Genomic DNA, 144,179 nt, shown 5'->3' with positions numbered 1-144,179 from the left:
TGTACCTGTATATAGAGGATAATACCCCTCACACGCGCTGTACCTGTATATAGAGGATAATACCCCTCACACGCGCTGTACCTGTATATAGAGGAGAATACCCCTCACACACGCTGTACCTGTATATAGAGGATAATACCCCTCACACTCGCTGTACCTGTATACAGAGGATAATACCCCTCACACACGCGCTGTACCTCTATATACACGCTGTACCTGTATATAGAGGATAATACCCCTCACACGCGCTGTACCTGTATATAGAGGATAATACCCCACACACACGCTGTACCTGTATATAGAGGATAATACCCCTCACACGCGCTGTACCTGTATATAGAGGATAATACCCCTCACACACGCGCTGTACCTCTATATACGCGCTGTACCTGTATATAGAGGAGAATACCCCTCACACGCGCTGTACCTGTATACAGAGGATAATACCCCTCACACACGCGCTGTACCTGTATACAGAGGATAATACCCCTCACACGCGCTGTACCTGTATATAGAGGATAATACCCCTCACACGCGCTGTACCTGTATACAGAGGATAATACCCCACACACACGCTGTACCTGTTTATAGAGGATAATACCCCCTCACACACGCGCTGTACCTGTATATAGAGGATAATACCCCTCACACGTGCTGTACCTGTATATAGAGGATAATACCCCTCACACGCGCTGTACCTGTATATAGAGGATAATACCCCCTCACACGCGCTGTACCTGTATATAGAGGATAATACCCCTCACACACGCTGTACCTGTATATAGAGGATAATACCCCTCACACGCGCTGTACCTGTATATAGAGGATAATACCCCACACACACGCTGTACCTGTATATAGGGGATAATACCCCTCACACACGTGCTGTACCTGTATACAGAGGATAATACCCCTCACACACGCGCTGTACCTGTATACAGAGGATAATACCCCTCACACGCGCTGTACCTGTATATAGAGGATAATACCCCTCACACGCGCTGTACCTGTATATAGAGGATAATACCCCTCACACGCGCTGTACCTGTATATAGAGGATAATACCCCTCACACGCGCTGTACCTGTATATAGAGGATAATACCCCTCACACACGCGCTGTACCTGTATATAGAGGATAATACCGCTCACACGCTGTACCTGTATATAGAGGATAATACCCCTCACACGCGCTGTACCTGTATATAGAGGATAATACCCCTCACACGCGCTGTACCTGTATATAGAGGATAATACCCCTCACACACGCGCTGTACCTGTATATAGAGGATAATACCCCTCACACACGCTGTACCTGTATATAGAGGATAATACCCCTCACACGCGCTGTACCTGTATATAGAGGATAATACCCCTCACACGCGCTGTACCTGTATATAGAGGATAATACCCCTCACACACGCGCTGTACCTGTATATAGAGGATAATACCCCTCACACGCGCTGTACCTGTATATAGAGGATAATACCCCTCACACGCGCTGTACCTGTATACAGAGGATAATACCCCTCACACACGCGCTGTACCTGTATATAGAGGATATTACCCCTCACACGCGCTGTACCTGTATATAGAGGATAATACCCCTCACACACGCTGTACCTGTATATAGTGGATAATTCCCCTCACACACGCGCTGTACCTGTATATAGAGGATAATACCCCTCACACGCGCTGTACCTGTATACAGAGGATAATACCCCTCACACGCGCTGTACCTGTATATAGAGGAGAATACCCCTCACACGCGCTGTACCTGTATATAGAGGATAATACCCCCTCACACGCGCTGTACCTGTATATAGAGGATAATACCCCTCACACGCGCTGTACCTGTATATAGAGGATAATACCCCTCACACGCGCTGTACCTGTATATAGAGGATAATACCCCTCACACGCGCTGTACCTGTATATAGAGGATAATACCCCTCACACGCGCTGTACCTGTATACAGAGGATAATACCCCTCACACGCGCTGTACCTGTATATAGAGGAGAATACCCCTCACACGCGCTGTACCTGTATATAGAGGATAATACCCCCTCACACACGCGCTGTACCTGTATATAGAGGAGAATACCCCTCACACGCGCTGTACCTGTATATAGAGGATAATACCCCCTCACACACGCTGTACCTGTATATAGAGGATAATACCCCTCACACGCGCTGTACCTGTATATAGGGGATAATACCCCTCACACACGCTGTACCTGTATATAGAGGATAATACCCCTCACACGCGCTGTACCTGTATACAGAGGATAATACCCCTCACACGCGCTGTACCTGTATACAGAGGATAATACCCCTCACACGCGCTGTACCTGTATACAGAGGATAATACCCCTCACACGCTGTACCTGTATATAGAGGATAATACCCCTCACACGCTGTACCTGTATATAGAGGATAATACCCCTCACACGCGCTGTACCTGTATATAGAGGATAATACCCCTCACACGCGCTGTACCTGTATATAGAGGATAATACCCCTCACACGCGCTGTACCTGTATATAGAGGATAATACCCCTCACACACGCGCTGTACCTGTATATAGAGGATAATACCCCTCACACACGCTGTACCTGTATATAGAGGATAATACCCCTCACACGCGCTGTACCTGTATATAGAGGATAATACCCCTCACACGCGCTGTACCTGTATATAGAGAATAATACCCCTCACACGCGCTGTACCTGTATATAGAGGATAATACCCCTCACACACGCGCTGTACCTGTATATAGAGAATAATACCCCTCACACGCGCTGTACCTGTGTATACAGAGGATAATACTATGTATATGTAGATATATACTGTGTTTGGTGTGTATATACGCTGTGCTGTGTAGTGGTGGGGTTGGCCCGGCTCTCACAGTAAATTTGGCTGTTTCATGGTCAATAATCACTTTGCTTTCTCTTTGTCCTTTTTAATTAAAATCAGTGAGGCGGAGCGGAGAAGTGATCTGTATAGAGGCAGGAGATAATGTCAGAGAGTGATGGAGGGAGCCAGCCCTGCATGCTGGAGATAATGCTGCATAGCTAGTATCATCCATACTCCAGTTACATTTATTTATTACCGTTTCCTATATAGCGCACACACATTCTGCAGCGCTGTACAGAGACTATTATTACTAGTTATTATATAGCGCACACACATTCCTCAGCGCTGTACAGAGACTATTATTACCAGTTATTATATAGCGCACACATATTCCACAGTGCTGTACAGAGACTATTATTACCAGTTATTATATAGCGCACACATATTCCGCAGCGCTGTACAGAGATTATTATTACCAGTTATATAGCGTATACATATTCTGCAGCGCTGTACAGAGATTATTATTACCAGTTATTATATAGCGCACACATATTCCACAGCGCTGTACAGAGACTATTATTACCAGTTATTATATAGCGCACACATATTCCACAGTGCTGTACAGAGACTATTATTACCAGTTATTATATAGCGCACACATATTCCGCAGCGCTGTACAGAGATTATTATTACCAGTTATTATATAGCGCACACATATTCCGCAGCGCTGTACAGAGAATATTATTACCAGTTATTATATAGCGCACACATATTCCGCAGCGATGTACAGAGACTATTATTACCAGTTATTATATAGCGCACACATATTCCGCAGCGCTGTACAGAGACTATTATTACCAGTTATTATATAGCGCACACATATTCCGCAGCGCTGTACAGAGAATATTATTACCAGTTATTTATATAGCGCACACATATTCCGCAGCGCTGTACAGAGAATATTACCAGTTATTTATATAGCGCACACATATTCCGCAGCGCTGTACAGAGACTATTATTACTAGTTATTATATAGGGCACACACATTCCGCAGCACTGTACAGAGAATATTATTACCAGTTATTATATAGCGCACACATATTCCACAGCGCTGTACAGAGACTATTATTACCAGTTATTATATGGCGCACACATATTCCGCAGCGCTGTACAGAGAATATTATTACCAGTTATGTATATAGCGCACACACATTCTGCAGCGCTGTACAGAGACTAATATTACTAGTTATTATATAGCGCACACATATTCCACAGCGCTGTACAGAGACTATTATTACCAGTTATTATATAGCGCACACATATTCCGCAGCGCTGTACAGAGAATATTATTACCAGTTATCATATAGCGCACACATATTCCGCAGCGCTGTACAGAGACTATTATTACCAGTTATTATATAGTGCACACATATTCCGCAGCGCTGTACAGAGAATATTATTACCAGTTATTATATAGCGCACACATATTCCACAGCGCTGTACAGAGAATATTATTACCAGTTATTATATAGCGCACACATATTCCACAGCGCTGTACAGCGACTATTATTACCAATTATTATATAGCGCACACATATTCCACAGCGCTGTACAGAGACTATTATTACCAGTTATTATATAGCGCACACATATTCCACAGCGCTGTACAGAGAATATTATTACCAGTTATTATATAGCGCACACATATTCCGCAGCGCTGTACAGAGACTATTATTACCAGTTATGTATATAGCGCACACACATTCTGCAGCGCTGTACAGAGACTATTATTACCAGTTATTATATAGCGCGCACACATTCCTCAGCGCTGTACAGAGACTATTATTACCAGTTATGTATATAGCGCACACACATTCTGCAGCGCTGTACAGAGACTATTATTACTAGTTATTATATAGCGCACACACATTCCTCAGCGCTGTACAGAGACTATTATTACCAGTTATGTATATAGCGCACACACATTCCTCAGCGCTGTACAGAGACTATTACCAGTTATTTATATAGCGCACACATATTCCGCAGCGCTGTACAGAGACTATTATTACCAGTTATTATATAGCGCACACATATTCCGCAGCGCTGTACAGAGACTATTATTACCAGTTATTATATAGCGCACACATATTCCGCATCTCTGTACAGAGAATATTATTACCGGTTATAATATAGCGCACACATATTCCGCAGCGCTGTACAGAGACTATTATTACCAGTTATTTATATAGCGCACACATATTCCGCAGCGCTGTACAGAGAATATTATTACCAGTTATTATATAGTGCACACATATTCCGCAGCGCTGTACAGAGATTATTATTACCAGTTATTATATAGCGCACACACATTCCACAGCGCTGTACAGAGACTATTATTACCAGTTATTGTATAGCGCACACATATTCCACAGCGCTGTACAGAGACTATTATTACCAGTTATTATATAGCGCACACACATTCCGCAGCGCTGTACAGAGACTATTATTACCAGTTATTTATGTAGCGCACACATATTCCGCAGCGCTGTACAGAGAATATTATTACCAGATATTATATAGCGCACACATATTCTGCAGCGCTGTACAGAGACTATTATTACCAGTTATTATATGGCGCACACATATTCCACAGTGCTGTACAGAGATTATTATTACCAGTTATTATATAGCGCACACATATTCCGCAGCGCTGTACAGAGATTATTATCAGTTATTATATAGCGCACACATATTCCGCAGCGCTGTACAGAGACTATTATTATCAGTTATTATATAGCGCACACATATTCCGCAGCGCTGTACAGAGACTATTATTACCAGTTATTATATAGCGCACACATATTCCGCAGCGCTGTACAGAGACTATTATTACTAGTTATTATATAGGGCACACACATTCCGCAGCACTGTACAGAGAATATTATTACCAGTTATTATATAGCGCACACATATTCCACAGCGCTGTACAGAGACTATTATTACCAGTTATTATATGGCGCACACATATTCCGCAGCGCTGTACAGAGAATATTATTACCAGTTATGTATATAGCGCACACACATTCTGCAGCGCTGTACAGAGACTATTATTACTAGTTATTATATAGCGCACACATATTCCACAGCGCTGTACAGAGACTATTATTACCAGTTATTATATAGCGCACACATATTCCACAGCGCTGTACAGAGATTATTATTACCAGTTATTATATAGCGCACACATATTCCACAGCGCTGTACAGAGACTATTATTATCAGTTATTATATAGCGCACACATATTCCGCAGCGCTGTACAGAGACTATTATTACCAGTTATTATATAGCGCACACATATTCTGCAGCGCTGTACAGAGACTATTATTACTAGTTATTATATAGGGCACACACATTCCGCAGCACTGTACAGAGAATATTATTACCAGTTATTATATAGCGCACACATATTCCACAGCGCTGTACAGAGACTATTATTACCAGTTATTATATGGCGCACACATATTCCGCAGCGCTGTACAGAGAATATTATTACCAGTTATGTATATAGCGCACACACATTCTGCAGCGCTGTACAGAGACTATTATTACTAGTTATTATATAGCGCACACATATTCCACAGCGCTGTACAGAGACTATTATTACCAGTTATCATATAGCGCACACATATTCCACAGCGCTGTACAGAGACTATTATTACCAGTTATTATATAGCGCACACATATTCCGCAGCGCTGTACAGAGAATATTATTACCAGTTATTATATAGCGCACACATATTCCACAGCGCTGTACAGAGAATATTATTACCAGTTATTATATAGCGCACACATATTCCACAGCGCTGTACAGCGACTATTATTACCAATTATTATATAGCGCACACATATTCCACAGCGCTGTACAGAGACTATTATTACCAGTTATTATATAGCGCACACATATTCCACAGCGCTGTACAGAGAATATTATTACCAGTTATTATATAGCGCACACATATTCCGCAGCGCTGTACAGAGACTATTATTACCAGTTATGTATATAGCGCACACACATTCTGCAGCGCTGTACAGAGACTATTATTACCAGTTATTATATAGCGCACACACATTCCTCAGCGCTGTACAGAGACTATTATTACCAGTTATGTATATAGCGCACACACATTCTGCAGCGCTGTACAGAGACTATTATTACTAGTTATTATATAGCGCACACACATTCCTCAGCGCTGTACAGAGACTATTATTACCAGTTATGTATATAGCGCACACACATTCCTCAGCGCTGTACAGAGACTATTACCAGTTATTTATATAGCGCACACATATTCTGCAGCGCTGTACAGAGACTATTATTACCAGTTATTATATAGCGCACACATATTCCGCAGCGCTGTACAGAGATTATTATTATCAGTTATTATATAGCGCACACATATTCCGCAGCGCTGTACAGAGACTATTATTATCAGTTATTATATAGCGCACACATATTCCGCAGCGCTGTACAGAGACTATTATTACCAGTTATTATATAGCGCACACATATTCCGCAGCGCTGTACAGAGAATATTATTACCAGTTATTATATAGCACACACATATTCCGCAGCGCTGTACAGAGACTATTATTACCAGTTATTATATAGCGCACACATATTCCGCAGCGCTGTACAGAGACTATTATTACCAGTTATATTATATAGCGCACACATATTCCGCAGCGCTGTACAGAGAATATTATTACCAGTTATTATATAGCGCACACATATTCTGCAGCGCTGTACAGAGACTATTATTACCAGTTATTATATAGCGCACACATATTCTGCAGCGCTGTACAGAGACTATTATTACCAGTTATTATATAGCGCACACATATACTGCAGCGCTGTACAGAGACTATTATTACCAGTTATTATATAGCGCACACCTATTCTGCAGCGCTGTACAGAGAATATTATTACCAGTTATTATATAGCGCACACATATTCCGCAGCGCTGTACAGAGACTATTATTACCAGTTATTATATAGCGCACACATATTCCACAGCGCTGTACAGAGAATATTATTACCAGTTATTATATAGCGCACACATATTCCGCAGCAGTGTACAGAGACTATTATTACCAGTTATTATATAGCGCACACATATTCCGCAGCGCTGTACAGAGATTATTATTACCAATTATTTATATAACGCACACATATTCTGCAGCGCTGTACAGAGACTATTATTACCAGTTATTATATAGCGCACACATATTCCGAAGCGCTGTACAGAGACTATTATTACCAGTTATTATATAGCGCACACATATTCCGCAGCGCTGTACAGAGATTATTATTACCAGTTATTATATAGCGCACACATATTCCGCAGCGCTGTACAGAGACTATTATTACCAGTTATTTATATAGCGCACACATATTCCGCAGCGCTGTACAGAGAATATTATTACCAGTTATTATATAGTGCATGTGAAGGAATTGCATTGGCGATAAGTGAATTGTGACATCCTCTACTCCACAGTAATTAATGTACATTTTAGCCCTATTGTTCCCTATGTATGTCTGTATTTCCCAGGACTTTAGTCATGTAAGCCCCAATTGCGTATTACTTAAATATTGTAACTGTGTATGTGGAGACAAATGGTCCGGCTAGAAGCGACCAAATGCTTAGATTAGAATCTGTTCAGTTTGTGTATAGTTTTTGGTTCAGGGATCAAAGGACCTCTTTATAGGCTGTTTAGTAACAGAGACAGATAGTGGCAGAGACATACACTTCCCCCCCAAATAACAAGAGGCTAAGGATGGATAACACCAGGGTCAGTCTCCAGAGAAGAGATCTGTTTACATGAAGGTGTGAAATCCCTCACGTACACAAGCTTCAAAGCCAGATGAACGGAGTGAGTTAATCAGCCAATGGACAGGTAATAGGAGACCCTGTTACATTCATGCAACTGCACCCAGCATAGGAAGGGTTAAGAATTCCTGAGGGAGGGGGAGAGGGGTGCCTTTGGGATGTAAGTTGGTGTTTGCAGGAAGAGAGGGGAGAGATGTGAATGAGAGCTGAAGGAGAAGAGAGGAGGAAGGAGGTTAGTCGCAGTCTTAAGGTTCAGAGGTATGCTCTACCTGTGTCTTGTGGAACGCCTCATCCTCGCTTCTGTGGAGTTGCCAGTGTTTTGTGGACTTATACAGTTTTCTGCTATCACAGCTGTGTGGACAAGTGATAGTTTGCCCTGTGGAACTGATCTGGGACTGTGACTATACAAGGACTGTCTGTTTGGGCCTGCTACCTGAATATCTTTCTACTCTGCAATTTACCTTTGCCACTGTTTATTGTCTATTTGTGCGTGCTGTGGAAAATAAACCATTCTTCTGGTTTCATCTGCTCGGTGTCTGAGTGATTGAGGAACTCGTACCCTCACATTTGGCGGCAGCAGCGGGACCACTCAGACACCAACCTTCGAGCAACGAGTCATAAACACCTCAGGGAATGGATCCAGCACCACTATGCTACCGATACAGCAAAAAGGATCAACTGCAGGATCTGTGCCGTACGAGGCAGATTGAGTTTGAGGCATTGGACACCAGAGCAGCATTAATGGCAAAGCTGGCACAATGGGACCAAGAACACCCTGGACAGGAGGACGATGAGGACCCCGTCCTAGAGCGGAACGAGGTGCAGGGGGCCAACAGGACAAATGCTTCAGGGGCTGCGCTGCCTGTTGGAAATGCAGATCAGTTGCAGGACTTGCTGGCAGCTCTGGGACAAGGAGCCTCAGTTTTGGGAGCTGCATTGGGGTTGCAGTCCTCTATACCCACTACGGCAGCATCAGTAAGCCAGGTGGCCAGGCTGAGATATAATGACATCCCACCTTTTGATGATGCCGGTTCGGATATTGATACCCATTTGCAGATGTTTGAATCTGTTATGACTTTGCATGGAATTGAGGCAGCAGAGTGGCCTCGATTTCTGTTCCCCAGTCTGAGAGGAAGGGCTCTGGAAGCATTCCATGCCCTGAGCCCAGAGCAGGTGCTGGTATATGAGGAGGTACGAAGTGTCCTGCTTGCTAGATATGCGGTGACTGCTGAATCATACCGTGTGAAGTTTCGCACCATAACCCGAAAAGGCGATTCTTCATTTACAGAGTTTAATAACCTGTTGCGGAGGAACTGTGATAAGTGGCTGTCCGTGAAGCAGGCCCTTACTGTAAAAGATATTAAAAATGCTTTTATCTTGGAGCAGCTGCTGAACAAGATGCCTCTTGAGATCAGAGAATGGGTAGCAGATCGGACCCCTACCACCCCCGAGAAAGCGGCACAACTAGCGGACGAGTTCACAGCTAACAGGCCTCGGTGGAGAGGGGCCAACATCGAGGAAAAGACTAATCTCCGACGGGCCCAGCCAGATCGGGATCTACCGGCGGCCCCCCAACGCCCAGCTCCACAGCCCCCCAACCCCCGGCCTTGGGGACCCGAGCTACCAGGAGCCCGTCGCTGCTACAACTGTGACAAGGTGGGTCATGTCCGCCGAGATTGCCCCCGGGGAAGAGGACCATTTCCAGGTGCCCGACATGCCTTGCCTCGAGTAGCTGTGTGCCAGGAACCATCATTTGGGGGAGGGGGAGGGGAGTACTGTCCTGATGCGCCAGAGGCGGAGGAAGTAGTATACCAGGTGGAGGTGGTAGCAGCTATTGGAAAAGCCACCCCGGATAACATGAAGCCACATCTACAGCCTGTAAAAGTTAATGGGAAGGAACTGCAGGGGTTAAGAGATTCGGGTGCCTCCATCACCCTTATCCGCCCAGAATTAATCCCCCCCTGCCAACTACTGAAGCAACGGAAAATTAAGATCTCCATGGCAGGGGGGCAGATCACTGTCATCCCCATGGCCCGGGTACACTTGGATTGGGGTCAGGACTCTGGGGAAGTGAACGTGGGACTTCTGGAAGGGCTCCCCACCCATGTTATTCTAGGAAATGATTTGGGTGGTGGATTGGCCAGTTGTTTCGTGGGAGCTATCACCCGGAGCCAGTCACAGGCTGGAGAGATAGCACCTGAGGGCCCTCTCCCGCCAGCACCAGGAATTACTGCTACAGCCCCTGAGCCACCGCCGGTGAGTAACATGGTACCAGACTTGCTTGACTGTGACGTGAATCTGGGGGAGGTAGATAGAGTGGAATTTAGGGAAGCCCAACAAACAGATCCGTCCCTAGCTAGCCTCCGCAGGGCAGCAGGACGGAGTGATTGGGGAACTCAGGAGGATCGCATTCAGTGGGAGGAGGGGAGACTGTACAGGGTGCCAGCAAAAGCAGACCCATTAGAGCCCGAAGTCCCTAGGAAACAGTTAATTGTTCCCCAGCAGTACCGTGCGCGATTGCTAGCACTTGCCCATGACATCCCCTCAGCAGGCCATTTAGGGATTCGTAAAACCCGGGCCCGACTGCTGCGGCACTTCTTCTGGCCAGGAATAAACCAGGAGGTAAGACAGTATAGAGAGTCATGTGGGGTCTGTCAACGCCTCGGGGGACCCCCACGTCGTGTCCCCCTACAACCCATGCCTGTGATCAGTGAGCCATTCAGGAGAGTGGCCATGGACATTGTTGGGCCTTTTAAGAAACCGAGCAGAACAGGAAAGAAATACATACTGACTGTGGTTGACTATGCGACTAGGTACCCAGAGGCGGTGGCGCTGGCATCCATAGATGCTGAGCATATTGCCCAGGCTCTCATGGATATCTTTAGTCGTGTGGGATTTCCCGAAGAAGTGGTCACCGACCAAGGTGCGCAATTTCAAGGGGACTTACTGCAGACCATATGGGCCAAATTTGGGGTCCATCCCTTTCGCACTACTGCCTATCACCCCCAAACAAACGGATTGTGTGAGCGATTTAATGCGACCCTTAAGCAGTTGCTACGGGCATATGCTGAATCAGAGGGGGGAGACTGGGAGAAATCCTTGCAACAGCTTCTATTCGCATACCGCGAAGTAAGGCAAGATTCTACCGGGTTCTCCCCTTTTGAGTTACTATATGCCAGAAGGGTCCGGGGTCCTCTCGACTTAGTCAGGGAAAGCTGGGAAGGATCATTCCAGGAACCGGAGGTTCCGGTCTTAGAATATGTGGCCCAAATGAGGGAGAGACTGCAAAGGCTAATGCAGCTTGCGCATGACCATATGCTGGAGGCACAGGGAAGGCAGTGCAAGTATTACAACCAGCATGCACGTGAACGGGAGTTGGAAGTGGGTCAGAAAGTGATGGTACTGGTACCTGTACGAAAGCACAAGTTACAGGCGACCTGGGCAGGGCCATATACTGTAGTGGACCGACAGGGGCAGGTAGATTATATCATTGCCCTAGATCAAACCGGGAAGCGGGTGGGCACCTACCACATAAATAGATTAAAAAAATATGTCACCAGGGAAATAGGGGCTGTGGCAATCTGCTGCCCACCAATGGATGACCCAGAGACTGACCCCATCCCTGACATTCTGGCAGCAACCAAGAAGGATGTGGGGGTGGAGGCCGTGCCCATAGGCACACAGTTAACTGAAACCCAGACCCGACAAATGAGGGAGGTTTTGGAGCTAGTGGGGCCTCAGTTCACTAGCAGGCCAGGACGCACTCATGTAGCAGCCCATCATGTCGACACCGGAGCAACTCGGCCCATTAGGCAACCAGCATATCGGCTGAATCCCGAGGTGCTCAATATGATGAAAAAAGAGGTAGACGAAATGCTGGCGCTTGGGGTCATTGTGCCATCAAATAGTCCCTGGGCCTCCAGCGTGGTCTTAGTGCCCAAGAAGGATGGGAGTACACGCTTCTGCGTGGACTATAGGAAGCTGAATGAGGTGACAGTGACAGACGCATACCCCATGCCCCGGGTAGATGAGCTGTTAGACAGGTTGGGGATGGCTCGCTATGTGTCCACCCTGGACCTTAGCAAGGGGTACTGGCAGATACCCCTTACCAGAGAGGCACAGGAGAGGTCAGCGTTCAATACCCCATTTGGGCTTTTTGAATTTACTGACATGCCCTTCGGGATGAAGAATGCCCCTGCCACCTTCCAGCGTACAGTAGATCGCATACTGACAGGGTGTCAGGAGTTTGCCCAGGCCTACCTGGATGATATAGCAATTTTTAGTGAGACCTGGGAGGATCATCTGCAGCATGTAGCCCAGGTTTTAGCAGAGATTAGCCAGGCAGGGTTGACAATCAGACCGGATAAGTGTCAGATGGGGATGGCAGAGGTGCTGTACCTTGGCCACAGGGTTGGGGGAGGCCGTATTCGTCCAGAACCAGCAAAAATTGAGGCCATTCTGAAGTGGCCTCACCCCACTAACCAAAAACAGGTACGTGCCTTCCTGGGCACAGCGGGGTACTATCGTAAATTTGTTCCTCAGTACAGCACCATTGCCAAACCACTGACTGACCTAACGACCAAAAAGTACACCCGAAACATTGACTGGACCCCTGACTGCGAGCAGGCTTTCTCCCAGCTTAAGGACATCTTGTCCCGGTCCCCAGTGTTAGCCGCCCCTGACTTCCGCCGGCGGTTCATTGTGCAAACAGATGCTTCAGCTTGTGGAATAGGAGCTGTGCTAAGTCAAATAGGGGAGGATGGGTGTGAGCACCCAGTTGCCTTTATTTCCCGAAAACTAGTTGCCCGCGAGATAGCCTACGCCACCATTGAAAAGGAGTGCCTAGCCATCGTCTGGGCACTAAAGAAGTTGCAGCCCTATGTGTATGGGCGTGAGTTTTCAGTGGTAACAGATCATAACCCCCTTAGTTTTCTACAACGTACAGCTGGAGACAATGGACGGTTACTGAGGTGGAGCTTAGCCCTACAACTGTACAACTTCTCTATTTCTCACAAAAAGGGTAAAGATCATGGAAACGCGGATGGCCTATCCCGTCAGCAGGAACCAGACCCAGTGCCACCTAACACCAGGAGACCAGCCCTTGCCATTACCCAGGACACCAGGAACATGGACTAAAATGTGGGGGAGGAAATGTGAAGGAATTGCATTGGCGATAAGTGAATTGTGACATCCTCTACTCCACAGTAATTAATGTACATTTTAGCCCTATTGTTCCCTATGTATGTCTGTATTTCCCAGGACTTTAGTCATGTAAGCCCCAATTGCGTATTACTTAAATATTGTAACTGTGTATGTGGAGACAAATGGTCCGGCTAGAAGCGACCAAATGCTTAGATTAGAATCTGTTCAGTTTGTGTATAGTTTTTGGTTCAGGGATCAAAGGACCTCTTTATAGGCTGTTTAGTAACAGAGACAGATAGTGGCAGAGACATACACTTCCCCCCCAAATAACAAGAGGCTAAGGATGGATAACACCAGGGTCAGTCTCCAGAGAAGAGATCTGTTTACATGAAGGTGTGAAATCCCTCACGTACACAAGCTTCAAAGCCAGATGAACGGAGTGAGTTAATCAGCCAATGGACAGGTAATAGGAGACCCTGTTACATTCATGCAACTGCACCCAGCATAGGAAGGGTTAAGAATTCCTGAGGGAGGGGGAGAGGGGTGCCTTTGGGATGTAAGTTGGTGTTTGCAGGAAGAGAGGGGAGAGATGTGAATGAGAGCTGAAGGAGAAGAGAGGAGGAAGGAGGTTAGTCGCAGTCTTAAGGTTCAGAGGTATGCTCTACCTGTGTCTTGTGGAACGCCTCATCCTCGCTTCTGTGGAGTTGCCAGTGTTTTGTGGACTTATACAGTTTTCTGCTATCACAGCTGTGTGGACAAGTGATAGTTTGCCCTGTGGAACTGATCTGGGACTGTGACTATACAAGGACTGTCTGTTTGGGCCTGCTACCTGAATATCTTTCTACTCTGCAATTTACCTTTGCCACTGTTTATTGTCTATTTGTGCGTGCTGTGGAAAATAAACCATTCTTCTGGTTTCATCTGCTCGGTGTCTGAGTGATTGAGGAACTCGTACCCTCACAGTGCACACATATTCCGCAGCGCTGTACAGAGATTATTATTACCAGTTATTATATAGCGCACACATATTCCACAGCGCTGTACAGAGACTATTATTACCAGTTATTATATAGCGCACACACATTCCGCAGCGCTGTACAGAGACTATTATTACCAGTTATTTATGTAGCGCACACATATTCCGCAGCGCTGTACAGAGAATATTATTACCAGATATTATATAGCGCACACATATTCTGCAGCGCTGTACAGAGACTATTATTACCAGTTATTATATGGCGCACACATATTCCGCAGCGCTGTACAGAGATTATTATTACCAGTTATTATATAGCGCACACATATTCCGCAGCGCTGTACAGAGATTATTATTATCAGTTATTATATAGCGCACACATATTCCGCAGCGCTGTACAGAGACTATTATTATCAGTTATTATATAGCGCACACATATTCCGCAGCGCTGTACAGAGACTATTATTACCAGTTATTATATAGCGCACACATATTCCGCAGCGCTGTACAGAGAATATTATTACCAGTTATTATATAGCGCACACATATTCCGCAGCGCTGTACAGAGACTATTATTACCAGTTATTATATAGCGCACACATATTCCGCAGCGCTGTACAGAGACTATTATTACCAGTTATATTATATAGCGCACACATATTCCGCAGCGCTGTACAGAGAATATTATTACCAGTTATTATATAGCGCACACATATTCTGCAGCGCTGTACAGAGACTATTATTACCAGTTATTATATAGCGCACACATATTCTGCAGCGCTGTACAGAGACTATTATTACCAGTTATTATATAGCGCACACATATACTGCAGCGCTGTACAGAGACTATTATTACCAGTTATTATATAGCGCACACCTATTCTGCAGCGCTGTACAGAGAATATTATTACCAGTTATTATATAGCGCACACATATTCCGCAGCGCTGTACAGAGACTATTATTACCAGTTATTATATAGCGCACACATATTCCATAGCGCTGTACAGAGAATATTATTACCAGTTATTATATAGCGCACACATATTCCGCAGCAGTGTACAGAGACTATTATTACCAGTTATTATATAGCGCACACATATTCCGCAGCGCTGTACAGAGATTATTATTACCAATTATTTATATAACGCACACATATTCTGCAGCGCTGTACAGAGACTATTATTACCAGTTATTATATAGCGCACACATATTCCGAAGCGCTGTACAGAGACTATTATTACCAGTTATATTATATAGCGCACACATATTCCGCAGCGCTGTACAGAGAATATTATTACCAGTTATATTATATAGCGCACACATATTCCGCAGCGCTGTACAGAGAATATTATTACCAGTTATTATATAGCGCACACATATTCTGCAGCGCTGTACAGAGACTATTATTACCAGTTATTATATAGCGCACACATATTCCACAGCGCTGTACAGAGATTATTATTACCAGTTATTATATAGCGCACACATATTCCGCAGCGCTGTACAGAGAATATTATTACCAGTTATTATATAGCGCACACATATTCCGCAGCGCTGTACAGAGACTATTATTACCAGTTATTATATAGCGCACACATATTCCGCAGCGCTGTACAGAGACTATTATTACCAGTTATTATATAGCGCACACATATTCTGCAGCGATGTACAGAGAATATTATTACCAGTTATTATATAGCGCACACATATTCCACAGCGCTGTACAGAGGATATTATTACCAGTTATTATATAGCGCACACATATTCCGCAGTGCTGTACAGAGAATATTATTACCAATTATTTATATATCGCACACATATTCCGCAGTGCTGTACAGAGATTATTATTACCAATTATTTATATATCGCACACACATTCCTCAGCGCTGTACAGAGACTATTACCAGTTATTTATATAGCACACACATATTCCGCAGCGCTGTACAGAGACTATAATTACCAGTTATTGTATAGCGCACACATATTCCGCAGCGCTGTACAGAGACTATTATTACCTGCCCCAGTGGAGCTAACAATCTATATTCCCTACCACATGTACACACACACATACACAGATATTATAGGGATAATTTGTTGGTAGCCATTTATTTTGGGAGGAAACCGTGCTGTGAGGCAGTAATTCTAACCATTACACCATCCGTACTGCCCCGTATATATATATATAACACATGGTGGGGATAGAACCCATGATCTCAGCGCTGTGAGGCAGTAATGTAACCATTACTCCATCTGTACTGCCCCATATATATAACACATGGTGGGGATAGAACCCATGACCTCAGTGCTGTGAGGCAGTAATGTAACCATTACACCATCCGTACTGCCCCGTATATATAACACATGGTGGGGATAGAGCCCATGACCTCAGCGCTGTGAGGCAGTAATGTAACCATTACACCGTCCGTACTGCCCCGTATATATAACACATGGTGGGGATAGAACCCATGACCTCAGTGCTGTGAGGCAGTAATGTAACCATTACACCACCTGTACTGCCCCGTATATATAACACATGGTGGGGATAGAACCCATGATCTCAGCGCTGTGAGGCAGTAATGTAACCATTACTCCATCTGTACTGCCCTGTATATATAACACATGGTGGGGATAGAACCTATGACCTCAGTGCTGTGAGGCAGTAATGTAACCATTACAACATCCGTACTGCCCTGTATATATAACACATGGTGGAGATAGAACCCATGACCTCAGTGCTTCTCTTCCCTTATAGCAAGGTAGTTACATGCCGGTTGTGTTCTGTCCAGGCATTACTAGTCTCCTATAGAATGGTAGTTACATGCCGGTTGCGTCAGTCCAGGCATTACTAGTCTCCTTATAGCAATGTGGTTACATGCCGGTTGTGTTCAGCCCAGGCATTACTAGTCCCCTTATAGCAATGTGGTTACATGCCGGTTGTGTTCAGCCCAGGAATTACTAGTCTCCTATAGGATGGTAGTTACATGCAGGTTGCGTTCAGTCCAGGAATTACTAGTCTCCTTATAGCAAGGCGGTTACATGCTGGTTGTGTTCAGTCCAGGCATTACTAGTCTCCTATAGTATAGTAGTAACATGCCGGTTGTGTTCAGTTCAGGCATTACTAGTCTCCTATAGGATAGTAGTTACATGCCGGTTGTGTTCTGTCCAGGCATTACTAGTCTCCTATAGGATGGTAGTTACATGCCGGTTGCGTCAGTCCAGGCATTACTAGTCTCCTTATAGCAAGGCGGTTACATGCCGGTTGTGTTCAGCCCAGGCATTACTAGTCCCCTTAGTAGTAGTAGTACGTTTATTTATAAGGCGCCGCAAAGTGTCCGCAGCGCTGTACATAGCAAACAAAAAACAAATGACAAGGTAACGTACAGGGTGTGTTGAAAAATACAGTATAAATAGGGGTATAGCTGGTAGAAATAAAATCAGCATCATTTCAGAAGTAGGTGTCAAAATTGTCGAGGAGACTGAAGATGAAGTAGAGGAAGGGAAGAACAGGACAGGTGAGGTAAAGAGGTAGGGTGAGTACGTGAGGCAGGAGGACCCTACTCATAAGAGTTAACATACTAAAAATAGGTGGGTGGACGAACGAAAAACAACAGGATAAGTAGGAACGGAGGCAGGATAGGAGGATCAAAAGAGGTTAGGAGGAGGGATAGGCTAGTCGAAAAAAGTGGGTTTTGAGGGAGCGCTTGAAGGAGGTAAGGGAATCAGAAAGCCTGATGGGTGGTGGGAGGTTGTTCCAGTGCAGGGGGGCAGCGCGAGAGAAGTCTTGGACACGGGAGTGGGAGGAGGTGATTAGGTGAGAGGTCAGTCGGCGGTCAGCGATGGAGCAAAGAGGACGGGAGGGAGTGTGGATAGAGATCAGTGAAGAGAGGTGTTGCAGTAGTCAAGGCGGGAGATGACAAGAGAGTGAATGAGAATTTTGGTCGCGTCAGTGGAGAGGAATGGTCTGATGCGTGAGTTGTTGCGTAGGTGAAAGCGGCAAGACTGTGAGAGAGCACGAATGTGGGGGGTGAAAGAGAGGGAGGAGTCAATGATGACACCGAGGCAGCGCTTTTGGTCGGTGGAGGTGATCTCGGTTTCACCAATGCTGATGGAGATAGTGGGAGAAGAGGGGATGTTCGGGGGATGGAAGATTAGAAGTTCAGTTTTAGCCATGTTTAGTTTCAGGAAGCGTTGGGTCATCCAGGCTGAGATGGCCGTGAGGCATTCGGAGACCTTGGACAGGAGTGATGGGGATAAGTCGGGGGAGGAGAGATAGATTAGGGTATCATCAGCATAAAGGTGGTAATGAAAACCATAGGAGCTGATGAGGGTGCCCAGAGAGGTGGTGTAGAGGGAGAAGAGGAGAGGGCCAAGGACTGACCCTTGGGGAACACCGACTGGCTGCGGGGTAGTAGGAGAGGAGGAGCTCGGAGTGGAGACGGAGAAGGAGCGATCGGAGAGGTATGAGGTGAACCAGGAGAAGACCGTGCCAGTGATGCCAAAGGAGCGGAGGGTGTTGAGCAAGAGAGGGTGGTCAACAGTGTCAAAGGCTGCCGACAGATCAAGCTGGATGAGGATAGAGAAGAGGCCTTTGGATTTAGCCGATAGTAAATCGTTAGTGACTTTGGTCAGGGCAGTTTCAGTGGAATGTAAAGGGCGGAACCCGGATTGGAGGGGGTCTAGAATGGAGTTAGCAGTAAGGTGGCTTAGGAGACGATTATAGGTCAGACGTTCTAGGAGCTTGGAGGCAAAAGGGAGGAGGGAGGTGGGCCTGTAGTTGGATGGAGAGTTGGGGGTCCAGATTTGTTTTTTTGAGAATTGGGGAGACAAGAGCGTGTTTGAAGGAGGAAGGGAAGATCCCAGAGGATAGGGAAAGATTAAAGAGGTGAGCCAGGTGAGAGCAGACTGACGGACTGAGACGACGGATAATAATGGAGGGGATAGGATCGAGCGGGCAGGTGGAGGGAGAAGCTGATTGAAGGATAGAGTGGACTTCAGCAGCAGTGGTGGGGTAAAATGAGGACAGGGGTTGGAAGGAGGGGAGTGGAGATGGAGGAGGGAGAGGGTGAGGTCATGGCAGCAGTGATGGCAGTCCTGAGAGAGGAGATTTTGGTTGAAAAGTAGGTAGAAAAATCAGCGGCTACGATGGAGGACGGAAGAGCTGGAAAAGGGGGGGAGAGCAAGGAATTGAAGGTGGCGAAGAGCCTGCGGGGATTGGATGATTGGGAAAGGATGATGGACTTAAAGTAGGATTCCTTGGCCTGAGCAAGGGCAGAGCTGAAGGAGGAAAGAATGAATTTGAAATGGAGATAATCCGCAAGGGAGCGTGATTTCTTCCAGAAGCGCTCAGCAGTGCGAGAGCACTTTTTAAGGAATCGGGTGATAGGCGAGTGCCACGGTTGGGTGTTGGAGCATCGAAGGGGGTTAGAGCAGGGAGGGCAGGCAGAGTCCAATGCCGAAGATAGGGTGTCATTATAGAGGGAGGCGGCGAGGTTCGGGCAGGACATGAGGGCGATTGGGGCGAGAAGAGGACACAGCATGTTTGAGAAGGCAGCAAGATCAAGTGTGTTGACGTTATGCCGTGAGACAATGCGCTTGGGAGGGGGGGTGGGAGAGGGGGAAGCAGTGAGGGAGAAGGAGATGAGGTGATGGTCAGAAAGAGGAAAAGCCAAGATAGTGTAGTTAGTAAGGGAACAAGAGCGAGAGAAGACGAGATCGAGGGAGTGTCCTTGGATGTGGGTAGGAGAGGAAGTCCACTGAGATAGGCCAAGAGAGGAGCAGAGAGAGAGGAGTTTGGAGGTGCCAGGATCAGCGGGGTTATCCAAGGGGATGTTAAAGTCACCAAGAATGACAGATGGCAGGTCAGAGGAGAGGAAGTGTGGAAGCCAGGCGGCGAAGTTGTCAAGAAATTGGGAGATAGGGCCAGGGGGGGCGGTAGATTGCAGCGAAACGGAGGTGGTAGGGGTAGTATAGACGGATAGAGTGAGACTCAAAGGAGGAGAAAAGGAGAGAGGGTTCAGGGTGAATGACACTGTGGGTGCATGAGGCTGAGAGGAGAAAACCCACACCGCCACCTTGGCGACCGTCAGGCCTGGGAGTGTGAGAGAAAGAGAGGCCACCGTGGGAGAGAGCAGCCGGAGAGACAGAATCAGAGGTGGAGAGCCAGGTCTCGGTGATAGCAAGGAGGTGGAATGCTCTAGAGATGAATAGGTCATGGATGGCAGGGAGTTTGTTGCAGATGGATCTGGCATTCCATAGTGCACAGGAAAGAGGGGGGGGTGGGTTGTGTATTTATGTGGATAAGGTTTTTGGGATTGCAGAAGCGAGGGGGGGTCGTTGGGAGGGTGGGGGTGCGGGGGCGAGTGGTCAGGATAGGTATGGGATGGGAGGGAGGAGGAGCGGTTGGAGAAAGTGAAGTTGAGAGATTAACAGCCATGAGGACCAGAGGTGAGAGGGATTTAGGGGGACAGACAGCGTCTGTAGTAGATTTGCGAGGATGTGGTAGAAAACAGAGTGAGAGAGAAGGTAACAGGCAAGGAACTACTGTCAGAGAGGAGACAAGTGGGTAAAATCAGGTTGATTGAGTAATCCAATTAAGTATGAAACAACAAGTGAGAGGATGAAGGGAACAGAGAAGGTCAGAAGTGAGGCAAATGTGAGCAGGCGTGAAGAGGGAAACAGAGTGCAATAAATGTGTGACAAAGATAAGAGAAAATAATAGTGAATGAGTAAAATGAAATACAATGTTGGAAAAAATATAGATAAAATGAATTAAATGTCAAATTGAGCAACAGGTTACAATAGGATAGAAAGAAGATGAATATATTACAATAAAATAGAATATGGTAGTTGCATGCCGGTTGTGTTCAGTCCAGGCATTACTAGTCTCCTATAGGATGGCAGTTACATGCCGGTTGTGTTCAGTCCAGGCATTACTAGTCTCCTTATAGCAAGGCGGTTACATGCCGGTTGTGTTCAGTCCAGGCATTACTAGTCTCCTATAGGAAAGTAGTAACATGCCGGTAGTGTTCAGTCCAGGCATTACTAGTCTCCTATAGGATGGTAGTTACATGCCGGTTGTGTTCAGTCCAGGCATTACTAGTCTCCTATAGGATGGTAGTTACATGCCGGTTGTGTTGAGCCCAGGAATTACTAGTCACCTATAGGATGGTAGTTACATGCCGGTAGTGTTCAGCCCAGGAATTACTAGTCACCTATAGGATGGTAGTAACATGCCGGTAGTGTTCAGCCCAGGAATTACTAGTCTCCTTATAGCAAGGCGGTTACATGCCGGTTGTGTTCAGTCCAGGCATTACTAGTCTCCTATAGGATGGTAGTTACATGCCGGTAGTGTTCAGCCCAGGAATTACTAATCTCCTATAGGATGGCAGTTACATGCCGGTAGTGTTCAGCCCAGGAATTACTAGTCACCTATAGGATGGCAGTTACATGCCGGTAGTGTTCAGCCCAGGAATTACTAGTCACCTATAGGATGGCAGTTACATGCCGGGAGTGTTCAGCCCAGGAATTACTAGTCACCTATAGGATGGCAGTTACATGCCGGGAGTGTTCAGCCCAGGAATTACTAGTCACCTATAGGAAGGCAGTTACATGCCGGGAGTGTTCAGCCCAGGAATTACTAGTCACCTATAGGATGGAAGTTACATGCCGGTAGTGTTCAGCCCAGGAATTACTAGTCACCTATAGGATGGTAGTTACATGCCGGTTGTGTTCAGCCAGGCATTACTAGTCTCCTTATAGCAAGGCGGTTACATGCCGGTTGTGTTCAGTCCAGGCATTACTAGTCTCTTATAGCAAGGTGGTTACATGCCGGTTGTGTTCAGTCCAGGCATTACTAGTCTCCTATAGGATGGTAGTTGCATGCCGGTTGTGTTCAGTCCAGGCATTACTAGTCTCCTATAGGATGGTAGTTACATGCAGGTTGCGTTCAGTCCAGGCATACTAGTCTCCTATAGGATGGTAGTTACATGCCGCTTGTGTTCAGTCTAGGCATTACTATTCTCCTTATAGCAATGTGGTTACATGCCAGTTGTGTTCAGTCCAGGCATTACTAGTCTCCTATAGGATAGTAGTTACATGCCGGTTGTGTTCAGTCCAGGAATTACTAGTCTCCTATAGGAGGTGGGGAAAATGCCGGTTGTGTTCAGTCCAGGCATTACTAGTCTCCTATAGGAGGCGACTCCATGCCTGTTGTATTCAGTTCAGGCGTTACTAGTCTACTATAGGAAGGTAGTTCTGTGCCTGCTATATTCAGTCCCTGCATTACTGTTCTCTATAACATGGTATTTGTGTTCAGACCAGGCATTACTAGTCTCTTATAGGTAGGTGGTTCCATGCCAGTTGTCTTCAGTCCAGACATTACTAGTCTCCTATGTGAAGGTGGTTACATGCCTGTTGTATTCAGTCCAGGCATTACTAATCTATAATATGGTAGTTGTGTTCAGTCCAGGCATTACTAAAGCAGGTGGACTGTGCTTTAAAGTGGGAACTCACAGCAATGGATATTGTAAATTTCCTGGTGGTGGTCAATCTTAGGGGCTGGTGTAGCGAAACACATAAGGGTCTTCTGGAGAGTCCAGACCAGCTCCTTAGATTGACCACCACCAGGAATTACCATATCCATTGTGGCTATCCACCATTGCTGGGAGACCCTCCTGTTTTTAGCTTTTTGGCTACCAGCTCTGATCAGCACCCGCGAGACTACCTCTCTCTTCCTCATTGAGGGAAATTGGGCAGACTTTTTATTTTTTTTGCAATAGGAAGGTGGATACATGCCAGTTGTATTCAGTCCAGACATTACTAGTCTCCTAAAAGAAGGTGGTTTCATACCTTATGTATTCAGTCCAGGCTTTATTTATCTATAAGATGGTAGTGGTAAACAGTCCAGGCATTACTAATCTATAAGATGGTAGTGGTAAACAGTCCAGGCATTACTAATCTCCTAATATAGGAAATTGTCCCATGTACGGTGACGCTTCTGTCTGCACCATGTTACTTCTCTTCTAGGTGGACTGTGTTGTGAGACTCCATGTTGGCTCTATCAAGGCTTGTGTTCCAGGTGAGAATGGACAGTGCTTCTCTGTGGCATGGCTCCCGTCTAAGCCCCACCAGTATTTGGCAGCGGGATTCTATGATGGTAAGTCTTAGTGCTATGTGCGTCTATAATCCTGGATGGTACTGCACACACAGGGATAGCGCTGTGGCCCCTGTTCATTTGCTTTGGTGTGTTCCTTTATGGTGTCCTGGACACTTCAGTAGCCATTGTACTCAGTGATCTCAGTGGTTCTGTACAGGTGGGTCACTGTGGGCTGGTTCTGTACAGGTGGGTCACTGTGGGCTGGTTCTGTACAGGTGGGTCACTGTGGGCTGGTTCTGTACAGGTGGGTCACTGTGGGCTGGTTCTGTACAGGTGGGTCACTGTGGGCTGGTTCTGTACAGGTGGGTCACTGTGGGCTGGTTCTGTACAGGTGGGTCACTGTGGGCTGGTTCTGTACAGGTGGGTCACTATGGGCCCCTAGTTGGTTGGTTCTGTACAGGTGGGTCACTGTGGGCTGGTTCTGTACAGGTGGGTCACTGTGGGCTGGTTCTGTACAGGTGGGTCACTGTGGGCTGGTTCTGTACAGGTGGATCACTGTGGGCTGGTTCTGTACAGGTGGGTCACTGTGGGCTGGTTCTGTACAGGTGGGTCACTATGGGCCCCTAGTTGGCTGGTTCTGTACAGGTGGGTCACTGTGGGCTGGTTCTGTACAGGTGGGTCACTGTGGGCTGGTTCTGTACAGATGGGTCACTGTGGGCTGGTTCTGTACAGGTGGGTCACTGTGGGCTGGTTCTGTACAGGTGGGTCACTGTGGGCTGGTTCTGTACAGGTGGGTCACTGTGGGCTGGTTCTGTACAGGTGGGTCACTGTGGGCTGGTTCTGTACAGGTGGGTCACTATGGGCCCCTAGTTGGTTGGTTCTGTACAGGTGGGTCACTGTGGGTTGGTTCTGTACAGGTTGGGTCACTGTGGGCTGGTTCTGTACAGGTTGGGTCACTGTGGGCTGGTTCTGTACAGGTGGGTCACTATGGGCTGGTTCTGTACAGGTGGGTCACTGTGGGTTGGTTCTGTACAGGTTGGGTCACTATGGGCTTGTTCTGTACAGGTGGGTCACTGTGGGTTGGTTCTGTACAGGTTGGGTCACTGGGCTGGTTCTGTACAGGTGGGTCACTGTGGGCTGGTTCTGTACAGGTGGGTCACTGTGGGTTGGTTCTGTACAGGTGGGTCACTGTGGGTTGGTTCTGTACAGGTGGGTCCCTAGTTGGTTGGTTCTGTACAGGTGGGTCACTGTGGGTTGGTTCTGTACAGGTGGGTCACTGTGGGCTGGTTGTGTACAGGTGGGTCCCTAGTTGGTTGGTTCTGTACAGGTGGGTCCCTAGTTGGTTGGTTCTGTACAGGTGGGTCACTGTGGGTTGGTTCTGTACAGGTGGGTCACTGTGGGTTGGTTCTGTACAGGTGGGTCCCTAGTTGGTTGGTTCTGTACAGGTGGGTCCCTAGTTGGTTGGTTCTGTACAGGTGGGTCACTGTGGGCTGGTTCTGTACAGGTGGGTCACTGTGGGCTGGTTCTGTACAGGTGGGTCACTGTGGGCTGGTTCTGTACAGGTGGGTCACTGTGGGCTGGTTCTGTACAGGTGGGTCACTGTGGGCTGGTTCTGTACAGGTGGGTCACTGTGGGCTGGTTCTGTACAGGTGGGTCACTGTGGGCTGGTTCTGTACAGGTGGGTCACTGTGGGCTGGTTCTGTACAGGTGGGTCACTGTGGGCTGGTTCTGTACAGGTGGGTCACTGTGGGCTGGTTCTGTACAGGTGGGTCACTGTGGGCTGATTCTGTACAGGTGGGTCACTGTGGGTCCCTAGTTGACTGGTTCTGTACAGGTGGGTCACTGTGGACTGGTTCTGTACAGGTGGGTCACTGTGGACTGGTTCTGTACAGGTGGGTCACTGTGGGTCCCTAGTTGACTGGTTCTGTACAGGTGGGTCACTGTGGGCTGGTTCTGTACAGGTGGGTCACTGTGGGCTGGTTCTGTACAGGTGGGTCACTGTGGGCTGGTTCTGTACAGGTGGGTCACTGTGGGCTGGTTCTGTACAGGTGGGTCACTGTGGGCTGGTTCTGTACAGGTGGGTCACTGTGGGCTGGTTCTGTACAGGTGGGTCACTGTGGGCTGGTTCTGTACAGGTGGGTCACTATGGCTCCCTAGTTGACTGGTTCTGTACAGGTGGGTCACTGTGGGCTGGTTCTGTACAGGTGGGTCACTGTGGGCTGGTTCTGTACAGGTGGGTCACTGTGGGCTGGTTCTGTACAGGTGGGTCACTACGGGCCCCTAGTTGGCTGGTTCTGTACAGGTGGGTCACTGTGGGCTGGTTCTGTACAGGTGGGTCACTGTGGGCTGGTTCTGTACAGGTGGGTTACTGTGGGCTGGTTCTGTACAGGTGGGTCACTATGGCTCCCTAGTTGACTGGTTCTGTACAGGTGGGTCACTGTGGGCTGGTTCTGTACAGGTGGGTCACTGTGGGCTGGTTCTGTACAGGTGGGTCACTGTGGGCTGGTTCTGTACAGGTGGGTCACTGTGGGCTGGTTCTGTACAGGTGGGTCCCTAGTTGGCTGGTTCTGTACAGGTGGGTCACTGTGGGCTGGTTCTGTACAGGTGGGTCCCTAGTTGGCTGGTTCTGTACAGGTGGGTCACTATGGGCCCCTAGTTGGTTGGTTCTGTACAGGTGGGTCACTGTGGGCTGGTTCTGTACAGGTGGGTCACTGTGGGCTGGTTCTGTACAGGTGGGTCCCTATTTGGCTGGTTCTGTACAGGTGGGTCACTGTGGGCTGGTTCTGTACAGATGGGTCACTGTGGGCTGGTTCCGTACAGGTGAGTCACTGTGGGCTGGTTCTGTACAGGTGGGTCACTGTGGGCTGGTTCTGTACAGGTGGGTCACTATGGGCCCCTAGTTGGCTGGTTCTGTACAGGTGGGTCACTGTGGGCTGGTTCTGTACAGATGGGTCACTGTGGGCTGGTTCTGTACAGGTGGGTGACTGTGGGCTGGTTCTGTACAGATGGGTCACTGTGGGCTGGTTCTGTACAGGTGGGTCACTGTGGGCTGGTTCTGTACAGGTGGGTCACTACGGGCCCCTAGTTGGCTGGTTCTGTACAGGTGGGTCACTGTGGGCTGGTTCTGTACAGGTGGGTCACTGGTGCCCCTGAGGTCCTTATCCTGTTATATAAATGACCCCAATCATGAACCTTGCTTGGTTTTCTAGGCACAGTGTCCATTTGGGATTTGAAGACAAGGTCTGTTCTGCAGAAGGTCCGTCAGGGACGTTTGATTAAGCAGTACCCATTCCTCAGCTTTCCTGCCCATGACCATGCTGTGCGCTGCATCGAGTGGTGCAAAGCCGACAGGTAATGGATACAGCCGGCGTCATTGTCACACTCCTGGTTGGTTGGGCAGTCTGGACAATGTACTTTGTATGTTCCCCCCAGTAATTTCTTGGTGACATGCAGCAATGATCGACGTTTGAGATTTTGGGACCGTCGACGCCTCGGTGTACCAATTAGTAACATCAAGCGATTCCAGGTGACGGAGTTGGCGTGGCTGCTACCGTACTGTGGTGTAGTGGTGGCACAGGACAACTGCACGGCCTCGTGAGTACTGCACAATACACAGCTGTCGCAAGTCTATCGCGGTCTCCATGATGCCTTATATATGTGCTGCTCTGTCTAGGCACGGCCTGTGCGGCATCCATTACGTGGACTCCGGCTTCCTCGGCTATAAGCCGTATTTTGTGGCTCCTCGCAAATCAACAGTGTGGGTAAGATTCCTGTCATCTGCGTGACTGCACAGGGAATATACAGATCATATGTACGCTACATATAAGCTGGGTGAGCACAGTGTCTGCAGGGGAGCGGGTTATTAGGATTTACATGTAGCCGAGGCATCTGTAGGAGACAGGCTGCTCTCAGTGACTAGGCCGGAGGAGGGTCGGGTACATTATGGCAGGCTGCTCTCAGTGACTAGGCCGGAGGAGGGTCGGGTACATGATGACAGGCTGCTCTCAGTGACTAGGCCGGAGGAAGGTCGGGTACATTATGGCAGGCTGCTCTCAGTGACTAGGCCGGAGGAGGGTCGGGTACATTATGGCAGGCTGCTCTCAGTGACTAGGCCGGAGGAAGGTCGGGTACATTATGGCAGGCTGCTCTCAGTGACTAGGCCGGAGGAAGGTCGGGTACATGATGACATGCTGCTCTCAGTGACTAGGCCGGAGGAGGGTCGGGTACATTATGGCAGGCTGCTCTCAGTGACTAGGCCGGAGGAGGGTCGGGTACATGCTCTCAGTGACTAGGCCGGAGGAGGGTCGGGTACATGATGACAGGCTGCTCTCAGTGACTAGGCCGGAGGAGGGTCGGGTACATTATGGCAGGCTGCTCTCAGTGACTAGGCCGGAGGAAGGTCGGGTACATTATGGCAGGCTGCTCTCAGTGACTAGGCCGGAGGAGGGTCGGGTACATTATGGCAGGCTGCTCTCAGTGACTAGGCCGGAGGAGGGTCGGGTACATTATGGCAGGCTGCTCTCAGTGACTAGGCCGGAGGAGGGTCGGGTACATTATGGCAGGCTGCTCTCAGTGACTAGGCCGGAGGAGGGTCGGGTACATTATGGCAGGCTGCTCTCAGTGACTAGGCCGGAGGAGGGTTGGGTACATGATGACAGGCTGATCTCAGTGACTAGGCCGGGGGAGGGTCGGGTACATTATGGCAGGCTGTTCTCAGTGACTAGGCCGGAGGAGGGTCGGGTACATGATGACAGGCTGATCTCAGTGACTAGGCCGGAGGAGGGTCAGGCACATTATGGCAGGCTGCTCTCAGTGACTAGGCCGGAGGAGGGTCGGGTACATGATGACAGGCTGCTCTCAGTGACTAGGCCGGAGGAGGGTCGGGTACATTATGGCAGGCTGCTCTCAGTGACTAGGCCGGAGGAAGGTCGGGTACATTATGGCAGGCTGCTCTCAGTGACTAGGCCGGAGGAGGGTCGGGTACATTATGGCAGGCTGCTCTCAGTGACTAGGCCGGAGGAGGGTCGGGTACATTATGGCAGGCTGTTCTCAGTGACTAGGCCGGAGGAGGGTTGGGTACATGATGACAGGCTGATCTCAGTGACTAGGCCGGAGGAGGGTCAGGCACATTATGGCAGGCTGCTCTCAGTGACTAGGCCGGAGGAGGGTCGGGTACATGATGACAGGCTGCTCTCAGTGACTAGGCCGGAGGAAGGTCGGGTACATTATGGCAGGCTGCTCTCAGTGACTAGGCCGGAGGAGGGTCGGGTACATTATGGCAGGCTGCTCTCAGTGACTAGGCCGGAGGAAGGTCGGGTACATTATGGCAGGCTGCTCTCAGTGACTAGGCCGGAGGAGGGTCGGGTACATTATGGCAGGCTGCTCTCAGTGACTAGGCCGGAGGAGGGTCGGGTACATTATGGCAGGCTGCTCTCGGTGACTAGGCCGGAGGAGGGTTGGGTACATTATGGCAGGCTGCTCTCGGTGACTAGGCCGGAGGAGGGTTGGGTACATTATGGCCGGCTGCTCTCGGTGACTAGGCCGGAGGAGGGTTGGGTACATTATGGCAGGCTGCTCTCGGTGACTAGGCCGGAGGAGGGTTGGGTACATTATGGCAGGCTGCTCTCGGTGACTAGGCCGGAGGAGGGTCGGGTACATTATGGCAGGCTGCTCTCGGTGACTAGGCCGGAGGAGGGTCGGGTACATTATGGCAGGCTGCTCTCAGTGACTAGGCCGGAGGAGGGTTGGGTACATTATGGCAGGCTGCTCTCCGTGACTAGGCCGGAGGAGGTTTGGGTACATGATGACATGCTGCTATCAGTGACTAGGCCGGAGGAGGGTCGGGTACATTATGGCAGGCTGCTCTCAGTGACTAGGCCGCCGGAGGAGGGTTGGGTACATTATGGCAGGCTGCTCTCAGTGACTAGGCCAGAGGAGGATTGGGTACATGATGACATGCTGCTCTCAGTGACTAGGCCGGAGGAGGGTTGGGTACATTATGGCCGGCTGCTCTCAGTGACTAGGCCGGAGGAGGGTCGGGTACATTATGGCAGGCTGCTCTCAGTGACTAGGCCGCCGGAGGAGGGTCGGGTACATTATGGCAGGCTGCTCTCAGTGACTAGGCCGCCGGAGGAGGGTTGGGTACATTATGGCAGGCTGCTCTCAGTGACTAGGCCGGATACTAGGCCGGAGGAGGGTCGGGTACATTATGGCAGGCTGTCCTCAGTGACTAGGCCGGAGGAGGGTCGGGTACATGATGACAGGCTGGTTATATATCTCTGTCATCTTCCTGTCTTGCTGCAGAGTGTCTCCGGCTCAGACTGGTTGGGAGCTGTCACCTCTGGGGACAATCAGTGGGGAGTGATGGTCGTCATTCTGCCCACCCTGAGTACTCCGTCTTTTAACACAAAGCGACCATGTGACCGCAGATTTGTAAGTGTGACATGTATCTGCCCAGTGCCCAGTCACTATGTCACCGGTGTCATACACCCGCCCAGTCACAGGTGTGATACACCTGGCCAGTCACTATGTCACCGGTGTGATACACCTGCCCAGTCACTATGTCACCGGTGTGATACACCTGCCCAGTCACTATGTCACCTGCCCAGTCCGGTGCGATACACCTGCCCAGTCACCGGTGTGATACACCTGCCCAGTCACCGGTGTGATACACCCGCCCAGTCACTATGTCACCGGTGTGATACACCCGCCCAGTCACTATGTCACCGGTGTGATACACCCGCCCAGTCACTATGTCACCGGTGTGATACACCCGCCCAGTCACTATGTCACCGGTGTGATACACCCGCCCAGTCACGATGTCACCGGTGTGATAGGTGCCCTTTGTACCCTTTTTGTTTTCCCTGCAGCCCTATACAAAGCTGACTTCCTGTCGTATGCCCCCCAATCTGATGACGCGCCCCCATCTGATGATGACCACCCACCTGATAGCGGCCCACTGGCAGAGAGCCAGGAGTGGGAGCATTTCAAGCCAAAGTCGTTCCGAGCAGCGGTTGGAAGGTTCAGTCTTCTCTTCCAGGACATGGATCTGGTGAGGTCTATATTATACCATGTGTGTTATAGTAATCTTGTCATATGTGTATTACAGTATGTCATGTATGATCTGCTGGCCAGTAACTTACAGAAGGTCACATGGTCCCGGGGCACGCCGGCTGGGGTGCTAGCACAGCTACCAGCTCCCCCCCCCCCCCCCCATATGTCTGCACTGATACAGTTACCAGCACTACCCCTCCCATATGTCTGCACTGATACAGTTACCGGCACTACCCCCCCCCCCCCATATGTCTGCACTGATACAGGTAGTGGCACTACCCCTCCCATATGTCTGCACTGATACAGTTACCAGCACTACCCCCCCATATGTCTGCACTGATACAGTTACCGGCACTACCCCCACATATGTCTGCACTGATACAGTTACCGGCACTACCCCCCCATATGTCTACACTGATACAGTTACCGGCACTACCCCCCCCCCCCCCCATATGTCTGCACTGATACAGGTAGTGGCACTACCCCTCCCATATGTCTGCACTGATGCAGTTACCGGCACTACCCCCCCATATGTTTGCACTGATAGTTACCTGCACTACCCTCCCATATGTCTGCACTGATACAGGTGGAGGCACTACCCCTCCATATGTATGCACTGATAGTTACCTGCACTACCCTCCCATATGTCTGCACTGATACAGGTAGAGGCACTACCCCTCCCATATGTCTGCACTGATACAGTTGCCGGCACTACCCCCCCCCCCCCCCAAGATGTCTGCACTGATACAGGTAGAGGCACTACCCCTCCCATATGTCTGCACTGATACAGTTACCGGCACTACCCTCCCATATGTCTGCACTGATACAGTTACCGGCACTACCCCCCCATATGTCTGCACTGATACAGGTAGTGCCACTACCCCTCCCATATGTCTGCACTGATACAGTTACCGGCAATACCCCTCCCATATGTCTGCACTGATACAGTTACCGGCAATACCCTCCCATATGTCTGCACTGATACAGGTAGTGTCAATACCCCTCCAATATGTCTGCACTGATACCGTTACCTGCACTACCCCTCCCATATGTCTGCACTGATACAGTTACCGGCACTACCCCCCCCCCCCATATGTCTGCACTGATACAGTTACCGGCACTACCCCTCCCATATGTCTGCACTGATACAGTTACCGGCACTACCCCCCATATGTTTGCACTGATAGTTACCTGCACTACCCTCCCATATGTCTGCACTGATACAGGTAGAGGCACTACCCCTCCCATATGTATGCACTGATAGTTACCTGCACTACCCTCCATATGTCTGCACTGATATAGGTAGAGGCACTACCCCTCCCATATGTCTGCACTGATACAGTTGCCGGCACTACCCCCCCCCCCCCATATGTCTGCACTGATACAGGTAGAGGCACTACCCCTCCCATATGTCTGCACTGATACAGTTGCCGGCACTACCCCCCCCCCCATATGTCTGCACTGATACAGGTAGAGGCACTACCCCTCCCATATGTCTGCACTGATACAGTTACCGGCACTACCCTCCCATATGTCTGCACTGATACAGTTACCGGCACTACCCCCCCATATGTCTGCACTGATACAGGTAGTGCCACTACCCCTCCCATATGTCTGCACTGATACAGTTACCGGCAATACCCCTCCCATATGTCTGCACTGATACAGTTACCGGCAATACCCCTCCCATATGTCTGCACTGATACAGGTAGTGTCAATACCCCTCCAATATGTCTGCACTGATACCGTTACCTGCACTACCCCTCCCATATGTCTGCACTGATACAGTTACCGGCACTACCCCCCCCCCCCCATATGTCTGCACTGATACAGTTACCGGCACTACCCCTCCCATATGTCTGCACTGATACAGTTACCGGCACTACCCCCCCATATGTTTGCACTGATAGTTACCTGCACTACCCTCCCATATGTCTGCACTGATACAGGTAGAGGCACTACCCCTCCCATATGTATGCACTGATAGTTACCTGCACTACCCTCCATATGTCTGCACTGATATAGGTAGAGGCACTACCCCTCCCATATGTCTGCACTGATACAGTTGCCGGCACTACCCCCCCCCCCCCCCATATGTCTGCACTGATACAGGTAGAGGCACTACCCCTCCCATATGTCTGCACTGATACAGTTGCCGGCACTACCCCCCCCCCCCCATATGTCTGCACTGATACAGGTAGAGGCACTACCCCTCCCATATGTCTGCACTGATACAGTTACCGGCACTACCCTCCCATATGTCTGCACTGATACAGTACCGGCACTACCCCCCCATATGTCTGCACTGATACAGGTAGTGCCACTACCCCTCCCATATGTCTGCACTGATACAGTTACCGGCAATACCCCTCCCATATGTCTGCACTGATACAGTTACCGGCAATACCCCTCCCATATGTCTGCACTGATACAGGTAGTGTCAATACCCCTCCAATATGTCTGCACTGATACCGTTACCTGCACTACCCCTCCCATATGTCTGCACTGATACAGTTACCGGCACTACCCCCCCCCCCATATGTCTGCACTGATACAGTTACGGCACTACCCCTCCCATATGTCTGCACTGATACAGTTACCGGCACTACCCCCCCATATGTTTGCACTGATAGTTACCTGCACTACCCTCCCATATGTCTGCACTGATACAGGTAGAGGCACTACCCCTCCCATATGTATGCACTGATAGTTACCTGCACTACCCTCCCATATGTCTGCACTGATATAGGTAGAGGCACTACCCCTCCCATATGTCTGCACTGATACAGTTGCCGGCACTACCCCCCCCCCCCAAATGTCTGCACTGATACAGGTAGAGGCACTACCCCTCCCATATGTCTGCACTGATACAGTTACCGGCACTACCCTCCCATATGTCTGCACTGATACAGGTAGTGCCACTACCTCTCCCATATGTCTGCACTGATACAGTTACCGGCAATACCCCTTCCATATGTCTGCACTGATACAGTTACCGGCAATACCCCTCCCATATGTCTGCACTGATACAGGTAGTGTCAATACCCCTCCAATATGTCTGCACTGATACCGTTACCTGCACTACCCCTCCCATATGTCTGCACTGATACAGTTACCGGCACTACCCCCCCCCCCCCCATATGTCTGCACTGATACAGTTACCGGCACTACCCCTCCCATATGTCTGCACTGATACAGTTACCGGCACTACCCCTCCCATATGTCTGCACTGATACAGTTACCGTCACTACCCCTCCCATATGTCTGCACTGATACAGGTAGAGGCACTACCCCTCTCATATGTCTGCACTGATACAGTTACCGGCACTACCCCCCATATGTCTGCACTGATACAGTTACCGGCACTACCCCTCCCATATGTCTGCACTGATACAGGTACCGGCACTACCCCCCCCCCCCCCCATATGTCTGCACTGATACAGGTACCGGCACTACCCCCCCATATGTCTGCACTGATACAGGTACCGGCACTACCCCCCCCCCATATGTCTGCACTGAGACAGTTACCGGCACTACCCCCCCCCCATATGTCTGCACTGATACAGTTACCGGCACTACCCCCCCATATGTCTGCACTGATACAGTTACCGCACTACCCTCCCATATGTCTGCACTGATACAGTTACCGGCACTACCCCCCCCATATGTCTGCACTGATACAGGTAGTGTCAATACCCCTCCCATATGTCTGCACTGATACAGTTACCGGCACTACCCCCCTATATGTCTGCACTGATACAGTTACCGGCACTACCCCTCCAATATGTCTGCACTGATACCGTCACCTGCACTACCCCTCCCATATGTCTGCACTGATACAGTTACCGGCACTACCCCTCCCATATGTCTGTACTGATACAGTTACCGGCACTACCCCTCCCATATGTCTGCACTGATACAGTTACCGGCACTACCCCTCCCATATGTCTGCACTGATACAGTTACCGGCACTACCCCTCCCATATGTCTGCACTGATACAGGTAGAGGCACTACCCCTCTCATATGTCTGCACTGATACAGTTACCGGCACTACCCCCCATATGTCTGCACTGATACAGTTACCGGCACTACCCCTCCCATATGTCTGCACTGATACAGTTACCGGCACTACCCCCCCCCCCATATGTCTGCACTGATACAGTTATCGGCACTACCCCCCCCCCATATGTCTGCACTGATACAGTTACCGGCACTTCCCCCCCCCCCCCATATGTCTGCACTGATACAGTTACCGGCACTACCCCCCCCCCCCCCCCATATGTCTGCACTGATACAGTTACCGGCACTACCCCCCCCCCCATATGTCTGCACTGATACAGTTACCGGCACTAAACCCCCCCCCCATATGTCTGCACTGATACAGTTACCGGCACTACCCCCCCATATGTCTGCACTGATACAGTTACCGGCACTACCCCCCTATATGTCTGCACTGATACAGTTACCGGCACTACCCCCCCCCCCTATATGTCTGCACTGATACAGTTACCGGCACTAACCCCCCCCCCCTATTTCTGCACTGATACAGTTACCGGCACTACCCCCCCATATGTCTGCACTGATACAGTTACCGGCACTACCCCCTATATGTCTGCACTGATACAGTTACCGGCACTACCCCCCATATCTCTGCACTGATACAGTTACCGGCACTACCCCCCATATGTCTGCGCTGATACAGTTACCGGCACTACCCGCCCATATGTCTGCGCTGATACAGTTACTGGCACTACCCCCCCCCCCATATGTCTGCACTGATACAGGTACCGGCACTACCCCCCATATGTCTGCACTGATACAGTTACCGGCACTACCCCTCCCCATATGTCTGCACTGATACAGTTACCGGCACTACCCCCCATCCCCCATATGTCTGCACTGATACAGTTCACCGGCACTACCCACCCATATGTCTGCACTGATAGTTACCTGCACTACCCTCCCATATGTCTGCACTGATACAGGTAGAGGCACTACCCCTCCCATATGTCTGCACTGATAGTTACCTGCACTACCCTCCATATGTCTGCACTGATACAGGTAGAGGCACTACCCCTCCCATATGTCTGCACTGATACAGTTACCGGCACTACCCCACCCCCCCCATATGTCTGCACTGATACAGGTAGAGGCACTACCCCTCCCATATGTCTGCACTGATACAGTTACCGGCACTACCCTCCCATATTTCTGCACTGATACAGTTACCGGGACTACCCCCCCATATGTCTGCACTGATACAGTTACCGGCACTACCCTCCCATATGTTTGCACTGATACAGTTACCGGCACTACCCCCCCATATGTCTGCACTGATACAGGTAGTGTCACTACCCCTCCCATATGTCTGCACTGATACAGTTACCGGCAATACCCCTCCCATATGTCTGCACTGATACAGTTACCGGCAATACCCTCCCATATGTCTGCACTGATACAGGTAGTGTCAATACCCCTCCAATATGTCTGCACTGATACCGTTACCGGCACTACCCCTCCATATGTCTGCACTGATACAGTTACCGGCACTACCCCTCCCATATGTCTGCACTGATACAGGTAGAGGCACTACCCCTCTCATATGTCTGCACTGATACAGTTACCGGCACTACCCCTCTCATATGTCTGCACTGATACAGTTACCGGCACTACCCCCCATATGTCTGCACTGATACAGTTACTGGCACTACCCCTTCCATATGTCTGCACTGATACAGTTACCGGCACTACCCCCCCCCCCATATGTCTGCACTGATACAGTTACCGGCACTACCCCCCCCCCATATGTCTGCACTGATACAGTTACCGGCGCTACCCGCCTATATGTCTGCACTGATACAGTTACCGGCACTACCCCCCCCCCCCATATGTCTGCACTGATACAGTTACCGGCACTACCCCCCCCCATATGTCTGCACTGATACAGTTACCGGCACTACCCCCCCATATGTCTGCACTGATACAGTTACCGGCACTACCCCCCCCCCCCCATATGTCTGCACTGATACAGTTACCGCCACTACCCCCCATATGTCTGCACTGATACAGTTACCGGCACTACCCCCCTATATGTCTGCACTGATACAGTTACCGGCACTACCCCCCTATATGTCTGCACTGATACAGTTACCGGCACTACCCCCCATATCTCTGCACTGATACAGTTACTGGCACTACCCGCCCATATGTCTGCACTGATACAGTTACCGGCACTACCCCTCCCCATATGTCTGCACTGATACAGTTACCGGCACTACCCCCCCCCCCCCATATGTCTGCACTGATACAGTTACCGGCACTACCCCCCCCCCCATATGTCTGCACTGATACAGTTACCGGCACTACCCCCCCCCCCCATATGTCTGCACTGATACAGTTACCGGCACTACCCCCCCCCCCATATGTCTGCACTGATACAGTTACCGGCACTACCCCCCTATATGTCTGCACTGATACAGTTACGGCACTACCCGCCCATATGTCTGCACTGATACAGTTACCGGCACTACCCCCCTCCATATGTCTGCACTCATAGTTATCGGGGTACACCTGTGCACATACAGCTCCGCTCCTGTTCTATCTATCTCTGACCATCTCTCATACAGAGAACGTTCCAGCGCCTGCCTGCCAGGGAACCTGTAAGGAGGATGCAAGCCAATGAGCTGAAGGGCGACCTAAACATGGAGCGGGTGCAGCTGGAGGCCATACACAAGGTGAGAGCCCACATCTGCTGTACAGCACCACAGTGTAGGGTGGAGCCATGGCTGGCAAGATACAATGTCACACTGTAGTAATGTCCTCTCAGGGGTCTGACCTCTTTGTCTTCGTTTGCCAGGTCCGGTTCAGCCCCAATCTGGACTCGTACCCTGGGTGGTCTCGGCCGGCACTCAGGCTTGGTCAGGGTGCACTGCGTTCGAGGCCTGGTGTCCTCCATAGGACGGAAGATGATTGGAGAGAAGAGCGCCCAGTTCCGGGCCATGTATGAGGATACAGAGATGGTTGGGGAGTGTGACTATAGCCCCGAAGTGCAGCACTGTGTAGTGCAGGTGTAGTGCAGCACTGTGTAGTGCAGGCGTGGACTGGATCGCACTGTTCCTCAATGTCTGCGTTTATTTTATATCATGTGATCACGTGTTACGTCTCCTGTTTGTTTTTTATTGTTTTTAAATGTGCGTTCTTATTACCGGTGTCCACACACATCTGCAGCACGTTGTACGGTACCGGCCCAGCCACGACACAGGGATCCACGTAGGCAGCTGGAATATCCCCAATCAGATACACTGACTGCTGATGGTTCTGTCCTGTCACGTGGGACTGTACGTGGCCTTTACTTTTATAAACACGTGGCCTGTATGTATATAGACATGGATATTGACACTCAGGACTGTACATGGCATGTACGCATATGGACAAGAACATCACGTGGGGCTGTATGTGGCCTGTACGCATATGGACAAGAACGCCACGTGGGGCTGTACGTGGCCTGTACGCATATGGACCAGAACGCCACGTGGGGCTGTACGTGCCTGTACGCATATGGACCAGAACGCCACGTGGGGCGGTACGTGGCCTGTACGCATATAGACCAGAACGCCACGTGGGGCTGTATGTGGCCTGTATGTATGTAGACAATGGGTTCCTGGCGTGCTGTCTCACACATTTTACGGACGTGTCCTCGCTCACATTGAGCGCCATTTGGGGTGATTTTTGGTTGTTTATTAAAATGTTCCTTTTTCTACTTGTATTTGTGTGAATGTTTGTATATAAGGGACTGTGGTTTTGTGTCTTTACCAGAACGATCACACAATCTGTTAATATCATTGTCTTTATTGTATATAAAACACAAGAGCACATGAACAGTGTGGTACAAATACACAGTCACAACAGTGTCACAAACGCCATGTATACAACCAGCAAGGTCCATCCTGGGTCAGCCAGGGGGCTGGGTCACACCATGCACCCCTCAGCCACCGAGGAAAGACATTCACGAACACGGAAGTACACACAAATAACACAGACACGTAGTACATGGTACAGTCTACACCAGAGCTGGGCACCAGGCGGGCAGAATCCAGAACCGCTGGGACACAAGATGTCACCTTCCAGCTCCCACGGGGAGGCTTCTGCTGGGTGCTGGGGTTAGGTGGATTGTAGCCGCACTGGGGGAAGTGTCAGCTCTGTGACACAATCTTTCATCACAACACAGATGCTAGAGGCTGCCGGTAAGGACCTGACGGGTCCCTGTGGATGCGATCCTGGCTTCTACAATACATAGAAGGTAAGTACACAACACCCCAATGTGTCCTGTCTGTATGAGCGGTGCTAATGTTATACATAGAAGGTAAGTACACTGAGGACCCCAGTGTGTCCTCCTGCCTGTAGGAGCTGGTGCTGAGATCATACATTAGAAGGTAAGTACACTGAGGACCCCAGTGTGTCCTCCTGCCTATAAGAGCTGGTGCTGAGATCATACATAGAAGGTAAGTACACTGAGGACCCCAGTGTGTCCTCCTGCCTGTAGGAGCTGGTGCTGAGGTCATACATAGAAGGTAAGTACACTGAGGATCCCAGTGTGTACTGCCTATAGGAGCTGGTGCTGAGATCATACATAGAAGGTAAGTACACTGAGGACCCCAGTGTGTCCTCCTGCCTGTAGGAGTTGATGCGGAGGTCATACATAGAAGGTAAGTACACTGAGGACCCCAGTGTGTCCTCCTGCCTGTAGGAGCTGGTGCTGAGATCATACATAGAAGGTAAGTACACTGAGGACCCCAATGTGTCCTCCTGCCTGCAGGAGCTGGTGCGGAGGTCATACATAGAAGATAAGTACACTGAGGACCCCAGTGTGTGCTGCCTATAGGAGCTGGTGCTGAGATCATACATAGAAGGTAAGTACACTGAGGACCCCAGTGTGTCCTCCTGCCTGTAGGAGCTGGTGCGGAGGTCATACATAGAAGGTAAGTACACTGAGGACCCCAGTGTGTCCTCCTGGCTGTAGGAGCTGGTGCTGAGGTCATACATAGAAGGTAAGTACACTGAGGACCCCAGTGTGTCCTCCTGCCTGTAGGAGCTGGTGTGGAGGTCATACATAGATGGTAAGTACACTGAGGACCCCAGTGTGTCCTGCCTGTAGGAGCTGTGCGGAGGTCATACATAGAAGGTAAGTACACTGAGGACCCCAGTGTGTCCTCCTGCCTGTACGAGCTGGTGTGGAGGTCATACATAGAAGGTAAGTACACTGAGGACCCGAGTGTGTCCTCCTGCCTGTAGGAGCTGGTGCGAGGTCATACATAGAAGGTAAGTACACTGAGGACCCCAGTGTGTCCTCCTGCCTATAAGAGCTGGTGCTGAGATCATACATAGAAGGTAAGTACACTGAGGACCCCAGTGTGTCCTCCTGCCTGTAGGAGCTGGTGCGGAGGTCATACATAGAAGGTAAGTACACTGAGGACCCCAGTGTGTCCTCCTGCCTATAAGAGCTGGTGCTGAGATCATACATAGAAGGTAAGTACACTGAGGACCCCAGTGTGTCCTCCTGCCTGTAGGAGTTGGTGCGGAGGTCATACATAGAAAGTAAGTACACTGAGGACCCCAGTGTGTCCTCCTGGCTGTAGGAGCTGGTGTGGAGGTCATACATAGAAGGTAAGTACACTGAGGACCCCAGTGTGTCCTCCTGGCTGTAGGAGCTGGTGCGGAGGTCATACATAGATGGTAAGTACACTGAGGACCCCAGTGTGTACTGCCTATAGGAGCTGGTGCTGAGGTCATACATAGAAGGGAAGTACACTGAGGACCCCAGTGTGTCCTCCTGGCTGTAGGAGCTGGTGCGGACGTCATACATAGATGGTAAGTACACTGAGGACCCCAGTGTGTACTGCCTATAGGAGCTGGTGCTGAGATCATACATAGAAGGTAAGTACCCTGGGTATAACATCCTGATGGAACCGGCCGTGTTACGGATAGACAGGGCAGGGTATAACATCCTGATGTAACCGGCTGTGGTTATGTACTGACTGGGCAGGGTATAACACCCTGATGGAACCGGCTGTCTTATGTATAGACCGGGCAGGGTATAACATCCTGATGGAACCGGCTGTGTTATGGATAGACCGGGCAGGGTATAACATCCTGATGGAACCGGCCATGTTATGGATAGACCGGGCAGGGTAGAACATCCTGATGGAACCGGCCGTGTTATGGATAGACCGGGCAGGGTATAACATCCTGATGGAACCGGCCGTGTTATGTATAGACCGGGCAAGGTATAACATCCTGATGGATCCGGCCGTGTTATGTATAGACCGGGCAAGGTATAACATCCTGATGGAACCGGCCGTGTTATGTAATAGACCGGGCAGGGTATAACATCCTGATGGAACCGGCCGTGTTATGTATAGACCGGGCAGGGTATAACATCCTGATGGAACCGGCCATGTTATGGATAGACCGGGCAGGGTATAACATCCTGATGGAACCGGCCATGTTATGGATAGACCGGGCAGGGTATAACATCCTGATGGAACCGGCCGTGTTATGTATAGACCGGGCAAGGTATAACATCCTGATGGATCCGGCCGTGTTATGTATAGACCGGGCAAGGTATAACATCCTGATGGAACCGGCCGTGTTATGTATAGACCGGGCAGGGTATAACATCCTGATGGAACCGGCCGTGTTATGTATAGACCAGGCAGGGTATAACATCCTGATGGAACCGGCCGTGTTATGGATAGACCGGGCAGGGTATAACATCCTGATGGAACCGGCCGTGTTATGTACAGACCGGGCAGGGTATAACATCCTGATGGAACCGGCCGTGTTATGTATAGACCGGGCAAGGTATAACATCCTGATGGAACCGGCCGTGTTATGTATATACAGGGCAGGGTATAACATCCTGATGGAACCGGCCGTGTTATGTATATACAGGGCAGGGTATAACATCCTGATGGAACCGGCCATGTTATGGATAGACCGGGCAGGGTATAACATCCTGATAGAACCGGCCATGTTATGTATAGAGCGGGCAGGGTATAACACCCTGATAGAACCGGCTATGTTATGTACAGACCGGGCAGGGTATAACATCCTGATGGAACCGGCCATGTTATGTATATACAGGGCAGGGTATAACATCCTGATGGATCCGGCCGTGTTATGTATAGACCGGGCAGGGTATAACATCCTGATGGAACCGGCCGTGTTATGTACAGACCGGGCAGGGTATAACATCCTGATGGAACCGGCCATGTTATGTACAGACCGGGCAAGGTATAACATCCTGATGGAACCGGCTATGTTATGTATAGACTGGCAGGGTAACATCCTGATGGAACCGACTGTGTTATGTATAGACTGGGCAGGGTATAACATCCTGATGGATCCGGCCGTGTTATGTATAGACCGGGCAGGGTATAACATCCTGATGGAACCGGCCGTGTTATGGATAGACCGGGCAGGGTATAACATCCTGATGGAACCAGCCGTGTTATGTATAGACCGGGCAGAGTATAACATCCTGATGGAACCGGCTATGTTATGGATAGACCGGGCAGGGTATAACATCCTGATGGAACCGGCCATGTTATGGATAGACCGTGCAGGGTATAACATCCTGATGGAACCGGCCATGTTATGGATAGACCGGGCAGGGTATAACATCCTGATGGAACCGGCTATGTTATGGATAGACCGGGCAGGGTATAACATCCTGATGGAACCGGCCGTGTTATGTATAGACCGGGCAGGGTAGAACATCCTGATGGAACCGGCCGTGTTATGTATAGCCTGGGAAGGGTATAACATCCTGATGGAACCGGCCATGTTATGGATAGACCGGGCAGGGTATAACATCCTGATGGAACCGACCATGTTATGTATAGCCCGGGCTGGGTATAACATCCTGATGGAACCGGCCAGAACGGGGATATCCCAGGTGAGGGGACACTGGAATACTGCCAGCGTGCAACCGCAGGAGACTGCAGACATTGATAATCACATGCTACTGTGGAGACCTATTAAATTACTATCCTGGCTTGTAATTGTTACAGTTATAAGGCCTTATTCTAGTTCACTCTTAGAGGCAAATTCCTTCTCAGATGGACAAAACCATGTGCACTGCAGGGGGTAGATGTAACAGGTGCAGATAGAATTAGATTTGGGTGAGTTATTTAATTTCTGTGCAGGGTAAATACTGACTGCTTTATTTTTACACTGCAATATAGATCTCACTTTGAAGAAAAACCCCACCCAAATCTAACTCTCTCTGCACATGTTATATCTGCCCCACCTGCAGTGTACATGTTTTTTTCCATTTGAGAAGGAATTTGCCTCTTAAGAGTGAACTAGAATAAGGCCCATAGTGTACTATGTGTGCATACTTACAATGAAAGGCGTTTGTAATTTTACTAAACTGTTCACCAGAGTGATCCAAGAATACATATCCTCACGTGGTCCACCAATCAGAAAGGAGCAAATAGAAAGAACCTGGGGAGGATTGTGGGAGTGAGGAAGATTCAGGGAGAGATAGACTTTGTTAGGTGCACAGCTAGATTCACTGGAGGTTGAGGTGCCCTCCCCTCTCTGCTATCAGTGGTCAGCCATTGTGTGTGCCCTGCTACAGCTCTCAGTGCTATCAGTGGTCAGCCATTCTGTGTGCCCTGCTACAGCTCTCAGTGCTATCAGTGGTCAGCCATCGTGTGCCCTGCTACAGCTCTCAGTGCTATCGGTGGTCAGCCATTGTGTGTGCCCTGCTACAGCTATCAGTGGTCAGCCATTCTGTGTGCCCTGCTACAGCTCTCAGTGCTATCAGTGGTGAGCTATTGTGTGTGTGTGCTCGGCTACAGCTCTCAGTGCTATCGGTGGTCAGCCATTGTGTGTGCCCTGCTACAGCTTTCAGTGCTATCGGTGGTCAGCCATTGAGTGTGCCCTACTACAGCTCTCTGGGCTATCGGTGGTCAGCCATTGTGTGTGCCCTGCTACAGCTCTCAGTGCTATCAGTGGTCAGCCATTGTGTGTGCCCTGCTACAGCTTTCAGTGCTATCGGTGGTCAGCCATTGTGTGTGCCCTACTACAGCTCTCAGGGCTATCGGTGGTCAGCCATTGTGTGTGCCCTGCTACAGCTCTCAGTGCTATCAGTGGTCCGCCATTCTGTGTGCCCTGCTACAGCTATCAGTGGTCAGCCATTGTGTGTGCCCTGCTACAGCTCTCAGTGCTATCGGTGGTCAGCCATTGTGTGTGCCCTGCTTCAGCTATCAGTGGTCAGCCATTCTGTGTGCCCTGCTACAGCTCTCAGTGCTATCAGTGGTCAGCTATTGTGTGTGTGTGCTCGGCTACAGCTCTCAGTGCTATCAGTGGTCAGCCATTGTGTGTGCCCTGCTACAGCTTTCAGTGCTATCGGTGGTCAGCCATTGTGTGTGCCCTGCTACAGCTCTCGGGGCTATCGGTGGTCAGCCATTGTGTGTGCCCTGCTACAGCTCTCAGTGCTATCGGTGGTCAGCCATTGTGTGTGCCCTGCTACAGCTCTCAGTGCTATCGGTGGTCAGCCATTCTGTGTGCCCTGCTACAGCTCTCAGTGCTATCATTGGTCAGCCATTGTGTGTGCTCGGCTACAGCTCTCAGTGCTATCAGTGGTCAGCCATTGTGTGTGCCCTGCTACAGCTCTCAGTGCTATCAGTGGTCAGCCATTGTGTGTGCCCTGCTACAGCTATCAGTGGTCAGCCATTCTGTGTGCCCTGCTACAGCTCTCAGTGCTATCAGTGGTCAGCTATTGTGTGTGTGCTCGGCTACAGCTCTCAGTGCTATCGGTGGTCAGCCATTGTGTGTGCCCTGCTACAGCTTTCAGTGCTATCGGTGGTCAGCCATTGTGTGTGCCCTGCTACAGCTCTCAGTGCTATCAGTGGTCAGCTATTGTGTGTGTGCTCGGCTACAGCTCTCAGTGCTATCGGTGGTCAGCCATTGTGTGTGCCCTGCTACAGCTTTCAGTGCTATCGGTGGTCAGCCATTGTGTGTGCCCTGCTACAGCTCTCAGGGCTATCGGTGGTCAGCCATTGTGTGTGCCCTGCTACAGCTCTCAGTGCTATTGGTGGTCAGCCATTGTTTGTGCCCTGCTACAGCTCTCAGTGCTATCGGTAGTCGGCCATTGTGTGTGCCCTGCTACAGCTCTGTGCTATCGGTGGTCAGCCATTGTGTGTGCCCTGCTACAGCTATCAGGGCTATCGGTGGTCAGCCATTGTGTGTGCCCTGCTACAGCTCTCAGTGCTATCAGTGGTCAGCCATTGTGTGTACCCTGCTACAGCTCTCAGTGCTATCAGTGGTCAGCCATTGTGTGTGCCCTGCTACAGCTATCAGGGCTATCGGTGGTCAGCCATTGTGTGTGCCCTGCTACAGCTCTCAGTGCTATCGGTGGTCAGCCATTGTGTGTGCTCTGCTACAGCTCTCAGTGCTATCAGTGGTCAGCTATTGTGTGTGTGCTCGGCTACAGCTCTCAGGGCTATCGGTGGTCAGCCATTGTGTGTGCCCTGCTACAGCTCTCAGTGCTATCAGTGGTCAGCCATTGTGTGTGCCCTGCTACAGCTCTCAGTGCTATCAGTGGTCAGCCATTGTGTGTGCCCTGCTACAGCTATCAGTGGTCAGCCATTGTGTGTGCCCTGCTACAGCTCTCAGTGCTATCAGTGGTCAACCATTGTGTGTGCCCTGCTACAGCTATCAGGGCTATCGGTGGTCAGCCATTGTGTGTGCCCTGCTACAGCTCTCAGTGCTATCGGTGGTCAGCCATTGTGTGTGCCCTGCTACAGCTCTCAGTGCTATCAGTGGTCAGCTATTGTGTGTGTGCTCGGCTACAGCTCTCAGGGCTATCGGTGGTCAGCCATTGTGTGTGCCCTGCTACAGCTATCAGGGCTATCGGTGGTCAGCCATTGTGTGTGCCCTGCTACAGCTGTCAGTGCTATCAGTGGACAGCCATTGTGTGTGCCCTGCTACAGCTCTCAGTGCTGCTTAGAGACTTTGCTGAACTGTGAGTGACATTGTCAGTATAATCCTGCTGCTGGTTACTGGATTTCTGGGTCTCCCTGTTTTTCATTGTGACCTGCTCTACTGTGTGATCCCTGAACCCCGGGATACCCAGGTCACCCGGTATCCTATTTCAGCAGTGGTAACACTTCCAAGGTTCTGAGTTAGCCGCTTAGTGTCTATCCCAGAACCTTTAGAAGTGTTACCGCTGCAATCAATCGGGACACTTGCCAAGAGACTGCCCATGCACACAAGGATTATTCCGTGGGCCTAGACCGGCCCCAGTCTCTGTAATATGTTACTCCATGGATGATTATTCTTTTTTGGAGGATCTCTTCACCATAAAGAGGTATGCTGTGCTTTTTTTTGAAGTTGTTTGATAAATTGGGAGCAATAGAGAGGATCCTCAGGTGTATTGTTGGCAAGGTGGCCTTTGAAAAAGCTGTGTATAACAGCGAAACATGCTGGTTGTTGGGTGCAAGCTGTCCCTTTTTCATCACACCCGTCCTTGGAACCAGAGTCCACCAGCCAAGTTTCACCATTTCACTTTATTGCTGTGGAACATTTTATCACTCTCCAGGAGCAACCTTAGGAAATTTGGCATCAGGAGACGGGCATATCCAGCCTGCTGACACCATACAGCCAACTGCTGTCCCACTAAAAGGAAAGCCACCTTGCCAACATTACACCTGACGATCCTCTATTGCTCCCAATTATAGTGAGAGACTCTAACTCTACCATCACTTGGACAAACTGGCTCCATAAAAACGGAACTTTCCCCCAATATAAGCAAGGCGTGACTATATTGCACAATCTAATTGCACATTTTCTTATCATGTTCTAGATTATGAAATTTATTATTTTTATATGTAAATTATTTTAATTGTTGCATATTAAATTATAAATATCTAACCACTTCAAAATAAAGCGCAGAATATCGCTTTATTCTATTTTCTATTAGGAGATTGATACTCTCCAATTAGTTGCTGCAGCTTAGAAACATAGAATTTGAAGGCAGATAAGAACCATTTGGCCCATCTAGTCTGCCCATTTTTTATCCTTCAGGTAATCTCAGCCCTTTTTGATCCTTATTTCTTGAGTGAAACACCACATTTATTAAGTGCCTCTTATAGATAATTCGTTATCTTTCTTTCCTGGAAGTGGTCATAGGATGGAAGATATGGTGTACATTGTGGATCTGGTACTACGAGAGCAGCGTGCAACTCTCAGATATATGTGAGGACACCTACAGACTGTGACAGTGGAGGACCAGCGGGTTCAGGGCCTACAAGATTCTTTTTGCTACCCCTTATCACCCACAGACCAACGGACTCTGTGAACGATTCAATGGAAGACTTTAAAAGACTCCTAAAAGTCTTTGTACAGTCCGAGGGGAGGGACTGGGAAAGAGCTCTGCAACAACTTCTATTCGCTGATCAGGAAGTACCTCAGGCATCTACAGGATGTTTCCCATTTGAACTCTTTTACGGTCAGAGAGTATGCGGGCCTTTAGAACTGGTCAAAGAGAGTTGGGAAAACACCAGTAGCCCATTCCGCAGTATGTAGCGAATATGTGAACATGGATAAGATTGCTAGTTACCCCAAGAGCATCTCCTGGAATCGCAAGAGAAACAAAGGGAGTGATACAACGCCGATGCTCAAGACCGTGAGTTATATCCTGGTCACGGTGCTTATCCCAGTGCAGAGAAATAAACTGCAGACTACCTGGGATTGAGCAGGAAAGGTGTGGAATCAGTCCAGGTTGGAAAACAATTGAATGCGGCCCAGCAGCAAGAGATGCAGAAGGTCTTAAAGGATGAAAAAGACCAGTTTTTCTGTCAACCTGGTAGAACTCACCTGACCACTCAACATGTGGACACTGGGAGGGTTAAGGCCATCCGAAAAACCGGTTACCGAATGACGGCAGATGTTATGAGACAGGTAAAGACTGAGATCTACTACTATGGGGTTGTCGTGCCATCTAAAAGCCCATGGGCTGCTGGGGTTGTGTTGGTTCCCAAGAAACATGGCACTACACTGTTTTGTGTGAACTATTGCAAATTGAATGAAGCAATAACTGACGCTTCCCATATGCCTCTCGCTGACAAGTTACTGGACCGGTTTGAAGGGACTAGATTTGTCTCTACACTGGACTTAAGTGTTATTGGCAAATCCCAACGCTGCCACCAAATGTGAGGATAATGAGTGGCCTGGATATCCTGGGGTTCAATGCAGGTTACAATGAAAACAAGATGAACTTTATTCAGGGAGACACAGAACATTCAGCAAGTATATTCAGAGTCCTTTCTAGCTGCAGTACTGAGCAGCAGATCATACTAGCATCTATCTGTGCACCTCACCACAGAGCGACACGTCAACCTCCAGTAAGTCTAGCTGTGCCTCTCACCTCATCACACAGTCTCTCACTTCCACAATCCTCCTCCCCTGGTTCTTTCTATTTCCTTTTCTGATTGGTGGACCATGTACAGCACGTAAGATAAATCAGGATCGGACCATCAGCGGCACAATGCAGGTGCTTTATTAGCACCTGTGATGTCTCTCAGCTGATCAGGGCCATAACTATGGCTGGTACACATCTATAGTCTGCAGAGTGGGGAAGTGCTGTGCAGGAGAGGTGCACTTTCAATTCTGCATTGTCTGTTTCACTAGCGGTGTCAGCTGGGCGGGCAGATGTGGAAACTCCCACACAAATGAATTAGCATCCAGTCGCCTGTATATGTATGGGAGTTTTCAAATCTCCTGCCTGCCATTACCTCCCCGAAAGTTCTTTTAGATACAATTTATTGTGTGTGATAAATTGTATGAAGCCCCCCCGGGGTGCTGAGGGGAGCTTCAAGGGAATTGGTCCTACATTAACACTTCCTTACTGTCTGCCCCTGGAAGACATCTTGTGTGTGACTTCTGCAGACTGAGGGTTTCAATGTACAAACACAGAACATGGGTCATTGGGTTCATTATATTCCTTCCAACATGCAGGAAAGTCCTAGATGTTCCTTTTTTCTCCTCCTGCCTATGGGAGCTGGTGTTATACATAGAAGGTAAGTACACTGAGGACCCTAGTGGGACCTGCCTATAGGAGCTGGTGCTAAGGTCATACAATTGCCCCCCCCCCCTCCATCCAAATGTAGTGACCTATAACTGTCTGTGGCATGACCACGGGAGCAGCGCGCTATGTACTCCCATTGTGTTATGGGTAACTCTGGGCTCTCATAAGATCAAACACTTACAGCAGAGAGAGTTATTCATCCCTCATCCACTCCTTATATGCCCATAGCTTATCTGTGCCACGCATCATACAGGGGAGGTGGAGGTCCCGTCCTGACCGGCAGCCTGGCAGACACAGACAGAGTAAACACAGGTAAAGCTCTCACATCACAAATCACAACATATTGCACAATATCCGACCAAGGTTGGTGCTCACGTTATGGCGCCATGACGGAACATCACGCTTCACTTTGGAATGTTGGCTGAACTCTGCATAGGCGACGTGAAATGTGGAACCAGAGATGGCGAGAGCTTCGCAGTCACAGGGGAGTGGGTGATGGTGATAAATGGGATTATGCCCTGGTACAGTTCAGTTCCTGCTTCTACCATTCTAGGAGCGGCCGGGAGACCACCAGTGGTCTAGTGGGTCAGTGTACAGTATAATCCAATGTGAACCTATCAACTCTTCCCATACATCTGTGTCCAGGGTGCAGATTGGCTCTGCACGGGTGGTGCTGTACCGTACAACAAGGCGTCCTATGGGACCTGGACTTTATCAAGTTTCTGGTGTAAAGACGGAACTCAAACCTCATTTGAACCTTAATGGTAACTCGCCACTAACGAACTGAGAAGCAAGTAATAGGAGAGTAGTTCTGCTGAACAGTCATTAGCACACACCTGTCATCGGGTAATAATTAGCCCCAAATGAATGCCAGCTTTTTCAATAAGATTTCACCCCAATTTTTCTAGTTGCATCCTACTTGGGGTGACCATTTTCTGAAGGGAGATCTCCACCCACCTATGAAGTCTCATTACTGCAAGCTATCACTCAGCAGAAGGGGATATTGTGTGCCATGCAAAAGCCAGGGACATTGCCAAGACTAGAATGTCCCTCCAACACAGAAACCTGAAGATGGCTACAGGGAGACCTGAGGATGGCTTCTGGGGGACCTGGAGATGGCTACAGAAAGACCTGCGGCATAAGTGATGGAGCGGCAGTATTTTTCGGTCACTTCCTCCATGTTATGACAATGTTGTGGACGGTTCAGGTGAAACCACCCAAGCACATCATAATTTTCTATAAAATAAACCAATTGAGGCCCCATACACGAGGTGAGGAAATGTGTTACCACTGATGATACCAAGGGTGAACTTTTTGGCCTTCATTCTGAAATATGCACCAGGACCACAGAGTCCGCCTGCCGGGAGCACCAGACCTGCTGGGACAACGTCAGTATGGTAACCATATAAAGCTCACATCTCCGTCCACCGAATAATGGCTTTAGAAAGGAAGATGGTGACCTCCAAGCACATCGTCATAGACAAAATGTTAACATGGAAATGGCCAACACATGGAAAAGTTGACTCTTTCTTTTAAATAAATGTGTAGATTTCAGCACAGTGTCCCCAAATTAGTGTACCACCTCACCTGTCCGAGGTGTGTCGCCGCACTACAGCAGCACTCAGACACTTTACTGTTTCTAATAGGAGTCCACGTGGATAAACGGTAGTAGTGATTTTATTTTTTACATTTTCATGTGTCGACCATTTAAGCATGTCATCCTAGACACTGTCAACTTATCATCCAAATACCCACTAAAGAATGCCCAGGATCCACTACAGAGCGAGCGCCAGGATACATGGTGCTGTGTTCCTGGTGGGGTTGTGTATGGTCCTTCATCATCTCAGGACTATTACTGGGGTACATACAGTAGATTCTCTCTGCTGCCAGCGACCCATGGTACCAGATGCTCCACTTATAGGTTAGTCACATGTCCTAGAACAGTGCTAACATTACTCCTCTAGAAGAACATGAGATGCGCTTGGGTGGAAACCAGAACTCAGGTCTACAGTACTGGAGCTAAGACATAATCATAGATTTATTAACCCCATCCAAATTCTATGACATCTAAGATTGATCTCAGACTACGACCACCAAGTTATCACAACTATGATGTAATGTGGATACTCTAATTAATGTGTAATCTTTCCCAATGAGGTTCTCCAGAAGAGATACTGTACCACTGGGTATTTGTGTATTTGGCACGCTCATGTCCTGTAGGATCTTAATTCATCTGTAAATATGCCAAGCGCTCTGTTATTACCCAGAATGCATCACTAACCTGGCATTGTGCTGGAATGTTCTATCACCCACGCGTTTCGCTGCTGGTGACAATGTCTCTCCTAGTGATGGACTGACGATGTAGTGACCAGGAGCATTGCCCAGATTGGTAGATGTTCTTAGAGCTGAATTATTTGGTCCTCTGGCTGTTTGCTTACTAGCAACAAGGCATCTTTGCTCCATTAATGATGTGATGAAGGAGATATGTGCTTGGTATGTTACCTACATGCCACATAGATATGGAGAGAAGACATATGGGCAGATGGTGTGAAATTGATGTGTCTGCAACTTCACCAAGACATCTCTGGTTCTACTCTGATGATAGATGGCATACTTTGGAGAAGGCATTTTGGTTATCCAGTGGGCTCCTGGCACTGTGGACATACTGACATGTCTTCCAGATATTTCTCCACCTGGATTGTACTATTGAAGAGCTCAAACTTAGTCTGAAGGAGTTCCGTGGCCTCTTCTAGAACGGCATCAGCTTCACATCCGCCATCTGAGGGTACAAACAGACACCTCTATTCAGTACTTAGATTTTATAACTGTACGCTCAACAGTGTCTCGGTCGACAAGGTAAGAAGGTTGGTATTACAATGAAATTATGTTTTGTAGGTTTTTATGGTAGCACATTGACTTTCACCTCTTCCCTCAACATGCTTTGGGCAAGATGCCTCACTCTGACCATTTACCATTCCTAATACTAGTCCACGTGGATGGTAAAGTATGGAGAGTTTAAAAGAAAAACTGGCCGAACATATGCATTTTTGACCATGTTGAGAAACAGTGGGTGACCTATTGACTGTTTGTCTTATTACTATAGACGTAAATTCCGTATACACTCAACACCAGGGGCATACTTGCCGACTTTTGCTGGCTACCTTCCAGGAGAGGGCAGCCAGCTCTGTTATGTATGGGGGCGGGCCATCGCGGGAGTTAAAGAGGCGGATTGGGGCAGAGCCACAGATGGGCTTTCCTGTTGGGGGCGTGCCTACAGTGATCACGTCATTTTAGTCACGCCCCCATGCAATGCCAGTAATTCAGGCATTACACTGTGGGGGGCAGGGTTAAAATGACGATTTCAGGGACCCTCCATTCCGCCATTCCGGGAGCGTAGGCAACCCTAACCAGGGTGGTCCCATGGTCCTCAAGAACCCCTATCTTCTCATATTTTCAGACCACCTAAGCCCATATTGTAAAAAACACACATGTGGTCTGGAAAACATCAACCGTTTGAGATCCTTAAGACTAGTTTGGCCACTTAATCTATATGGAGTCTCCCATGCTTTGTTTCTGTACAGAGACCAGCACGGCCAGACCCAATAAGTGAGAGTCAGGTTCAGGCATGCTGTGATTTAACCCCGCTCCCACAGGGGTGGTTACCAAACACCCAACATAAGGCTTTTGAGGACATTTCTGTGCAAATTTCTAATTAAATTGAGAAGTATGAATATTTGAGAGATTGACCCAACAACATTCTTCAGGACTATATCCTTTCAAGGCCAGCAGAAATGGAGCTGAGCTTCAAGAAATTCTGTTCAGGAGTCCTCTAGATCTGGGGTAGCCAACCCTAGTCCTCGAGAGCTACCAGCAGTGCATGTTTTGCAGGTCTCCTCACAGAAGCACAAATGAGCTAATTAGCTCCATCTGTGTATCTTTTAATGTGATTAATAAGTGCAGCTGTGCAGTAGCTAGGTTGTCTGAAAAATGTGAACTGTTGGTAGCTCTCATAGGCTAGGGTTGGCTACCACTGCTCTAGATGATCTACTGGATTAGCCAAGGGAGGATTGCATGCTGTAGAAAACCGATTGAGAGCTAAAGGTTTAAGGAGGGATATGTGGAATATATTCGGTGTACTGAGTGTGCCAGGGAGCTGCACTTGGTATGCCACTGTATTGATTACTTGGTGGATCTGAAATGGACAAATTAACCTGGGAGCAAACTAAATTCTGGAAACCCTCTAGTGCAAATTTTGGGATGATAACCAGATTTTATCACGAAGTCTCAGCAAAGGAATTTTTATTCTCTTATCTGCAAAAAAAATAATGTCTAACGTGTGAGGAACTGCTGGAAGATGTTCTGGCTGTAGGAAGGTAGCTCAGGCAAGAGAGGGTGGAACCCATTCCGAATGAAAACATGGGAATGCCCTCAGAAATTCTCAACAACTTTTGTGTAGTTTCTGGATCACTTATGGTGTGGAGGTTCCTACAGCCTGAACAGACATTGCAGGAGGTGCCCCAGCTGTACCAGTGGCAACTGGTTAGTTCCAACATTTTGCAGTGTCTATAGACACTGGATAATCTAAGCCTGATCACGCTCTTGCTTCTCAATGAGGAGGTTCTCCAGCAGTTCTGTTGGAAAAGAAAGAACCAGAGGCATCCATGTTGTGGGAAGATTATTTGGTTGCAACTCATGGATGGATAGTGGATAGTAACCCAGCAGAGACCTTGAACAGAGGCAATATCCCTGGTGTGAACAGGTGGTTTACACCAGGGACCCCTGCAATTAGATTTAGGCTTCACTGCATCTGACATGCTGGAGTAAGGTTTGGGAACCTATACTTGGGTATTTGCTATGGACAATGGCACCAGTATTCAGTTTTAGAAATGTCTACCTCGCAGAGCACTTCTGCCCCCCTCCCCACCCCGTACACACACACACACAATACCACCTCCAGCACCAACATCACCAGCACCTGTAAAGTTAACCTGAAAAAGTTCACGTTATGAGTGTAGGTCTGACATCTGATTGGCTGCAGTGGGACTGGTGGAATGTAGATGTTACTATGATGTGGCCGCACCTCATTGGGCCCACCGCAGGTGTACCCACTCTCATAGGCAGGGAAATGTACTGTAGGATCATTCTCCTATATACCCTGAGTGATATGTGAGGTACTTGATCTCATTTTGCCCTTGAGAAGTCACAGGGTTCATATGTGCATTTATTTCACCTATCGCTCCTCTCCGCCATGAGAAAGGCAGCGTTACAGCTCTGCATGGCGCCAAGGGTCACATGGTTCTAGGGTTACGCAGTAAGCGCGCAATAGCAAGGTACAACGGCACCTTTATTAAGTAAACTCTAATTATACTATAAACAAACTATGTGTGTATGTGTGTGTGTTTATATATAATATACACAGTTGTGCTCATAAGTTTACATACCCCAGCAGCAGAATGTGTGATTTTCTGGCCATCTGTCAGAGAATATGAATGGTAACTCACAAACGTTTCTGTCACTCATGGTCAGTGGTTGGGTGACGCCATTTATTGTCACACATCTGTGTTTACTCTTTTTATATCATAATGACAACAGAAACTACACAAATGACCCTGATCAAAAGTTTACATACCCCAGTTGTTAATACCGTGTATTGCCCCCTTTAACATCAATGACAGCTTGAAGTATTTTGTGGTAGTTGTGGATGAGGCTCTGTATTTCCTCAGATGGTAAAGCTGCCCATTCTTCTTGGCAAAAAGCCTCCAGTTCCTGTAAGTTCTTGGGCTGTTGCATGAGCTGCACGTTTGAGATCTCCCCAGAGTGGCTCAATGATACTGAGGTCAGGAGACTGAGACGGCCACTCCGGAACATTCACTTTATTCTGCTGTAGCCAATGACAGGTCAGCTTGGCCTTGTGTTTTGGATCATTGTCATGTTGGAACGTCCAAGTACGTACCAACATTCCACAATGTTCCGGGCTGATGAGTGCAAATTTTCCTCCAGTATTTTCTGATAACACGCTGCATTCATCTTGCCATCGATTTTGACCAAGTCTCCAACCTCTGTGTTTCACAGTAGGAATGGTATACCTTTCATCACAGGCCTTGTTGTCTCCTCTCCAAATGTAACGTTTATGGTTTTGGCCAAAAAGTTTTGGTCTCATCACTCCAAATGACTCCAAAAGATTTAAGTCTTGTCTCTGTGCTGTTTGGAGTAGTGTAAGCGGGTGCTTTGTGGCATTTGCATAGTAATGTCTTTCTTCTGGGGACCTAACCATGCAGCCCATTTTTCTTCAAATGCCTCCTTATTGTGCATCTTGAAAGTTGTGTATTTCAGGTGAAGTTATTTGTGGATTTTTCTTTGCATCCTGAACAATTTTCCTGGCAGTTGTGGCTGAAATGTTTGTTGGTCTACCTGACCGTGATTTGGTTTCCACAGAATCCCTCATTTTCCACTTCTTAATTAGAGTTTGATCACTGCTGATTGACAGTCTCAATTGCTTGGATATCTTATTATATCCCTTTCCTGTTTTATACAGTTCAATTACCTTTTCCCACTGATCCTTTGACAATTTTTCTGCTTCCCCCATGACTCAGAATCCAGACACGTCAGTGCAGCACTGGATGAAAGATGCAAGGGTCTTTCAGGAGTCCAGAAACTCACTGACCTTTTTTCACGCACACTTTTTTCACGCTACCCAGGTGCCAACGGCTGGCTCATTAAATGCGTTCAAGGCAAAGTTGGACAAACATTTACTGGATAAAAACATCCATGGGTACAAATAAAAAATATAATTTGTCTGTAAAATATCAGAACCTACCACATAGCAATGGATATCTATACCAGGTTGAACTAGATGGACGCAAGTCTTTTTTCAGCCTTACCTACTATGTAACTATGTAACTATGATTACAAGCAAACAGATCACAGGTGAGGATGGTTACCTTTAGTATCCATTCAAGCACGAACTACTCAAGCTGTGTAGTTCAACAGCTGGAGTGTCAAGGTTAGCCATCACTGCCCTACACAGTCAATAGCCACCTTAGGGAATACTTGCGTTCGGCGACTCGGCAGGATGTTGGTCGCTGGAAGTGTGATGATGTCTGTCAGGTTCTGTTATTATACAACATACAGTCCAGTTATGTCTGCTACATACAGTAGGATGGGGTGTACAGCTCAGATGTGTATACTGGCAGTGTGCTGTAATGGAGATCCCCTCTCCCCTGTTAACTCCGGCATTCTGCGTTACTCTACTGAAGCGCAAAAACAGGATGGAGAATATTAAGCCACAGGGCGCTGGCATGGCCACGATCCGTCACATACCTCCCGTATTATTTCAAACCGCTGCGATTCAACGACCACAGCTACCCAATGTCCCGGTGTATTGTTTATACCTGGCCCTCCTGGGTGCAGCAGTTCACAGATCTTAACACAACCTCAAGTATCCTAGGTACTGGGGTTGTGATCTTCATGTGAGAATTGCCCCTCCCCTCCTTTTTTGTTGAGCGCCCTCCCATCACTGCTGGTGCCACGGGATTGGCTTGATCTGCGCGCGCAGACCAGCATCTGGGAAACTGGCTGTGGATTCTGCTCTTAACAACAGCGCTGATGTTGGCTGCAGAGGAGCGGTGGGTAACAACAATGCTGCTCCCCCCTCAAGAGCCGTTACAAAACTCACCCCTTGTTCTATATCCTCTTCAGCACCCTTATACAATGATTGAAGGGCCTTGCCTGTGGGATCCTTCTCACCCACCCGCCAAGAGCCTGAGAACACTCTGCACCCCCCTGCCCTCAGAGGTAGGCAGTGGTCCGGGGGATTCTCCTGCACATAATGGCTGCAGGGTGTAACCGCATCCTGACACCCCCAGTCCCTTAAACAAATGATGGCCTCACCTGGGAGACCTTCCATCTTCTCCAGCTCAGCAGGCTTTCCCAACGTGGCTGGCATAGGGACTGATGGAATGACACGTACAACAGTACTGCTGGCATCCCCCTCCCTCCTCCAGGTGTGTCCTCCCCTTATCTCGCTGGTACAGTGCTGGGTAATGAGGTGTCGTACTCCAAGGGGCAGAGGAGTGATGAGCCCTGACTCTGACCCTCCCCTTCAAGGGTGCTTGCTTGGCTGTTCCTTTCCTGCAGTGCTTCCCTGGTCACATAATGCCGCACCTCTGCATCTACTCCCTGTACTGATGTGGTGATCACAGTCCCTGGTTGCTCCCTGGTCACATAATTACAGTCCGTCACACTCGCAGGGGACTTACAGTAGTGCCGCACCTCTGCATCTACTCCCTGCACTGATCTGGTGATCACAGTCCCTGGTTGCTCCCCGGTCATATAATTACAGTCCGTCACACTCGCAGGTGACTTACAGTAGTGCCGCACCTCTGCATCTACTCCCTGTGCTGATCTGGTGATCACAGTCCCTGGTCGCTCCCCGGTCATATAATTACAGTCCGTCACACTCGCAGGTGACTAATAGTAGTGCCGCACCTCTGCATCTACTCCCTGCACTGATCTGGTGATCACAGTCCCTGGTCGCTCCCTGGTCACATACTTACAGTCCGTCACACTCGCAGGTGACTTACAGTAGTGCCGCACCTCTGCATCTACTCCCTGCGCTGATGTGGTGATCACAGTCCCTGGTTGCTCCCCGGTCATATATTTACAGTCCGTCACACTCGCAGGTGACTAACAGTAGTGCCGCACCTCTGCATCTACTCCCTGCGCTGATGTGGTGATCACAGTCCCTGGTTGCTCCCCGGTCATATAATTACAGTCCGTCACACTCGCAGGGTACTTACAGTAATGCCGCACCTCTGCATCTACTCCCTGCACTGATCTGGTGATCACAGTCCCTGGTTGCTCCCCGGTCATATATTTACAGTCCGTCACACTCGCAGGTGACTAACAGTAGTGCCGCACCTCTGCATCTACTCCCTGCACTGATCTGGTGATCACAGTCCCTGGTCGCTCCCTGGTCACATAATTACAGTCCGTCACACTCGCAGGGGACTTACAGTAGTGCCGCACCTCTGCATCTACTCCTTGCACTGATCTGGTGATCACAGTCCCTGGTCGCTCCCTGGTCACATACTTACAGTCCGTCACACTCGCAGGTGACTTACAGTAGTGCCGCACCTCTGCATCTACTCCCTGCACTGATCTGGTGATCACAGTCCCTGGTTGCTCCCCGGTCATATATTTACAGTCCGTCACACTCGCAGGTGACTTACAGTAGTGCCGCACCTCTGCATCTACTCCCTGCACTGATCTGGTGATCACAGTCCCTGGTTGCTCCCCGTCACATAATTACAGTCCGTCACACTCGCAGGGGACTTACAGTAGTGCCGCACCTCCACATCTACTCCCTGCGCTGATCTGGTGATCACAGTCCCTGGTTGCTCCCTGGTCATATAATTACAGTCCGTCACACTCGCAGGTGACTAACAGTAGTGCCGCACCTCTGCATCTACTCCCTGCACTGATCTGGTGATCACAGTCCCTGGTTGCTCCCCGGTCATATATTTACAGTCCGTCACACTCGCAGGTGACTAACAGTAGTACCGCACCTCTGCATCTACTCCCTGCACTGATCTGGTGATCACAGTCCCTGGTTGCTCCCCGTCACATACAGTCCGTCACACTCGCAGGGGACTTACAGTAGTGCCGCACCTCCACATCTACTCCCTGCGCTGATCTGGTGATCACAGTCCCTGGTTGCTCCCTGGTCATATAATTACAGTCCGTCACACTCGCAGGGGACTTACAGTAGTGCAGCACCTCTGCATCTACTCCCTGTGCTGATCTGGTGATCACAGTCCCTGGTTGCTCCCTGGTCATATAATTACAGTCCGTCACACTCGCAGGGGACTTACAGTTGTGCCGCACCTCTGCATCTACTCCCTGCGCTGATGTGGTGATCACTGTCCCTGGTTGCTCCCCGGTCACATAATAATAGTCCGTAACACTCGCATGGGACTTACAGTAGTGCCGCACCTCTGCATCTACTCCCTGCACTGATCTGGTGATCACAGTCCCTGGTTGCTCCCTGGTCATATATTTACAGTCCGTCACACTCGCAGGGGACTTACAGTAGTGCCGCACCTCTGCATCTACTCCCTGCACTGATCTGGTGATCACAGTCCCTGGTTGCTCCCCAGTCATATAATTACAGTCCGTCACACTCGCAGGTGACTAACAGTAGTGCCGCACCTCTGCATCTACTCCCTGCGCTGATGTGGTGATCACAGTCCCTGGTTGCTCCCCGGTCACATAATAATAGTCCGTAACACTCGCATGGGACATACAGTAGTGCCGCACCTCTGCATCTACTCCCTGCGCTGATCTGGTGATCACAGTCCCTGGTTGCTCCCCGGTCATATAATCACAGTCCATCACACTCGCAGGGGACTTACAGTAGTGCCGCACCTCTGCATCTACTCCCTGCGCTGATCTGGTGATCACAGTCCCTGGTTGCTCCCCGGTCATATAATCACAGTCCGTCACACTCGCAGGGGACTTACTGTAGTGCCGCACCTCTGCATCTACTCCCTGCGCGGATCTGGTGATCACAGTCCCTGGTCGCTCCCTGGTCATATAATTACAGTCTGTCACACTCGCAGGTGACTAACAGTAGTGCCGCACCTCTGCATCTACTCCCTGCACTGATCTGGTAATCACAGTCCCTGGTTGCTCCCCGGTCACATAATTACAGTCCATCACACTCGCAGGGGACTTACAGTAGTGCCGCACCTCTGCATCTACTCCCTGCACTGATCTGGTGATCACAGTCCCTGGTTGCTCCCCGGTCACATAATTACAGTCCGTCACACTCGCAGGGGACTTACAGTAGTGCCGCACCTCTGCATCTACTCCCTGCGCGGATCTGGTGATCACAGTCCCTGGTCGCTCCCTGGTCATATAATTACAGTCTGTCACACTCGCAGGTGACTAACTGTAGTGCCGCACCTCTGAAATCTACTCCCTGCGCTGATCTGGTGATCACAGTCCCTGGTTGCTCCCTGGTCATATAATTACAGTCCGTCACACTCGCAGGTGACTGACAGTAGTGCCGCACCTCTGCATCTACTCCCTGCACTGATCTGGTGATCACAGTCCCTGGTTGCTCCCCGGTCATATAATTACAGTCCGTGACACTCGCAGGGGACTTACAGTAGTGCCGCACCTCTGCATCTACTCCCTGCACTGATGTGGTGATCACAGTCCCTGGTTGCTCCCCGGTCATATAATTACAGTCCGTCACACTCGCAGGTGACTGACAGTAGTGCCGCACCTCTGCATCTACTCCCTGTACTGATGTGGTGATCACAGTCCCTGGTTGCTCCCTGGTCATATAATTACAGTCTGTCACACTCGCAGGGGACTTACAGTAGTGCCGCACCTCTGCATCTACTCCCTGCACTGATCTGGTGATCACAGTCCCTGGTTGCTCCCTGGTCATATAATTACAGTCCGTCACACTCGCAGGGGACTTACAGTAGTGCCGCACCTCTGCATCTACTCCCTGCACTGATGTGGTGATCACAGTCCCTGGTTGCTCCCTGGTCATATAATTACAGTCTGTCACACTCGCAGGTGACTAGCAGTAGTGCCGCATCTCTGCATCTACTCCCTGCGCTGATCTAGTGATCACAGTCCCTGGTTGCTCCCCGGTCACATAAATACAGTCCGTCACACTCGCAGGTGACTAACAGTAGTGCCGCACCTCTGCATCTACTCCCTGCGCTGATCTGGTGATCACAGTCCCTGGTTGCTCCCCGTCACATAATTACAGTCTGTCACACTCGCAGGTGACTTACAGTAGTGCCGCACCTCTGCATCTACTCCCTGCACTGATGTGGTGATCACAGTCCCTGGTTGCTCCCTGGTCATATATTTACAGTCCGTCACACTCGCAGGTGACTAACAGTAGTGCCGCACCTCTGCATCTACTCCCTGCGCTGATCTGGTGATCACAGTCCCTGGTTGCTCCCTGGTCATATATTTACAGTCCGTCACACTCGCAGGGGACTTACAGTAGTGCCGCACCTCTGCATCTACTCCCTGCGCTGATCTGGTGATCACAGTCCCTGGTTGCTCCCTGGTCATATATTTACAGTCCGTCACACTCGCAGGTGACTAACAGTAGTGCCGCACCTCTGCATCTACTCCCTGCACTGATCTGGTGATCACAGTCCCTGGTTGCTCCCTGGTCATATAATTACAGTCCGTCACACTCGCAGGGGACTTACAGTAGTGCCGCACCTCTGCATCTACTCCCTGCGCTGATCTGGTGATCACAGTCCCTGGTTGCTCCCTGGTCATATATTTACAGTCCGTCACACTCGTAGGTGACTAACAGTAGTGCCGCACCTCTGCATCTACTCCCTGCACTGATGTAGTGATCACAGTCCCTGGTTGCTCCCCGGTCATATAATTACAGTCCGTCACACTCGCAGGTGACTAACAGTAGTGCCGCACCTCTGCATCTACTCCCTGCGCTGATCTGGTGATCACAGTCCCTGGTTGCTCCCCGGTCACATAATTACAGTCCGTCACACTCGCAGGGGACTTACAGTAGTGCCGCACCTCTGCATCTACTCCCTGCGCTGATCTGGTGATCACAGTCCCTGGTTGCTCCCCGGTCACATAATTACAGTCCGTCACACTCGCAGGGGACTTACAGTAGTGCCACACCTCTGCATCTACTCCCTGCGCTGATGTGGTGATCACAGTCCCTGGTTGCTCCCCGGTCATATAATTACAGTCTGTCACACTCGCAGGGGACTTACAGTAGTGCCGCACCTCTGCATCTACTCCCTGCACTGATGTGGTGATCACAGTCCCTGGTTGCTCCCCGGTCACATAATTACAGTCCGTCACACTCGCAGGGGACTTACAGTAGTGCCGCACCTCTGCATCTACTCCCTGTCCTGATGTGGTGATCACAGTCCCTGGTTGCTCCCCGGTCATATAATTACAGTCCGTCACACTCGCAGGGGACTTACAGTAGTGCCGCACCTCTGCATCTACTCCCTGTCCTGATGTGGTGATCACAGTCCCTGGTCTCTCCCTGGTCATATAATTACAGTCCGTCACACTCGCAGGCGACTTACAGTAGTGCCGCACCTCTGCATCTACTCCCTGTCCTGATGTGGTGATCACAGTCCCTGGTCTCTCCCTGGTCATATAATTACAGTCTGTCACACTCGCAGGGGACTTACAGTAGTGCTGCACCTCTGCATCTACTCCCTGCACTGATCTGGTGATCACAGTCCCTGGTTGCTCCCTGGTCATATAATTACAGTACGTCACACTCGCAGGTGACTAGCAGTAGTGCCGCACCTCTGCATCTACTCCCTGCACTGATGTAGTGATCACAGTCCCTGGGTGCTCCCCGGTCATATAATTACAGTCCGTCACACTCGCAGGTGACTAACAGTAGTGCCGCACCTCTGCATCTACTCCCTGCACTGATCTGGTGATCACAGTCCCTGGTTGCTCCCCGGTCATATAATTACAGTCCGTGACACTCGCAGGGGACTTACAGTAGTGCCGCACCTCTGCATCTACTCCCTGCACTGATGTGGTGATCACAGTCCCTGGTTGCTCCCTGGTCATATAATTACAGTCTGTCACACTCGCAGGGGACTTACAGTAGTGCCGCACCTCTGCATCTACTCCCTGCACTGATCTGGTGATCACAGTCCCTGGTTGCTCCCTGGTCATATAATTACAGTCCGTCACACTCGCAGGGGACTTACAGTAGTGCCGCACCTCTGCATCTACTCCCTGCACTGATGTGGTGATCACAGTCCCTGGTTGCTCCCTGGTCATATAATTACAGTCTGTCACACTCGCAGGTGACTAGCAGTAGTGCCGCATCTCTGCATCTACTCCCTGCGCTGATCTAGTGATCACAGTCCCTGGTTGCTCCCCGGTCACATAAATACAGTCCGTCACACTCGCAGGTGACTAACAGTAGTGCCGCACCTCTGCATCTACTCCCTGCGCTGATCTGGTGATCACAGTCCCTGGTTGCTCCCCGTCACATAATTACAGTCCGTCACACTCGCAGGTGACTTACAGTAGTGCCGCACCTCTGCATCTACTCCCTGCACTGATGTGGTGATCACAGTCCCTGGTTGCTCCCCGGTCATATAATTACAGTCCGTGACACTCGCAGGGGACTTACAGTAGTGCCGCACCTCTGCATCTACTCCCTGCACTGATCTGGTGATCACAGTCCCTGGTTGCTCCCCGGTCATATAATTACAGTCCATCACACTCGCAGGTGACTAACAGTAGTGCCGCACCTCTGCATCTACTCCCTGCGCTGATCTGGTGATCACAGTCCCTGGTTGCTCCCCGGTCACATAATTACAGTCCGTCACACTCGCAGGGGACTTACAGTAGTGCCGCACCTCTGCATCTACTCCCTGCACTGATCTGGTGATCACAGTCCCTGGTTGCTCCCTGGTCATATAATTACAGTCCGTCACACTCGCAGGGGACTTACAGTAGTGCCGCACCTCTGCATCTACTCCCTGCGCTGATCTGGTGATCACAGTCCCTGGTTGCTCCCTGGTCATATATTTACAGTCCGTCACACTCGTAGGTGACTAACAGTAGTGCCGCACCTCTGCATCTACTCCCTGCACTGATGTAGTGATCACAGTCCCTGGTTGCTCCCCGGTCATATAATTACAGTCCGTCACACTCGCAGGTGACTAACAGTAGTGCCGCACCTCTGCATCTACTCCCTGCGCTGATCTGGTGATCACAGTCCCTGGTTGCTCCCCGGTCACATAATTACAGTCCGTCACACTCGCAGGGGACTTACAGTAGTGCCGCACCTCTGCATCTACTCCCTGCGCTGATCTGGTGATCACAGTCCCTGGTTGCTCCCCGGTCACATAATTACAGTCCGTCACACTCGCAGGGGACTTACAGTAGTGCCACACCTCTGCATCTACTCCCTGCGCTGATGTGGTGATCACAGTCCCTGGTTGCTCCCCGGTCATATAATTACAGTCTGTCACACTCGCAGGGGACTTACAGTAGTGCCGCACCTCTGCATCTACTCCCTGCACTGATGTGGTGATCACAGTCCCTGGTTGCTCCCCGGTCACATAATTACAGTCCGTCACACTCGCAGGGGACTTACAGTAGTGCCGCACCTCTGCATCTACTCCCTGTCCTGATGTGGTGATCACAGTCCCTGGTTGCTCCCCGGTCATATAATTACAGTCCGTCACACTCGCAGGGGACTTACAGTAGTGCCGCACCTCTGCATCTACTCCCTGTCCTGATGTGGTGATCACAGTCCCTGGTCTCTCCCTGGTCATATAATTACAGTCCGTCACACTCGCAGGCGACTTACAGTAGTGCCGCACCTCTGCATCTACTCCCTGTCCTGATGTGGTGATCACAGTCCCTGGTCTCTCCCTGGTCATATAATTACAGTCTGTCACACTCGCAGGGGACTTACAGTAGTGCTGCACCTCTGCATCTACTCCCTGCACTGATCTGGTGATCACAGTCCCTGGTTGCTCCCTGGTCATATAATTACAGTACGTCACACTCGCAGGTGACTAGCAGTAGTGCCGCACCTCTGCATCTACTCCCTGCACTGATGTAGTGATCACAGTCCCTGGGTGCTCCCCGGTCATATAATTACAGTCCGTCACACTCGCAGGTGACTAACAGTAGTGCCGCACCTCTGCATCTACTCCCTGCACTGATCTGGTGATCACAGTCCCTGGTTGCTCCCCGGTCATATAATTACAGTCCGTGACACTCGCAGGGGACTTACAGTAGTGCCGCACCTCTGCATCTACTCCCTGCACTGATGTGGTGATCACAGTCCCTGGTTGCTCCCCGGTCACATAATTACAGTCCGTCACACTCGCAGGTGACTAACAGTAGTGCCGCACCTCTGCATCTACTCCCTGCACTGATGTGGTGATCACAGTCCCTGGTTGCTCCCCGGTCATATAATTACAGTCTGTCACACTCGCAGGGGACTTACAGTAGTGCCGCACCTCTGCATCTACTCCCTGCGCTGATCTGGTGATCACAGTCCCTGGTTGCTCCCCGGTCACATAATTACAGTACATCACACTCACAGGGGACTTACAGTAGTGCCGCACCTCTGCATCTACTCCCTGCACTGATCTGGTGATCACAGTCCATGGTTGCTCCCCGGTCACATAATTACAGTCCATCACACTCGCAGGGGACTTACAGTAGTGCCGCACCTCTGCATCTACTCCCTGCGCTGATCTGGTGATCACAGTCCCTGGTTGCTCCCTGGTCATATAATTACAGTCTGTCACACTCGCAGGGGACTTACAGTAGTGCCGCACCTCTGCATCTACTCCCTGCGCTGATCTGGTGATCACAGTCCCTGGTCGCTCCCTGGTCATATAATTACAGTCCGTTACACTCGCAGGGGACTTACAGTAGTGCCGCACCTCTGCTTCTACTCCCTGCGCTGATGTGGTGATCACAGTCCCTGGTTGCTCCCTGGTCATATAATTACAGTCTGTCACACTCGCAGGGGACTTACAGTAGTGCCGCACCTCTGCATCTACTCCCTGCACTGATGTGGTGATCACAGTCCCTGGTTGCTCCCCGGTCACATAATTACAGTCCGTCACACTCGCAGGGGACTTACAGTAGTGCCGCACCTCTGCATCTACTCCCTGTGCTGATGTGGTGATCACAGTCCCTGGTCTCTCCCTGGTCATATAATTACAGTCTGTCACACTCGCAGGGGACTTACAGTAGTGCCGCACCTCTGCATCTACTCCCTGCACTGATCTGGTGATCACAGTCCCTGGTTGCTCCCTGGTCATATAATTACAGTCCGTCACACTCGCAGGGGACTTACAGTAGTGCCGCACCTCTGCATCTACTCCCTGCACTGATGTAGTGATCACAGTCCCTGGTTGCTCCCCGGTCATATAATTACAGTCCGTCACACTCGCAGGGGACTTACAGTAGTGCCGCACCTCTGCATCTACTCCCTGCACTGATCTGGTGATCACAGTCTTTGGTTGCTCCCTGGTCATATAATTACAGTCTGTCACACTCGCAGGGGACTTACAGTAGTGCTGCACCTCTGCATCTACTCCCTGCGCTGATCTGGTGATCACAGTCCCTGGTTGCTCCCCGTCACATAAATACAGTCCGTCACACTCGCAGGGGACTTACAGTAGTGCCGCACCTCTGCATCTACTCCCTGCACTGATCTGGTGATCACAGTCCCTGGTTGCTCCCTGGTCATATAATTACAATCCGTCACACTCGCAGGGGACTTACAGTAGTGCCGCACCTCTGCATCTACTCCCTGCACTGATGTAGTGATCACAGTCCCTGGTTGCTCCCCGGTCATATAATTACAGTCCGTCACACTCGCAGGTGACTAACAGTAGTGCCGCACCTCTGCATCTACTCCCTGCGCTGATCTGGTGATCACAGTCCCTGGTTGCTCCCCGGTCACATAATTACAGTCCGTCACACTCACAGGGGACTTACAGTAGTGCCGCACCTCTGCATCTACTCACTGCGCTGATCTGGTGATCACAGTCCCTGGTTGCTCCCCGGTCACATAATTACAGTCCGTCACACTCGCAGGTGACTTACAGTAGTGCCGCACCTCTGCATCTACTCCCTGCACTGATGTGGTGATCACAGTCCCTGGTTGCTCCCTGGTCATATAATTACAGTACGTCACACTCGCAGGTGACTTACAGTAGTGCCGCACCTCTGCATCTACTCCCTGCACTGATGTGGTGATCACAGTCCCTGGTCTCTCCCTGGTCATATAATTACAGTCCGTCACACTCGCAGGGGACTTACAGTAGTGCCGCACCTCTGCATCTACTCCCTGCGCTGATGTGGTGATCACAGTCCCTGGTCTCTCCCTGGTCATATAATTACAGTCTGTCACACTCGCAGGGGACTTACAGTAGTGCCGCACCTCTGCATCTACTCCCTGCACTGATGTGGTGATCACAGTCCCTGGTTGCTCCCCGGTCACATAATTACAGTCCGACACACTCGCAGGGGACTTACAGTAGTGCCGCACCTCTGCATTTACTCCCTGTGCTGATGTGGTGATCACAGTCCCTGGTCTCTCCCTGGTCATATAATTACAGTCTGTCCCACTCGCAGGGGACTTACAGTAGTGCCGCACCTCTGCATCTACTCCCTGCGCTGATCTGGTGATCACAGTCCCTGGTTGCTCCCCGGTCATATAATTACAGTCCGTGACACTCGCAGGGGACTTACAGTAGTGCCGCACCTCTGCATCTACTCCCTGCGCTGATGTGGTGATCACAGTCCCTGGTTGCTCCCCGGTCATATAATTACAGTCCGTCACACTCGCAGGTGACTAACAGTAGTGCTGCACCTCTGCATCTACTCCCTGCACTGATCTGGTGATCACAGTCCCTGGTTGCTCCCTGGTCATATAATTACAGTCCGTCACACTCGCAGGGGACTTACAGTAATGCCGCACCTCTGCATCTACTCCCTGCACTGATGTGGTGATCACAGTCCCTGGTTGCTCCCCGGTCATATAATTACAGTCCGTCACACTCGCAGGGTACTTACAGTAGTGACGCACCTCTGCATCTACTCCCTGCGCTGATCTGGTGATCACAGTCCCTGGTTGCTCCCCGGTCACATAATTACAGTCCGTCACACTCGCAGGGGACTTACAGTAGTGCCGCACCTCTGCATCTACTCCCTGCACTGATCTGGTGATCACAGTCCCTGGTTGCTCCCCGGTCACATAATTACAGTCCGTCACACTCGCAGGTGACTTACAGTAGTGCCGCACCTCTGCATCTACTCCCTGCACTGATGTGGTGATCACAGTCCCTGGTTGCTCCCCGGTCATATAATTACAGTCCGTCACACTCGCAGGGGACTTACAGTAGTGCCGCACCTCTGCATCTACTCCCTGCACTGATCTGGTGATCACAGTCCCTGGTTGCTCCCTGGTCATATAATTACAGTACGTCACACTCGCAGGTGACTAGCAGTAGTGCCGCACCTCTGCATCTACTCCCTGCACTGATGTAGTGATCACAGTCCCTGGGTGCTCCCCGGTCATATAATTACAGTCCGTCACACTCGCAAGTGACTAACAGTAGTGCCGCACCTCTGCATCTACTCCCTGCACTGATCTGGTGATCACAGTCCCTGGTTGCTCCCCGGTCATATAATTACAGTCCGTCACACTCGCAGGTGACTTACAGTAGTGCCGCACCTCTGCATCTACTCCCTGCACTGATCTGGTGATCACAGTCCCTGGTTGCTCCCCGGTCATATAATTACAGTCCGTGACACTCGCAGGGGACTTACAGTAGTGCCGCACCTCTGCATCTACTCCCTGCATTGATGTGGTGATCACAGTCCCTGGTTGCTCCCCGGTCACATAATTACAGTCCGTCACACTCACAGGGGACTTACAGTAGTGCCGCACCTCTGCATCTACTCACTGCGCTGATCTGGTGATCACAGTCCCTGGTTGCTCCCCGGTCACATAATTACAGTCCGTCACACTCGCAGGTGACTAACAGTAGTGCCGCACCTCTGCATCTACTCCCTGCGCTGATCTGGTGATCACAGTCCCTGGTTGCTCCCCGGTCACATAATTACAGTCCGTCACACTCACAGGTGACTAACAGTAGTGCCACACCTCTGCATCTACTCCCTGCGCTGATCTGGTGATCACAGTCCCTGGTTGCTCCCCGGTCATATAATTACAGTCCGTCACACTCGCAGGGGACTTACAGTTGTGCCGCACCTCTGCATCTACTCCCTGTGCTGATGTGGTGATCACAGTCCCTGGTTGCTCCCCGGTCACATAATTACAGTCCGTCACACTCACAGGGGACTTACAGTAGTGCCGCACCTCTGCATCTACTCCATGCGCTGATCTGGTGATCACAGTCCCTGGTTGCTCCCCGGTCACATAATTACAGTCCGTCACACTCGCAGGTGACTTACAGTAGTGCCGCACCTCTGCATCTACTCCCTGCACTGATGTGGTGATCACAGTCCCTGGTTGCTCCCTGGTCATATAATTACAGTCCGTCACACTCTCAGGGGACTTACAGTAGTGCCGCACCTCTGCATCTACTCCCTGCACTGATGTAGTGATCACAGTCCCTGGTTGCTCCCCGGTCATATATTTACAGTCCGTCACACTCGCAGGGGACTTACAGTAGTGCCGCACCTCTGCATCTACTCCCTGCGCTGATGTGGTGATCACAGTCCCTGGTTGCTCCCCGGTCACATAATTACAGTCCGTCACAGTCGCATGGGACTTACAGTAGTGCCGCACCTCTGCATCTACTCCCTGCGCTGATCTGGTGATCACAGTCCCTGAAGGCTGCCTGGTCATATAATTACAGTCCGTCACACTCGCAGGTGACTTACAGTAGTGCCGCACCTCTGCATCTACTCCCTGCACTGATGTGGTGATCACAGTCCCTGGTCTCTCCCTGGTCATATAATTACAGTCTGTCACACTCGCAGGTGACTAGCAGTAGTGCCGCACCTCTGCATCTACTCCCTGCACTGATGTGGTGATCACAGTCCCTGGTTGCTCCCTGGTCATATAATTACAGTCTGTCACACTCGCAGGGGACTTACAGTAGTGCCGCACCTCTGCATCTACTCCCTGCACTGATGTGGTGATCACAGTCCCTGGTTGCTCCCCGGTCACATAATTACAGTCCGACACACTCGCAGGGGACTTACAGTAGTTACAGTAGTGCCGCACCTCTGCATTTACTCCCTGTGCTGATGTGGTGATCACAGTCCCTGGTCTCTCCCTGGTCATATAATTACAGTCTGTCACACTCGCAGGGGACTTACAGTAGTGCTGCACCTCTGCATCTACTCCCTGCACTGATCTGGTGATCACAGTCCCTGGTTGCTCCCTGGTCATATAATTACAGTACGTCACACTCGCAGGTGACTAGCAGTAGTGCCGCACCTCTGCATCTACTCCCTGCACTGATGTAGTGATCACAGTCCCTGGGTGCTCCCCGGTCATATAATTACAGTCCGTCACACTCGCAGGTGACTAACAGTAGTGCCGCACCTCTGCATCTACTCCCTGCACTGATCTGGTGATCACAGTCCCTGGTTGCTCCCCGGTCATATAATTACAGTCCGTGACACTCGCAGGGGACTTACAGTAGTGCCGCACCTCTGCATCTACTCCCTGCACTGATGTGGTGATCACAGTCCCTGGTTGCTCCCCGGTCACATAATTACAGTCCGTCACACTCGCAGGTGACTAACAGTAGTGCCGCACCTCTGCATCTACTCCCTGCACTGATGTGGTGATCACAGTCCCTGGTTGCTCCCCGGTCATATAATTACAGTCTGTCACACTCGCAGGGGACTTACAGTAGTGCCGCACCTCTGCATCTACTCCCTGCGCTGATCTGGTGATCACAGTCCCTGGTTGCTCCCCGGTCACATAATTACAGTACATCACACTCACAGGGGACTTACAGTAGTGCCGCACCTCTGCATCTACTTCCTGCACTGATCTGGTGATCACAGTCCATGGTTGCTCCCCGGTCACATAATTACAGTCCATCACACTCGCAGGGGACTTACAGTAGTGCCGCACCTCTGCATCTACTCCCTGCGCTGATCTGGTGATCACAGTCCCTGGTTGCTCCCTGGTCATATAATTACAGTCTGTCACACTCGCAGGGGACTTACAGTAGTGCCGCACCTCTGCATCTACTCCCTGCGCTGATCTGGTGATCACAGTCCCTGGTCGCTCCCTGGTCATATAATTACAGTCCGTTACACTCGCAGGGGACTTACAGTAGTGCCGCACCTCTGCTTCTACTCCCTGCGCTGATGTGGTGATCACAGTCCCTGGTTGCTCCCTGGTCATATAATTACAGTCTGTCACACTCGCAGGGGACTTACAGTAGTGCCGCACCTCTGCATCTACTTCCTGCACTGATGTGGTGATCACAGTCCCTGGTTGCTCCCCGGTCACATAATTACAGTCCGTCACACTCGCAGGGGACTTACAGTAGTGCCGCACCTCTGCATCTACTCCCTGTGCTGATGTGGTGATCACAGTCCCTGGTCTCTCCCTGGTCATATAATTACAGTCTGTCACACTCGCAGGGGACTTACAGTAGTGCCGCACCTCTGCATCTACTCCCTGCACTGATCTGGTGATCACAGTCCCTGGTTGCTCCCTGGTCATATAATTACAGTCCGTCACACTCGCAGGGGACTTACAGTAGTGCCGCACCTCTGCATCTACTCCCTGCACTGATGTAGTGATCACAGTCCCTGGTTGCTCCCCGGTCATATAATTACAGTCCGTCACACTCGCAGGGGACTTACAGTAGTGCCGCACCTCTGCATCTACTCCCTGCACTGATCTGGTGATCACAGTCTTTGGTTGCTCCCTGGTCATATAATTACAGTCTGTCACACTCGCAGGGGACTTACAGTAGTGCTGCACCTCTGCATCTACTCCCTGCGCTGATCTGGTGATCACAGTCCCTGGTTGCTCCCCGTCACATAAATACAGTCCGTCACACTCGCAGGGGACTTACAGTAGTGCCGCACCTCTGCATCTACTCCCTGCACTGATCTGGTGATCACAGTCCCTGGTTTCTCCCTGGTCATATAATTACAATCCGTCACACTCGCAGGGGACTTACAGTAGTGCCGCACCTCTGCATCTACTCCCTGCACTGATGTAGTGATCACAGTCCCTGGTTGCTCCCCGGTCATATAATTACAGTCCGTCACACTCGCAGGTGACTAACAGTAGTGCCGCACCTCTGCATCTACTCCCTGCGCTGATCTGGTGATCACAGTCCCTGGTTGCTCCCCGGTCACATAATTACAGTCCGTCACACTCACAGGGGACTTACAGTAGTGCCGCACCTCTGCATCTACTCACTGCGCTGATCTGGTGATCACAGTCCCTGGTTGCTCCCCGGTCACATAATTACAGTCCGTCACACTCGCAGGTGACTTACAGTAGTGCCGCACCTCTGCATCTACTCCCTGCACTGATGTGGTGATCACAGTCCCTGGTTGCTCCCTGGTCATATAATTACAGTACGTCACACTCGCAGGTGACTTACAGTAGTGCCGCACCTCTGCATCTACTCCCTGCACTGATGTGGTGATCACAGTCCCTGGTCTCTCCCTGGTCATATAATTACAGTCCGTCACACTCGCAGGGGACTTACAGTAGTGCCGCACCTCTGCATCTACTCCCTGCGCTGATGTGGTGATCACAGTCCCTGGTCTCTCCCTGGTCATATAATTACAGTCTGTCACACTCGCAGGGGACTTACAGTAGTGCCGCACCTCTGCATCTACTCCCTGCACTGATGTGGTGATCACAGTCCCTGGTTGCTCCCCGGTCACATAATTACAGTCCGACACACTCGCAGGGGACTTACAGTAGTGCCGCACCTCTGCATTTACTCCCTGTGCTGATGTGGTGATCACAGTCCCTGGTCTCTCCCTGGTCATATAATTACAGTCTGTCCCACTCGCAGGGGACTTACAGTAGTGCCGCACCTCTGCATCTACTCCCTGCGCTGATCTGGTGATCACAGTCCCTGGTTGCTCCCCGGTCATATAATTACAGTCCGTGACACTCGCAGGGGACTTACAGTAGTGCCGCACCTCTGCATCTACTCCCTGCGCTGATGTGGTGATCACAGTCCCTGGTTGCTCCCCGGTCATATAATTACAGTCCGTCACACTCGCATGTGACTAACAGTAGTGCCGCACCTCTGCATCTACTTACTGCACTGATGTGGTGATCACAGTCCCTGGTTGCTCCCTGGTCATATAATTACAGTCCGTCACACTCGCAGGGGACTTACAGTAATGCCGCACCTCTGCATCTACTCCCTGCACTGATGTGGTGATCACAGTCCCTGGTTGCTCCCCGGTCATATAATTACAGTCCGTCACACTCGCAGGGTACTTACAGTAGTGACGCACCTCTGCATCTACTCCCTGCGCTGATCTGGTGATCACAGTCCCTGGTTGCTCCCCGGTCACATAATTACAGTCCGTCACACTCGCAGGGGACTTACAGTAGTGCCGCACCTCTGCATCTACTCCCTGCACTGATCTGGTGATCACAGTCCCTGGTTGCTCCCCGGTCACATAATTACAGTCCGTCACACTCGCAGGTGACTTACAGTAGTGCCGCACCTCTGCATCTACTCCCTGCACTGATGTGGTGATCACAGTCCCTGGTTGCTCCCCGGTCATATAATTACAGTCCGTCACACTCGCAGGGGACTTACAGTAGTGCCGCACCTCTGCATCTACTCCCTGCACTGATCTGGTGATCACAGTCCCTGGTTGCTCCCTGGTCATATAATTACAGTACGTCACACTCGCAGGTGACTAGCAGTAGTGCCGCACCTCTGCATCTACTCCCTGCACTGATGTAGTGATCACAGTCCCTGGGTGCTCCCCGGTCATATAATTACAGTCCGTCACACTCGCAAGTGACTAACAGTAGTGCCGCACCTCTGCATCTACTCCCTGCACTGATCTGGTGATCACAGTCCCTGGTTGCTCCCCGGTCATATAATTACAGTCCGTCACACTCGCAGGTGACTTACAGTAGTGCCGCACCTCTGCATCTACTCCCTGCACTGATCTGGTGATCATAGTCCCTGGTTGCTCCCCGGTCATATAATTACAGTCCGTGACACTCGCAGGGGACTTACAGTAGTGCCGCACCTCTGCATCTACTCCCTGCATTGATGTGGTGATCACAGTCCCTGGTTGCTCCCCGGTCACATAATTACAGTCCGTCACACTCACAGGGGACTTACAGTAGTGCCGCACCTCTGCATCTACTCACTGCGCTGATCTGGTGATCACAGTCCCTGGTTGCTCCCCGGTCACATAATTACAGTCCGTCACACTCGCAGGTGACTAACAGTAGTGCCGCACCTCTGCATCTACTCCCTGCACTGATCTGGTGATCACAGTCCATGGTTGCTCCCCGGTCACATAATTACAGTCCATCACACTCGCAGGGGACTTAAAGTAGTGCCACACCTCTGCATCTACTCCCTGCGCTGATCTGGTGATCACAGTCCCTGGTCGCTCCCCGGTCACATAATTACAGTCCGTCACACTCGCAGGGGACTTACAGTAGTGCCGCACCTCTGCATCTACTCCCTGTGCTGATGTGGTGATCACAGTCCCTGGTTGCTCCCCGGTCATATAATTACAGTCCGTTACACTCGCAGGGGACTTACAGTAGTGCCGCACCTCTGCATCTACTCCCTGCACTGATGTGGTGATCACAGTCCCTGGTTGCTCCCCGGTCACATAATTACAGTCCGTCACACTCACAGGTGACTAACAGTAGTGCCACACCTCTGCATCTACTCCCTGCGCTGATCTGGTGATCACAGTCCCTGGTTGCTCCCCGGTCACATAATTACAGTCCGTCACACTCACAGGTGACTAACAGTAGTGCCACACCTCTGCATCTACTCCCTGCGCTGATCTGGTGATCACAGTCCCTGGTTGCTCCCCGGTCATATAATTACAGTCCGTCACACTCGCAGGGGACTTACAGTTGTGCCGCACCTCTGCATCTACTCCCTGTGCTGATGTGGTGATCACAGTCCCTGGTTGCTCCCCGGTCACATAATTACAGTCCGTCACACTCACAGGGGACTTACAGTAGTGCCGCACCTCTGCATCTACTCCATGCGCTGATCTGGTGATCACAGTCCCTGGTTGCTCCCCGGTCACATAATTACAGTCCGTCACACTCGCAGGTGACTTACAGTAGTGCCGCACCTCTGCATCTACTCCCTGCACTGATGTGGTGATCACAGTCCCTGGTTGCTCCCTGGTCATATAATTACAGTCCGTCACACTCTCAGGGGACTTACAGTAGTGCCGCACCTCTGCATCTACTCCCTGCACTGATGTAGTGATCACAGTCCCTGGTTGCTCCCCGGTCATATATTTACAGTCCGTCACACTCGCAGGGGACTTACAGTAGTGCCGCACCTCTGCATCTACTCCCTGCGCTGATGTGGTGATCACAGTCCCTGGTTGCTCCCCGGTCACATAATTACAGTCCGTCACAGTCGCATGGGACTTACAGTAGTGCCGCACCTCTGCATCTACTCCCTGCGCTGATCTGGTGATCACAGTCCCTGAAGGCTGCCTGGTCATATAATTACAGTCCGTCACACTCGCAGGTGACTTACAGTAGTGCCGCACCTCTGCATCTACTCCCTGCACTGATGTGGTGATCACAGTCCCTGGTCTCTCCCTGGTCATATAATTACAGTCTGTCACACTCGCAGGTGACTAGCAGTAGTGCCGCACCTCTGCATCTACTCCCTGCACTGATGTGGTGATCACAGTCCCTGGTTGCTCCCTGGTCATATAATTACAGTCTGTCACACTCGCAGGGGACTTACAGTAGTGCCGCACCTCTGCATCTACTCCCTGCACTGATGTGGTGATCACAGTCCCTGGTTGCTCCCCGGTCACATAATTACAGTCCGTCACACTCGCAGGTGACTAGCAGTAGTGCCGCACCTCTGCATCTAGTCCCTGCGCTGATCTGGTGATCACAGTCCCTGGTTGCTCCCCGGTCACATAATTACAGTCCGTCACACTCGCAGGTGACTTACAGTAATGCCGCACCTCTGCATCTACTCCCTGCACTGATGTGGTGGTCACAGTCCCTGGTTGCTCCCTGGTCATATAATTACAGTCCGTCACACTCGCAGGTGACTTACAGTAGTGCCGCACCTCTGCATCTACTCCCTGCACTGATGTGGTGGTCACAGTCCCTGGTTGCTCCCTGGTCATATAATTACAGTCCATCACACTCGCAGGGGACTTACAGTAGTGCCGCACCTCTGCCTCTACTCCCTGCACTGATCTGGTGATCACAGTCCCTGGTTGCTCCCTGGTCATATAATTACAGTCCGTCACACTTGCAGGGGACTTACAGTAGTGCCGCACCTCTGCATCTACTCCCTGCGCTGATCTGGTGATCACAGTCCCTGGTTGCTCCCCGGTCACATAATTACAGTCCGTCACACTCGCAGGGGACTTACAGTAGTGCCGCACCTCTGCATCTACTCCCTGCGCTGATCTGGTGATCACAGTCCCTGGTTGCTCCCCGGTCATATAATTACAGTCTGTCACACTCGCAGGGGACTTACAGTAGTGCCGCACCTCTGCATCTACTCCCTGCACTGATCTGGTGATCACAGTCCCTGGTTGCTCCCCGGTCATATAATTACAGTCTGTCACACTCGCAGGGGACTTACAGTAGTGCCGCACCTCTGCATCTACTCCCTGTGCTGATCTGGTGATCACAGTCCCTGGTTGCCCCCCGGTCACATACCTGCTTTGTGACTTCAGCTCCTCATTGTCCAGATTGCTAAAAAGGAACAGTACTGGATACGGTACTTGTGTAGTTTCAGGGCGCCAGCTTACGCTACGTTTGAAGCTACTCTAATAGCGTAGCGCAAAACAACATACATATGCAGATTAGAAAATAATAATTATAAGTTGCTAAAAGAATATACTGTAGGGTCTAAGATATATTTGTATATACAAAGTTTGCCAATACAAAATATATAAAAGGTAGCACCAGGCCGGTTTCATCCACTGACTTCTTCAAAGGGTCATATACACCATGGGCCTAATTCCCACCGCAGGTCCACATCTGGTACCTAATAACGTCATGTTCTATTCCTATATAATACACAGTCCAGTTATGCCAGGGCTGGGCAACACCGGCCCTCCAGATGTTAGTGAACTACACATCCCAGCATGCCTTGCATCAGTTTCAGCATGGCCACATAGCAAAACTAATGCAAAGCATCCTGGGATGTGTAGTTCACTAACATCTGGAGGGCCGGTGTTGCCCAGCCCTGAGTTATGCCTGCTGCATACAGTAGTATGGGGTACACAGCTCAGATGTGACTACAGGCAGTGCGTTGTAATAGAGACCGCCCCGGTTATCTCCGACATTCTGCATTTCTCTACTGAAACACAGAAACAGGCGGGGGAATAATACACCACGGGACGCTGGCACAGCCACGCTAAATACGCCACAGGACGCTGGCACAGCCACGCTAAATACGCCACGGGACGCTGGCACGGCCACGCTAAATACGCCACGGGACGCTGGCACAGCCACGCTAAATACGCCACGGGACGCTGGCACAGCCACGCTAAATACGCCACGGGACACTGGCACGGCCACGCTGAATACGCCACGGGACGCTGGCACAGCCACGCTAAATACGCCACGGGACACTGACATGGCCACGCTAAATACACCACGGGACGCTGACATGGCCACGCTAAATACGCCACGGGATGCTGGCATGGCCACCCTAAATACGCCACGGGACGCTGGCACGGCCACGCTAAATACGCCACGGGACGCTGACACGGCCACGCTAAATACACCACGGGTCGCTGGCATGGCTACGCTAAATACACCACGGGACGCTGGCACAGCCACGCTAAATACGCCACGGGACGCTGGCCTGGGCACGCTAAATATGCCACGGGACGCTGGCATGGCCACGCTAAATACGCCACGGGACGCTGGCACGGCCACGCTAAATACGCCACGGGGCGCTGGCACAGCCACGCTAAATACGCCACTGGACGCTGGCACAGCCACGCTAAATACGCCACAGGACACTGACATGGCCACGCTAAATACACCACGGGACGCTGACATGGCCACGCTAAATACGCCACGGGACGCTGGCACAGCCACGCTAAATACGCCACGGGACGCTGGCACGGCCACGCTAAATACGCCACGGGACGCTGACACGGCCACGCTAAATACACCACGGGGTGCTGGCATGGCCACGCTAAATACACCACGGGGCGCTGGCACAGCCACGCTAAATACGCCACTGGACGCTGGCACAGCCACGCTAAATACGCCACAGGACACTGACATGGCCACGCTAAATACACCACGGGACGCTGACATGGCCACGCTAAATACGCCACGGGACGCTGGCGTGGCCACGCTAAATACGCCACGGGACGCTGGCACGGCCACGCTAAATACGCCACGGGACGCTGACACGGCCACGCTAAATACACCACGGGGTGCTGGCATGGCCACGCTAAATACACCACGGGACGCTGGCACGGCCACGCTAAATACACCACGGGACGCTGGCACGGGAACGCTAAATATGCCACGGGACGCTGGCACATGCACGCTAAATACACCATGGGGCACTGGCATGGCCACGTTCCACCACACTAAATACGCTACGGGACGCTGGCACGTCCACGCTACATACACCATGGGGCACTGGCATGGCCACGTTCCACCACACTAAATACACCACGGGACGCTGGCACGACCACACTAAATACGGGATGCTGGCATGGCCACGTTCCACCACACTAAATACGCCACGGGACGCTGGCACGTCCACGCGAAAAACACCATGGGGCACTGGCATGGCCACGTTCCACCACACTAAATACGCCACGGGACGCTGGCACGTCCACGCGAAATACACCATGGGGCACTGGCATGGCCACGTTCCACCACACTAAATACACCACGGGACGCTGGCACGACCACACTAAATGCACCACACTAAATACGGGATGCTGGCATGGCCACGTTCCACCACACTAAATACGCTACGAGACGCTGGCACGTCCACGCGAAATACACCATGGGGCACTGGCATGGCCACGTTCCACCACACTAAATACACCACGGGACGCTGGCACGACCATGCTAAATACACCACATACTAATAGCATACAGCACATGGGGTGGGGGAGGGGACAGTGTCACACCTATCCCTGAGGGTGGTTATACTGTAATATGTCACCGTCTGCTCCCCGTAGGTGGGGTCAGAGAGCACCGGGAGATATTCTTGTTGTAAGAGGATGAGGGCAGTAGTGACTCTAATCGGGCACCTCCCAACTGATTAATGCCCCCATAATAATATCATATGTAATCTCTGATGTGTAACCACATCCCCTCTCTCACCACCACCGCGGTCCCCTCATGGGGTGATGGTGCCACTTACCAATAGCTAGATGAACGGACACCACATTCTGGCTGAGCGTCAGAGCCCAAATCCGCAGACTGTGCACAGACCGGACCCCTTGTACCGCCATTAGGACCTCCATTACTGCACCGTGTGCGATGCTCCGCGGTGTACCTGATACCAGAGAGAGAGAGAGAGAGCATTAGCCCAGCAGTGCCTGATACCAGAGAGCATTAGCCCAGCAGTGCCTGATACCAGAGAGAGAGAGAGAGAGCATTAGCCCAGCAGTGCCTGATACCAGAGAGCATTAGCCCAGCAGTGCCTGATACCAGAGAGAGAGAGAGAGAGCATTAGCCCAGCAGTGCCTGATACCAGAGAGCATTAGCCCAGCAGTGCCTGATACCAGAGAGAGAGAGAGAGACCATTAGCCCAGCAGTGCCTGATACCAGAGAGCATTAGCCCAGCAGTACCTGATACCAGAGAGCATTAGCCCAGCAGTGCCTGATACCAGAGAGCATTAGCCCAGCAGTGCCTGATACCAGAGAGAGAGCATTAGCCCAGCAGTGCCTGATACCAGAGAGCATTAGCCCAGCAGTGCCTGATACCAGAGAGAGAGAGAGAGAGAGCATTAGCCCAGCAGTGCCTGATACCAGAGAGCATTAGCCCAGCAGTACCTGATACCAGAGAGCATTAGCCCAGCAGTACCTGATACCAGAGAGAGAGAGAGAGAGAGCATTAGCCCAGCAGTACCTGATACCAGAGAGCATTAGCCCAGCAGTGCCTGATACCAGAGAGAGAGAGAGAGAGAGAGAGAGAGCATTAGCCCAGCAGTACCTGATAGAGCATTAGCCCAGCAGTGCCTGATACCAGAGAGCATTAGCCCAGCAGTACCTGATACCAGAGAGCATTAGCCCAGCAGTGCCTGATACCAGAGAGCATTAGCCCAGCAGTGCCTGATACCAGAGAGCATTAGCCCAGCAGTGCCTGATACCAGAGAGCATTAGCCTAGCAGTACCTGATACCAGAGAGCATTAGCCCAGCAGTGCCTGATACCAGAGAGCATTAGCCCAGCAGTACCTGATACCAGAGAGCATTAGCCCAGCAGTGCCTGATACCAGAGAGCATTAGCCCAGCAGTGCCTGATACCAGAGAGCATTAGCCCAGCAGTGCCTGATACCAGAGAGCATTAGCCCAGCAGTACCTGATACCAGAAAGCATTAGCCCAGCAGTGCCTGATACCAGAGAGAGAGAGAGAGAGAGCATTAGCCCAGCAGTACCTGATAGAGCATTAGCCCAGCAGTGCCTGATACCAGAGAGCATTAGCCATACTTGCCTACTTTTGAAAACTAGTTTCAGGGAGATTATGGTTGGAAATAGAATTTTGCACAGTGCCCCATTGAGGGGACGTGTCATGCTCCACCCAAAGGGTGTGTCTAGTTCAATATATGGAGAGATTGTGAAAAGAGATTGTAAACGTGGCACTTAGAATCGTGGGTGTGTACTACTACATCTGAGAGGAATCTTTTAAAATGACTTATATCCAAATGTAGATGAGCCCCAAAGCAGTTAGTAAGAGCTATTATACTTGGTAAAGTGCTGGGAAATGGTGCTGATGATTCAATGTAAATGTATCTATCTCTCATTCTTTTTTTCCTCCAAAATGTAACAGTGTAATGTAGGCTAGGTGAAATGAGGGAGATTGCTAGACTAATGCGGGAGAGAGGGAGATTGCTGCTATTTCAGGGAGTCTCCTGCAGAATGCAGGAGGGTAGGCAGCTATGGCATTAGCCCAGCAGTACCTGATACCAGAGAGCATTAGCCCAGCAGTGCCTGATACCAGAGAGCATTAGCACAGCAGTACCTGATACCAGAGAGCATTAGCCCAGCAGTGCCTGATACCAGAGAGCATTAGCCTAGCAGTACCTGATACCAGAGAGCATTAGCCCAGCAGTGCCTGATACCAGAGAGCATTAGCCCAGCAGTACCTGATACCAGAGAGCATTAGCCCAGCAGTACCTGATACCAGAGAGCATTAGCCCAGCAGTGCCTGATACCAGAGAGCATTAGCCCAGCAGTGCCTGATACCAGAGAGCATTAGCCCAGCAGTACCTGATACCAGAGAGCATTAGCCCAGCAGTGCCTGATACCAGAGAGCATTAGCCCAGCAGTACCTGATACCAGAGAGCATTAGCCCAGCAGTGCCTGATACCAGAGAGCATTAGCCCAGTAGTGCCTGATACCAGAGAGCATTAGCCCAGCAGTGCCTGATACCAGAGAGCATTAGCCCAGCAGTGCCTGATACCAGAGAGCATTAGTCCAGCAGTGCCTGATACCAGAGAGCATTAGCCTAGCAGTGCCTGATACCAGAGAGCATTAGCCCAGCAGTGCCTGATACCAGAGAGCATTAGCCCAGCAGTGCCTGATACCAGAGAGCATTACCCCAGCAGTGCCTGATACCAGAGAGCATTAGCCCAGCAGTGCCTGATACCAGAGAGCATTAGCCCAGCAGTGCCTGATACCAGAGAGAGAGAGAGAGAGAGCATTAGCCCAGCAGTGCCTGATACCAGAGAGCATTAGCTCAGCAGTGCCTGATACCAGAGAGCATTAGCCCAGCAGTGCCTGATACCAGAGAGCATTAGCCCAGCAGTGCCTGATACCAGAGAGCATTAGCCCAGCAGTGCCTGATACCAGAGAGCATTAGCCCAGCAGTGCCTGATACCAGAGAGCATTAGCCCAGCAGTGCCTGATACCAGAGAGCATTAGCCCAGCAGTGCCTGATACCAGAGAGCATTAGCCCAGCAGTGCCTGATACCAGAGAGCATTAGCCCAGCAGTGCCTGATACCAGAGAGCATTAGCCCAGCAGTGCCTGATACCAGAGAGAGCAATAACTCACCAGAGAGCATTAGCCCAGCAGTGCCTGATACCAGAGAGCATTAGCCCAGCAGTGCCTGATACCAGAGAGAGAGAGCATTAGCCCAGCAGTGCCTGATACCAGAGAGCATTAGCCCAGCAGTGCCTGATACCAGAGAGCATTAGCCCAGCAGTGCCTGATACCAGAGAGCATTAGCCCAGCAGTGCCTGGTACCAGAGAGCATTAGCTCAGCAGTGCCTGATACCAGAGAGCATTAGCCCAGCAGTGCCTGATACCAGAGAGCATTAGCCCAGCAGTGCCTGATACCAGAGAGCATTAGCCCAGCAGTGCCTGATACCAGAGAGAGCAATAACTCACCAGAGAGCATTAGCCCAGCAGTACCTGATACCAGAGAGCATTAGCCCAGCAGTGCCTGATACCAGAGAGCATTAGCCCAGCAGTACCTGATACCAGAGAGCATTAGCCCAGCAGTGCCTGATACCAGAGAGCATTAGCCCAGCAGTGCCTGATACCAGAGAGCATTAGCCCAGCAGTGCCTGATACCAGAGAGCAATAACCCAGCAGTGCCTGATACCAGAGAGCAATAACCCAGCAGTGCCTGATACCAGAGAGAGCAATAACTCAGCAGTACCTGATACCAGAGAGCAATAACCCAGCAGTGCCTGGTACCAGAGAGCAATAACCCAGCAGTGCCTGATACCAGAGAGCAATAACCCAGCAGTGCCTGATACCAGAGAGCAATAACCCAGCAGTGCCTAATACCAGAGAGCAATAACCCAGCAGTGCCTGATAAAAGGGAGAGCATTAGCCCAGAGAGACGGAGAGCAGTTCTGTGATTTCTCCCTTTGTCAGTGGGCTCTCGGTAGTGGACCATCCACCCAGGTGGCACCATCAACTCCTCCTCCCTTTGGGTTCTCTTCGCGGGCTCCTTCCCAGGAACCACTTTACCCGGTGCTGGCGCCCTGGCCTCAGCGATCCGGCTTCTATGTATTAGCTGATGCGTGGGGTTACTTCTATGTATTAGCTGATGCGTGGCGTTACTTCTGTGAATTAGCTGATGCGTGGCGTTACTTCTGTGTATTAGCTGATGCGTGGCGTTACTTCTGTGTATTAGCTGATGCGTGGCGTTACTTCTGTGAATTAGCTGATGCGTGGCGTTACTTCTGGGTATTAGCTGATGCGTGGCGTTACTTCTGTGTATTAGCTGATGCGTGGCGTTACTTCTGTGAATTAGCTGATGCGTGGCGTTACTTCTGGGTATTAGCTGATGCGTGGCGTTACTTCTATGTATTAGCTGATGCGTGGCGTTACTTCTGTGAATTAGCTGATGCGTGGCGTTACTTCTGTGTATTAGCTGATGCGTGGCGTTACTTCTGTGTATTAGCTGATGCGTGGCGTTACTTCTGTGAATTAGCTGATGCGTGGCGTTACTTCTGTGAATTAGCTGATGCGTGGCGTTACTTCTGTGTATTAGCTGATGCGTGGTGTTACTTCTGTGTATTAGCTGATGCGTGGCGTTACTTCTGTGAATTAGCTGATGCGTGGCGTTACTTCTGTGTATTAGCTGATGCGTGGTGTTACTTCTGTGAATTAGCTGATGCGTGGCGTTACTTCTGTGTATTAGCTGATGTGTGGCGTTACTTCTGTGTATTAGCTGATGCGTGGCGTTACTTCTGTGAATTAGCTGATGCGTGGCGTTACTTCTGTGTATTAGCTGATGCGTGGCGTTACTTCTGTGTATTAGCTGATGCGTGGCGTTACTTCTGTGAATTAGCTGATGCGTGGCGTTACTTCTGTGAATTAGCTGATGCGTGGCGTTACTTCTATGTATTAGCTGATGCGTGGCGTTACTTCTGTGTATTAACTGATGCGTGGCATTACTTCTGTGAATTAGCTGATGCGTGGCGTTACTTCTATGTATTAGCTGATGCGTGGCGTTACTTCTGTGAATTAGCTGATGCGTGGCGTTACTTCTGTGTATTAGCTGATGCGTGGCGTTACTTCTGTGTATTAGCTGATGCGTGGCGTTACTTCTATGAATTAGCTGATGCGTGACGTTACTTCTGTGAATTAGCTGATGCGTGGCGTTACTTCTGTGTATTAGCTGATGCGTGGCGTTACTTCTGTGAATTAGCTGATGCGTGGCGTTACTTCTGTGAATTAGCTGATGCGTGGCGTTACTTCTGTGTATTAGCTGATGTGTGGCGTTACTTCTGTGAATTAGCTGATGCGTGGCGTTACTTCTGTGTATTAGCTGATGCGTGGCGTTACTTCTGTGTATTAGCTGATGCGTGGCGTTACTTCTGTGAATTAGCTGATGCGTGGCGTTACTTCTGTGAATTAGCTGATGCGTGGCGTTACTTCTGTGTATTAGCTGATGCGTGGCGTTACTTCTGTGAATTAGCTGATGCGTGGCGTTACTTCTGTGAATTAGCTGATGCGTGGCGTTACTTCTGTGTATTAGCTGATGCGTGGCGTTACTTCTGTGAATTAGCTGATGCGTGGCGTTACTTCTGTGAATTAGCTGATGCGTGGCGTTACTTCTGTGTATTAGCTGATGCGTCGCGTTACTTCTGTGAATTAGCTGATGCGTGGCGCTACTTCTGTGTATTAGCTGATGCGTGGCGTTACTTCTGTGTATTAGCTGATGCGTGGCGTTACTTCTGTGAATTAGCTGATGCGTGGCGTTACTTCTGTGTATTAGCTGATGCGTGGTGTTACTTCTGTGTATTAGCTGATGCGTGGCGTTACTTCTGCGAATTAGCTGATGCGTGGCGTTACTTCTGTGTATTAGCTGATGCGTGGCGTTACTTCTGTGTATTAGCTGATGCGTGGCGTTACTTCTGTGAATTAGCTGATGCGTGGCGTTACTTCTGTGTATTAGCTGATGCGTGGCGTTACTTCTGTGAATTAGCTGATGCGTGGCGTCACTTCTGTGAATTAGCTGATGCGTGGCGTTACTTCTGTGAATTAGCTGATGCGTGGCGTTACTTCTGTGTATTAGCTGATGCGTGGCGTTACTTCTGTGAATTAGCTGATGCGTGGCGTTACTTCTGTGAATTAGCTGATGCGTGGCGTTACTTCTGTGTATTAGCTGATGCGTGGCGTTACTTCTGTGAATTAGCTGATGCGTGGCGTTACTTCTGTGTATTAGCTGATGCGTGGCGTTACTTCTGTGTATTAGCTGATGCGTGGCGTTACTTCTGTGAATTAGCTGATGCGTGGCGTTACTTCTGTGTATTAGCTGATGCGTGGCGTTACTTCTGTGTATTAGCTGATGCGTGGCGTTACTTCTGTGAATTAGCTGATGCGTGGCGTTACTTCTGTGTATTAGCTGATGCGTGGTGTTACTTCTGTGAATTAGCTGATGCGTGGCGTTACTTCTGTGAATTAGCTGATGCGTGACGTTACTTCTGTGAATTAGCTGATGCGTGGCGTTACTTCTGTGAATTAGCTGATGCGTGGCGTTACTTCTGTGAATTAGCTGATGCGTGGCGTTACTTCTGTGTATTAGCTGATGCGTGGCGTTACTTCTGTGAATTAGCTGATGCGTGGCGTTACTTCTGTGAATTAGCTGATGCGTGGCGTTACTTCTGTGTATTAGCTGATGCGTGGCGTTACTTCTGTGTATTAGCTGATGCGTGGCGTTACTTCTGTGTATTAGCTTATGCGTGGCGTTACTTCTGTGTATTAGCTGATGCGTGTTGTTACTTCTGTGTATTAGCTGATGCGTGGCGTTACTTCTGTGTATTAGCTGATGCGTGGCGTTACTTCTGTGTATTATCCCTCCTCCTAACCTCTTTTGATCCTCCTATCCTGCCTCCGTTCCCCTCCGTTCCTACTTATCCTATTGTATTTCGTTCGTCCACCCACCTATTTTTAGTATGTTAACTCTTATGAGCAGGGCCCTCCTTCCTCACGTACTCACCCTACCTCATTACCTCACCTGTCCTGTTCTTCCCTTCCTCTACTTCATCTTCAGTCTCCTTGACAATTTTGACACCTACTTCTGAACTGATGCTGATTTTAGTTCGACCAGCTATACCCCTATTTATACTGTATCTTTCAACACACCCTGTACGTTACCTTGTAATTTGTTTTTTTGTTTGCTATGTACGGCGCTGCGGACACTTTGCGGCGCCTTATAAATAAACTTACTACTACTACTACTACTATTAGCTGATGCGTGGCGTTACTTCTGTGTATTAGCTGATGCGTGGTGTTACTTCTGTGTATTAGCTGATGCGTGGCGTTACTTCTATGTATTAGCTGATGCGTGGCGTTACATCTATGTATTAGCTGATGCGTGGCGTTACTTCTGTGAATTAGCTGATGCGTGGTGTTACTTCTGTGTATTAGCTGATGCGTGGCGTTTCTTCTGTGTATTAGCTGATGCGTGGCGTTACTTCTGTGAATTAGCTGATGCGTGGCGTTACTTCTGTGAATTAGCTGATGCGTGGCGTTACTTCTATGTATTAGCTGATGCGTGGCGTTACTTCTGTGAATTAGCTGATGCGTGGCGTTACTTCTGTGTATTAGCTGATGCGTGGCGTTACTTCTGTGAATTAGCTGATGCGTGGCGTTACTTCTGTGAATTAGCTGATGCGTGGCGTTACTTCTGTGTATTAGCTGATGCGTGGCGTTACTTCTGTGAATTAGCTGATGCGTGGCCTTACTTCTGTGAATTAGCTGATGCGTGGCGTTACTTCTGTGTATTAGCTGATGCGTGGCATTACTTCTGTGTATTAGCTGATGCGTGGCGTTACTTCTGTGAATTAGCTGATGCGTGGCGTTACTTCTGGGTATTAGCTGATGCGTGGCGTTACTTCTGTGTATAAGCTGATGCGTGGCGTTACTTCTGTGAATTAGCTGATGCGTGGCGTTACTTCTGGGTATAAGCTGATGCGTGGCGTTACTTCTCTGTATTAGCTGATGCGTGGCGTTACTTCTGTGAATTAGCTGATGCGTGGCGTTACTTCTGTGTATTAGCTGATGCGTGGCGTTACTTCTGTGTATTAGCTGATGCGTGGCGTTACTTCTGTGAATTAGCTGATGCGTGGCGTTACTTCTGTGAATTAGCTGATGCGTGGCGTTACTTCTGTGTATTAGCTGATGCGTGGTGTTACTTCTGTGTATTAGCTGATGCGTGGCGTTACTTCTGTGAATTAGCTGATGCGTGGCGTTACTTCTGTGTATTAGCTGATGCGTGGCGTTACTTCTGTGAATTAGCTGATGCGTGGCGTTACTTCTGTGTATTAGCTGATGCGTGGCGTTACTTCTGTGAATTAGCTGATGCGTGGCGTTACTTCTGTGTATTAGCTGATGCGTGGCGTTACTTCTGTGAATTAGCTGATGCGTGGCGTTACTTCTGTGAATTAGCTGATGCGTGGCGTTACTTCTATGTATTAGCTGATGCGTGGCGTTACTTCTGTGTATTAACTGATGCGTGGCGTTACTTCTGTGAATTAGCTGATGCGTGGCGTTACTTCTGTGTATTAGCTGATGCGTGGCGTTACTTCTGTGAATTAGCTGATGCGTGGCGTTACTTCTGTGTATTAGCTGATGCGTGGCGTTACTTCTGTGTATTAGCTGATGCGTGGCGTTACTTCTGTGTATTAGCTGATGCGTGGCGTTACTTCTGTGTATTAGCTGATGCGTGGCGTTACTTCTGTGAATTAGCTGATGCGTGGCGTTACTTCTGTGTATTAGCTGATGCGTGGCGTTACTTCTGTGAATTAGCTGATGCGTGGCTTTACTTCTGTGTATTAGCTGATGCGTGGCGTTACTTCTGTGAATTAGCTGATGCGTGGCGTTACTTCTGTGAATTAGCTGATGCGTGGCGTTACTTCTGTGTATTAGCTGATGTGTGGCGTTACTTCTGTGAATTAGCTGATGCGTGGCGTTACTTCTGTGTATTAGCTGATGCGTGGCGTTACTTCTGTGAATTAGCTGATGCGTGGCGTTACTTCTGTGTATTAGCTGATGCGTGGCGTTACTTCTGTGAATTAGCTGATGCGTGGCGTTACTTCTGTGAATTAGCTGATGCGTGGCGTTACTTCTGTGTATTAGCTGATGCGTGGCGTTACTTCTGTGTATTAGCTGATGCGTGGCGTTACTTCTGTGTATTAGCTGATGCGTGGCGTTACTTCTGTGAATTAGCTGATGCGTGGCGTTACTTCTGTGTATTAGCTGATGCGTGGCGTTACTTCTGTGAATTAGCTGATGCGTGGCGTTACTTCTGTGTATTAGCTGATGCGTGGCGTTACTTCTGTGAATTAGCTGATGCGTGGTGTTACTTCTGTGAATTAGCTGATGCGTGGCGTTACTTCTATGTATTAGCTGATGCGTGGCGTTACTTCTGTGTATTAACTGATGCGTGGCGTTACTTCTGTGAATTAGCTGATGCGTGGCGTTACTTCTGTGTATTAGCTGATGCGTGGCGTTACTTCTGTGAATTAGCTGATGCGTGGCGTTACTTCTGTGTATTAGCTGATGCGTGGCGTTACTTCTGTGTATTAGCTGATGCGTGGCGTTACTTCTGTGTATTAGCTGATGCGTGGCGTTACTTCTGTGTATTAGCTGATGCGTGGCGTTACTTCTGTGAATTAGCTGATGCGTGGCGTTACTTCTGTGTATTAGCTGATGCGTGGCGTTACTTCTGTGAATTAGCTGATGCGTGGCTTTACTTCTGTGTATTAGCTGATGCGTGGCGTTACTTCTGTGAATTAGCTGATGCGTGGCGTTACTTCTGTGAATTAGCTGATGCGTGGCGTTACTTCTGTGTATTAGCTGATGTGTGGCGTTACTTCTGTGAATTAGCTGATGCGTGGCGTTACTTCTGTGTATTAGCTGATGCGTGGCGTTACTTCTGTGAATTAGCTGATGCGTGGCGTTACTTCTGTGAATTAGCTGATGCGTGGCGTTACTTCTGTGTATTAGCTGATGCGTGGCATTACTTCTGTGTATTAGCTGATGCGTGGCGTTACTTCTGTGTATTAGCTGATGCGTGGCGTTACTTCTGTGTATTAGCTGATGCGTGGCGTTACTTCTGTGAATTAGCTGATGCGTGGCGTTACTTCTGTGTATTAGCTGATGCGTGGCGTTACTTCTGTGTATTAGCTGATGCGTGGTGTTACTTCTGTGAATTAGCCGATGCGTGGCATTACTTCTGTGTATTAGCTGATGCGTGGTGTTACTTCTGTGAATTAGCTGATGCGTGGCGTTACTTCTGTGAATTAGCTGATGCGTGACGTTACTTCTGTGTATTAGCTGATGCGTGTCGTTACTTCTGTGTATTAGCTGATGCGTGGCGTTACTTCTGTGAATTAGCTGATGCGTGGTGTTACTTCTGTGACACAATCCTTCCACACCACAGTATGTAGCAGGTTTCCTGCAGCAGCCTACAGCACATTCATCGGTTAGGTCCCATTCCTCAGCCCGCCGGCTCCATGACGATTCCTCACTGCTCGGGGTGACTTCGGGCACCTTTGGCCTCTGTTTAGATGTTTCTGTCCTTTTCCTGGACCCATTCTCCCCAGGCTACATCTAAGAATACGCAGAAGCCCAAATGTTTCTTGGGGTGCGAGCCTGTATAGCTGAGGGAAGGTCTACCATCATCACACCTGTGTACGGGAGTGTTCTTGGGGTGCGAGCCTGTATAGCTGAGGGAAGGTCTACCATCATCACACCTGTGTACGGGAGTGTTCTTGGGGTGCGAGCCTGTATAGCTGAGGGAAGGTCTACCATCATCACACCTGTGTACGGGAGTGTTCTTGGGGTGCGAGCCTGTACAGCTGAGGGAAGGTCTACCATCATCACACCTGTGTACGGGAGTGTTCTTGGGGTGCGAGCCTGTATAGCTGAGGGGAGGTCTACCATCATCACACCTGTGTATGGAAGTGTTCCAGGACCTTCTCAGCGTTCCCTGACTGATGCCGCGCTATGGAAGCCGCCGAGGCCTTGGAGTATAACAGTCCTGTACGCAGAGCAGCTTAGGCGGCATCCCCGATGTTGGCCAGGATAGACCCCTGTCCCGCGGTGGGAATGGACATGAAGCTGTTTTCAAGGACGTCTACCCACTTTTATAATGACTTTACCCATGGCAGGTCTGGCTGTGGCCCCTGAAAGTGAGTATAAAGATTTTAGACACACGTCCAATTGCCTATTTGTGGAACCTTGTGGGAGGGCACCCTGGGGATCCACCGCAGGTCAGCAGGCCCGGCGACAGGGGGGGTCTAGGGGGACAGCTGTGAAGGGCCCCGACAATTCTGAGGGCCCACAGAAGCAGAGCTTGACTGTGGGCTGTGGCAGCAGTGATGTACGCCATCTGTGCCCCGCTGCAGCCATCTGCCTGTGCCCCGCCGCAGCCGCCCATCCGTCTGCCTGTGTCCCCGACTCCCTCTGCTGCACTCAGCCGCCTACAGGCTGTGTGCTACTGTGGTGTGCCATGGTCTGTACTGCGGGTGCACCCTGGCCGCTTGGTCGGCTGTCTGTACTACAGCCCGGCGGCGAAGCACAGCCTGTAAGCCGCCGAGCGAGGCAGGGGGACCACGTAGAACAGGACTGTGCAGTAGGTGTGTGTGCCCAGCAGATGTGGTGGTGGTGCCTAGCTCTCCCACCACTGTCACTAAGTCACTACTGCAGCTGCCCACAGCCCCGTTGTTGGTGAGTTCCTATTGCACCCTCCCACACGTGTGTTCCGCAGCCACACACTATTATATTGCTGTATATGTGTGTTTGTCAATATGTATATTATAGTGCTAGGAGGTAGCTGATATATATATATATATATCTCAAGGGGAATGACAGATTTATATTTAACATTATATATACATGTAGTGTTTTCTTTTATCCTGTACTTTGGATTAGAGGATGGGGGGTATGGGTACCAGGACAAGACCCCCGGACCGCCGGACATCAAACTCTGCATTTTGGAGCTTGTAGCCCCCTCCTGGACGGGACACCCCCTGGACCGGACACTACAAGCTCCGGACTACAGATTTTGATGTCCGGTCCGGGTCCGGTATTTACATAGTCCCGAGTATGGGTCCAGGAGAAAGGGGGCCCAAAATAGCAGTGTAACGGGCCCCAAGATTTCTGTTGCCAGCCCTGCAGGTCAGACAGGGGTAACGGGAGCTCAGCCTTGCAGTAGGAGTTACCACGGCTCATTCCTGGCCTCAGAGATCTGATCAGACTGGGGAACGCCACCACCACCACCTGCTGTTTGCACAGAGGAGCTTTAGATTTTGGGGCTGGTGCAGAGTTTCTCAGCTGAAGAGAGAACCAGACCATAGAGTGTGCATCAGACACCTCAGAATGTGAGGAAGGCGCAGCGCCACCTGGCCTTGCATTGTGCCATGTAACGCAGCTGAGGGCACAGCCAGACTCTGTCAGACATGGAAGGAAGGATGGCCGGGCTGCTATGAACTTGTAGGGCTGTAGTGTCTGTGGGGGACCCATAGGGGGAGCTACAGGTGGCTGTAATGTCTATGGTGGACCCATAGGGGGAGCCACAGGTGGCTGTAGTGTCTGTGGGGGACCCATAGGGGGAGCCACAGGTGGCTGTAATGTCTATGGTGGACCCATAGGGGGAGCCACAGGTGGCTGTAGTGTCTGTGGGGGACCCATAGGGGGAGCTACAGGTGGCTGTAATGTCTATGGTGGACCCATAGGGGGAGCCACAGGTGGCTGTAGTGTCTGTGGGGGACCCATAGGGGGAGCCACAGGTGGCTGTAATGTCTATGGTGGACCCATAGGGGGAGCCACAGGTGGCTGTAGTGTCTGTGGGGGACCCATAGGGGGAGCCACAGGTGGCTGTAATGTCTATGGTGGACCCATAGGGGGAGCCACAGGTGGCTGTAGTGTCTGTGGGGGACCCATAGGGGGAGCCACAGGTGGCTATAATGTCTGTGATAGACCCATAGCGGGAGGCACAGGTGGCTGTAATGTCTATGGTGGACCCATAGGGGGAGCCACAGGTGGCTGTAGTGTCTGTGGGGGACCCATAGGGGGAGACACAGGTGGCTGTAGTGTCTGTGGGGGACCCATAGGGGAGTCACAGGTGGCTGTAGTGTCTGTGGGGGACCCATAGGGGGAGCTACAGGTGGCTGTAATGTCTATGGTGGACCCATAGGGGGAGCCACAGGTGGCTGTAGTGTCTGTGGGGGACCCATAGGGGGAGCCACAGGTGGCTGTAATGTCTATGGTGGACCCATAGGGGGAGCCACAGGTGGCTATAATGTCTGTGATAGACCCATAGCGGGAGGCACAGGTAGCTGTAATGTCTATGGTGGACCCATAGGGGAGTCACAGGTGGCTGTAGTGTCTGTGGGGGACCCATAGGGGGAGCTACAGGTGGCTGTAGTGTCTGTGGGGGACCTATAGGGGGAGCCACAGGTGGCTGTAGTGTCTGTGGGGGACCTATAGGGGGAGCCACAGGTGGCTGTAGTGTCTGTGGGGGACCCATAGGGGGAGCTACAGGTGGCTGTAGTGTCTGTGGGGGACCCATAGGGGGAGCCACAGGTGGCTGTAGTGTCTGTGGGGGACCCATAGGGGGAGCTACAGGTGGCTATAATGTCTGTGGGGGACCCATAGGGGGAGCTACAGGTGTCTGTAGTGTCTGTGGGGGACCCATAGGGGGAGCTACAGGTGGCTGTAGTGTCTGTGGGGGACCCATAGGGGGAGGCACAGGTGGCTGTAATGTCTGTGATAGACCCATAGGGGGAGCCACAGGTGGCTGTAGTGTCTATGGTGGACCCATAGGGGGAGCCACAGGTGGCTGTAATGTCTATGGTGGACCCATAGGGGAGCTACAGGTGACTGTAGTGTCTGTGCGGGACCCATAGGGGGAGGCACAGGTGGCTGTAATGTCTGTGGTGGACCCATAGGGGAGCTACAGGTGACTGTAGTGTCTGTGGGGGACCCATAGGGGGAGCTACAGGTGGCTGTAGTGTCTGTGATAGACCCATAGGGGGAGGCACAGGTAGCTGTAATGTCTGTGGGGGACCCATAGGGGGAGCTACAGGTGGCTGTAGTGTCTGTGGGGGACCCATAGGGGGAGCCACAGGTGGCTGTAGTGTCTGTGATAGACCCATAGGGGGAGGCACAGGTAGCTGTAATGTCTGTGGGGGACCCATAGGGGGAGCTACAGGTGTCTGTAGTGTCTGTGGGGGACCCATAGGGGAGCCACAGGTGGCTGTAGTGTCTGTGATAGACCCATAGGGGGAGGCACAGGTAGCTGTAATGTCTGTGGGGGACCCATAGGGGAGCCACAGGTGGCTGTAGTGTCTGTGGGGGACCCATAGGGGGAGCCACAGGTGGCTGTAATGTCTGTGGGGGACCCATAGGGGGAGCCACAGGTGGCTGTAATGTCTGTGGGGGACCCATAGGGGAGCCACAGGTGGCTGTAGTGTCTGTGGGGGACCCATAGGGGAGTCACAGGTGGCTGTAATGTCTATGGTGGACCCATAGGGGGAGCCACAGGTGGCTGTAATGTCTGTGATAGACCCATAGGGGGAGCCACAGGTGGCTGTAATGTCTGTGGGGGACCCATAGGGGGAGCCACAGGTGGCTGTAGTGTCTGTGGGGGACCCATAGGGGGAGGCACAGGTGGCTGTAATGTCTGTGGGGGACCCATAGGGGGAGCCACAGGTGGCTGTAGTGTCTGTGGGGGACCCATAGCGGGAGGCACAGGTAGCTGTAATGTCTATGGTGGACCCATAGGGGGAGCCACAGGTGGCTGTAGTGTCTGTGATAGACCCATAGGGGGAGGCACAGGTAGCTGTAATGTCTATGGTGGACCCATAGGGGGAGCCACAGGTGGCTGTAATGTCTGTGGTGGACCCATAGGGGAGCCACAGGTGGCTGTAGTGTCTGTGGGGGACCCATAGGGGGAGGCACAGGTAGCTGTAATGTCTATGGTGGACCCTTAGGGGGAGGCACAGGTGGCTGTAATGTCTATGGTGGACCCATAGGGGGAGCCACAGGTGGCTGTAGTGTCTGTGGGGGAACCATAGGGGGAGCCACAGGTGGCTGTAATGTCTGTGATAGACCCATAGGGGGAGGCACAGGTAGCTGTAATGTCTATGGTGGACCCATAGGGGGAGCCACAGGTGGCTGTAATGTCTGTGGGGGACCCATAGGGGGAGGCACAGGTGGCTGTAATGTCTGTGGTGGACCCATAGGGGAGCCACAGGTGGCTGTAGTGTCTGTGGGGGACCCATAGGGGGAGCCACAGGTGGCTGTAATGTCTATGGTGGACCTATAGGGGGAGCCATAGGTGGCTGTAGTGTCTGTGGGGGACCCATAGGGGGAGCCACAGGTGGCTATAATGTCTGTGATAGACCCATAGGGGGGGCCACAGGTGGCTGTAATATCTGTGGGGGACCCATAGGGGGAGCCAGAGGTGGCTGTAATGTCTGTGGTGGACCCATAGGGGAGCCACAGGTGGCTGTAGTGTCTGTGGGGGACCCATAGGGGGAGCCACAGGTGGCTGTAATGTCTATGGTGGACCTATAGGGGGAGCCACAGGTGGCTGTAGTGTCTGTGGGGGACCCATAGGGGGAGCCACAGGTGGCTGTAATGTCTGTGATAGACCCATAGGGGGGAGCCACAGGTGGCTGTAATGTCTGTGATAGACCCATAGGGGGAGCCACAGGTGGCTGTAATGTCTGTGATAGACCCATAGGGGGAGCCACAGGTGGCTGTAATGTCTGTGGTGGACCCATAGGGGGGGGCCACAGGTGGCTGTAATGTCTGTGATAGACCCATAGGGGGGCCACAGGTGGCTGTAATATCTTTGGGGCAAGCACTGACCTTCCCTCACTGTCAGCCACCACCGGTTCTCCTGGTCCCCAGCGCCAGTATACATTGGGGGAAATTTACTAAGCAAAGTACGGTGTGAATGTGAAATAATGTTAGTATTTTGTATTTTACGACCGTAACAGTCAGTTGTATTGGTATTTTTACAATAATACAAATTAATACGCCATCGAAACAATACGCCTTGAATTTGACATTACTCCAAAAATAATTTTGACATTTAGGGGGAGATTTACCAAAATGGATTCGTAGAAAAAAGGTGTATTCGTAGGCAGAAATACACCTTTTTTTTACGAATTTGTATTTTTGGGATTTACAATCCCAAAAATACAACAATTCGTAGTCCTAAAGATGGAACATTCGTATTTGTATTTACAAATACGAATGTCCTACACCATCGATAGGATACGACAGAAATCACCATTCAAAAGAATGGTGGTTCCTGATGTACTAAGCAGCCGTACTGATAATACGGCTGCTAAGTGGTGTGAAACACTCACGCAAATACGACAGGAAAATAGAACACCATTTTCCTGTTCTATTTGCGTTTTAGCCTGCACGGATCAGTCAGATCCGTGCAGGCTTCAGTGTAAAAAAATAGAAAAATTAAATAAATAAAAAAAAAAAAACGGCGTGGGGTCCCCCCCACAGCCGAAACCAGCACCAGGCTGACGGAGCCGGGGCCGGTAATTAAAAATCAGGGAACCCGACAAATAGGGGATCCCCGATTTTTAACAACCAGCCCCAGGCTCCAGGTCCGGGGCTGGTTCCCAAAATACGGGGGACAAAATGACTAGGGGTCCCCCGTATTTTAAGAACCAGCCCCAGGCACAACCAGCCAGCAGGGTAATGTCACAGCCGGGGGACACTTATAATATAAGGTCCCGCGGCCAAAACATTAACCCTACAGACCAGTCAGCCTGGCCAGGGGCCCTGGGGGAGTGGGGACCCCCCCAATGAAGGGGTCCCCCCCCTCCAGGACTTACCTGATCAGGCTGAAGCCTGGTGCTGTCCTCGAAGCCCCTGGGCGGTGGGCATCGAGCTGATAGTGGTGTAAAAAATAGATTAAACTATTGTTTTTTACTGTGGCACTACAAGTGCCAGCAAGCCTCCCCAGCAAGCTGGGACTTGGAGAACCACAAGTCCCAGCCTGCTGGGCATTAAAGGGCCCGCTGGCACTTGTAGTTCCACAGTTAAAAAAATAGTGCACAAAACACACTGACACACTTTTAAAATAAAACTTTAATACATCCATTACACACATACTAATACTTACCTATCTTCTTCCCGTAGGTAGCCCTGGTCCTGATGTCCTCCGGTCCTGTGTCGGCGTTCCTCTTCATGTCGACGTCCTTCTTGAAGTCGACGTCCCTGTCGGCGATGGCGTCCGGTGTCCGGGTCCGATGAAATCCATTTGGGAAGCTGTGGAAGGAAACCATACTCACCTGTCCCAGCGCGACGTAGTCCAGGTAAGTGTCTTGGCAAAAAAACAAACCGAACACCCCGAATCCAGCCGGACAGAGAGCCGCACGGTGTTTACATCGTGCGGCTCCGCCTCCCAAATGCCGCTATTGGCCGCCTTGCGGCCTAGCGGCCAATCAGGAGCCGCTAGGCCGCAAGGCGGCCAATAGCGGCATTCGGGAGGCGGAGCCGCACGATGTAAACAAACACTGTACGTCTCCGTGTCCGGCTGGTTTCAGGGTGTTCGGTTTTTTTTTTTGCCAAGACACTTACCTGGACTACGTCGCGCTGGGACAGGTGAGTATGGTTTCCTTCCACAGCTTCCCAAATGGATTTCGTCGGACCCGGACACCGGACGCCATCGCCGACAGGGACGTCGACTTCAAGAAGGACGTCGACATGAAGAGGAACGCCGACACAGGACCGGAGGACATCAGGACCAGGGCTACCTACGGGAAGAAGATAGGTAAGTATTAGTATGTGTGTAATGGATGTATTAAAGTTTTATTTTAAGTGTGTCAGTGTGTTTTGTGCACTATTTTTTTAACTGTGGAACTACAAGTGCCAGCGGGCCCTTTAATGCCCAGCAGGCTGGGACTTGTGGTTCTCCAAGTCCCAGCTTGCTGGGGAGGCTTGCTGGCACTTGTAGTGCCACAGTAAAAAACAATAGTTTAATCTATTTTTTACACCACTATCAGCTCGATGCCCACCGCCCAGGGGCATCGAGGACAGCACCAGGCTTCAGCCTGGTCAGGTAAGTCCTGGAGGGGGGGGACCCCTTCATTGGGGGGGTCCCCACTCCCCCAGGGCCCCTGGCCAGGCTGACTGGTCGGTAGGGTTAATGTTTTGGCCGCGGGACCTTATATTATAAGTGTCCCCCGGCTGTGACATTACCCTGCTGGCTGGTTGTGCCTGGGGCTGGTTCTTAAAATACGGGGGACCCCTAGTCATTTTGTCCCCCGTATTTTGGGAACCAGCCCCGGACCTGGAGCCTGGGGCTGGTTGTTAAAAATCGGGGATCCCCTATTTGTCGGGTTCCCTGATTTTTAATTACCGGCCCCGGCTCCTTCAGCCTGGTGCTGGTTATAGCTGTGGGGGGGACCCCACGCCGTTTGTTTTTTTTCATTTATTTTTTTTTACACCTTGCAGCCTGCACGGATCTGACTGATCCGTGCAGACTGCTAGAAATAATTTGTATTAGCGGCCGTATATACGTCCGCTAATACGGATGGTTACACCATCGGAGGGTTACAAAGCAGTCGTATCTGACTGCTTTGTAACTGACCCTCCGGAACTACTATTCTGATGCCCCAGACGTGTCGTAAATAGTCTATCAGGTGGTAGCGGCACTTGGGAAGGCTAAACCAGCAGAGATGGATGCTCATCTCTAGTCTTTCAAAGTTATTGGCCAAAACCTACAGGATTTCCGGTATTAACAAGGTCCTGTATTAACCTTGTATAAACAAAAATCCTAAAATTTTTGGCTAAAGTGCTAAATCAACATTTCCGTGGCATGGAGCCAGATGGCTCAAAGATTGGGCCATGGTTCAGGGGAGGTGAATGTGGGTTTCTAGAGGGGTTACTTTTAGGGAACACCTTGGGACAAGGGTTGGCCACTTTGTTGGAGCTGACAATCACAGCCAGGCTTATGCTACAGAAACAGGGCCCTCAAATGCTTCAAACCCAAACATTGGGTGTCCTGGATGGATCATGCAGCACAACCTCTGCACTGCCAGTGGTGAGTACTACTGGTCCCAACAGGGATGTGTCACCTGCCAGCAAGGAAGAGGACAGGGCTATGTAGAAGCCACAGGAGATTGGTAGACAGCAGATGGAGACAGATGTACATTGCGGCTTGTCCGTGGTCTCTGCTAGTGAGAGTAGACTGTAGTTTCCACATCGATGGCATTCTGGAGAAGGAAGCCTACCTGGGAGGGTGACTCAGCTATTAGGGGAGGGAGGGCAGGACAATATCGGTGGAAGAGACATACACATCTAATGATAGAATGACAGAAGACAGCTGGTATAGGATAAGGGGGGATGGTTACTGGGGTATGGGACAGACTCAGAGGAAATAAGGATTGACCACAACCGGCGTCGGAGGACTGGAAGTCCAATTACACAGGAGCATGCTGGTGGCCGACAAAGTCTCGCACCCAATCTGCGATGGTTTCTGCAAATGGAAGATTGACCCTGGACAGAGTGAGGAAGGTCCAGTCATTACCAGTCATTACCCAGAGAGCACCATAGATATGGTAACCAATCTTAGGACGGTGGTGGACAACTTGGTAACTGTGACCTGCAGATTAGATTCCCAGCCCAGGGAAAGTCTACAGGCAATGGCCAATTCCGAGGCTGGCGATCCAGGACTAGCACAGGTGTGCGCTTATAATGATGGCTGTGAGGACGCATTTCACCTCTGATAAATATACACATTACCTTCAACGCACATAGTGTGAGCGCAGCTGCGTCTGAAGTCCATGCAAAACCCTGCGCTTGTGGCATCATCTGCAGAAAAGGGTGCACAGTCCATACATTGCAGGTGACGAGGTATAACAGTGTCACATTCCCCATATATCTGCCCCAGCATAACACCTGGCAACCAGCGCCTACCCTACATTACCGTTACCTTCCATCAGCACCCAGAAGACATCACGTAAGATGGTGGCGGTGGTTCCCAGGACAAAGATGGAGAAGAGGAATGTACACACGGGGTCCGCTATCTTGTACTCTGGCTGGAAGGGGGAGAAAACTCTGTGTTACCTTGTTTTAATTACACTCCATAAATGGCAACAGATACAAAATGTAGTTCCATGTGGGGTTGAGGGAGTTACAGCATAATATATAGGATGTGACGGCAGTTGAGCACCACGTGTCCCATGTACATGCACACGCTAGGGTTAATATTTGCTGGGATCTTTAATCTGCCAGTATATTTTTACATTGTGGGAGGAAACTGGAGTACCCGGAGGAAACCCAGGCAAGCACTGTGAAAATATACAAACTCCACACAGATGGGGTCATGGTAAAAGCATTTGACATCAGCCACAAACCATGGCTGATTATGAATCATTGATAGATGATTCCTAATTCTGTTTCTATACAGAGTGGTCAGTACGTAAACGTGCTCATTGTGCGTGGAGGTTATGACGCCTAATTATCATGGCGAGATGCGGCCGCCAAATTCACGTATGTGCATGCAATACAGGCACAATTACGCCAGACTAAACACTGCACCGGGAGAGTAGCGCAACGTTATACATGGAGAACCTGCCACAGTGTTTGAATATGCTTCATCGTATTTTACCATCTCACCACTGCCCCCCCCCCTCACCCTCCCATTGTCTGCACTCACCTTGAAGTAAATGACGATGGCGGCCACCATAACGCCAAAGCTCTGAAGAAGGTCCCCGATCACGTGGATGAACGCTGCCCGGACACTTGTGTTGCAGTGGGGTCCTAGCTGCAGAGAGAGACCACCGGTCGGACTGTCTCCAATCTTCTCATAACCCAAGCTGTGAGAGTGCCCATGGAAGGTGGTGGACTGGTGGAGGATGTAGGCCATGCTAACATAAAGAAGACCAGATCGAATGTCAAAGTCAGACCATCTACACCAAACACTACGACAATGTCCGTTCTGCCCAGTGCTAAAAAGGAACCTCAGTGTTGGACCCCATATGGCTTCTCGTTACCCATGGCTCCTTCTCACCGATGCTAATCTATGGCCCTGCAGTGAGATCGCTCTACACAGTCAATATGATACTGTACATGTGCACGTGAATGGCTGTAATCAGAATCAGCTGAACTTGGGCAAGGTGGTGGTTCCCTTACCATGCCGGATCAAAGCAGGGGGGTATCCTGAGATGACTGGCCAGAGGGCACATGCCATACAGTAGATTGGAATTGCTGGGTGTGGTAAGCCATGATCAAACTCTCATCATTCAAGCCCTCTTTTGACAGCTGTCTTCTAAACAATTGTTTATTTTGTCTCTTCCTCCAAAGCTACTTCCACTCTCTTCTACTTCATCCTGCAGGTGTTCTACAAAGTTGATCATCTCTTTGCTCTCCACACTTTCTCCTCCCATGGTGGTCTCATCAGGTCTTTTATCTTTCATTATTACTGTACCTATATGTTCAGGGCCATAACTAGGGTGGTGTGGAGTGTGCTACCACAGTGCTGCAGGGAAAGGTGTTTTTTGACCAAATCTCTTTCAGGCTCATGGCACCAAAAAGCCTGGTTATGGCTCTGTATATGTTGATATACATAAATGTACCTTTACATTTACTGATCCTCCCCTGATCTCTTCCTCAGCACCCCTCTCACATCTCCAGCTTTCTCTCTTCCTTCTCATTGCCTTCCACCCCTCCCCCTTCATGTCTTCTTCTCTCCTCTACATCCGCTGCCTAGGTGCCATCCTCAACTTCTCCTTGTCATACCTATATTTAAGCCATTTCTTCATCCTGCAGCATTTACTTCATCGATATCTCCAAAATCGGACTGTAGGCAATCGCACAAGAGAAAACTATCTGGTCAGTCTAACAACAGAGTAGAACCATTTGATCACTGTACCCAGAGTAAACCCATCCGGGCACTGTAACCCCAAAGTAGACCTATCTGGCCACTGTACCACCACAGTAGACCCTTCCGGTCACTGTTATTCCAGAGGAGACACATCTGGCCACTGTACCACCAGAGTAGATCCATCTATTACTGTAACCCCAGAGTAGACCCATTCGGTCACTGTACCACAAGAGTAGACCCATCTGGTCACTGTAACCCCAGAGTAGACCCATCTGGTCACTGTAACCCCAGAGTAGACCCATCTGGTCACTGTAACCCCAGAGTAGACCCATCTGGTCACTGTAACCCCAGAGTAGACCCATCTGGTCACTGTAACCCCAGAGTAGACCCATCCGGTCACTGTAACCCCAGAGTAGACCCATCCGGTCACTGTACCACCAGAGTAGACCCATCCGGTCACTGTAACCCCAGAGTAGACCCATCCGGTCACTGTACCACCAGAGTAGACCCATCCGGTCACTGTAACCCCAGAGTAGACCGATCCGGTCACTGTACCACCAGAGTAGACCGATCCGGTCACTGTACCACCAGAGTAGACCGATCCGGTCACTGTAACCCCAGAGTAGACCCATCCGTTCACTGTACCACCAGAGTAGACCCATCCGGTCACTGTAACCCCAGAGTAGACCCATCCGGTCACTGTACCACCAGAGTAGACCCATCTGGTCACTGTAACCCCAGAGTAGACCCATCCGGTCACTGTAACCCCAGAGTAGACCCATCCGGTCACTGTAACCCCAGAGTAGACCCATCCGGTCACTGTACCACCAGAGTAGACCCATCCGGTCACTGTACCACCAGAGTAGACCCATCCGGTCACTGTACTACCAGAGTAGACCCATCCGGTCACTGTACCACCAGAGTAGACCCATCCGGTCACTGTACCACCAGAGTAGACCCATCGGGTCACTGTAACCCCAGAGTAGACCCATCCGGTCACTGTAACCCCAGAGTAGACCCATCCGGTCACTGTAACCCCAGAGTAGACCCATCCGGTCACTGTAACTCCAGAGTAGACCCATCCGGTCACTGTAACCCCAGAGTAGAACCATCCGGTCACTGTAACCCCAGAGTAGACCCATCCGGTCACTGTAACCCCAGAGTAGACCCATCCGGTCACTGTAACTCCAGAGTAGACCCATCCGGTCACTGTACCACCAGAGTAGACCCATCCGGTCACTGTAACCCCAGAGTAGAACCATCCGATCACTGTAACCCCAGAGTAGATTCATCCGGTCACTGTAACCCCAGAGTAGACCCATCCGGTCACTGTAACCCCAGAGTAGACCCATCCGGTCACTGTAACCCCAGAGTAGACCCATCCGGTCACTGTAACCCCAGAGTAGACCCATCCGGTCACTGTACCACCAGAGTAGACCCATCCGGTCACTGTAACCCCAGAGTAGACCCATCCGGTCACTGTAACCCCAGAGTAGACCCATCCGGTCACTGTAACCCCAGAGTAGACCCATCCGGTCACTGTAACCCCAGAGTAGACCCATCCGGTCACTGTAACCCCAGAGTAGACCCATCCGGTCACTGTACCACCAGAGTAGACCCATCCGGTCACTGTAACCCCAGAGTAGACCCATCCGGTCACTGTAACCCCAGAGTAGACCCATCTGGTCACTGTAACCCCAGAGTAGACCCATCTGGTCACTGTAACCCCAGAGTAGACCCATCCGGTCACTGTAACCCCAGAGTAGACCGATCCGGTCACTGTACCACTAGAGTAGACCGATCCGGTCACTGTACCACCAGAGTAGACCGATCCGGTCGCTGTAACCCCAGAGTAGAACCATCCGATCACTGTAACCCCAGAGTAGATTCATCCGGTCACTGTAACCCCAGAGTAGACCCATCCGGTCACTGTAACCCCAGAGTAGACCCATCCGGTCACTGTAACCCCAGAGTAGACCCATCCGGTCACTGTAACCCCAGAGTAGACCCATCTGGTCACTGTAACCCCAGAGTAGACCCATCCGGTCACTGTAACCCCAGAGTAGACCCATCCGGTCACTGTACCACCAGAGTAGACCCATCCGGTCACTGTACCACCAGAGTAGACCCATCCGGTCACTGTAACCCCAGAGTAGACCCATCCGGTCACTGTAACCCCAGAGTAGACCCATCCGGTCACTGTAACCCCAGAGTAGACCCATCCGGTCACTGTAACCCCAGAGTAGACCCATCCGGTCACTGTAACCCCAGAGTAGACCCATCACTGTAGCGGTTCTATCCCAAGACGTGATTCCAATGTTGGACTAATGGCTAATGAGCATCATACCACACGCAGCCCAGGAGCATTTTGGATAAGGGATTATCCAGATTTCAGAATAAATTCATACTCACCTGGTTTCAGAGGTATCCACATTGTCCATCTCCTGAACATTCCCTGTCAAAGTGATATATTGTGTGCGCCAACTCAGTGTATCATTGGGACCAGGAAAGCCTCTGAAGATGGACGCTATGAATGGCAGGGGACCATGGGAGTATGAAAAAAAACCCTGAACATCTACGGTTTTTGGATATACGGATAAGGGATCCCCAACCTATATTATTGTGTGTCAATCTCTCCATAGAGATGCCTGATACAGGAAGGTGTTAATCTTGCATCTACTCCATGTTCCTCTTTGTGCACCATCATGGAGTAGTGGTGTCTCATACACGTGTACACTGCAGGTAATAACGTTATTTCTCTACTCACATGACGTTGACCAGAACAGCGCAGCCGGATGTGATGAGCATGACATGCCCATCAATGTCATAGTCGTTGTTGATGATCCGAGCAGTGGCCAGGTAAAGCAGAATTCCAGTAACAATCCAAATGGACAGGACTGAAGCAAGAGCCCCCAGGATCTCTACAAGTGATATGAGCAGAAACCAATAAGACCCCAATAACTGCCCCAAACAGACCGAACACAACCACAAGTAGCCATATGTCTACTGACGTGTAGTGAGGTATAGTGCCATCTCCAGATTATTACTACTCTTTCTGCCCTGTATACCGAGCATAGTGCCTTCCCCTGAGTATTATTACTCCTCCTGCCCTGTATACAGAGCATAGTGTCTTACCTTGAGTATTATTACTCCTCCTGCCCTGTATACAGAGGAGCATAGTGTCTTCCCCTGAGTATTATTACTCCTCCTGCCCTGTATGCAGAGCATAGTGCCTTCCCCTAAGTATTATTACTCCTCCTGCCCTGTATGTGGGGTATAGTGCCTTCCCCTTAGTATTATTACTCCTCCTGCCCTGTGTGCAGAGCCTAGTGTCTTCCACTGAGTATTATTACTCTTCCTGCCCTGTATACAGAGGAGCATAGTGTCTTCCCCTGAGTATTATTACTCCTCCTGCCCTGTATACAGAGCATAGTGTCTTCCCTTGAGTATTATTACTCCTCCTGCCCTGTATACAGAGGAGCATAGTGTCTTCCCCTGAGTATTATTACTCCTCCTGTCCTGTATACCGAGCATAGTGCCTTCCCCTGAGTATTATTACTCCTCCTGCCCTGTATACAGAGCATAGTGCCTTCCCCTGAGTATTATTATTCTTCCTGCCCTGTATGCGGGGCATAGTGCCTTCCCCTGAGTATTATTACTCCTCCTGCCCTGTATACCGAGCATAGTGTCTTCCACTGAGTATTATTACTCTTCCTGCCCTGTATGCGGGGTATAGTGCCTTGCCCTGAGTATTATTACTCCTCCTGCCCTGTATACAGAGGAGCATAGTGTCTTCCCCTGAATATTATTACTCCTCGTGCCCTGTATGCGGGGTATAGTGCCTTCCCCTGAGTATTATTACTCCTCCTGCCCTGTATACCGAGCATAGTGTCTTCCACTGAGTATTATTACTCTTCCTGCCCTGTATACCGAGCATAGTGCCTTCCCCTGAGTATTATTACTCCTCCTGCCCTGTATACAGAGCATAGTGCCTTCCCCTGAGTATTATTACTCCTCCTGCCCTGTATACAGAGGATAGTGCCTTCCCCTGAGTATTATTACTCTTCCTGCCCTGTATACAGAGCATAGTGTCTTCCCCTGAGTATTATTACTCCTCCTGCCCTGTATACAGAGCATAGTGCCTTCCCCTGAGTATTATTACTCCTCCTGCCCTGTATACAGAGCATAGTGCCTTCCCCTGAGTATAATTACTCCTCCTTCCCTGTATACAGAGGATAGTGCCTTTCCCTGAGTATTATTACTTCTCCTGCCCTGTATACAGAGGATAGTGCCTTCCCCTGAGTATTATTACTCCTCCTGCCCTGTATACCGAGCATAGTGTCTTCCCCTGATTATTATTACTCCTCTTGCCCTTTATACAGAGCATAGTGCCTTCCCCTGAGTATTATTACTCCTCCTGCCCTGTAGACAGAGGATAGTGCCTTCCCATGAGTATTATTACTCCTCCTGCCCTGTGTGCGGGGTATAGTGTCTTCCCCCTGAGTATTATTACTCCTCCTGCCCTGTGTGCGGGGCATAGTGTCTTCCCCTGAGTATTATTACACCTCCTGCCCTGTGTGCAGAGCATAGTGTCTTCCCCTGAGTATTATTACTCCTCCTGCCCTGTGTGCATAGCATAGTGTCTTCCCCTGAGTATTATTACTCCTCCTGCCCTGTATACAGAGGATAGTGTGTTCCCCTGAGTATTATTACTCCCCCTGCCCTGTATGCGGGGTATAGTGCCTTCCCCTGAGTATTATTACTCCTCCTGCCCTGTGTGCAGAGCATAGTGTCTTCCCCTGAGTATTATTACTCCTTCTGCCCTGTATACAGAGGATAGTGTCTTCCCCTGAGTAATATTACTTCTCCTGCCATGTATACAGAGCATAGTGCCTTCCCCTGAGTATTATTACTCTTCCTGCCCTGTGTGCGGGGTATAGTGTCTTACCCTGAGTATTATTACTCCTCCTGCCCTGTATGCGGGGTATAGTGCCTTCCCCTGATTATTATTACTCCTCCTGCCCTGTATGCGGGGTATAGTGTCTTCCCCTGAGTATTATTACTCCTCCTGCCCTATGTGCGGGGTATAGTGTCTTCCCCTGAGTATTATTACTCCTCCTGCCCTGTATACAGAGCATAGTGCCTTCCCCTGAGTATTATTACTCCTCCTGCCCTGTATACAGAGCATAGTGTCTTCCCCTGAGTATTATTACTTCTACTGCCCTGTGTGCGGGGCATAGTGTCTTCCCCTGAGAATTATTACTCCTCCTGCCCTGTGTGCAGAGCATATTGTCTTCCCATGAGTATTATTACTCCTCCTGCCCTGTGTGCGGGGTATAGTGTCTTCCCCTGAGAATTATTACTCCTCCTGCCCTGTATACCGAGCATAGTGTCTTCCCCTGAGAATTATTACTCCTCCTGCCCTGTGTGCAGAGCATAGTGTATTGCCCTGAGTATTATTACTCCTCCTGCCCTGTGTGCAGAGCATAGTGTCTTCCCCTGAGTATTATTACTTCTCCTGCCCTGTATGCAGAGCATAGTGCCTTCTCCTGAGTATTATTACTCCTCCTTCCCTGTATGCAGAGCATAGTGTCTTCCCTTGAGTATTATTACTCCTCCTGCCCTGTATGCGGGGTATAGTGTCTTCCCCTGAGTATTATTACTCCTCCTGCCCTGTGTGCGGGGCATAGTGTCTTCCCCCTGAGTATTATTACTCCTCCTGCCCTGTGTGCGGGGCATAGTGTCTTCCCCTGCGTATTATTACTCCTCGTGCCCTGTGTGCGGGGTATAGTGTCTTCCCCTGAGTATTATTACACCTCCTGCCCTGTGTGCAGAGCATAGTGTCTTTCCCTGAGTATTATTACTCATCCTGCCTTGTGTGCAGGGTATTGTGTCTTCCCCTGAGTATTATTACTCCTCCTGCCCTGTGTGCAGAGCATAGTGTCTTCCCCTGAGTATTATTACTCCTCCTGCCCTGTGTGCGGGGCATAGTGTCTTTCTCTGAGTATTATTACTTCTCCTGCCCTGTGTGCGGGGTATAGTGTCTTCCCCTGAGTATTATTACTCCTCCTGCCCTGTGTGCAGAGCATAGTGTCTTCCCCCTGAGTATTATTACTCCTCCTGCCCTGTGTGCGGGGCATAGTTTCTTCCCCTGCGTATTATTACTCCTCGTGCCCTGTGTGGGGTATACTGTCTTCCCCTGAGTATTATTACTCCTCCTGCCCTGTGTGCAGAGCATAGTGTCTTTCCCTGAGTATTATTACTCCTCCTGCCCTGTGTGCAGGGTATTGTGTCTTCCCCAGAGTATTATTACTCCTCCTGCCCTGTGTGCGGACTATAATGTGATCATCTGAGTAATATTACTCCTCCTGCCGTGTGTGCGGGGCATAATGTGGTCACTTGAGTATTATTACTCCTCCTGCCGTGTGTATGGGTGATAATGTGGTCACTTGAGTATTATTACTCCTCCTGCCCTTTGTGCGGGGCATAATGTGGTCACTTGAGTATTATTACTCCTCCTGCCCTGTGTGCTGGGCATAATGTGGTCGCCTGAGTATTATTACTGGGTACAGCAGATCTGTTTTACTCTCACCTGATCGGTGCCAGCCGAACGTCATGGTCTTTGTTGGTGGCCGGGTTGATATCCACAAGGAGAAGATGCTGACGCACATACTGCCCAGGTCAGTTAGGAGATGGGCGGCATCAGTCATGATGGCCAGGCTATGGGCAATATACCCCCCTGGAAGTGGAAGAGACACATCAGGGAAATGCACTCTGTAGGTTACAGGCAGATAGAAGTGAGTTTTGAAGACTTACCTACAACCTCCCCGATCATGAAGAGGAAACACACGCCACATGCGAAGTACAGCTTCCTGCGAGCCTGCAGCTTCTGCTGACTGTCTGAGGAGAGGTTTGGTGCATGGCAGTGCCGGGACACAGGCCTCTCCAACTCAATGGACACTGCTGAACCTCCGTTCTGGATGGAGAATCCGGGGAACAAGTCCTTGCTCTCTGTAAAAAGGCTGAGATGGGAAGTGTAAGACAGATTGGCAAGCACCAGAGCAGATCATGTGTGTCCTCATATCTGTAACACACGTGCCCAAACTCCACCATCACAGTCTATGTAAGGATATCCACGATTTAATCCAGCGGTTTAAATAACTGAGGGGATCATTATCTTATTATGGAAGTAAATGAACAAAATACATGATGCAACTAGACTGTAATGTGTGATGGTGATGTCACCAACTGGTGTAATGTGTGATGGTGATGTCACCAACTGGTGAAATGTGTGATGGTGATGTCACCAACTGGTGTAATGCGTGATGGTGATGTCACCAACTGGTGTAATACGTGATGGTGATGTCACCAACTGGTGTAATGTGTGATGGTGATGTCACCAACTGGTGTAATGCGTGATGGTGATGTCAGCAGGCTGGTGTAATGTGTGATGGTGATGTCACCAACTGGTGTAATGTGTGATGGTGATGTCACCAACTGGTGAAATGTGTGATGGTGATGTCACCAACTGGTGAAATGTGTGATGGTGATGTCAGCAGGCTGGTGTAATACGTGATGGTGATGTCACCAACTGGTGTAATGCGTGATGGTGATGTCAGCAGGCTGGTGTAATGTGTGATGGTGATGTCACCAGGCGGGTGCAATGTGTGATGGTGATGTCACTAGGCGGGTGTAATGCGTGATGGTGATGTCACCAACTGGTGTAATGCGTGATGGTGATGTCACCAGGCTAGTGTAATGCGTGATGGTGATGTCACCAACTGGTGTAATGCGTGATGGTGATGTCACCAGGCTGGTGTAATGCGTGATGGTGATGTCACCAGGCTGGTGTAATGCGTGATGGTGATGTCACCAGGCTGGTGTAATGTGTGATGGTGATGTCAGCAGGCTGGTGTAATGCGTGATGGTGATGTCACCAAATGGTGTAATGCGTGATGGTGATGTCACCAACTGGTGTAATGCGTGATGGTGATGTCACTGGGCTGGTGTAATGCGTGATGGTGATATCAGCAGGCTGGTGTAATGCGTGATGGTGATGTCACTGGGCTGGTGTAATGCGTGATGGTGATGTCACCGGGCTGGTGTAATGTGTGATGGTGATGTCACCAGGCTGGTGTAATGCGTGATGGTGATGTCACTAGGCTGGTGTAATGCGTGATGGTGATGTCACCAACTGGTGTAATGCGTGATGGTGATGTCACCAACTGGTGTAATGCGTGATGGTGATGTCAGCAGGCTGGTGTAATGCGTGATGGTGATGTCACCAGGCTGGTGTAATGCATGATGGTGATGTCACCAGATTGGCATAGAGCACACACTGGGGCTTAGCAGCAGAAGTAAAACATAGCTTCAAATTGACTTTTCTTTCCTCCCAATATTTATAGGGACTATCCAATCAGCTCATTCATACAATGTCATTCAAATACCACCAGTTTTCTCCCGCAGGATTGCTTTTTTAAGCAGACAGGGGAATATATATATATATATATATATATATATATATATATATATACTGACAGCGTGGAGGTGGCACACGATCAACAGAAATGACACTCACAGACCCCCAAGGTCAGGTCCTGACCTTGGGGGTCTGTGAGTGTCATTTCTGTTGATCGTGTGCCACCTCCACGCTGTCAGTATCTTAACTTGCCTAGTCCAAGTTGTGGTGTGCACCAGACTTTTACGTTACGTGAGGAGTGCTACTCTATAACTGGACTATATATATATATATAAGGGATTGGGTAACAGGGCGGCACTCCAATAATTTAAACAGTAGAATTCGGTGCCTGGTCCATAATAGTAATACAGTACACTTACCCCCCCACTGCGGAAGGAGTCCAAACCGGCACACGAGTAGTGAAGAAAAAAGATGTGGTTTATTCCATAAGTACAAGAGTTATAACAGCGGTCCCGACAGCTGTTTCAACTGGGTCCTACCAGTCCCAGCCCCTGATGAAGACTGGTAGGACCCAGTTGAAACAGCTGTTGGGACCGCTGTTATAACTCTTGTACTTATGGAATAAACCACATCTTTTTTCTTCACTACTCGTGTGCCGGTTTGGACTCCTTCCGCAGTTGGGGGGTAAGTGTACTATATATATATATATATATATATTTACTTTATGGTTCATACACACAAGATTTCTTAAACATGAAATATTTATTAAAACATTACGATTCTTGTCAGAGGTGTTTTTTTCACAAGATTATGGATGAAACATAAACCCAATGCGTTTCGTCTCGTTGTGAGACTTCATCAGGGGCAGTGTTCCCTCTAAGCTGTGCGCGTGTGCGCGCGCACACAACTCGACAAGTGTGCGCACAGACATTACAACAGAGCGCACAAAGCAGCAGTGGTCCATTTTTGCAGTTGTGGACTCAATGTGTGTTTCACCCATTAACTACATTGTGTGCTGTGTTTTGAATGTTTAAATGTTTAATATCATTTTGAAGTGATTCTGAACGTCATTTTCCAGTTATATATAGAAGTGACGCACAAAAATTTAAATTTCCTTCCAAAGTTGCACAGCCAAAATCTTTTGCCGCACACAGCCTTCGTAAAATTAGAGGGAACATTAATCAGGGGTACAAATGTTTTAAACTAATCTCCAATAGGTTTTACCACAAGTTCTATAAAAATATAGGTATTTTAATTCGACCTTCTGGCGAAATGCAAAATTCCCTCTGTGTTTTGTGGGTCACCGATTTGGGTGAGTTCCTGTAATTGATCTAATATCAAGACAATGTTTTCTTATACCGATCCTTCACGATACTGACATCTAATAAGGGACTCTTTTAAAAGGGATTAGAGTCTCCCCCTATTCAGCTGGGCGGAATCCCACACAAAGTTCAGAAATTGAAGTCCAATCACGGTTAAATATAAAAGCAAATTAAAAACCTCTGTAGATCCTCTAATTTGCAATAGTAAACTTGTCCTCTAATAAGTTTTTCAGAAAGAGGAAGTATTTAGGGCTGCTCCTTAATCTGGGTGCATGTGTGCTCATCAGAGTCCTACCAGCAACTTGCTGGTTGGACCCTCTGAGCGTTAGGCCCTTACTGGTTGGACCCTCTGAGCATTAGGCCCTTACTGGTTGGACCCTCTGAGCGTTAGGACCTTACTGGTTGGACCCTCTGAGCGTTAGGACCTTACTGGTTGGACCCTCTGAGCGTTAGGCCCTTACTGGTTGGACCCTCTGAGCGTTAGGCCCTTACTGGTTGGACCCTCTGAGCGTTAGGCCCTTACTGGTTGGACCCTCTGAGCGTTAGGCCCTTACTGGTTGGACCCTCTGAGCGTTATTTACGTGAGTGCCGCCTATCATAAAAGGAATATATTGGATCCCAAAGCCACCAAGGGTACCTAATGATGGCACCTACACTGTGTTATTTGTGAGGAGTTCTGTTCCTGAAGGAGCATTATATATATATATATATATACACACATCTGGATTTCTCCTCCAAAAGGAATGGAAATGGCACCTCACTGCACCAAGGTAAAAAGTCTTTATTAGAGCCTAAACGGCTCGTTTCGGGGCATCAGCCCCTTTGTCAAGAGGCAAACAAGACAGGTACAGGCAGCAGGATGTGCTGCTGCCTAATAAAGACTTTTTACCTTCCTGCAGTGATGTGCCATTTCCATTCCTTTTGGAGGAGAAATCCAGACGTGTATGTATTTTGGCAAAGGCACGCAGCTCCATATTGCTACTATTAAGGAGAGTGCTGGTCCGAGTGCCCGTGTATATATATATATATATATATATATATATATATATATATATATATATATCATAGCACGAAGCAGAGGCGTCACTCTGAGAATTTTCAAGTCAAAGTAAGGCTTTATTTACCAACAGGCAATCCTGTTGGTGAATAAAGCCTTACTTTGACTTGAAAATTATCCAGGTAACGCCTCTGCTTCATGCTATGGAGAATGTTTGTGTTACTATACCCTAGGAAGGCACCGGAGTCATCATTACAAGTAATTTGGGGAGTGCCGGATTTGATGCTTCTATATATATATATGGTACTTGTTTCCTAGCACGGCCACAAAGATTAACATCTGCGACATCTGTATCCATCTTTTGTGGCCGTGCTAGGAAACAAGTACCATATATATATATATATATATATATATATATAATTTCAACAAACGAGGCGGCACTCATCAGGCTTGATATGAAAAACAAACTTGTTTTTCATATCAAGCCTGATGAGTGCCGCCTCGTTTGTTGAAATTATTTTGAACTTCCGTGGTTCAAGGAAGGCACCGGAGCATTTAACAACTCGTTACATTCACCCGTCGAGTGCCGGATTACTGGACTATATATATATATATATATATATATATATATATATATATATATATATATATATATATATATAGCACTTACCCCCACATACAGTGAAAACAGGCATTCAGCACTTGAAGAAAAAAAGTTTTTATTCCATGAATCGGTGCAAGGTGAAAAGGTAGCAGCTGTACCCGACAGCTGTGTTAACTGGATGTGGCCAGTTTTCACCACCCTCTTTACCCACCCGCAGAAGTGGAAGAAAGAGGAAGAAAAAGAGCACAAAAAACAACACTGGAGACATGGAAGTCATCAACCTGTCCCAGCACCAACTGACACCAGCTGAGGTAACACTACTCAACCTTGGTTTTTCCTTCGTCCCAACTCTGAAACAAGATCCGTTCCAGTGGCAAGTGAATATGTTCAAATTAGGGTGACAATTACGCCTAAGAGACCACTTCCAAAGGCACCTGCAACCTACCACCGTGGAGCCTCCACAAACATTACAACAACTGGCACTCAAGCGCAAAAGCACTTTTGCCCCCCCCCCCTTCTATAAATCCCTCTATTAATTCCTTCATGAGTAGGGTGGCCAATCCCGGGATCGGGATCGGCGGGATCCCGGGATTTGGCCCCAATATTGCCGGGATTTGAATCCCGGGATTGGACCTTCCAATCCCGGGATTTCGGGATTAGATTAGTTTAATGCTGGGCAGCATCTGAGCACTTGCTCAGATGCTGCCCGGCTGCTCCTGAGTCTTGCGCCGGCTGTGCAGCTCAGACGCGCAGCGTGATGTGGTCAGAGGTCACACTGCGCGTCACACTGTGCAGCCAACCGAACACGCCCCCGCACCGCCGTCGCTCTGTACAATTACTGGAGGCTGTTCGCTGAACTCGCCGCTGTGACCAGGACAAGGCATGATGACTGAGCGGCAGGGAGAGGTCAGGCGGCGAGTGAGTTGTGACACTGTAGGTGCAGCGCTGCGGACTGCGCAGTGTGACCTATGGGTCACACTGTGCAGGCCGCAGAACTGAACCCGCTCCCCGCCCGACTTCTCCCGGCTGCACAGTGTAGTGACACACTGACCTCCCTCTGGCATCACACCCACAGCCTGCCTCCATTCCGCTGTCGCCTGCCCCACTTAAAGTAAGGCAACGTGGGGGAGGGGGGGGGGTGGTTTTCTTTTAAGGATGCCAATCCCGGGATCCCAGGAATCCCGGGATTGAGCATTTTTCAATCCCGATTTCCGGGATTGAAAAAATGCCCCGGGATTGGCATCCCTATTCATGAGGGTCTTAAAAAGGGCCAATAACCCGTTCATTATAAACCAAAAAATATCTCACCACAACATCAGCCGGGAAGAGAATGAAGCCATCCGAACCCTCTCTGATGATAGGGAGCTGATAATCAGAGCGGTGGACAAGGGGGAAGGAATTGTCCTGCTTGACCATAAATACTACATCTCTGAGGCATTATCCCAATTGTCTAATGAGATGTGTTATGAGAAACTTGATTTTGACCCGACATGGAGATTCAAGAAGATGATTGACCAAATTATCTTACTGGGAGGCAACAACAACTATTTCAACAGGGCAACAGGTGAGTTTCTGACCCAGACGCACCCAATTATTCCCATACTGTACACACTACCAAAAGTGCACAAGTTGCTCATAGAACAACCGGGGAGGCCCGGGGGTCCTTGTGTTAGCCCCTTTCACAACTGGTCGATTTTAACCTGCAACCTGTGGTGAAAAAAATTGTGAGTTACATCTCTGATACTTCAGATTTTTTGAGAAAAATACACACCCTAGGGGAGGTGGCACCAACAACAATTATGGTGACCAGGGATGTATCAAGTCTATATACTAATATACCTCACAGACAAGGGCTACAGGCTTTCTGGGAGACGCTGACAGACTGCACAGAATATGCTGGACCCCTATGGAATACGTGCTGCTCCTAATGGAAACAATACTTACCAGGAACTATTTTTTATTTGAAACAGGTACTATCTTCAAAAACAAGGGACAGCGATGGGGTCCAACATGGCCTCATCATATGCCAATATTTTTATGGCCAATTACAAATTGGTGCACATAACGGGCAATGAAAAATTCAAGAGTGATATACAACTTTATGTTAGTTATATTGACAATCTCTTCTTCCTTTGGACTGGGGGAGAAGAGAGACTGATCAAGTTTGTAGACCACTTGAATTCGCCTACTGGGACAATCAGATTCATAATATGCTTCAGTGAGAGCTTCATCAATTTTCTGGACGTGACCCTGGCCCTCAAAGAGATGAAGATCACTACCAAGATCTACACGAAGGACTCAGACAAAAATGCACTGCTGCATGCAGATAGCTACCACCCGGAACCCCTTAAAAACGGACTGCCCTATTCTCAGATGACCAGGATAGTACGCACCACCTCAGTGGGGGATGATGTTCCTGGAGCCCTGGCAAAGATGAGACTAAAATTCCTGGATACAGTGTCGCAGATGCAGACTCAGCACTCTTGAGAGTGAGCAAATTTGACCGAGAGGAATTGCTACAAAACAAAGAAAGTCGAATAGAAACCAATCCCAGTAGATTGAACCTATGCAGTACTTATACGGTGGCATCCAATCACATAAACCAAAAAGTTAAGGAACATTGGCCCCTTATTGCGACAGATCCAACATTATCCACGGAATTGTCTCCACCCCCTAGATTCGCCTACAGGAGAGGCCCAAATTTGAAAGACCAATTGGTGATAACCGATTCCCCACGTAAGAAACCAGGGGTGGAAAATTGGCTCAACCAAAAGAAGTGGACTTACAAATGTGCTGGCTGCACTAACTGCCAATTCTTAATGACGGGGACACACTTTGTTCATCCGAAGGATGGCTCAAAATTCGCTACCATCTAGATTGCAACAGCAAGTATGCAATCTATGCACTACAGTGCCCGTGCAATCTTTTATATGTTGGCAAAATCTCAAGGATGCTTAAAGAGAGGTTAAGCCAACACTGCTCCTCCATTAAAAAAGTCTGCTCAAGTTTAAGTATGCAAACTGAGCTAAAGAACCTACCTGTGGTTAGAGAGTTCATTGAAAAATCCCATACAGTGAACCAAGTCAAATGTGCAATCTTGGACCACATCCCTCCAATCAAGAAAGGAGGAGAGAGAGAGAAACTGCTACTACAAAGGGAATTGCAGCGGATCTTGGCACCTTCTGGTCTGAATGAAGACTTCAAAATGAGATGCTTTCTCTGACTTGTCGACTATATGACTTTATCTAATCTTTATTTGATATGTCCACGCCCCCTGTCACCTAAAAAGTGGCGACAATAATCCTTGGACATTCTGGCCATGGCTTTGTGCACCGCCGTGTGCCCTGTGGTATTTGGGTGTTGCTTTATTATTCATCGCTGATTGCTACACCGCCGTTTCGTGAAGCACCAGCTGGAGTGTAACGGAGACTGGGTGCTTTGATATAAGGTTGTTGCATTAACGACAGAAGGGAGTGAAGCAATGAGATCAAATAAACCTTATTTAATAAAGATACTGTGATACAGGTTATGAATAATAGCACAATAGTAATACTGTAGTTTGTGAGATGATAAAATCAATAACATACAATACTCTATTGAAGAGATTGATGAGGCTTGATAATTGGGAAGAAGTATTGGATGATTGGTTGAAGAATTGGATGATTGGATGAGGGTTGGATGATTGAATAAAGAATTGGATGATTGGTTGAAGAATTGGATGATTGGATTAGGGTTGGATGATTGGATGAGGATTGGAAGAAATGAATAAGGATTGGGTGGTGGAGTCCAAGTGATCTTGCTGAGTAGGATCGTGGCTGCAGAACCAGTATATTCACAGAGAATGACGGTCAGGAGTAAGGATAAAGATAATACCCCTTTGGGGGGCTAACCTTGTCCAGTCCGTATAGGCGGCAGCAGGTTCCGTGATGGGGAGGTATAGCAGTGAGACGATCAGCAGAAAAGGAATTAATTCACCGGAGGCGCAGGAACTGTAGTAAGTTCTACAGACAGCCAGGAGAGCTCAATGATGTGCGTGCATCACATCATTGTACTGACTGCCGATCTTGCCCGGCAATTCAGTATTTGAAGGGTGAGCTGCGTGCTGATTGGTTGCTGCTTGACAGCACTGAGTGGAGCCGCGCAGCATAGGTAGTTGGATCCCAAAAGATAGCCGCCGCCAGAGGAGGCGACAGAAACCAGCCGGCGGTGATTGTGCGCGGATGCGCTGCTGCCGGCGTTTCCAGCCAGAAGCCTGACCAGACACAGACCCATCATGGCTGACGGTGACAGCGAGAGGGCATGCACACTACCAGCATGGGGCACAGCAGCGGAGGTGAGCGCCAGGGCAGGAGACACGCTGATGTAGGACCTAGGGCTAGGCACAGCACAGGGGAACCGGGTAGCAGCCATGGTGGTCGTGACACCATTAAGCTAATGTTTATATGGACACTGCTGTGTGTACCTTGTTTACCGCTATATTGCTGTCTGAATTTGCCATGACTGCCAGTTCTGGTTGCTCACTAGAGCATGCCATATTCTGTACATTGAAATGTTTTATTATACAGTGCGGTCATGAGCTACACCGCCGTGTGTGAGCCCCACCGCAGAACATATTTGTTTATTTGGGTACACCGCTGTGTGTGAGCCCCACCGCAGAACATATTTGTTTATTTGGGTACACCGCTGTGTGTGAGCCCCACCGCAGAACATATTTGTTTATTTGGGTACACCGCTGTGTGGTCTTTGAATTACCAATGCATTGATTATGTCTGTTAGACTGTCTGAGCTGGTCATGACCATTCAGCCTGGTTGCTTGTTCAGCATGCCATATTTTGAGCACCGATGTATTGGTCCGTGATGTGGATACACTTAACATCTTATGAGGATGGACCCGGTTCCCTATATTTTAATGTCCTTAAATGTAAATTGGTATATTGGGCACCCATGCTGGCACCCTTGTCTATTACACCGCAGAGTGTACAGAGGATGTTATAATGCAGTTGCACCGCCGTGTGCACACCTTGCTTACAGTAACGCTTATTAGGGATTATCCCTCGGACCCTGCCCCAGACCCCGCTCACACTGTCAGACAGCCGGAATGAGGCTGCTGACGAGGATGACAGCGCTGTCAGTTGAATAAAATTGGCGCATTTATTGTGTATTTAAATGGGCCTGCCTGAGTGTGCAGAAACCCCTGATGACAACTGGCCCATCCAGCGGCTACCTGTTCACCGTGCGCCGATTCATTGAATAAAAACTTTATTCTTCAAACGCGGAGTGCCGGTTTGGATCCTTTTCACTGTATGTGGGGGGTAAGTGCTTTATATTAACCCTTTATGGACCAGGCACCAGAACTAACTTTGTGGAGTGCCGCCCTGTTACATACATATATATATATATATATATATATATATATATATATATATATATATATATATATATATAGGATCCCGGTGAGGGCGCGGCACTCCAAAATAAATCATACGTCGATGGGTAGCAGTTAAGCACTTTTTAATTTTGCAACGTTTCGATGCTACGCAGGCATCGTCATCAGGCTATAAAGACAAACAAGTAAAAAGACATACCTTATATACAGAAGCACCCGGTGTAACAGCGCGCGCCAGGCCCAGAGGCACACAAATCTGGCGCTGACCTGTGACGTCAGCGGCAGCCGCCGAAATGACGTTCAGATCACTGATAGGTCGTGCACCCATCACCATAACAACAGAGAACAACAATAATAAGAAGACACGGACAGACATATACTGCAGGATAGATCAGAAAATATAGAGTACATACGTGTTCAAATCTAAGAAATACTTATACAAAAGTAAACACTATACAACAGGATGCAATCCACATACAAATATGGACTCAGAGTAGGGTAGAGATACCAGTGTATTCATTAAGGCAGTAAGGGGCAACCGTGCCCAATCGAATGATCCACCGTGCCTCACATCTAAGAAGGGCAGCACCCCGATCGCCACCCCGTAAGGTGTGAGGCACATGGTCAATCATCCTATACCTGATGGATGAGACACTATGCTTAAAGTTGGCAAAATGGCGCGCGACCGGTTGGTCGCTAGTACCCACAGACAGCGCCTTTTTGATCACCGATCTGTGGGCCGCCATACGCTCCTTAAAGGTGCGTTCTGTTTTGCCGATATACGACATTCCGCAAGGGCAAATAATCTGGTACACTGTATATTGAGTATTGCATGACAGTGTATGGCGGATATGAAGCTTCTGTCCTGACCTAGGGTGACAGAAAATAGAACCAGATATGAGGTATTGGCATGTAACACAAGGGCAGCGGACACAGCCCAAATGGCGTTTGGTGCGGGCCATTTTAATAGGAGCAGCATCGGACTTAACAAGGATGTCCTTAAGATTCCTAGATCTTTTATAGCTGTTCAGTAATCTGAATTTATGAATGCCAATATCAGGGTCCGTCTGGACTAGAGGCCAGTGTGTACTGGCAATCTTTTTAATCTCAGGGCTAAGAAGATTATATGTTGTAACCAATGGGATAACTTCAGAGGTGTTATTACTGTTAGGGTCAGGGGTTAGCAGGTCTTCGCGGTTAAGCGACATGACTGTCTCTTTAGTGGCCAGAAGTTCAGTCAGGGGGTAACCCCTCTGGCTAAATCGCTTAATCATATCATCCATCTGTTCACCTGCAGTGATAGAGTCAGACACAATGCGTTTAACCCGCAGCATCTGGGAGTATGGAAGACTCCTGATAGATGCCCGGGGATGACAACTCCAGTAGAGAAGTGCATTGTTTCTGTCTGTGGGTTTTGTGTATACACAGGTGGCTAATTGGCCATTTTCAATGGTAATGAGTACATCAAGGAAGTGTATTTTAGATTGGTCATGGATGTAGGTGAATTTAATCGGATGAGTAGTGGCATTATGGGCATCGATATATTCACAAGTATCGTTGGTGGCCCCCTCCAAAAAATGAGGAGGTCATCGATATATCGATGGTACTGCACTATGTGCGATGCTATGATGGTATTAGCAAATAAAAATGCTTGCTCAAATTCATACATGAAGACGTTGGCATATGAGGGGGCTACCGCCGCCCCCATAGCCACGCCCATGAGCTGTAAATAGAATTCCTGGTTATATAGGAATTTTTTTTTTGTAAGAATCATATTCATCAATTCGATAGTAAAATCAACATCAGGACCATCATAGGCAGCATTGTCTGCCAGAAAGTGGCGCAATGCCTGAAGTCCCAGATCGTGTGGTATGGACGTGTACAACGAGCACACGTCAATGGTAAACATATGTATCTCCTGATCAAGGGCAGGTAAGGTTTGTAGTGTTCGAAGTAGCGCCGTGGTGTCCATTAGGTATCGGGGGTGACTGCAAATACAGGGTTGTAGAATATAGTCCAGGTAAACTGACAGGGGTTGCATTAGGGAATCCCTAGCGGCGACTATGGGTCGCCCCGGGGGATCGACAAGTGCCTTATGTACTTTCGGTGTACAATAGAATAATGGCACCAGTGGGTGGGCCGGTATAAGGGCTGACATCAGTTTATTCGAAATGACATTATTATGCACTGCAGATTGTAGGAGGCCCTGTAGTTCCCGTTTGAAGATACTAGATGGATCACTGTGTAACTTCCGATATGTCATGGTATCATCGAGATGCTTCATCACCTGCTGGTGGTATTTCTCCATGTCCATGATCACTAGCGCCCCGCCTTTGTCTGCGGGGCGAAACACCAAGGTATTATTGGCTGCAAGATCTTTTAGCGCTGAACGTTCTTGTTTATTCAAATTATTATATGGAAGGTTACACTCTTTGGCAGCAGACTGCACCTCAGAGTTGAGGACTCTGGAAAACGTCCTGATGGATGAATTGAACGATTGTGGATCGTATGAAGATCTAGGCTGAATTTTTTGTAAAGGTTTGGGCAAAATCTCGTCAGGAGTGGTGTCAGAAGATAGCGGTCTGGTCGGTTGAGGTTTATTAAAATGTTCCTTCAGCCGTAACTGTCTGGCCAATCGATGGTTTTCTAAGGTCCAGTCAAGTTCGTTGAAGGATACGGACGGCACGAAAGACAAGCCTTTTGACAAGACATTAGATTCAATGTTAGATAATTGGTAAGTCGACAAGTTGATTACTAGGGTTTCCTCGGTTTTGGTGGTTTTCTGGAACCCCTTCCTCTTGCTCTGACCACCTCTTCTGGTGTATCCGCGTGGCCTCCTGTGCGGGCTCGGGTTGCCACACCTAACGGGGTCAGTTGTTTGGGGTTTCTGTGTTGTCCTCTGGAGGAATCACTGCTTGAGGAGTTGAACTCCGTTGAGGATTGATTGTCTCGATATGCTTTACCACGGTTACGTCGGGAATAAGGTAGCTGAGGACCACCTTCACGTCCTGGTACCGTCCACTGGTAGACACAATGTGTCTCATAATCTGTGTCGACTTTAGTTTTCTTGTCTTTTTTAAACTTAATTAATTTACGCTTATATATTTGTAGTTGTGAATTAAGCTTGTCATACCAAGCGGTGCTGTTGTCATTTTCAAGGTTGGCTTTATGTAGCGTCTTAAAAGCCGTAATTTTGTTCTTACAGATATTGACCTCTTTATTGGAAAACTCAATGATGAGTAGCATAAAGTCAAATGCGCACTTGTTGGCTATTGCCACACATCTCTGGCAAAAAGCCACATCATGTTTGCCGATTGTCGGGCAATTCTTGACCCTCAGGCCTCTCTGTATTTTCATAGCACGATGATAGTCGCTAAGTTATAGTGCATGGTAAAAATAGTCCACTTCGCGTTTTTTGAGTTTTAGCAGGTCTCTGTAAAGGTCCTCAAGAGGGGTAGCTTCCACTAGATCATCCAACTGACCACCACTGCTAAGGATCTTTTGAGCCTCATCATCTGTGTAAGTGTAAGTGGCTCCGACCGTGTATGTAGGTCGTGCGAATCCACTGGCAGTGGGTGCATCCTGGGATAGAGGATCCATAGGGCAGCTGATGTCGTCAGCGAAGTTTAAAAGAATCACAGGTGTATCTGAGCGCAGGGTCCAGGGCACGTATAGCAATACGGCACGATGGCCAGGTCAGTAACAGCCTGTGATGAACAGGATGCCGTGTATGTAGAACGGTCACCTGTATAGGAAGGTACACCAGATGCGTCTGAAGATGTGGGGGTGCCGTGGCAGGCGATGGCTGAGTCCCAAACAGCAATCACCACTATATAGCAGGGTATTGCCCGGCACGGCCTCCTTCTAAAGCAGCTTGTTGGGTGCCCGCACTGAATGTATGTACAGGATCCCGGTGAGGGCGCGGCACTCCAAAATAAATCATATGTCGATGGGTAGCAGTTAAGCACTTTTTAATTTTGCAACGTTTCGATGCTACGCAGGCATCGTCATCAGGCTATAAAGACAAACAAGTAAAAAGACATACCTTATATACAGAAGCACCCGGTGTAACAGCGCGCGCCAGGCCCAGAGGCACACAAATCTGGCGCTGACCTGTGACGTCAGCGGCAGCCGCCGAAATGACGTTCAGATCACTGATAGGTCATGCACCCATCACCATAACAACAGAGAACAACAATAATAAGAAGACACGGACAGACATATACTGCAGGATAGATCAGAAAATATAGAGCACATACGTGTTCAAATCTAAGAAATACTTATACAAAAGTAAACACTATACAACAGGATGCAATCCACATACAAATATGGACTCAGAGTAGGGTAGAGATACCAGTGTATTCAGTAAGGCCGTAAGGGGCAACCGCGCCCAATCGAATGATCCACCGTGCCTCACATCTAAGAAGGGCAGCACCCCGATCGCCACCCCGTAAGGTGTGAGGCACATGGTCAATCATCCTATACCTGATGGATGAGACACTATGCTTAAAGTTGGCAAAATGGCGCGCGACCGGTTGGTCGCTAGTACCCACAGACAGCGCCTTTTTGATCGCCGATCTGTGGGCCGCCATACGCTCCTTAAAGGTGCGTTCTGTTTTGCCGATATACGACATTCCGCAAGGGCAAATAATCTGGTACACTGTATATTGAGTATTGCATGACAGTGTATGGCGGATATGAAGCTTCTGTCCTGACCTAGGGTGACAGAAAATAGAACCAGATATGAGGTATTGGCATGTAACACAAGGGCAGCGGACACAGCCCAAATGGCGTTTGGTGCGGGCCATTTTAATAGGATAAAAGGGCCAAATGGCCTTGAAACGTTGGCAATAACCAGCCTGTGTGTCGTTTTGTTCTGAGTGCCACCGTCTGACTTCTACATATAGCTGTGTTCGACAACCAGCTTACCGGAGGGCACCTGTTATTTAAGTGTCACTAACAGCCTTGCTGGCATAATTGGCTTGTTTGGAGTGCCACCTCCAGGATCTATATATATATATATATATATATATATATATATATATATATTTATATATATATATATATAGGGGTTGATGCGGCCCGGCACTCTCCTCTTAGTCTCAGCTGCCCTGGTGCCCCGCCAGAGGGGGATGTGTCGAAAATAAATACAGACTGGCACTCCGGGGTCTTTCAAAAAAGCAGGTTTCATTGCTGTGATTACAACACGCTTTTTTGAAAGACCCCGAAGTGCCAGTCTGTATTTATTTTATATATATATATATATATATATATATATATATATATATATATATATATATATATATATAAAAATTCAAATTTCCCACAGGAAAAAATGGCGACACTCAGGAGTCGGGTAAACAAGAATGAGGATTGTATTCCAGGTATAAGGGAACGTTTTGGGGAGTGACCCCCGTCTTCAGCCCCAACCTACAGCACTGGGAAAAACAATACAAATACAATTTATACTTACCTGACCACAAGACGCCCCAGGACGCGCTGACAGCGTGGATTCAACCGGCGGAAGTGCACCGCTGACCGCTTCCTGTGCGTGACGCGCACCCACTGTTGCTAAGTTCCACCCTCCACACACAGTGGACTCAGCTGCAAGCACCTTCCTTGGGTCGCCAGCGGCCAGGTGTACAACTAAAATAAACAGGCTGTTTACCACATAAAGATCCAGCTCCAGTTTGACAACCCCGGGCGGCCAGTCCCATGCAGCTGAAACCCGGATACCCCGATCAGAAAGTGTATCTTACTGTGGACCTCCCACACAGTAGACTCACGTTGGATACCGGGTTCAGTTTGCAAAAGCTGTTGCCGACACGGTGTCGACCACTGGGCATCTTGATCAATCATGTCAGTAAGCCTGTAAAAAAAGAATAACAGATATTAGACAATACTTAAACAGGTGGAACAAGAAAAACATTACATATACACAACTTTGCAGACTAGAGAATAAACAGTCACAAGAGAGACCAGGGTTAATGTCCATGCTTAATAAAGGGTGTTCCAATTGATCTTCTCGTTGAGGCCATCAGGATGAATGGTCCCCAACCTAAAGATCCACTCGGATTCCCTAATTAGTAGTTTTTTAGATCAATCACCACCACATGGGGTTTCAGCCACGTGATCAATCATGAAATACTTCAATGTTGAAATGGAGTGGCCACTTCTTTTGAAATGGCGAGCCACCGGTTGGTCAACCTCCCTGCCCCGAAGGGACAGGTTGATTGCCGACCGGTGGGCCGCCATTCGTTCCCTGAATGTGCGGGTGGTTTGCCCAATGTAATAAAACCCGCATGGGCAAACAATGATGTAGACCACATGAGACATCCTACAGGTCAATACCTGTTGAATGTCAAACATCTTTGGACTATGGGGTTTTTGAATTGCTTACAAGACACTATATGTTTACAGGTCTCGCATGACCCACAGCTATAGCACCCTGGAGCTTTCGTATAGGTGTTCGGAGGCTTAGGAATGCCCATGCCTGTGATATCCGCCTTGACCAAACGTAGATTGGGCCCCCTGCGGAAGGCTGCCAATGGTCTAATCTTACTCAAACCCGGTAAATCCGGGTCTGTTTTTACAATGGGCCAAAGGGCATTAGTGGCATGACGAATCACTACACTCGCTGTGGAGAACGAGCTGGACCAGGGTAAAACTGCATCTGTGCTTTTAGGTCTAGAAGTAAGTAAATCTGTTTGGGACATCTGGAGGACTTCTAGTTTTTGAGATTGCAAGATATTAGGGTCATAACCCCTAGCTGTGAATTTAGAGATAAGTGTGTCCAAACGTGATCCCACCTTCTCAGGATCGCTGACTATACGAGCCACCCGCATCATCTGCGAATGTGGAAGACCACATTTGAGGGCTGGTGGGTGATGGCTAGAACCAAGTAAAAAAGTATTTCTGTCAACATCTTTGAAATACACATCAGTGCCAATCACATTGTTGTTAATGGTTACCGCCACATCGAGAAAGTGGGTCTCTGTACTGCTGTGGGTGGCTGTATATTTGATGGTTGAATGGCCGTGGTTAATGTCGGCAATGAACCTGGATAACGCCTCCTGTCCACCTGTCCACAAGATGAAAATGTCATCTATGTAACGGGTGTACAGGAGCAGGCTATCTCTCACAGCAGGGTCGGTAAAGAATTTTAATTCTTCCTCAAAGAACATAAAAATGTTTACATAAGAGGGGGCCACAGGAGACCCCATGGCACACCCTCTCAGCTGCAAGTAGTACCCACCATCGAACAAGAAATAGTTACGCTGTAACGTGAGCATCAACAACTGTATAAATAATTCGTGATCAAAAATACCAGGATCTAAAAACTGTGCAATGAACTTGCGTACAGCCTCTACCCCCCCATCATGTGGGATGGAGGTGTAGAGGCTGCACACATCTAGGCAAACCATAATCGTGCCTTCAGGTAACACATCAAACTGTTTCAGCAGGTGTATAAAACTGGTGGTGTCCTTTAAAAAGGATGGTTCCAAGTATACAGAAAACTTTCTGCGGTACTTGTTTTCTAGCACGGCCACAATCTTTGGGATCGTGTACCTTTAAGTTAAGGTACACGATCCCCGCGATGGACCCGATTTCCTTTGAAATCAGGTCCATTTTGCCGACAAAGAAAAAATCGGGGGCATCGCGTCGGTCGGGACCATTAACATTGGTCCCGACGCGACCGACGCGATGCCCCCGATTTTGCCATAGGCTTCAATGTTAAAATATTTTTTAACATTGAAATCGTGAGCATCGCGTCGGTCTTGTGCCATTATAATGGCACAAGATGAGATGGACTTGATTAAGTCCTTCTCAGATAGTAAAAAAATGTGAAATGAGCCAATATGACCCATTTCACATTATATATGGCCCCGTCGTCACCCCACGATATACGCCAACCCGAAGCGTGGCGAGCGCAGCGAGCCCGCGAGGGGCGGCGGTGCACGTCCTCCGACCTTTTCATTCCCCTACTATCCACGTCGGCGTGGAGTTGAGAATATATAGTGTGGCGAGCGCAGCGAGCCACCGAGCCCGAAGCGTGGCGAGCGTAGCGAGCCCCACGAGGGGACGCCTATACCTGTGAAGTTACGCCACGCTTCTGGCTTGGTGGCTCGCTGCGCTCGCCACACTATATATTCTCAACTCCACGCCGACGTGGATAGTAGGGGAATGAAAAGGTCGGAGGACGCGCACCGCCGCCCCTCGCGGGCTCGCTGCGCTCGCCTCGCTTCGGGTTGGCGTCTATCGTGGGGTGGGGTTTACGTTTAAAAAATTGGGGGTCTAGGGAATATTTTACATTGAATCCAATGTAAAATCGGGTCCCAGGGACCCTATTCACATTTGATTCAATTAAAAAATCGGGTCAGTCGTGTCGATCGCATCGCATGCGACCAAATCGCATGCGATGCGATCAACGCGATTTTTCCGACACGACCACCCCGATGGAAATCGGTGTGGCCGTGCTAGGAAACAAGTACCCTTTCTGCAAACCCTACAACCAAGTACCAACAGGAACTGCTTTCTATTCTTAACAAGGCCGTCAGTGAAGGCAAGATTTCATCTAAATTGTCTAAGGCAGCATACAAAGATCATCCTGTTGTTCCCGTGTTGTACTCATTACCCAAAGTCCATAAAGACCCTCTGTTACCCCCAGGCAGGCCAATTATTTCGGCCCGTGACCAGTGTTCCCTCTAAGCTGTGCGCGCGTGCGCGCGCACACAACTCGACAAGCATGCGCACAGACATTACAACAGAGCGCACAAAGCAGCAGTGGTCCCTGTTTGCAGTTGTGGACTCAATTAATGTGTGTTTCACCCATTAACTACATTGTGTGCTGTGTTTTGAATGTTTAAATGTTTAATATCATTTTAAAGTAAAGTTAACACAAATGCTGAACGTCATTTTCCAGTTATATATAAGTGACGCACAAAAATGTAAATTTCCTTCCCAAGTTGCACAGCCAAAATCTTTTGCCGCACACAGCCTTCGTAAAATTAGAGGGAACGTGACTCATTATACCAATCTATTGCCCAACTGTTGGACCACCTGTTGCAACCATTACTGTTGTTGAAACCATCCTTTTTAAAGGACACCACCAGTTTTATACACCTGCTGAAACAGTATGATGTGTTACCTGAAGGCACGATTATGGTTTGCCTAGATGTGTGCAGCCTCTACACCTCCATCCCACATGATGGGGGGGTAGAGGCTGTACGCAAGTTCATTGCACAGTTTTTAGATCCTGGTATTTTTTATCACGAATTATTTATACAGTTGTTGACGCTCACGTTACAGCGTAACTATTTCTTGTTCGATGGTGGGTACTACTTGCAGCTGAGAGGGTGTGCCATGAGGTCTCCTGTGGCCCCCTCTTATGCAAACATTTTTATGTTCTTTGAGGAAGAATTAAAATTCTTTACCGACCCTGCTGTGAGAGATAGCCTGCTCCTGTACACCCGTTACATAGATGACATTTTCATCTTGTGGACAGGAGGCGTTATCCAGGTTCATTGCCGACATTAACGACGGCCATTCAACCATCAAATATACAGCCACCCACAGCAGTACAGAGACCCACTTTCTCGATGTGGTGGTAACCATTAACAACAATGTGATTGGCACTGATGTGTATTTCAAAGATGTTGACAGAAATACTTTTTTACTTGGTTCTAGCCATCACCCACCAGCCCTCAAATGTGGTCTTTCACGTTCGCAGATGATGCGGGTGGCTCGTATAGTCAGCGATCCTGAGAAGGTGGGATCACGTTTGGACACACTTATCTCTAAATTTACAGCTAGGGGTTATGACCCTAATATCTTGCAATCTCAAAAACTAGAAGTCCTCCAGATGTCCCAAACAGATTTACTTACTTCTAGACCTAAAAGCACAGATGCAGTTTTACCCTGGTCCAGCTCGTTCTCCACAGCGAGTGTAGTGATTCGTCATGTCACTAATGCCCTTTGGCCCATTGTAAAAACAGACCCGGATTTACCGGGTTTGAGTAAGATTAGACCATTGGCAGCCTTCCGCAGGGGGCCCAATCTACGTTTGGTCAAGGCGGATATCACAGGCATGGGCATTCCTAAGCCTCCGAACACCTATACGAAAGCTCCAGGGTGCTATAGCTGTGGGTCATGCGAGACCTGTAAACATATAGTGTCTTGTAAGCAATTCAAGCATCCCCATAGTCCAAAGATGTTTGACATTCGACAGGTATTGACCTGTAGGATGTCTCATGTGATCTACATCATTGTTTGCCCATGCGGGTTTTATTACATTGGGCAAACCACCCGCACATTCAGGGAACGAATGGCGGCCCACCGGTCGGCAATCAACCTGTCCCTTCGGGGCAGGGAGGTTGACCAACCGGTGGCTCGCCATTTCAAAAGAAGTGGCCACTCCATTTCAACATTGAAGTATTTCATGATTGATCACGTGGCTGAAACCCCACGATCGATCTAAAAAACTACTAATTAGGGAATCCGAGTAGATCTTTAGGTTGGGGACCATTCATCCTGATGGCCTCAACGAGAAGATCAATTGGAACACCCTTTATTAGGCATGGACATTAACCCTGGTCTCTCTTGTGACTGTTTGTTTATTCTCTAGTCTGCAAAGTTGTGTATATGTAATGTTTTTCTTGTTCCACCTGTTTAAGTATTGTCTAATATCTGTTATTCTTTTTTTACAGGCTTACTGACATGATTGATCAAGATGCCCAGTGGTCGACACCGTGTCGGCAACAGCTTATGCAAACTGAACCCGGTATCCAACGTGAGTCTACTGTGTGGGAGGTCCAAGGTAAGATACACTTTCTGATCGGGGTATCCGGGTTTCAGCTGCATGGGACTGGCCGCCCGGGGTTGTCAAACTGGAGCTGGATCTTTATGTGGTAAACAGCCTGTTTATTTTAGTTGTACACCTGGCCGCGGGCGACCCAAGAAAGGTGCTTGCAGCTGAGTCCACTGTGTGTGGAGGGTGGAACGCTGCACTTCCGTGCTGTTGATACGCAAACCAGGCGTTGCTTAGCAACCGTGGGTGCGCGTCACGCACAGGAAGGGGTCAGCGGTGCACTTCCGCCAGTTGGATCCACACTGTCAGCACGTCCTGGGACGTCTTGTGGTCAGGTAAGTATAAATTGTATTTGTATTGTTTTCCCCATTGCTGTAGGTTGGGGCTGAAGATGGGGGTCACTCCCCAAAACGTTCCCTTATACCTGGAATACAATCCTCATTCTTGTTTACCCGTCTCCTGAGTGCCGTAATTTTTTCCTGTGGGAAATTGGAATTTATTTATTATTCGTTCTGGCACCGGGAGCAAGCTGATCTAATTAATCGTGGAGTGCCGGCAGTTGGGGGGCGGACTGGGCACACCGACGTCACAGCTGGGGGCGTGCCCGGGCTGCCGACGTCATGAAAGGGGCGTGTCCGGCCTGCCAACGTCATGAAAGGGGCTTGCCCGGGCCGCCACTGTCATGAAAGAGTCGTGCCCGGGCCGCCACTATCATCAAAGGGGGCGGGCTCGACCACCACCGTCATCAAAGGGGGCGGGCCCGGCCCCTCCGAAGCCACTGTGCCGCCGGGGCGATACTGGGCTTCCCCGTGAGTTTTTTTTAGCTTTTTTGCCCTTTAAAAATCGGGCAGGGCGCAGCGCTAAAACAGCCTAGCGGGAACACTATATATGTGGGACAGTGGCACGCACTCGGATTTGCAGAAACACAGTCAGGCTACAGCAGTAGTATCCAACGTTTGGCTGTAGCCTGACTGTGTTTGTTTAATATAACACAGTGCCTTACAGTGCTCCTATGGCAGTGACACCCTATTAATAACATAGCGCCTTACAGTGCTCCTATGGCAATGAAACCCTATTAATAACACAGCACCTCACAGTGCTCCTGTGGCAGTGACACCCTATTAATAACACAGAGCCTCCCAGTGTTCCTGTAGCAGTGACGCCCTATTAGTAACACAGCGCCTCACAGTGCTCTTATGTCAGTGTCACCCTATTAATAACACAGCGCCTCACAGTGCTACTATGGTAGTGACACCCTATTAATAGCATGGCGCCTCACAGTGCTCCTATGTCAGTGTCACCCTATTAATAACACAGCGCCTCACAACGCTCCTATGGCAGTGACAACCTATTAATAACACAGCACCTCACAGTGCTCCTGTGGCAGTGATGCCCTATTAATAACACAGAGCCTCACAGTGCTCCTATGGCAGTGACACCCTATTAATAACACAGCGCCTCACAGTGCTCTTATGGCAGTGACACCCTATTAATAACACAGCACCTCACAGTGCTACTATGGCAGTGACACTCTATTAATAACACAATGCTCGTGTGGCAGTGACGCCCTATTAATAACACAGTTCCTCACAGTGCTCCTATGGCAGTGACACCCTATTAATAACACAGTGCTCCTATGGCAGTGACACCCTATTAATAACACAGTGCTCGTGTGGCAGTGACGCCCTATTAATAACACAGTGCCTCACAGTGCTCCTGTGGCAGTAACACCCTATTAATAACACAGCACCTTACAGTGCTCATATGGCAGTGACACCCTATTAATAACACAGCGCCTCACAGTTCTCCTATGGCAGTGACCCCCTATTACTAACACAGCACCTCACAGTGCTCCTCTGGCAGTGACCCCCTATTAATAACACAGCGCCTCACAGTGTTCCTATGGCAGTGACCCCTATTAATAACACAGCGCTTCGCAGTGCTCCTGTGGCAGTGATATCCTATTAATAACACAGCGACTCACAGTGCTCCTATGTCAGTGTCACCCTATTAATAGCACAGCGCCTCACAGTGCTCCTATGTCAGTGTCACCCTATTATTAACACAGCGCCTCTCCTTATTAATAACACAGCGCCTCACAGTGTTCCTATTGCAGTGACCCCCTATTAATAACACAGTGCCTCACAGTGCTCTCATGGCAGTGACACCCTATTAATAACACAGCGCCTCACAGTGCTCCTATGGCAGTGACACCCTATTAATAACACAGCGCCTCACAGCGCTCTTATGGCAGTGACACCCTATTAATAGCACAGCACCTCACAGTGCTACTATGGCAGTGACACTCTATTAATAACACATCGCCTCACAGCGCTCTTATGGCAGTGACACCCTATTAATAACACAGTGCTCGTGTGGCAGTGACGCCCTATTAATAACACAGTGCTCGTGTGGCAGTGACGCCCTATTAATAGCACAGCGACTTACAGTGCTCTAATGGCAGTGTCACACTATTAAAAACACAGCGCCTCACAGTGCTACTATGGTAGTGACACCCTATTAATAGCACGGCGCCTCACAGTGCTCTTATGTCAGTATCACCCTATTAATAACACAGCGCCTCACAGCGCTCCTATGGCAGTGACAACCTATTAATAACACAGCACCTCACAGTGCTCCTGTGGCAGTGACCCCCTATTAATACCACAGCACCTTACAGTGCTCCTATGGCAGTGATGCCCTATTAATAACACAGCGCCTCACAGTGCTCTTATGGCAGTGACACCCTATTAATAACACAGCGCCTCACAGTGCTACTATGGCAGTGACACCCTATTAATAACACAGTGCTCGTGTGGCAGTGACGCCCTATTAATAACACAGCGCCTCACAGTGCTCCTGTGGCAGTAACACCCTATTAATAACACAGCACCTCACAGTGCTCCTGTGGCAGTAACACCCTATTAATAACACAGCACCTTACAGTGCTCCTATGTCAGTGTCACCCTATTAATAACAGAGCGCCTCACAGTGCTCCTATGGCAGTGACCCCTATTAATAAAACAGTGCCTCGCAGTGCTCCTGTGGCATTGATATCCTATTAATAACACAGCGACACAGTGCTCCTGTGGCAGTGACACCCTATTAATACCACAGCGCCTTACAGTGCTCCTATGGCAGTGATGCCCTAATAATAACACAGCGCCTCACAGTGTTCCTATATCAGTGTCACCCTATTAATAGCACAGCGCCTCACAGTACTCCTATGTCAGTGTCACCCTATTAATAACACAGCGCCTCTCCTTATTAATAACACAGCGCCTCACAGTGTTCCTATGGCAGTGACCCCCTATTAATAACACAGTGCCTCACAGTGCTCTTATGGCAGTGACCCCCTATTAATAAAACAGCGCCTCACAGTGCTCCTATGGCAGTGACCCCTATTAATAACATAGCGCCTCGCAGTGCTCCTATGGCAGTGACCCCTATTAATAACATAGCGCCTCACAGTGTTCCTATGGCAGTGACCCCCTATTAATAGCACAGCACCTCACAGTGCTCCTATGTCAGTTTCACCCTATTAATAACACAGCGCCTCACCTTATTAATAACACAGCACCTCACAGTGCTCCTATGGCAGTGACACCCTATTAATAACACTGCGCCTCACAGCGCTCTTATGGCAGTGACACCCTATTAATAGCACAGCACCTCACAGTGCTCCCATGGCATTGACACACTATTAATAACACAGTGCTCCTATGGCAGTGACACCCTATTAATAACACAGCGCCTCACAGTGCTCCTATGGCAGTGACCCCCTATTAATAACACAGCGCCTCACAGTGCTCCTATGGCAGTGACCCCTTTTAGTAACACAGCGCCTCATAGTGCTCCTATGGCAGTTCCCCCCTATTAATAACACAGCGCCTCACAGTGCTCTCATGGCAGTGACACCCTATTAATAACACAGCGCCTCACAGTGCTCCTATGGCAGTGACACCCTATTAATAACACAGCGCCTCACAGCGCTCTTATGGCAGTGACACCCTATTAATAGCACAGCACCTCACAGTGCTACTATGGCAGTGACACTCTATTAATAACACATCGCCTCACAGCGCTCTTATGGCAGTGACACCCTATTAATAACACAGTGCTCGTGTGGCAGTGACGCCCTATTAATAACACAGTGCTACTATGGCAGTGACCCCCTATTAATAACACAGTGCTCGTGTGGCAGTGACGCCCTATTAATAGCACAGCGACTTACAGTGCTCTTATGGCAGTGTCACACTATTAAAAACACAGCGCCTCACAGTGCTACTATGGTAGTGACACCCTATTAATAGCACGGCGCCTCACAGTGCTCTTATGTCAGTATCACCCTATTAATAGCACAGCACCTCACAGCGCTCCTATGGCAGTGACAACCTATTAATAACACAGCACCTCACAGTGCTCCTGTGGCAGTGACCCCCTATTAATACCACAGCACCTTACAGTGCTTCTATGGCAGTGATGCCCTATTAATAACACAGCGCCTCACAGTGCTCTTATGGCAGTGACACCCTATTAATAACACAGCGCCTCACAGTGCTACTATGGCAGTGACACCCTATTAATAACACAGTGCTCGTGTGGCAGTGACGCCCTATTAATAACACAGCGCCTCACAGTGCTCCTGTGGCAGTAACACCCTATTAATAACACAGCACCTCACAGTGCTCCTGTGGCAGTAACACCCTATTAATAACACAGCACCTTACAGTGCTCCTATGTCAGTGTCACCCTATTAATAACAGAGCGCCTCACAGTGCTCCTATGGCAGTGACCCCTATTAATAAAACAGTGCCTCGCAGTGCTCCTGTGGCATTGATATCCTATTAATAACACAGCGACACAGTGCTCCTGTGGCAGTGACACCCTATTAATACCACAGCGCCTTACAGTGCTCCTATGGCAGTGATGCCCTAATAATAACACAGCGCCTCACAGTGTTCCTATATCAGTGTCACCCTATTAATAGCACAGCGCCTCACAGTACTCCTATGTCAGTGTCACCCTATGAATAACACAGCGCCTCACCTTATTAATAACACAGCGCCTCACAGTGTTCCTATGGCAGTGACCCCCTATTAATAACACAGTGCCTCACAGTGCTCTTATGGCAGTGACCCCCTATTAATAAAACAGCGCCTCACAGTGCTCCTATGGCAGTGACCCCTATTAATAACATAGCGCCTCGCAGTGCTCCTATGGCAGTGACCCCTATTAATAACATAGCGCCTCACAGTGTTCCTATGGCAGTGACCCCCTATTAATAGCACAGCACCTCACAGTGCTCCTATGTCAGTTTCACCCTATTAATAACACAGCGCCTCACCTTATTAATAACAGAGCACCTCACAGTGCTCCTATGGCAGTGACACCCTATTAATAACACTGCGCCTCACAGTGCTCTTATGGCAGTGACACCCTATTAATAGCACAGCACCTCACAGTGCTCCCATGGCATTGACACACTATTAATAACACAGTGCTCCTATGGCAGTGACACCCTATTAATAACACAGCGCCTCACAGTGCTCCTATGGCAGTGACCCCCTATTAATAACACAGCGCCTCACAGTGCTCCTATGGCAGTGACCCCTTTTAGTAACACAGCGCCTCACAGTGCTCCTATGGCAGTTCCCCCCTATTAATAACACAGCGCCTCACAGTGCTCCTATGGCAGTTCCCCCCTATTAATAACACAGCGCCTTACAGTGTTCCTATGACAGTGACCCCCTATTAATAACACAGCGCCTCACAGTGCTCCTATGGCAGTGACCCCTATTTGTAACACAGCACCTTACAGTGCTCCTATGGCAGTGACCCCTATTTGTAACACAGTGCCTCACAGTGCTCCTATGGCAGTGCCCCCCTATTAATAACACAGCACCTTAAAGTGCTCCTATGACAGTGATCCCCTATTTGTAACACAGTGCCTCACAGTGCTCCTATGGCAGTGACCCCTATTTGTAACACAGCACCTTACAGTGCTCCTATGGCAGTGACCCCTATTTGTAACACAGTGCCTCACAGTGCTCCTATGGCAGTGCCCCCCTATTAATAACACAGCACCTTAAAGTGCTCCTATGACAGTGATCCCCTATTTGTAACACAGTGCCTCACAGTGCTCCTATGGCAGTGACCCCTATTTGTAACACAGCGCTTCTGTTCAGTTCCTCAGCACAGAGATCAGGTCATTGTATAATGGATTACATGCTAGGATAGAGTGTAAGCTCCTCAGAACATGGATCAGGTCACTGTTTAATGGATTACACGCTAGATTGAAGTGTAAGCTCCTCAGGAACAATAGGTATAAAGCAGGAATTACAATAACAATGAGGCTGCTGTAGGGCAAATGAGTGGGCTCATTACCCCGGAGAGGGGCAGCCAGGCGGGACGTGATCTGTGATTTATCTCTGCAGCTCCCTAACCACCCCCTCCCCTCCTATCTATTACAGGTACTACAGGGTAATTATCACCATCCTGATTATGTCCCCACTCACCCCATCTGCACCGCTCCCTCATCATACACAGCTGAAAGGGTGTATGCAGGCTGAGGAGAGCAGGGTGTATGCAGGGTGAGGGGAACAGGGTGAGGGGAGCAGGGTGTATGTAGGGTGAGGGGAGCAGGGTGTATGCAGGCTGAGGAGAGCAGGGTGTATGCAGGGTGAGGGGAGCAGGGTGTATGTAGGGTGAGGGGAACAGGGTAAGGGGAACAGGGTGAGGGGAGCAGGGTGTATGTAGGGTGAGGGGAACAGGGTGTATGCAGGGTGAGGGGAGCTGGGTGTATGCAGGCTGAGGAGAGCAGGGTGTATGCAGGGTGAGGGGAGCTGGGTGTATGTAGGGTGAGGGGAACAGGGTGAGGAGAACAGGGTGAGGGGAGCAGGGTGTATGCAGGGTGAGGGGAGCAGGGTGTATGTAGGGTGAGGGGAACAGGGTGAGGGGAGCAGGGTGTATGCAGGGTGAGGGGAGCTGGGTGTATGCAGGGTGAGGGGAGCTGGGTGTATGCAGGCTGAGGAGAGCAGGGTGAGGGGAGCAGGGTGTATGTAGGGTGAGGGGAACAGGGTGAGGGGAACAGGGTGAGGGGAGCAGGGTGTATGTAGGGTGAGGGGAGCAGGGTGTATGTAGGGTGAGGGGAGCAGGGTGTATGTAGGGTGAGAGGAACAGGGTGACAGGAACAGGGTGAGGGGAGCAGGGTGCATGTAGGGTGAGGGGAGCTGGGTGTATGCAGGCTGAGGAGAGCAGGGTGTATGCAGGGTGAGGGGAGCAGGGTGTATGTAGGGTGAGGGGAACAGGGTAAGGGGAACAGGGTGAGGGGAGCAGGGTGTATGCAGGGTGAGGGGAGCAGGGTGTATGCAGGGTGAGGGGAGCTGGGTGTATGTAGGGTGAGGGGAACAGGGTGAGGAGAACAGGGTGAGGGGAGCAGGGTGTATGCAGGGTGAGGGGAGCAGGGTGTATGTAGGGTGAGGGGAACAGGGTGAGGGGAGCAGGGTGTATGCAGGGTGAGGGGAGCTGGGTGTATGCAGGGTGAGGGGAGCTGGGTGTATGCAGGCTGAGGAGAGCAGGGTGAGGGGAGCAGGGTGAGGGGAGCAGGGTGAGGGGAGCAGGGTGTATGTAGGGTGAAGGGAGCAGGGTGTATGTAGGGTGAGGGGAGCTGGGTGTATGTAGGGTGAGGGGAGCAGGGTGTATGTAGGGTGAGAGGAACAGGGTGACAGGAACAGGGTGAGGGGAGCAGGGTGCATGTAGGGTGAGGGGAGCTGGGTGTATGTAGGGTGAGGGTCGAAGGGTGCATGCAGGGTGAAGGGAGCAGGGTGTATATAGGGTGAGGGGAGCAGGGTGTATGCAGGGTGAGGGGAGAAGGGTGTATGTAGGGTGAGGGGAGCTGGGTGTATGTAGGGTGAGGGGAGCAGGGAGTATGTAGGGTGAGGGGAACAGGGTGCATGCAGGGTGAGGGGAGCAGAGTGCATGCAGGGTGAGGGGAGCAGGGTGCATGCAGGGTGAGGGGAGCAGGGTGCATGCAGGGTGAGGGGAGCTGGGTGTATGTAGGGTGAGGGGAGCTGGGTGTATGTAGGGTGAGGGGAGCAGGGTGTATGTAGGGTGAGGGGAACAGGGTGAGGGGAGCAGGGTGTATGCAGGGTGAGGGGAACAGGGTGAGGGGAGCAGGGTGTATACAGGGTGAGGGGAGCTGGGTGCATGCAGGGTGAGGGAGCAGGGCGTATACAGGGTGAGGGGAGCAGGGCGTATGCAGAGTGACGGGAGCAGGGTGTATGCAGGGTGAGGGGAGCTGGGTGCATGCAGGTTGAGGGGAGCAGGGTGCATGCAGGGTGAGGGGAGCAGGGTGCATGAAGGGTGAGGGGAGCAGGGTGCATGCAGGGTGAGGGGAGCAGGGTGCATGCAGGGTGAGGGGAGCAGGGTGTATGCAGGGTGAGGGGAGCTGGGTGCATGCAGGGTGAGGGGAGCTGGGTGCATGCAGGGTGAGGGGAGCAGGGTGCATGCAGGGTGAGGGGAGCAGGGTGTATGCAGGGTGAGGGGAGCTGGGTGCATGCAGGGTGAGGGGAGCAGGGTGTATGCAGCGTGAGGGGAGCTGGGTGCATGCAGGGTGAGGGGAGCTGGGTGCATGCAGGGTGAGGGGAGCAGGGTGCATGCAGGGTGAGGGGAGCAGGGTGCATGCAGGGTGAGGGGAGCAGGGTGCATGCAGGGTGAGGGGAGCTGGGTGCATGCAGGGTGAGGGGAGCTGGGTGCATGCAGGGTGAGGGGAGCTGGGTGTATGCAGGGTGAGGGGAGCTGGGTGCATGCAGGGTGAGGGGAGCTGGGTGCATGCAGGGTGAGGGGAGCTGGGTGCATGCAGGGTGAGGGGAGCTGGGTGCATGCAGGGTGAGGGGAGCTGGGTGCATGCAGGGTGAGGGGAGCAGGGTGTATGCAGAGTGACGGGAGCAGGGTGTATGCAGGGTGAGGGGAGCTGGGTGCATGCAGGGTGAGGGGAGCAGGGTGCATGCAGGGTGAGGGGAGCTGGGTGTATGCAGGGTGAGGGGAGCTGGGTGCATGCAGGGTGAGGGGAGCAGGGTGTATGCAGAGTGACGGGAGCAGGGTGTATGCAGGGTGAGGGGAGCTGGGTGTATACAGGGTGAGGGGAGCTGGGTATATGCAGGGTGAGGGGAGCTGGGTGCATGCAGGGTAAGGGGAGCTGGGTGTATGCAGGGTGAGGGGAGCTGGGTGCATATCAGGGTGAGGGGAGCAGGGTGTATGCAGGGTGAGGGGAGCAGGGTGCATGCAGGGTGAGGGGAGCAGGGTGTATGCAGGGTGAGGGGAGCTGGGTGTATGCAGGGTGAGGGGAGCTGGGTGCATGCAGGGTGAGGGGAGCAGGGTGCATGCAGGGTGAGGGGAGCAGGGTGTATGCAGGGTGAGGGGAGCTGGGTGCATGCAGGGTGAGGGGAGCAGGGTGTATGCAGCGTGAGGGGAGCTGGGTGCATGCAGGGTGAGGGGAGCTGGGTGCATGCAGGGTGAGGGGAGCAGGGTGCATGCAGGGTGAGGGGAGCAGGGTGCATGCAGGGTGAGGGGAGCAGGGTGCATGCAGGGTGAGGGGAGCTGGGTGCATGCAGGGTGAGGGGAGCTGGGTGCATGCAGGGTGAGGGGAGCTGGGTGTATGCAGGGTGAGGGGAGCTGGGTGCATGCAGGGTGAGGGGAGCTGGGTGCATGCAGGGTGAGGGGAGCAGGGTGCATGCAGGGTGAGGGGAGCTGGGTGTATGTAGGGTGAGGGGAGCTGGGTGTATGTAGGGTGAGGGGAGCAGGGTGTATGTAGGGTGAGGGGAACAGGGTGAGGGGAGCAGGGTGTATGCAGGGTGAGGGGAACAGGGTGAGGGGAGCAGGGTGTATACAGGGTGAGGGGAGCTGGGTGCATGCAGGGTGAGGGGAGCAGGGTGTATACAGGGTGAGGGGAGCAGGGCGTATGCAGAGTGACGGGAGCAGGGTGTATGCAGGGTGAGGGGAGCTGGGTGCATGCAGGTTGAGGGGAGCAGGGTGCATGCAGGGTGAGGGGAGCAGGGTGCATGCAGGGTGAGGGGAGCAGGGTGCATGCAGGGTGAGGGGAGCAGGGTGTATGCAGGGTGAGGGGAGCTGGGTGTATGCAGGGTGAGGGGAGCTGGGTGCATGCAGGGTGAGGGGAGCAGGGTGCATGCAGGGTGAGGGGAGCAGGGTGTATGCAGGGTGAGGGGAGCTGGGTGCATGCAGGGTGAGGGGAGCAGGGTGTATGCAGCGTGAGGGGAGCTGGGTGCATGCAGGGTGAGGGGAGCTGGGTGCATGCAGGGTGAGGGGAGCAGGGTGCATGCAGGGTGAGGGGAGCAGGGTGCATGCAGGGTGAGGGGAGCAGGGTGCATGCAGGGTGAGGGGAGCTGGGTGCATGCAGGGTGAGGGGAGCTGGGTGCATGCAGGGTGAGGGGAGCTGGGTGTATGCAGGGTGAGGGGAGCTGGGTGCATGCAGGGTGAGGGGAGCTGGGTGCATGCAGGGTGAGGGGAGCTGGGTGCATGCAGGGTGAGGGGAGCTGGGTGCATGCAGGGTGAGGGGAGCTGGGTGCATGCAGGGTGAGGGGAGCAGGGTGTATGCAGAGTGACGGGAGCAGGGTGTATGCAGGGTGAGGGGAGCTGGGTGCATGCAGGGTGAGGGGAGCAGGGTGCATGCAGGGTGAGGGGAGCTGGGTGTATGCAGGGTGAGGGGAGCTGGGTGCATGCAGGGTGAGGGGAGCAGGGTGTATGCAGAGTGACGGGAGCAGGGTGTATGCAGGGTGAGGGGAGCTGGGTGTATACAGGGTGAGGGGAGCTGGGTGTATGCAGGGTGAGGGGAGCTGGGTGCATGCAGGGTAAGGGGAGCTGGGTGTATGCAGGGTGAGGGGAGCAGGGTGTATGCAGGGTGAGGGGAGCTGGGTGCATATCAGGGTGAGGGGAGCAGGGTGTATACAGGGTGAGGGGAGCAGGGTGTATACAGAGGTGTACATATAGATGGAAGGAGGTATATAGATGCAGTATATAAATGGATTATATATATATATATATATATATATATTATAGATGGGATGTGGTGTATACTGTAGGAGGTATATAGAGATGGGATGAGATATATAGATGGGATGAGGTATATAGATAGGATGTAGTTTATAGATGAGATGTGGTATATATAAATTAGGTATATAGAAGATATATATAGATAGGATATGGAATATAGATGAGGTACATATAGATAGAGTATATGTAGATGCTGTATATATAGATGGATGGTATGTGGTATATAGGAGGTATATATAGATGAGGTATATAGGAGGTATATATAGATGGTATGTGGTATATATAGATGAGGTATATAGGAGGTATATATAGATGTGGTATATAGGAGGTATAGATAGCTAGGATGAGGTATATGTAGATGAGGTATATATAGATGGTATGTGGTATATAGGAGGTATATATAGATGAGGTACATATAGATGAGGTATATGTAGATGAGGTATATATAGATGGTATGTGGTATATAGGAGGTATATATAGATGAGGTATATATAGATGAGGTATATGTAGATGAGGTATATATAGATGGTATGTGGTATATAGGAGGTATATATAGATGAGGTATATATAGATGAGGTATATAGGAGGTATATATAGATGTGGTATATAGGAGGTATAGATAGCTAGGATGAGGTATATGTAGATGAGGTATATATAGATGGGATGAGGTACATAGGAGGTATATATAGATGGGATGAGGTACATAGGAGGTATATAGATGGGTTGTGGTATATATATATGGGGCATATAGATGGGGTACAAAGATGGGATGAGGTATATATAGATAGGATGTGGTATATACAGGTAGAAGGTATGTATAGATGGGGTATATAGGAGGTACAGTATATAGATAGGGTATATATAGATGGGATGAGGTATATATAGATGGAATGAGGTATATAGAAGGTATATATAGATGGGATGAGGTATATAAGAAGCATATATGGATGGGATGAGGTATATAGTAGGTATATATAATGGGGTGTATATATATATATATATATATATATATATATATATATATATATATATGTATATATATATGGGGTATATATAGGAGGTACAGTATATAGATAGGGTATATATAGATGTATGGGGTATATAGGCGGTATATATATAGATGTATGGGGTATATAGGCGGTATATATATAGATGGTATGAGGTATGGTGTATGCATATACAGTATATGGGTTATATAGGAGATAGATGGGGTGTATATATAGCTGGGGTATATAGGAGGTACAGTATATAGATGATAGGGTGTATATATTTAGCTGGGGTATATAGATGGGGCATATATAGATGGGGTGTATGTATATATAGCTGGGGTATATATATAGATGGGATGAGGTATATAGGAGGTACAGTATATAGATGGGGTGTATATATAAATAGCTGGGGTATATAGATGGGGTATATATAGATGGGGTGCATATATATAGCTGGGGTAAAAAGATGGGGTATATATATAGATGGGTGTACAGTATATATATATATATATATGGGGTATATAGGAGGTACAGTATACAGATGGGGTATATAGGCGGTATATATATAGATGGTATGAGGTATGGTGTATGCATATACAGTATATGGGTTATATAGGAGATAGATGGGGTGTATATATAGCTGGGGTATATATAGCTGGGGTGTATATATATATATATGGGGTATATAGGAGGTACAGTATATAGATGGGGTATATAAATATGGGGTATATAGGAGGTACAGTATATAGATGGGGTATATATATATATAGCTGGGGTATATATAGCTGGGGTGTATATATATATATGGGGTATACAGGAGGTACAGTATACAGATGGGGTATATATATAGCTGGGGGGGTACCGTGGCATCCTGAGGCCGCTCCGGGCGCTGCCCCCCACCAGTCTCCGGGTCTCTGAGTCGCCCCCGGGCTCCATCCTCCATGTCCCGTGTGCCGGGCAGAGGTGACCCGCTGCGTGCGATGTCCTGTACTATGCGGGAGCTGCAGCTGTGATCCGGGGAGACTGCGGCGATGTGCGGGCGATGCGGGGCCGCCTCTGATGATGCTGATTAGTAAATCGCTGGGATCTGCTGCAGCCCGAAGTATGTATCCATCTATATACCCCCTGTATACTGTTGTATATACCCCTGTCCCCTGTATACTGCTGTATATACCCCTGTCCCCTGTATACTGCTGTATATACCCCCTGTCCCCTGTATACTGCTGTATATACCCCCTGTGTACTGCTTTATATACCCCTGTCCCCTGTATACTGCTGTATATACCCCTGTGCACTGCTGTATATACCCCTGTCCCCTGTATACTGCTGTATATACCCCTGTCCCCTGTATACTGCTGTATATACCCCCTGTGTACTGCTGTATATACCCCTGTCCCCTGTATACTGCTGTATATACCCCTGTGTACTGCTGTATATATACCCCTGTCCCCTGTATACTGCTGTATATACCCCCTGTGTACTGCTGTATATATACCCCTGTCCTCTATATACTGCTGTATATACCCCTGTGTACTGCTGTATATATACCCCTGTCCCCTGTATACTGCTGTGTATACCCCTGTGTACTGCTGTATATACCCCTGTCCCCTGTATACTGCTGTATATACCCCCTGTGTACTACGAGGCTGAAGTTGGCTTCTTATTCGAGCTCCAGCTTCTTATTCAGGACAATCACTTTTACAAGGGTTAATGAATCTTGGACCACAAATTTGACTGCAGAAATCAACACAGGGGGGTCACTTACATATGACCCACTAGCAATTTCTTTTGACCAACAAGGATTTGGGCAGAAATAGGGCACTAAAGTGGTCATAGGTCCCAGAATCATCATTTTGAATAAGTAGCTGGTGTCCTGCAAGGGTTAAACAGCGTTGGTCAACAAATATTACACTTGGAATCCACACAGGGGGGTCACTTACATATGACCCACTTACCATTTCTTTTGACCAACAAGGATTTGGGCAGTAATAGGGCAGTAAAGTGGGCATGGGTCCCAGAATCATCATTTTGAATAAGTAGCTGGTGTCCTGCAAGGGTTAAACAGCGTTGGTCAAAAAATATTACACTGGAAACCCGCACAGGGGGGTCACTTACATATGACCCACTTGCCATTTCTTTTGACCAACAAGGATTTGGGCAGAAATAGGGCAGTAAAGTGGGCATGGGTCCCAGATTTCATCATTTTGAATAAGTATCTGGTGTCCTGCAAGGGTTAAACAGCGTTGGTCAAAAAACATTACACTGAAAACCCGCACAGGGGGGTCACTTACATATGACCCACTTGCCATTTCTTTTGACCAACAAGGATTTGGGCAGTAATAAGGCAGTAAAGTGGGCATGGGTCCCAGAATCATCATTTTGAATAAGTAGCTGATGTCCTGCAAGGGTTAAACAGCATTGGTCAAAAAATCTTACACTGGAAACCCGCACAGGGGGGTCACTTACATATGACCCACTTGCCATTTCTTTTGACCAACAAGGATTTGGGCAGTAATAGGGCAGTAAAGTGGGCATGGGTCACAGATGTCATCATTTTGAATAAGTAGCTGGTGTTCTGCAAGGGTTAAACAGCGTTGGTCAACAAATATTACACTGGAAACCCACACAGGGAGGTTGCCTACATATGATCCACTTGCTATTTCTTTTGACCAACAAGGATTTGGGCAGAAAATGGGCACGAAAGTGGGCATAGGTCCCAGATTTCATCATTTTGAATAAGTAGCTGGTGTCCTGCAAGGGTTAAACAGCGTTGGTCAAACAGTATGACACTTGAAACCTGCATAGGGGGGTCAGATACGTATGACCCACTTGCAATTTCTTTTGACCAACAAGGATTTGGGCAGAAATCGGGCACAAAACTGGGCATTGATCCCAGATGTCATTATTTTGAATAAGTAGCTGGTGTCCTGCAAGGGTTAAACAGCGTTGGTCAAAAAATGTTACACTTGGAATCCACACAGGGGGGTCACTTACATATGACCCACTTGCAATTTCTTTTGACCAACAAGGATTTGGGCAGTAATAGAGCAGTAAAGTGGGCATGGGTCCCAGATTTCATCATTTTGAATAAGTAGCTGGTGTCCTGCAAGGGTTAAACAGCGTTGGTCAAACAGTATGACACTTGAAACCCGCACAGGGGGGTCACTGACATATCACACACCAAAAATTTTCTATGACCTACAGGCATTGTGGTATCAAAATAGGCAGTAAAGTTGGCATGGGCAACAGATTTGTTTGAATGGACAAAGTAGCTGTAGTTTGCAAGGGTTAATCGTGTCTGGTAATATGTATACCATACATTAGTGTATAATCAGTTTAAATTTGATATACTTTAATATAAATCAGTGGTGCAAGTAATAGGGTGCGGCGTGGTACGGCGTACCTGTAAGAAATATATTGCAGGTCGCCGTACCACTTCCACCCGACCCGTAGCCGATGCGTTTGCATGCCGGCTCACCTGACAGAACGGAAGCGATATGACAGCCGGGCAGAGAGTGGTGGGCTGCCCGGCTGTCTTCTGAGCAGGTCCACAGCTATTTGAAATATTGCCAGCCAATAGGAGATCGCGGCCCGGCAGCCAATCAGATGGTGACCCAGCGCTATATTTCAAATAACCATGGACCTGATCAGAAGACATCCTGGCTCGTAACATGCCCGGCTGGTGAATCACGAGCCAA

The 144,179-nt window shown here is 49.8% G+C and overlaps 2 protein-coding genes across 2 annotated transcripts in view; one reads left to right on the top strand and one right to left on the bottom strand.

The window, feature by feature from the left end:
- The window catches only part of GTF3C2 (general transcription factor IIIC subunit 2), a 108,147-nt gene extending 69,377 nt beyond the window's left edge, over nucleotides 1-38,770 (top strand). The window contains 9 exon segments of the mRNA XM_083178975.1: nucleotides 23,888-24,017; nucleotides 27,167-27,308; nucleotides 27,390-27,551; nucleotides 27,631-27,718; nucleotides 30,261-30,393; nucleotides 30,827-31,008; nucleotides 37,638-37,745; nucleotides 37,868-37,908; nucleotides 37,910-38,770. Coding sequence (XP_083035101.1) covers nucleotides 23,888-24,017; nucleotides 27,167-27,308; nucleotides 27,390-27,551; nucleotides 27,631-27,718; nucleotides 30,261-30,393; nucleotides 30,827-31,008; nucleotides 37,638-37,745; nucleotides 37,868-37,908; nucleotides 37,910-38,084 — 1,161 coding nt within the window. The 3' untranslated portion in view covers nucleotides 38,085-38,770.
- A 10,436-nt stretch (nucleotides 38,771-49,206) lies between these two features.
- SLC30A3 (solute carrier family 30 member 3) lies at nucleotides 49,207-141,494 on the bottom strand. Its single transcript, XM_083174842.1, has 8 exons — nucleotides 141,344-141,494; nucleotides 107,704-107,909; nucleotides 107,480-107,626; nucleotides 103,655-103,808; nucleotides 99,721-99,931; nucleotides 98,995-99,100; nucleotides 79,252-79,386; nucleotides 49,207-51,887 (listed from the first exon to the last, which is right to left on the bottom strand). The coding sequence occupies exons 1-8, from the start codon at nucleotides 141,415-141,417 to the stop codon at nucleotides 51,742-51,744; spliced, it is 1,179 nt and encodes a 392-aa protein (XP_083030968.1). The 5' UTR covers nucleotides 141,418-141,494; the 3' UTR covers nucleotides 49,207-51,741.
- Nucleotides 141,495-144,179: the final 2,685 nt, after the last annotated feature.

Source organism: Crinia signifera, chromosome 3 (assembly GCF_055691185.1).
Source record: "Crinia signifera chromosome 3, ASM5569118v1, whole genome shotgun sequence".
NCBI classification, from domain to species: Eukaryota; Metazoa; Chordata; class Amphibia; order Anura; family Myobatrachidae; genus Crinia; species Crinia signifera.
Note: the sequence above shows the minus strand (reverse complement) of the source record. Positions and strands in the feature narration are given on the sequence as shown.

What these genes read in the sequence shown, in the direction of transcription:
- SLC30A3 (XM_083174842.1), bottom strand. Translation starts at nt 141,417, where the DNA reads ATGGAGCCCGGGGGCGACTCAGAGACCCGGAGACTGGTGGGGGGCAGC. An exon ending in AGCGGCCTCAGGATGCCACG is followed by an intron (nt 107,910 to 141,343) that starts GTACCCCCCCAG and finishes TTCCCATCTCAG; the next exon opens with CCTTTTTACAGAGAGCAAGG. An exon ending in CTTCTGGGTGCTGATGGAAG is followed by an intron (nt 79,387 to 98,994) that starts GTAACGGTAATG and finishes CTCTGGTATCAG; the next exon opens with GTACACCGCGGAGCATCGCA.